This window comes from Equus przewalskii, chromosome 19 (assembly GCF_037783145.1).
Source record: "Equus przewalskii isolate Varuska chromosome 19, EquPr2, whole genome shotgun sequence".
NCBI lineage: Eukaryota > Metazoa > Chordata > Mammalia > Perissodactyla > Equidae > Equus > Equus przewalskii.
In genome coordinates, this window is record NC_091849.1 from 13,735,431 (window position 1) to 13,879,609 (window position 144,179).

Sequence of the window (144,179 nt, forward strand, 5' to 3'; positions counted from 1 at the left end):
TCTAGTAACAATGTTAAGGTGAAAAGAAACAAATGCAATAGTTTTAGTATGTATTTCATTTAACCCAATATATCAAAAATATTATTTCAACACATAATCAATATAAACATTATTAATAAGATATTACACTTTTTCTTGGTTTATGGTTCCAAGTCTTCAAAATCTGTGTGCATTTTGCACCTATTTGACATGTCAATTTGGACTGGCCCTGTTCCAAATGCTCAATAGCCACATGTGGCTAGTGGCTACTGAACTGGACGGTGAAGCTCCAGGAGATCTCTTTAGGAAAGTGAATTCATTATTTTACATATTTCAAAAATGGTGAGAATAAGAGAGACCAGTCATACATCCATACAATAATTTCTCAGCTCTAGTACCTTAATTTCCAAATTAACTAACTGGATTAACAGCTGCCACTTAACCTATTCCAGTGATATTTGCTGGTAGGTAAGGGGGCAAATTTTAGAATGATGGTGTTCTTACAAGCTTGTAATTTTGTCTAAGAGCTAGAATGGAGCTGTGGACAGTGATAACAAAATGGAGTAAATCTATTTGTCATGTTTGGCCAATGATGCAACATTTTCACTGTGCCTATCATATTCAATCCTCTGGCCCTCTGGAATTAACCAATGGTATTATAAAAACCCAACTGGCAAAACTTACAGAATCTTTCCATCTGCCATGGCCAAAGGCTCTCCCATTAGTGCTATTAAATCTCAGATCCACTCCTTTTGGGAAACATAAACTTTCATCTTCTGAAATTATTACTGGGAGGCCAATGAGACTGGACCAAAGGGCCTATGAACCTAGTCTACTCAAAGGTGACATAGTGACCTATTGTAAAGGCTTAATTGAAGCCCTCCAAAAAAACGAGAGACTGGTAGAACAATCTTTTCATAGCGTGCTCTCGGGAGATAAAGGCATCGAACACCACAGCCTACAACCTGGAAATGTGATTTACTGGAAAAGACATCTCCATAAGGACTCCCTCCAGTCTTGCTGGAAAGGACCACATCAGATATTGCTGACTAATCTTTGCACTGCGAAGTTAAAAGATATTGACTCATGGATTCATGTTTCTTGTTTTAAAAAGCCTCACACATCTATGACCCCGACTGGACTTCTCAACATTTTGGTTATCTTAAAGTTATCAAAACTTGCTCCAAAACAAAAATCACCTGGACAAGAAGCAGATGACATCTGATGTAGACTGCAAATCCCAAGACACAGGACCAGGCCTATATTTCAAATATTATATCTTCCCATCTAACCCTTAGTGATGATCGCGCAATGACTTGAGATGACTGACCAATCTTGCAACTCTGAGAAAACAAAGGACTTGGTTCTTTTTCTAGACAAAGACTATGCCTAAAACTCATTTCCTGACTGCCTCCTCATTGCTCAGATGTGCCCATGGCCTCTGACTGCATTATTCTTGCTGATGGTTGAGTAGCTCTGTATGGGACATGACTTCCCAGGAATGAGCTCTTTTGGCAACAAAAAAAATCAATACCTATATATATATCAAATGGCTGATCTATGATGCTTTCTGCCAAAAGATCTTGATTAAAAGGGGAAAATGTGGACAGCAATACCAAAATGGAGTAACATATGTCAGGGCTTTTAAAATGGAGCTGGGAGGCCATTAAGGAAGCCAGGCCCTGCCCAGATGGAATGTGACTTTTTGAATTGTGCCTCACTGTTGTTATCTTGACCTTCCTGTAAGAAAAAAAATGCTTACTCCTATAGAAAAATGCTTACTCCCATAGATAAGAACTTTTTGCCTTGGAGATGGCCTTAGCAACCAATCCTGCGTAACCAAGGAACATCGGTTGTTGCCAGCACCAATCACGCCTCTCGTAAAACAACTTGTGTGATTTATCTCTTTTTGTCTTCATAAACTCTTGTCTTCTTTGTCTTCTCCGGAGCACATTTTGGGTTCCTGCCTAAATCCATGTCTCCTGAATTGCAATTCTAATTGCCCAAATAAATATCTGTTGTTTAAATTGCAGTGATTTTTTCCTCGAGATAGGAGATAAAACTAAATCTCCTTGGGAAAAGTGAATGTCTACAGGAATATCTCACAGAATAAGGCAGAACCAGGTCACTAAGGAATTCACTAAACGTGGACCCAATGTGCACTTTTCCAAGCCTTCACCATCTAAGGGCAGGAATAGCCAACTCAATAGCCTTTTGCTATTCTATATTCAGTTCTCAACGAGGCAGTAATGTATAGGTCAACAAACATTTATTAAGGATCTTTGTTTTTGGTTCTTCACTGAAAAATTACTGGGGTTGGCCCCGTGGCCAAGTGGTTAAGTTCGCACACTCCGCTGCAGGCGGCCCAGTGTTTCATCAGCTCGAATCCTGGGCGCAGACATGGCACTGCTCATCAAACCATGCTGAGGCAGCATCCCACATGCCACAAGTAGAAGGACCCACAACAAAGAATATACATCTATGTACTGGGGAGGCTTTGGGGAGAAAAAGGGGAAAAAAAAGAGAAAAATTACTAACACATGTTCATTGAAAAAAATAATCAAACAAAACAAACAATATGGAATTGTGTATAGTGGCAAGTAACAGTCCTTTCAATTCTTACCCTTGTTTCAGAGATAACCACCATTGGTAACCAGTTAACAATTAGCTATGTATTCTTCCAGACCTTTATCTATATGTCTATGTCTATGTTTCTATCTAGAATTTTTTTTGTACAGAAATGGGGTCACCCTATACATATTATTATGCAGCTGCTCTTTTTTATTTAATAAGAAATCAATACTTTTCTATGTATTTTATTCTTTTTAATGGCTGCATAGTATTATATGGTATGAATGTGCCAAATTTTTTAGCCACATCACTAATGATGGACATACAAGTTACTTTAAATTTTGCAATACATATCCTTGTACATTTATCACTGCAAAAGTGTGCTTCTGCATGACAGATTTCTAAGAATTGAGGTCGCTGGGTGAAAGTATGTACATTTTAAATTTTGACAAATACTCCCAAACTGCTTAACAGCCTGTAGGAAAGACCTTGTCTCTTGACGTTGTCTGGAAGTACTAATGTTCCCATTACAGGAAAGTGGCCAACCTTTCTGAGGAGCAAGATGTTTTCATTCTCCACCATAAAATGGATCTTATATTTTCATTCATTAATATGTGTGGCTTCAACTGGTAATAACATTGTTCTGCTTTATGGCTTCTCAGATAGGTAGAAAACATCAGCTACCCTGGGGTTTTATTTTAAGTTATTCACATTCCTTTGGTGACTCACAAACGCCAGAAAATAAATGCCATGCTTCCCAGGGTCGAAGTGAAGATACTGTAGGTTTTGGAGTCAGTAACTGATCTTTCAAGAAGATAGAATATGGGGTGATGACTCACTCACCCCATGGTAGCTGCCCTCCACCTCTGTCCTTTAGAGGAAGCATTACTGCGGGTCTGCCTCCCTCGTCAAGAATTACCCTAAGAGAGGATGCCTAGCACATGCCAAGGTTAGCCTTGCCCTTCTCTTCTTCGGAACGCCATGGCTGGCAGTCCATGGCTAGTCCTTGGCACAGAGTAAGCCACCGCTCCCGGTCGATGCTTAGCAGTCACAGGGAGTAGCTGAGCAGTGGCAGCAGCTGCAATTCACACAGCAGCCTGAAAGTTGTCTTAGCCTGCGAGGTTAAAAGTGTATCCTGTGTTTACAGTAAAAAAATAAAGCCTGCTTTCCCCTCTCTCCTACTGGAGCCCTCAACAGGACTGATACACGATTTGGGTGGCGTGAGACCAGCTCAGCTGAGGCGAAGCTTGGAAGAAGAGGGAGGAGGAGGAGAGGTACGGCGTCCCCGGGCAGCTCCGCGCATGCTGCGGGAGTGGCCACAGGAGCACCGAGTACCAGTTGCTCAACACTTTCTCAGTTTGCACTGCTCTTTCTTCTCTCTTCAGTGAATTTGCATTTTGAGGGTGCAGCTCCACCGAAGAAAGGTGCGATGGGGGTCTTCTGGAGGGCCAGTTTGGGACACCAAAGGGAGTGCCTACTAGGATGGAAATCAGAATTTGCCCTGGGCTTGCGCTTCTTTCCCCTTCTTGCTGGGGCGAGACAAACGACGTGGGGAGGGAGACAGAGGGGTGTGTTTGTGGTGGTGGCGGCTCCTTGGGGGTCCTGGTGCCCTCGGAGCACCCAGACTGCTCAGGAGAGGGGCGGGGCTTCGGGCGCCGGTGGCGGCAGGCCGGCGGCTCCCGGACTCCGGGTACCCGGGGGTCCCCATTGGGCCCGGGGCCCCTGGCGTTGCCATGGTGACGCAGGGTCGGCGGCTCGGCGCTGTGGAAACAAAGCCGCCCGCCCGCCCGCCGGCTCGCTCGGCGCCGGAGCTCCTCCTCCGCGGCCGCCTCCCTCCCTCGCTCCCGCCCTCCCGGGCGCTGCCGCCGCCGCCCGAGCGCCTCCGACCCCGCGCCCGCAGCCGCCGCCGCCGCCGCCGCCGCCGCGGGCCAGGTAAGTCGCCCGCTCCCGCGCCCGGGAGGGTCGGCGAGGCCCCCGGGGCTGGGGCCGCCCGCCGGGCCCGGCTGCACCCGCGGCTCCGAGGGGCGCGGCCCCGACGCCGCCGCGGCCTCCCCTGCGCCCGGGAGCCGCCCGCTCGCCGCCCGGCACCCTCGGACGGTGCCCGGAGGCCCGGGCACGGCGGCCGCCAACTTCGCGGCCAGAGGCGGCGGCCGAGCGACCGAGCCTCCCCAGGCCCCCAGCCACCCCGGGCCGCCGTCCCGGGCCGCTCGACGGGCGGCGGGCGCGGGGCTCCCCGAGCGCGGCCCCCCGGGGGCTGGGGCTGCGATTTTGCAGGGGAGGTGGGGGGACCTGCCTACATCATCTGTCCTCCTCTCTTTATTTATTTTTGGGCGTGTTATGGAGGCTTTTAGACAAAAGAAGATATGGAAGTATTTACCTCTGGACTTTCGTGTTTCATAGTTGATTCTCTTGGAGGACGGGATGGGAGGGGTAGTAAGGGGAACGAACGAGACGTTTTTTCACAATCTCTGAAAAGTGAGCCCAGTCGTTTCTGCCTGTGGGTGAAGCCTTTGGGGGTGCTTCTGAAGTTCGTTTGGATTTTGAACGTAACGACCTTTATCTTTGAAACGTGTAGTTGCACCTGTAGCTAGATGGGAAGGGTAGACCGGGTTTCTCATCTAGCAATATCAGACCAATACTTTGTAGACGAGATACTCAGGAACGATATCATTGCTATTGTTTCTGGAAGTATTGTGTTCATGCTTTAAGGAACTGGAAAATGCCTTGCGTTTTTCTGTGAAAGGAAGCAAGTTGAAGCACCTCTTAAGGCAGGTAGCCGGGCGGTTTTTGCATCCGTGTTTCTGAGCACGATGAGAGGGTTACGATGCGATGCGGTTGCCAAGGGCACACGGGTGCTGGATGGGGACTTGCTCAACTTATGGGTACCTCCCTCCTTTCTAAACAGCCCCAAGCCTTGCCATCATTTCAGGATATTTAGTTTGTTGCAGACAAGAAAAATGAATTAAAAATATGATTGTGAAGACTGTTTTTTGGTTATTTGGATATCATGTGTAATAATGTGAAAGAAAACTATTTTCAGAAATAGAGTTGATCAATTCAGAAGGAAGTATATTTAATATTATTTATTTTAACTGGGGAGAGATGTCACATCAATAACTGGAAAATGATTCAACTTATTAAATTGTATACCCTACTTAGTAAAATAATTTATAAGTTGGAAGAGGTCAGTGAGAGAACATTATATGGAAGGCAAGAAATTATACTTTTGCTAAACACTAGTTAAGGAAGAGAAACCAATGGCACTGATCATTTTGAATTGCAGTTAAGTTGACTAGAGGTATGGATATTAAAACTACTTGCCGTGTCAGATGTAAAGTGATTCTCTAATATTCCTCTCCCCTCATTTGGGATTTCACCACCTGTTAGCCTGCTGATTGCTGGGTTTCTAAGTCTGTTCATATTTGCTAGCAATTTTAAGTAATGTCACTTCATTAGAAGATTGTATTGGAAACTAAAGGATTAAGTTGCAGCAAGAATTTGAAGGTTACTTCACAATTGGGTTTGTTTTTAAACCAAATTTTACCTGCAGAGTGATTCACGACGCTCTGCTCAGTAGTCTTTGATGATGGTAATGAAATGGCACTTTGATTAAAATGAAGGCTGTAGATCTGTTTTGAGAAGGCAACCTGGAGAGAAAATAAGTATTTTCTCATTTAAGCATGAAAGGCAATCACGATGTTGAAGCCTAGACATATTATATAGACACAGGGTAGTTTCATATTTTGTACTAAAAATAATTATTTTTGTGTTCTTTCTGAGGTACCAAGAAAGAGCTTTATTCAGATCTTTGTTAGCAAGTCCAACATTCAAGTGCAAGGACTCTGGACCTGCTTCGCAGCCAGACGGAACCCTCACTATGGGTTCTAGCCTAAACATTTCCACTGTGGCCCTGAGTTTGTGTTCTGAAGAATGGAGATCTCCAGCGTTAATTCAGTACAATAAGGACTCATGTTTTGCCTTTGCTGTTGGCTCGCAGAGGGCACAAGATTCAATATAGTTTGGCATCTTTAAAGCTGTATCACTTTCTGCCAAGAAAAAAGTCAGTAAACATCAGAAACAAACAGTCATGTATTGCAAGCCCCACTTTGTTGGAGTGGTTTATTTACACCAGCTCTGAAGCATGAAATGAAGCTTTTGTCAGTGCAGTGAAAAACAGTAATTTGGCGTGTTCGTGTAAGTTACTAGTGTTCTGAAGTATGTGCAGAACCACATAGTGAAAGAAAAAAATACGGTGATCTCCGCAGTTTCTCCTTCGGAAACGCAAATGGGAAGTGGGCTTTCTGTCCGCGGTGGAGATTAGCCACCTGGCGCGAGTGAGGAACAGCACACTGCATCCTCAGGTGTGAAATACTTCTTGTCACTCTCGCTGATGCACAGCAGTCTGGGTCTTCTGCATTTCTAGGCTTCAGAGTCTTAATTTTAGGAAGAAAAACTGGTCCTAATTTTTGGTATAAGTTGTAAAATATGATCTGATAATTGTAACCACAGCCATTGTGCTACCTGAAAAATTCTGTAACTTATGAAGCATGTCCAAAGGTGAAACCAGCCAAGAAATGTTCTTGTTTAAATTCGGATTAACATCGTGCTTTTGCCGTTGAAAGTCACTTGTTAATGACCACTTGAACCTGCCCGGGCAGTATAAGGCCACGGAAGCCTTTACTGGCTGTTTGCGGGTCGACGTTCTTTTGTGGTTTCTGGTTGCGCTGTGATAACGTGAGGACGGGTTGATAATTTAGCATCTAGGACAATGTGTTATAGCATTTATAAAAGCACATTTGTGAAGGTTGATAGTTTTTTAATGATTTCTTCATGACCAAAACACTTAGGTTTGGATTTGTGGCTGGGAGAAGAATGTAGCCCTGGGACCTTGAGGAACAATGCTGTCAATATAAGGTATTGTTAGCTGACCTGCTGTGCATGGTGGGTATTGATTATAACTACCGTGCTGAGGAAAGGCAGAGGAGACACATGGCGGGGATGAGAGGAAGTGGTGTTTTGTGACATGGATTATTAATGCTGATTGATGGAGGTTGAAAGACTTGTGGGCATGTATTTCATTTTTTGTGCTCTCAATTAAAATAAGATGTCTTAAGCCATTTTGTAAACCACAAGTGGTTGGGGAAAATGTATACATTTATACTGTCTGGCACATAATTGGAGTATTATAAATATAGTTCAAGGTCAATGATTGATTTCCTTACATGCCAGTTATTTGTAGCAGTTATATAGTGTAGTTTTGGACATCAGTCAACAAATGTTTATTAAGTGTTTCCTTCTATATATTCCATATTGCTTGTTGAAAGTCATCTGAGCTCTTATGGTTGAGAAATTACTTGTTTCCAACTATTATGATTATTTCTTTTATTTTATGTATAACTTATTATGTATGATACCCAAGTATTCTCCTTTGGCCTAGTTTTTAGCCTTCCTTTTCTTTTTTCTTTTTTTGCTGAGGAAGATTCACTCTGAGTTAACATCTGTGCCAGTCTTCTTCTATTTTGTGTGTGGGTTGCCACCACAATGTGGCTGCAGATGAATGGTGTAGGTCCATACCCGGAACTGAACCCAGGCTGCTGAAGCAGAGCACACTGACCTTAACCACTAGACCGTGGGGCCAGCCCTTTAATCTTCCTTTTATTATGGGGAAAAGTTACCAGTTAATTCCTTAATGCTTTTTAATTTTATATCCTCAGAGCTTTAAAAAAAATACAATTTGGTTAATTTGTTACTCAACCAGAAGAATATTAGAAACCTAGTTTATAATGGTTTACATTTTAAAAAACCCCACAACACCTGTTGCAATCCTTTATTTCACATTTTGGACATTTACAGAGATTGTATGGTAGATTAGAGCTAGCCCTGGTGGTCTTGTGGTTAAGGTTCGGCGCTGTCACCGCCATGACCTGGGTTCACTTCCTGGTCAGGGAACCACACCTCTGGTCTGTTGGTTGTCATACTGTGGCGGCTGCGTGTTGCTGTGACGCTGAAAGCTCTGCCACCGATATTTCAAATACGAGCAGGATCACCCAGGGTGGACAGGTTTCAGTGGAGCTTCTAGACTAAGACAGACTAGGAAGAAGGGCCTGGCCACCCACTTGCAGAAAATTGGCCATAAAACCCTGAGGATAGCAGTGGAGCATTGTCTGATACAGCGCCGGAAGATGAGAGGACGGCGCAAAATGACCAGGCAGGGTTCCTTTCTGCGGTACACGGGGTCCCAGGAGTTGGAATCAACTTGATGATGCTAACAATTGGTGGATAGGAAAATTTGGGATCCTGTTAGGTGATCGATTGCTCATTTCCTGAATGTCTTGAACTAGATCTCTCCTTCTTACCTTATAACCAGTTGAAGTGAAAGCCAAAGGCCCAGGAGGCAGAGGCTTCCGTGAGTAAAGATGTTAAAAAGAGAGTTTAATATCTGCTGAGATGCTTGCAGGGCTTGGTGGGTAAGGGAGGGGAGGAAAAAAGACTCTGATGGCACTAGTAATCTCTCTGACACCTTATGGTTCGAACTCCTGAAGCAGTTACCCAAGGGCTGTTTCTGGGGTTTCCAGGGGCTGGCCACTCCTCCAACAGAGTTGCTGGTCCTGGGCTCTTACTCTCACTTTTTCTCCTAACTAAAACGTGACTGCTTCGAATTGTGGCACAAGGGCGCTTTGAATATTATAAATTACAAGTTAGGGTGCAAGAGTAAAGGTTTTCCATGTGGGTATATTATGTAATCTAATTGGTCAGGTAGACCAGTCAGGCAGTCAAGACAGTAATGGAACTATGTGTTTGTCTAACGTATTTGATGTATTTAAATGAGAAATTGTGTTTCTGAGTATCAGCCCATTAAGAACTGTCTTCTCTCTCTTGTAACCATAGTCATCCAAGCGAGATGGTATTTTACACAATTTGATCACTGTGTGTTGTGTTGGGCATAGTTATATGGAAGAGCAGATGCTTTCTCAAACTCTTGCATTGTCCATCTGCAAGGAAGGTTTCTGTCTGTCTGATCTGACATTTCCTCTTGTTACACATGGTTTCCTCGGACCCTGTTCAGTTTGATTGCGGTTCCATCTTTTTCCCATCAATCAGTCAAACCCTCACTAGTGCTTCCTATGGGCCAGGCACTGTTCTAAGCACTTCACAAGTATTAATTTTTTTTTTTTTTGAGGAAGATTAGCCCTGAGCTAAGTCTGCCAGTCCTCCTCTTTTTGCTGAGGAAGACTGACCCTGAGCTCGCATCTATGCCCATCTTCCTCTACTTTATATGTGGGACGCCTACCACAGCGTAGCTTTTGCCAAGTGGTGCCATGTCCTCACCTGGGATCCGAACTGGCGAACCCCAGGCCACCGAGAAGCGGAACGTGCAAACTTAAACACTGCACCATTGGGCCGGCCCCACAAATATTAATTCTTATTTAATCCTCACAAGAACCCTATGAGGTAGGTACTATCATGATCCCCAATTTGAGAAGGAGGAAGCTGATCTCTCTCTGTCGTATTAACCTAAAGGTACACAAAATATACCAGAATCCTAGCTTCTTTAGTCAAGGAATGCAGCAAGCTTTATTTTTCAGCTCACTGATGAGCGTAAGTGTAGATGTAATGGCACTCATTGTTGTGGCGCCTGGGTTTTTTCCCCCCTCATTTTAATAAAAAACAAAACCTAAAGTCATAAAACAGGAAGCGTTTCTTCATAGCACATTGTGACGTGGATCAGGCTTCTTTTCTGTGCGTAGAAACGGGATAGATTAATTTCCAAAAAAGGTGCTTTCGGATGGTATTCTTTCACTTATTATTTGTATTCAGTAGTAGAAGATTACATCTTTTCTATGGTATTAGCTTGCTGTAGATGTGTAAATATATCTTTTGAATGTTTGTCTATTTTGCGTTGCCTTATGTGAGCTGTCATCAATCTGGGCTCTCCTGTGCTTGCCTTAGCCACCTCCAGCCTGTCCTAAGGCTAAGTGATCCTCCTTTCTCACTCTCTTCCCAGAGAACTCTGGGGTATCTTTTTTTTTAAAACAACTTACCATGTCATATTGAAAAATGCGTATATCTCTCTTTTGTGCTAGACAGTAAGCTTCTCAAGAGCAAGAGCTGTGTCTTAACTGATTTCCAAAGATAAGGGAGGTACAAGTATGCTTTTCTTAATTGAACACTTAAGAGATTTTTTATGTGATATAAAATTATTATGTTTTAGTCTAGTTCCAAAGTCAGTATTGAGGACCTTAAAAAAGTCAATGTTAGGGCCTTTGGAAACTGACCCAGATTTCTTGTAGTATTATTTCAGTTATCTAAGTTTTAGAATGTATCATTAGGGGACTGTAAAATTAATTTGAGCTTTTAGTTATTTGAAATACATTAGAAGTCAAATATCATAATTCTGTTTCAATTTACTTGGATTTCTGATATTCATATCTTAACAAGTTAGATATAAAAAGCCTAAAAAATACTAGCCAGCTTAATTTTATCCTAACGGTTATGAATAAGCTTTTGATTATTCTAGTCAAAGAGAGCAAAAAATGGGTCTTCGAAAATCGTTTACATTTATCTTTGTAATAATTTTGGTATTTTACCTCCTGTCACCCCTCCCTCACCCTATTATAAACACGTGTTCTCATTGTCTCCATAGAAGGGTGATTAAGCATTTTAATCGCAGGGTACCTTTCTTATTTAAGCTATGGACGGTAAGATTCAACAAGAGACAGATGTGCATAAAAGCAAGTAATGAAGCATAGTTCGGTAGGTTCTCTTAATAAATATTGTCATAGCTACCATTTATTGAGCACTTACTTGGTACCAGGTACTCTGTTAAGGATGCTACACAAGCTCTCTCTTTTGATTGTCACAATAACTCTGGTTTCTTCTTCTATAAAATGCTAATAAATAGCTTATCCCAGATCACACAGAGTTCGTAAATTTACAAACATGATTGTGTGGATAAATCCCAGTCTGAAGCTGACTATGATCGCTTTGCTAATTACCAGCAGACAAAGAATGCCTCCTGCTGCAGGGAGATGCTTTTCGGTTGTGCATGCCTGGAGGGGCGGATTCGGAATATTAGGTTTGGTCAGTTTAGAGGGGGAAGGTGGTTCTCAGGAGAAAACCATGAAGACTATATCCCTGTTTATGCTGATTGCTGCAGACTCCAGGGCGGGTTTTGGGGTAGAAGGATGGTGGAGAACTCTTTCTCTCAATCTGTTTTTAGAATTAAAAAAAAAATTAAATGAATTATCTTCTCTCTCTTGAATTTATTTTGTTTTGTTCTACGCTGTGCCCTGGATTGGCAATTAACACAGAAAAGGGCCATTGAGATGATAGAGGATGAAAAGACATGAAGTGAGAAGTAACTCAATAAAGGTCATATACCTCAGGCTGGACTTCTCTGAGGGTCAGAGCAACATGTCGTTTGTTCCACCGGGAGAGTTCCTTGTCTTAGGATGCTGGAGGCCTGGGGTACAGGGTCAGGATGAAGTTAGAAGCCTGAAAACTGTTCTCATTTGCGTCATTCACCTGTACGTCCTGGGTTTTTCCTGGAATTCCTAGTGCAAACCTTTTCTTGAGAGCTACTGGGAAAAAAGAGGAACAAGAGACTGTTAGTTCCAATCTTAGCATATAAAAGCTCAATTTTATGAACAGCTAGTTATTTTTGTCAGTGCGTGCTTTTTTTCCTGTTCAAGGGCAGTATGACAGTCAGTAAAGCATAGTGGTTAAGAGCGTGAATTTTGATGCCAGACAAGCCTGGATTTGAATCCTGGCTCTGAGACCGTCTAGTTGTATGACCTTGGGTCAGCTACTTAATCCCACTGTACCTTCGTTTCATTACCTGTAAAATAGGGAGAATAATATTTCCTCACTTGGATGTTGTGAGCATTAAACGAATTAATATTTCTAAAGTACTTAATTATTAGCTATTAAAGGTAAGATTTGTATATAGAAAGGACAACTATTTGATTTTTTTACAGGTAGAAATAAGAGTCTAGTTTTCAATTCAACTTATCTTGCTGTTCTGCTTATAAATCTGGGCAATCACCTTCACTTTTCTTTAATTCAAATTGAACAGATTGAATTCCTTAAACTGTCAGTCTCATTTATGAATCTCATTTATAATAAAAATATTATAACATATTAAATTTAAACTCAAATATTTTCAATAGCATCTATAAATTTAATATATTTGATTTTCTATTTAAACAAATCAGATGCTTGTTGGGCAAATTTATGACCCAAATAAGTACAATCTTTCCAAATGCTTAGCTGCAGTTCCTTTGACTGTTCCATCACTTACAAAATGAGTATTTTATAGATGTAGCCAAATCCTCGTAAGCATTTCAATCTAAATAAATCACATGTCTAAATCTATCACACATTTTAATATAAAATCACAAGGCTAATCTCTCAGTTTATGTCAGATTCTTTTAAACATTGAAAACATAACGATCATGCCCAAACTGTCCCACTGAATATAAACATGCTTCTGAACTTTTCTGAAAAGTCTTAACGTGAGTCTCATTTTCTTCATCATCTTTCTGTTTAGTTGTAAACCTTCTCTAGATGGGAAAGTCGAGTACCCACTAGAAGGACGTTTCTTATCTCAGGTGAGCTGGAGGTACCGTTCCAGGTGACCTTTAGTTACCATACCGTTGCATATTGATTTCAAGTAACTGCAGGACCGTTTTCATTAAAATATGGTTCCCTATTGATCACGGATGTAAGGCTTGGATTCTGCACCTGGGCCGCATGCACCCTGGGGAATTCTTCCTGTGATGTCGATGGACGGGCTTGGCCCTCTCTTATAGTCACCATGACAACAGGTGCTTCCAGACCACGCTTTTCCAATACTATTGGTGTTTTAATCCTTAAAACAGTGCTATCCGAGATGTAATTTTAAGTTTCAGATACCATACTAAAAAGTAAAAGTAATTTTAATAGTAGATTTTATTTATCCCAGTATATCCAAAATATCATGGTAATTTCAACATGTAATCAATATAAAAGTTATGAATGAGATATTTGGCATTCTTTTTTTCTTTGGCATGAAGTCTTTGAAATCTGGTATGTCTTTTACACTTATAGAACACCTCAATTTGGATGCTAAATTTTCGGCAGTTAAAATGAAATGTGGTCCTGCCAAAATAGCAAAGTTGTATTTGATGGAAAAATATTTTATATCGCTTCAGTTTCTAAATTTCAATTAATTAAAATTAATTGAAAATTGAAAATTAAAATTAAAATTTCAGTTCCTTTGTTGCGCTAACCACATTTCGGGTGCTCAGTAGCCAGTGTGGCCGGTGGCTCCATGGTGAATAGTGCAGCCCTAGACTCTGGGTTCAGATTTACGCCTCCCCGAGTTCTTTGATCAGCTTTGGGCTGTGCCCACTACTGGTTCAGGTGTCTTCTTTCACTCTGTTGTGTTCTTCTTTTCTCTAGATAACAGTAATTTTAATGACATCCGATTGGTGTGAAAGGCATTTTAATGTCATTTCATCAAATCCAAATATTCCATTCTTTTGTCTCTTTTCCTGAGTGGTTTCTCAGACAGTTTTTTTTGTTTGTTCCCAACAGTAGGAATAGTTGCAAAGGAGGTACAGTGGGGTAAGCTTATGCCGTCTCTGTTTCAACATAAGTGGTTTACCATTTAGAGAGGAGTGTTAAGATGTTAAAGGTAAGCTGTGTGTGAGCTCAGGTGCTCGCTGGCCACCCTCCTCGTTTTCCCGTCTGCTCACTGTCTTACTGTCATAGACAACCATTTCTTCTCTTCTCTTCTCTGCTCAAACCTGCACCCCTCCTCCCTCCTTACCCTCTGCAGCTGATCTTGCTTCTAGAGAACTTCCACAGCCTTCCACCCCTGCACCTCGGGCCTCACCTGCTTCTGACCCCATGTCTACTAGCATCTCCTGCGGAGGCTGAGGGGCCGAGCTCCTCCATAAAGCCGCCTCCTGCCCTTGTGCATGTGTACCCTCCCGTCATGCCCACTCACAGATGATGTCTTTCTCTATCATCAATTTTCCCCACTATCGGATCACTTCCATCAGTTTATATAATGTAATATTACAAGCTATAATGTTGCTCCTCTTAAAAACAAACAAAAACACAGCATAATGCTTTCTTAGCCCCTGCGTTTCTCTTCAGCTTCTGCACTGTTTCTCTGCTCTCCTTTGTAGCAAAACTTCCTGAAAGAGTTGTCTACAGCCCTCTTCCCTCCTTCTCTCCTCCCGTTCTTGAACCTGTCCCGGTTAGGTGTTCACACCCGCTGTTCTGCTGAAAGTGCTGAAAGCACCTTGCCAAATCCAGGATCATTTCCTGATCTTCATCTCACCCAGCCCATCAGGAACGTCTGATAGTCGATCAACCCCTTCTGCTTAAAAGACGTTCTGCTCTTGGTGTATATATTAGCTGTTGCTTAGTAATGCTGCGTTACAAATCACCCTAAAACGCAGTAACTCACAGTTACTCTCTGTTCCTGGGTCTCATAGGTTGGCTGTATTTCAGCTGATCTAAGATGGGCTGAGTTGGGTAGCCCTGCTCCAGGCTGTGCGTTGGGTTCAGATCTGCTCCTTGTGTGTTTTTTTCTGGGACTTATACCGAAAGGACTACCCAGGGTACGCTCTGGTCATGGCAGATTATTGGGGTCCAAGAGTGAGGTCAAGCCACTAAGCACACTGGCCTTTACTTTCATCTGGCCGACTGACATTCCCATTGGCCAAAGAAATTCTCAGAGCCAGACCTGACATCACTGGGACAGGGAAGCATACTCCATGCACAACTGGGAAGGGAAGGGGAGTGAATGTTTGTTGAACAATAATCGATCGCATCACATGTGGCCTCCAGGACACCTTTCTTTCTTGGTTCTCTGACCGTCTCACTGGCTTTCCTGCTCACTGTCTTTTGATTGTTTCTACAGATCTCTCCAAACATTGCAGTGCCTCAGAGTCCCGTCTTTGGATTCTTTCTTTCTTTGTCTACCCCTGTTTCCTAGGTATCTCATCTTGTCTCGTGGCTTTAATATCATCCTACCTGCTGGTGACTCTCAGATTCATAACTCCAATCAAAAATTCTTCCCTTGGGGCCGGCTCCGTGGCCGAGTGGTTAAGTTCATGTGCTCCGCTGCGGCAGCCCAGAGTTCGGATCCTGGGCGCGGACATGGCACCGCTTGTCAGGCCATGTTGAGGCGGCGTCCCACATCCCACAACTAGAAGCGCCTGCAACTAGGATATACAACTGTGTACAGGGGGGGTTTTGGGAGATAAAGCAGAAAAAAAAAAAACCAGATTGGCAACAGTTGTTAGCCCAGGTGCCAATCTTAAAAAAAAAAAATTCTTCCCTTGATTCCACACTCGTATATCCTCTTGACATTTCCACTTGGACGTCTAAATAGGCATCTCAACCTCAACGTGTGCAAAAGTGAACTCCTGATTCCCTGTGCAGAACCCTCCCATCCTGCTCCTCTCACGACTTTTCCCAATTTAATAAACGGCATCTTTATTCTTTCAGTTGCCTTGGCCATAACTTTGGAGTCATCCTTCTCTTCTCCCTTTTCCCCTTCATACTTTAAATCGAGTCCATTAGCAAATGTGTGGACTCTGCATTCAAATTCGACCGTTTCTTAGTACCTCCACCACTACCGCCCTAGTACAGTCTGCTACCATTTCTCTTCTGTTTTATTGCGGGTACCTTCCAACTGGTCTCCCCGTCTCTGCCCTTGACTCCTTCCAGTCTGTTCCTATGTAGCAGCAAGAATGATCCTTTTGAACTTTAAATCAAGTCCCATCACTTCCCTGCTCATAGACTCCAGTGCCAAAAGAAAACAAAATAAACCCCTCCACCGGTTCCCTCCTCACTCTGAATAAATGGCGAAGTCAGTTCAGGGGCCTGCGAGGCCCTCCGTGCTCCGGCCCTGAGCCGCCGCCTTATCTGCCCTTCTCTCCCTGCTCACTGCACTCCAGGCCGGCTGTTCTTTGAACGTTCCAGTCTGCTCTGGCCTCGGACCTTAGCTCTCTTGTTCCCTTTGTTAAGTCTGCTCTTTCTCCCAATATTTGTATGACTTACTCCCTTGTTTCTGCCAGGTCTGTCCTCCAGTGTTACCTGAGTGGCCTTCCCTGGGCACTCGATACAGAGTTGTAGCCTTTCTGTCTCCTGCGCTTCGTCTCCTCCTTACCTCTTCTTTTCCCCAGGCTGTTACCACCTGGCACGTCATGTCGACAAACAGAAAGTATGTATCCATTTGTCTTCCTAGTTCTTCTCTGTGCAAAATCCACAAAGGCAGTGGCTCTCTTTTTCGCTACTGCTTCTCAGCCTCTAGAACCATGCCTGGAACACAGCCAGTGCTTAATAAGTGTTTCTTGAAGGAGTGAAGTAATTTTATACAATGCCTGTTTCCAGTACAGGGGCTCAGTCCTAGGAAAACTCCAGAATGTTATAGAAGAGTTTTAGATTCCCGCAGTCAAGCCTCTGTCTGCCTGGTGGTGTTCCTGTGGCTTATTAAATGCTTCCAGAGAAGAGCGCAGAAAATGCCGTCCTCGGTTCTGGTAAATAGCTCAGAAGGATTGATTTGGTGGAACTTGAGACAGCCGTCAGCAGTGACACAGGAGCATTTCCGTGGCGGGGACTTTTTCAAATGGATGGAGGGCTTTTAATAATACCTTTATATTTTAACTGTTTTGTTGAAGTCTTAAAAAAAGTTACCATGTAGTTCCCTTCTCTTCTCAAAGCTTTGTGAAAATGGATATAAGCCATTTGAAGATAATTTTTGAACGTTTGCTAGTATTAATATGAATTAGCGTTTCTTACATGCTGTTATAGGCCTGAGAAATAAAAGAGAAACACCTACACCCACTTCTCTCTAAGCTTGAATTAGCAGTTTGCTTGCAGAAATTCAAGTACTAATGATGAGCAAGCACTTCAGAAAACATGGTGTGCCGAGAGCCAGAGGCAGCGAAGTCCAGAAAGTCTCATCGTTCTCTGATTTGTCTGTTTTTTAAAAGGAAGTAAATGTATTTTTGGGAGGGAGAGTTTGGAAAGTTGTGCTTTAGCAAAGCTTTTAATGACCTCTTAGTAGTTGAAATATGAGCAGGATTATCGAAAATGCAAAATACAGCCTCACTCCCAGCCTATGATTTTTTTAAAACATTCTGCTGTTTGTTGTATCTGATGCATGTGTGCATGTAAGCTTTTTCTTTTTGAGCTTGCGTCCGTGTCTCCTAAGAAAGTAAACAGACTTACTGAAGATTAGTAAATCAGCTTGTAGGTGCTGGAAGGTGGGAATGAGGTCAAGAGGTACGTATCCCGTGTGGTCTGATTGCTGGGTCAGTGTGCCTCTCATACGTGGCTGTGACGAGCAGGGGCTTCCTAGTCGTCAGGTCTGGGTTCGAATCCTGGCTTTACCGCCTAGTAAACCAGTGACCTAAGGCAAGTTCCCCTCACTTTCCTCGTTACAAAGTGGGTTACTAATGGTGCCTATCCTAGTGAGTGTCTGGAGACTTAAAGAATTAAATGAGGTAATCTATATATTGCTATTTATTATTAGCTTATTTATTATGTTTCTTACTAGCTATGTGATGGATTAGCTTGGGGCAATTATAATAGAAGTGGATAGTAGTGATTACATTTTTATATGGAAAGATGGTGTGACCCTCTTGGACATAAACTTTTCTAGCAGAGGGAATTGATTTGTGATGATTTAAGGCGTTTTGTCATTTGGCTTTCTCGTAAGTGATGGCAGTTTCGTTGGGGTTGAGATGCGCCACAGCTGGAGCGCATGTTCTTGCGTCTGATCCCAGTCTGTACTGGGAGGTGATTAGATGTAGCGCCACCTCTGAAGAGAGGGCGGAGAGGCAGTACTTTGGAGGATGTCGGGAACAAGTAAGTCCGTTAGGATGAGGTAGGACGTTCTTCCTGCTGACGGATGATGATGGTGTGAGATTTTAAAGAGTGGGGCCAACAGCTCTTCCTGTTGAAACTCTCATTTACATAGTACATTGACACAGGTAAAATAAATGGCGAACATACAAGAAGAGACCAGGAGCTGATGGGCTCTGAGCTGTAAAATGAGTACAATACTGACACCTCGAAGCGTGCTTGTGAGCATGAGGGATGGATGGATGGATGCTTGTAAAGTATACAACACGTATAACGCATACAAAGTGCTGATAAACGGTAGCACTGTCTTACTTGGCATCTTTTTCCTCATCACGTGACCTCTCATTTCTGCCTTTTTCCCCTAAGAGACGAAGACATAGACTTGGAGATCATTTTTTAAAAAATTTTTTTGAGGAAGATTAGCCCTGAGCTAACATCTGCTGCCAATCCTCCTCTTTTTTGCTGAAGAAGACTGGCCCTGAGCTAACATCCGTGCCCATCTTCCTCTACTTTATATGTGGGATGCCTTCCACAGCATGGCTTGACAGGAGGTGTGTAGGTCTCCACACAGGATCTGAACTGGCAAACCCTGGGCCGCCAAAGCAGAACGTGCAAACTTAACCACTGCGCCACTGGGCCGGCCCCTGGAGATTGTTTTTTTTAAATTTTTTTTTTTTATTTTTCCTTTTTCTCCCAAAGTCCTCCCCGCCCGCCCCTGTACATAGTTGTGTATTTTTAGTTGTGGGTCCTTCTAGTTGTGGCATGTGGGATGCTGCCTCAACTTGGCTTGATGAGTGGTACCATGTCCGTGCCCAGGATTTGAACTGGGGCAACCCTGGGCTGCCAAAGCAGAGCCCACGAACTTAACCACTCAGCCACGGGGCCAGCCCCTGGAGATCATTTTTAACCATTCCTTTAAAAATCATAATTCTAGGGGCCAGCCTGGTGGCATAATGGTTAAATTTGTATGCTCTGCTTCATCAGCCCGGGGTTCACAGGTTCAGATCCTGGGCACAGACCCATGCACCGCTCATCAAGCCATGCTGTGGTGGCATCCCACATGCAAAACAGGGGAAGATTGGCAACAGATGTTAGCCCAGTGACAATCTTCCTCACCAAAAAAAATTAAAATTAAAAAAATCTGATATTTTACCTTTTTATATTTTTCAAGGTATGTGTTTACTTTTTAGTCACAAAGTTCTTTACACCTCCCTTCAAATGTAGAGTCCTATATCATTTAAAAACTACACTGTGAGTCTACTTTAAAAAAGAAACATTTAATGGGGCAACATATTAAAATGTTAGGCATACTATAGTGTCAATAATATCTCGATGAGTAGAACCAGGGTTTCTTATTAAACTAGATCTACAAATAAATTTTCATCAATTGATATGCTTTATAAAATATTTTTCCTGTAGCAGTTTTTTTTTAGGGGAAGCAGTCTGTTGAAATCAGGACAGAAAAATAAGAACAGGTATGGTTAAATTGTGGGTTTAGGTTAAATATGTTGTAGCGCTCCTGTTCTAAGAATAGTACTAATTGAATACATTTTCATCTTGTTTTTTATGCCTGACTTGGTTGTTTTATTTTTATGAAATAATTCTGTGTTGATTTTTTTTACATACAGCTCTTGTTTTCGGTCAAACCTGACAAGCATGTTAATTTCAGTCTGTAATATTTGCCTCTTTATCCTCCAAACAACTAACAAACTCTCCCTAACATCTTTCTCAGCTATGCTTTTTTGTACTCTGAGCTCCAGTCTCTGGGTTCTTCTTTTAACCCCTCATTTGTGCAATGCTTCCTCCTACCCCTGGGCCTTTGCACTGGCTATTCCTTCTTTGCGGTTGTTCTTGCCTTCTCTCTTCACTCAGTAACTCCCGCCCATTTTTCAGATTTCAGCTCGGTTGTTACTTCCCTAGGGAAGTCTTCCCTTAGATTCCTGACCAGGTCAGATACCACTACTCAGCCAGCAAATATTTATTGAGTGGCTGCAGTGAGCCAGGCAGAGTTCTGAGCTCTGGGAGTATAAACAGACAAGGTTCTTTTTCTGTGGTGCTTGTATTCTAATAAGGAGATATCCCCAAGCAAACAAACAAAATCCAAATAAACAAGAAAATTAGTAGAGACAAAATGCAGATAATTAAAATAAGGCAAGTGAGTGGATGGCTACCTTAGATTAGGAGGGAAGGTAACATTTAAGCTGACCTCTGAGTGACAAGGGGAGCCTTGATCAGGAGCAGAGCAATTTCAGACAGAAGGAGTTAAGTGCAAAGGCCCTGAGGCAGAGAGAAGGTAGGAGAGTGGTATGAGATGAGGTTTGAAAGGGAAGGAGTGGCTAGGTTGTTCAAGGTTTTGTAATTCAAGGTAAGGGCTTGGGTTTTATTCTGTGTGCAACAGGAATCCATTGGAGAGCTTTCTACAGAGGTGAGGGTTGGGGAAATGGGAATAATTTGGGTTACATGTTAGAAATGTTCTTCCATGTAGAGATTGGATCGTGAGGGAGCAAGAGTGGTAGCAAGGAGAATTTTTAAGAGCCTATTGCAGTCAGCCAGGTGAGGGATGGTGTCCTTGTTACGATTGTAATTTTGCATTTATTTATGTGATTCTTTGATTGGTATTGCCCTCACTGGACTGTAAGCTCCATGAGGGCAGAGACAATATCTTTTTTTTTTTGCTTAAAGGTGTATTCTCAGGGTTTAGTCCAGAGCCTGGCACCACGTGGGCGCTCAGTTACTGAGCAGTTGAGTGACTAGATAAGTATAGTGAGAAACAGCGATGAACAAGATGTAGTTCCTGTATGTCGATTTAACTATCCAGTCAGTGTTTTCCTTGTATCACACATAGAAGATAGATGTGTGTGTTGAAGCCAAAGAAATTATTATAGCTAGCAGGAAAAAATCATTAAGGTCATAGTATCAAGGCCTTTATTCAAATCTTCACCTTAGAGTTGCCTCCTTCACTCTTGTTCTGGCCATGGAACCACTGGAAGCCGCATATCAACGAGCAGAAGGCATTTTCATGTGGAATCCGTTAGAACGTTTGATAATCAAAAAGGGTAGCACATTGGTTATATGATGTCACCGAAACTGCTGAGGTGGTTTTGATCTTTTAATCGTGGTAATGTATGGGTAGAAAAGTTACCCAGCATATCTTACATTGAATATGTGCACAAGATGTTTTAAAACAATTTTTAAAAATAAGACATCAGACTGTGATTCATTTAAGACAGACCTCACTTCCTGTCTTGGGGCGTTAGAAATGGATCATGATATTGATTGATACGGTTTTGGTATGGAACTAGCAACATGACTTTAATGTTTTCCTGTTCTCTCTCTTTACGGACAGTGATGGAAGAGTTTGAAACCTTTAAAAATTTTACTCCAACAGTGGGACGCATAATTTGGGAGGAGCTTGAAGTATTTTAGAACTCACAAATTCTATCTGCACTGAGATTCAATTATTCTTTGGTCTGCAGTAAATGTAAATGGTTTGGTTATTAACCTCTAGGTCATGGTCGACTGGTCTGTAAATGACAGACATTTCTGCCAGAGAAAGTCGGCTTAAAAAAAGAGAAAACGTAGACAGCTCGTGTAAAAAGCTTGTCTTGTAGAAGGGAGGACATTTCTTCGGTAAATGCATCTAAGGATTCTGCTGGCTTTATTCCTTTATTCAGTGAGTACGTGTTGATACCCACTGTGTGGAAGGCACTGGGCTGGGCACTGATGACCCGAAGGTGAACACCTTCCTGGAACTGACAGTGTCGTGACTGTCATGACACTAGACTGTGGCGTGAGGGGCACGTGATGCCTGTGGATGCACGTAGGAGAGGCGTGCAGACGAGATTGGGGAATAATTGCTATCTCGGCTGAAGGAAGGGTGGCCTGGGCAAGGGGGGGCGGTGTGGGACTGGTTGGAGTGGAAGAGCAGGTAAAAGAGCCAGGAAGAGGGAACTTTGCCTACTAAAGGCTAGAATCTGTTCTAGAGAGAACGAGGCTTCTTTTGGAGAGAAGGTAGAGGTGGAGAGGGGATGGCCTGAGGTGGAGGAGGAGGAGGGAGTGGTAAGAGATGTGGCCGCTGAGGAAGGCAGAGGCCGGGTTAGGAAGGCGTTAAAATATTTCAGCAGGGGAGTAAATGACCACATTGAGGTCTAGGAGCTCTCTCTGCGTGCCGTGTGCAGACTTTTCAAAATCACAGCATTCTTGTACCTGTTTTGTGTTGTTCGTACCATCTAGAGGCATGAGGAAGCATTATTTTGATTTTTAAGTAAACTTTGTCATTGAAGGTTAGCATGCATCAGAAAAGTGCACAAGTCCTAAGTTTATAGCTCTATGCATTTCACAAAGTGACCACCATGCACATCAAAGAATAAAGTATTGTCATCACCCTAGAATCTTTCTGTTGCCTTCTTTCAGTCATTGCCTGCGCCCGAAAGGTGACCCACCACTCGTCACTATTGGTTAGTTTTGCCTATTTTAAAACTTTGTGTAAATGGGATCATACAATATGTACTTTCTTTTGGTCACTAACCGTTTCTTTGTCATATTCATCCATGCTGCTGGGTGTAGTAATAGTTTGGTTTTTCTTCCCCTGTATCTTGGTATTTCATTGTTGTATATACTTTTTTTTAATCCATTTACTGTTCATAGACATTTGGGTCATTTCCAGGTTTTCTCTGTTACAAATAGTGCTTACACATGTGTACATGGTCACCATTTCTGTTGGGCGTAAACCTAGGATTGGAGTGGGTCATAGGTTATGTGTATGAGTTACCTTAGATGATGCTGGACAGTTGCCCCGAGTGGTACCAGTTTACGCTCCCACCGTGCACGTGGGAAAGTGCCAGTTGTTTCTCAGTCTCGCTCACACTCCGTATTGTCAGTCACAGTGGTGGATAAAAAGTGATGTCTCATTCTAGTTTTTATTTGCAATAAAACTTTGCAGTAAGTGATGTGGAGCACTTTTCACGTTTTATTGGCCATTTGGATAGCCTCTTCTGTGAGATGCTGGTTCAAGCTTTTTGGCCCATTGAAAAAAGAATTGTCTGTCTCTTTCTTACTGATTTTTATGGAGTTCTTCATATTTTTCAGACACAAGTCCTTTGTCAGGACTGCGTCTCGCAGATAGATATCTTCTCCTACACTATGGCTTGCTTTCTGATCTTGTAATGTTGTTTCTTTGATGAATAGAAAATTCCAATTTGAATGAATTCCAATTTATAAATCTTTCCTTTAGGTTAGTGCTTTTTGTGTCTTGTTTAAGAAATTTTTGCTTGCCTTAAGGTCATGAAAACCTTCTCCTGTGCTAGCAAGAAGTCTTACTGCTTCACCTTTCCCATTTAGATCTGTAACCCTCTTGGAATTGAATTGTGTGTGTGTTGTGAGGTAGGGGTCGAGATTATTTTTATCTATGTAAATATCCTGTTGACCCGGCATTAGTTTTTGTAAAGATCATCCTTTCTTCACTGAACTGCAATGGCAGCTTTTTCATAAATCAAGTTATCGTATTGTTTGTGCATCTGTGTTTCTGGACTCTCTGTAAAATGCCTTAAATTATTATAGTCCCGATATTAGGTCGTGTAAGTCTTTCACTTTTGTTTTTCTTCCTGATTTTCTTTTGGCTTTTTCTTGGTATTTAGTATTTATGTATAAATTCTAAAATCACCCCTATCAATTTCCACAAAAAAAAATTGGCTGAGATTTTAAGTCGGATTGCATGGAATCTGTAGATCTGTTTGGGAGAGTTGACATCTTTACAATGTTGTGTCTTCTCATCAATGAACGCAGTATAGCGCTCTGTCTCATTAGGTTGTCTTTAATTTCTCTGAGTGATGTTTTCAAGTTCTCTCTGTAGCATTCTTGCACGTCGTTCATTAGGTTGATTCTTTTTGTTGTTATTGCAAATGATATCTTTTAGAGTTTCAACTTCTAATTTTTTGTTGTCCATGTGTATAAATACAATAGATTTTGGTGTATTGACCTCAATTCCAAGGATTTTGCTACATTCGCTTCTTAGTCTTCATAGTTTATCTGTGGAATCATTTGGATTTTCTGTGTGCATAATCATTTTATATGATAGAGGAAGAGTTTTGTTTTTTCTTGTCTAATTCTTATACCATTCATATTTTTTTGATTTCCTCCTGGCACTAGCTAGGACCATGGGTATAATTTTGAATAATAGTGATGACAGCATCTGTTCGCCTCATTCTTTTTCCCAATTTCAGGGGGAAAGTGTGACCTTTACTTTGGAGTATGGTTGAAACCTCTTTTGTCAGATTAAGAAAATTCTCTTAACTCTAATTCGATAGGCATTTTAAGCAAGAAGGTGTGTTGAGTTTTATCAGATGCTTTTTCTGCCTCTATTGAGAATAGCATATGACTTGTTTCTCCTTTATTTTGTCAATGTGATAATCACATTTAAAAAAATTCTTAAAACAATCTTGTATTCCTGTCTTAAATCCAACAGATGTGCTATCATTTTTGTGTTTTTTTTGGATTCAATTTGCTAAGATTTTGTTGAGGAATTTTGTGTCTGTGTTTAGGGGCGAGGTTAGCTTGTAGTTTTCCTTGTAGTGTAATGAGCTTGGCTTGTTTCAGTGTCAAGGATATGCTGGTCTTATAAACTCGATTGGAAAGTGTCCCCTGTTTTGTCCAGTGTCCTGGAAGAGATTGGGGTTAGTTCTTCCTTAAATGTTTGGTAGGAAATCTATCAATGAAGCCTTCTGAGGCTGGAGTTTTCCTTCTAGGAAAGTTTTAAATTTTGGAAATTTTCCATTTCTTCTTGCGTCAAGTTTGGTTGTTTGTGTTCTTCAAGGAATTTGGTTATTTAACCTGAATGTTCAAATTTACAAGTAAAACTTGATAAAATCCTCTTAACTATTTTAGTGTTTGTGGGATCTGAGTAGTGTCCCTCTTTTCATTCCTCCTATCGGCGATTTGTGCTTGCTTGCTTTTTTTTCTTGATCGGTCTTGCCTGAGGTTTATCAAATTTTTTCTTTTTTCAGGGAGCCTCTTTGGACTTTGTTGGTTTTTTGCTGTTGTATACTTCTTTTCTAATTCACCCGTTTCTGTTCTTGGTTTATTATTTCCTTCCTGATGTTTTTTGACTTTAATTAGCTTTAATTTCTAAGTTTGTGAGGACGCTTAGCTTATTGATTTTGTCTGCTTTTCTAACATATGCATTCAAAGCTGTGCATTTTCCTTTAAGCCATGGTTTTAATAGCATTCTACAAGTTTTGCTGTCATATTTTTATTTTCCTGCTCAAGATATTTTAAAGTGACCATTGTACTTTTTAATTTGATGTATAGGTTATTTAGACACTTACTGCTTAATTTCCAATTATTTGGGATATTCTAATGATCTTTTTTATTGATTTCTAGCTTAATCCCCTTATTATCAAATAATATGCTGTTAAGATTTTAGTCTTTTGATAGTTTTGAGACTTGTTTTATGGCCTGAATATGGTCACTTTTGGAAAATGATGCACACACGCTTGAACAGACCATTCAGTACATTCTGTAGTTATTGACGCAGCGTTCCATACATGTGGATGGGATCTAATTTGTTGTATTGAGCAAACTTCCAATCTATCGATTTTTTTGGCTACTCACTCTGTCAGTTATCGAAAGCTAAAATCTCTCACTGTGATGATAAATTTTTATGTCTCCTTTTAATTCTATCAGTTTTTCCAAATATGTTTTGAGGATGTGTTATTAGATACATACAAATTTAGAACTGTTATCCCTTCCTGTTGCATTGGACCCTTTTATTATTATGAAATGCCTCTCTGTAGCTCTGGTAATGGTTCTTGACCTGCAGTCCACTTGTCTGACAGTATATACAAGCTTTCCCTTGGTGGGTGTTTGCAGGACACGTCTTTTTCTATACTTCAACTTTTTGGACTCTTATTTTTGAGGAGTTTTTTTTTATAAGCAGCTTGTAGTTGGGATTTGCTTATTTATCTCACCTGAAAATCTTTGGAGCATCAAATAGTCTGTTTACATTTAGAATAATTAATAATATTCTTGGGTTTAAATGTACCATTGTACTATTAGTTTTCTGATGATCCCATCTGTTCTCTGTTCCCCTTTTCTTGCCTTTTTTTTGATTAATCAAGTATTTAACATTCAGTTTTCTTCTCTATGGGCTTGTTAATTATATATCTTGTTGTTATTCTTTTAGTCATTATCCTAGAGATTACAACAGCCTTGACTTATGAATTTACTCTAAATTAGTACTTTACCCACTTCCTTCGTAATGCGTGATTCTGGCAATACTTAGACTCCCTAAGAGGCCTTGCTCCCTTTTGTACTGGTGCTGTCATTTATTTTAATTTCACATATAAATAAAGCCACATGGTAGGTTATTATTACTGTTGTATGCAGTTAGTATTTGTTTATATTTACCATTTCTCTTCATCCCTTCATGTAAGTCTGTGTTTCCCTCTGGGATTATTTTCCTTCTGCTGGAAGAACTCCCTTTAATCTTTCTTTGCATTTTTGTTTGAAACTATTTTTTCTTAATTCTTGAAGTGTATTTTTGCTGCATGTAGAATTCTAGATTGTTAGTTTCTTTCAGTGCTTTAAAGATGTGATTTCATCGCCCCTGTCTTCTATTACAGCCCTCCCTCCTTGTTGGTTCCAGGACCCCCACAGATACCATACTAGTGACAGGAAAAAAATGTCTGTACTTGTTTGGTACAGATGCAACCATCGCAGGTCTTTTGATCTGTGGTTGGTTGAATCTGTGGATGCTCAACTCAAGGATAACACGGGCCCACTGTATTTTTGTGTAAGAAATTGGCTGTCAGTCTCATTGTTGGTCCTTTGAAGATGATGTGCTGTTTTTCTCTACTTTAAAACTTTTTTCTTTGTCTTTGATATTGAGGAGTCCTTTTATAATGTACCTAGGCGGATTTTCCTTACTATTTATCTTGCTTGGGGAATCATAAATCTTCTTGAGTCACTTTTAGAATATTCTTGGCAATTATCTTATCATATATCACCTCTTCTGGTCCAGTCTCTCTCCTCTCCTCCTGAAAGTACAATTTTATGTATGTTAGACTTTTTCATTCTGTCCTATTTGACTCTTAAATTCTTTTCCGTATTTTTTATTGTTTTTTTCCTCTTTGCTTTATATTGGAAATTTTTTAATGATCTCTTAGAAAGATCTAATAGGGGCTGTCCCGGTGGTGCAGTGGTTAAGTTCGCACGTTCTGCTTCTCGGTGGCCTGGGGTTCGCCGGTTCAGAACCTGGGCTTGGACATGGCACCGCTTGACAAAAGCCATGCTGTGGTAGGCATCCCACGGATAATGTAGAGGAAGATGGGCATGGATGTTAGTTCAGGGCCAGTCTTCCTCAGCAAAAAGAGGAGGATTGGCAGTAGTTAGCTCAGGGCTAATCTTCCTCAAAAAAAAAAGATCTAGTAGAAATGATTTATTAGTGCATCTTCCAATGCACTAACGCTCTCTCCGTAGTGTTTAATGTGCTTTTAAAAACATCTATTGAGTTTTTATTCTGTTACAGCTTTATTGAAGTGTGGTTTTACATGCCATAAAATCCACCCATTGTAAGTGTATGTTACGTTAGTTAAATTTATAGAGTTCTGTAACCATTATCACAATAGTTTTAGAACATTTCATCCACTTCCCAAATTCTCTTGAGTCCATTTTCAATCTCTGCTCCCATCCCTAACACCAGGCAACCCCTGTTTCTGTAAATTTGCCTCTTCTACTCATTTGATATAAATTGAATCATACAATATGTAGTCTCTTGTATCTCGCTTCTTTCGCTTAGCGTAATGTTTTTGAAGCTTACATGACTTGTCTAGGGAATGGCCCAGTGGCGTAATGGTTAAGTTTGAGCGCTCTGCTTGTGGCCCAGGGTTTGCAGGTTCGAATCCTGAGTGCAGATCTAGTACCAGTTGTCAAGCCATGCTGTGGCGTTGTCTCACAAAAAATAGAGGAAGATTGGCACAGATGTTAGCTCAGCGACAGTCTTCCTCAAGCAAAAAAACTTAGAGCCAAACTTCCTAACAACAAGGAAGACTTGTCCATATTGTAGCATGCATTGGTATTTTACTACTTTTTATTGCTGATAGTGTTATATTGTAGGGATATACTTCAGTCTGTCTATCCACTCAGCAGTTAATGAAAATTTAGATTGTTTCCAGCTATTGGCTACTATGGATAATGCTGCCGTGACAATTCATGTCTTTCTGTAGACATCTGTTTCTCCTGGAAGGTGAAAAGAGGAGTGGAGTAGAATTTCTGGGTCATGTGGTGGATGTATGTCTAAGTTTTTAAGAAACTACCAAACTGTTTCCCAAAGTGGCTGTAGCATTTAGGTCTGTGATCCTTTTTTTTTTTTTGACTTAAAAAAACTCTTTAATGATTTTTTTAGATGAGATTTTACTGTTATATATATCTGTTTTTTTCCTGAAAGGCATACTTTGATATAATCTTTGAGTCCACCAATTAATCTTTTAATATTTGCTAATAAATGAATTACTTTAAATTATTACCGCCATTTTATTTAAGTGTGAGTTTGTTATGGGTTAAGATATCCTGCATTCTCCTACTTTCATTTCAGATTTACAGATCACTTTTGATTTGGTAGAGATTTATTTTGTTTTATAACATTACATCAACCAGTTTGGAGGTTATATGTTTTATTTCTAATTTGAGGTAGTTATTCCCATTGTTAATATTGGTATTTACATTTATAATTTTGAAAATTTTTTATTCATCCTCCCATTTAGATAATGAAAGGACATGACACATTCGCTGAACTCTTAGTACTTACCTTCAAAATCTCTCTTACTTTTTTTTTAGTACAGAAGAAATCTCAAAATATTGTATTTATATCTGCCTTCTACTACTGCTGATATAGTAAGCATCTCTTACACAATCAACAGTAAACGGTAAATGGTGCAGTTCTCTATGGTCCATTTTGAGTTACTTTTTGCATATGGTGTGAGGTAAAGATCTGTTTGTTTATCTATCTGTCTGTTTATTTATTTGTTTGCATATAGGTATCTAATCACTTACCCACACTATTTGCTGAACACGCTATAATTTCCTCATTGAATTAGCATCTTTGTCAAAAATTAATTGACAATAAATGTAAGAGTTTATTTCTGGATTTCAATTCTGTTTGTTTGCTCTGTCTGTGTACCTGTCTATCCTTACCTTGTATCATACTGTAGCCTTATATTAAATTTTGAAGTCAGGTAGTATAAATCTACCTTTGTTCTTCTTTTACAAAATATATGTTATATAATATAGTTCCAGTGTGATCACAGAATATGTTTTGTTGATTCCAATCTTTAATTTATTGAGACTTGTTTTGTGACCCAGCGTATTTTATCCTGGAGAATGTTCTATGTGTGCTTGAAATAATGTATATTCTATAGTCATTGAGTAGAGTTTTCTACTAAAATCGGTTAGGTCAAGTTGGTTGATAGTTTTAAGCGTTGGCCATCATTGCTTACTTTTGGTGTAGATGTTCTACCAATTATTGAGAGTGAGTTATTGAAATCTCCAGCTATTGTTGTTGAATTGTCTATTTCTCATGACTGTCATATTTGGCTTTCTGAGTTTTGGGGTTCTATAATTAGTTGCATATACATTTATGATTGTTATGTCTTCCTAATGTAATAATAGATTTATCATGAAGAAATGTCCCTCTTTGTCTCTAGTAATATTTCTTGCCTTAAATCTTTTATTTTATAGTCATATACCCATTTCTGCTCACTCGTGTTTGCTGTTAACATGATATATCTCTTTCTCTACTTTGACTGCCAATCTGTTTGTACGTTAGAACCTGAGATGTGTATCTCGTAGATAGCATCTAATTCAGCTGTGCTTTATTTTTATCAAGTCAGACAATCGCTATTCTTTGAGTGGAATGTTTAGTCCATTCACATTTAGTGTAATTGTTGATATGGTTTTATGTCTGCCATTCTGTTAGATGTGTCCTATATATCTCTTATTTCATACCTCTCTTCCTCCTTGACTTCCTTCTCTCATGTTAACTAGTTTTTAGTGGGCTGTTCTGTCTGTTGATTTCTAAATATGCTTTTGTTGTTGTTGTTATTTTCTCAATGGTTGCTCTAGGGATTGCAATATGTGTCTTAATTTATAGCACTGTACTTCAGATTAATAGCAACTTAAATCTAGTAAAATAGAGAAACTTTGTTCCATTAAATCTTTCTTTCCTCCCTCTTCCTTGGGGTTCTTATTGTCATGTATATTATACCTATATTAGAAACTAAACACTTGCATGTCTAAATATTTCAAAACCAGCAGTATTGTAATTATTGTTTTATGCAATTTTATATGTTTTAAAGATGATAGGAGAAGAAATGGGAAAAATATATTTGTTTATAGACTATTTTGTATTTACATACATATTTAGCATTTGGAACACTTCATTTCTTCCTGTCACTTCAGGTTAATGTCTGATGTCGTTCTTTTTCAGCTGGAGGGACTTCCTTTAGTATTTCTTGTAAGGCAAGTCTACTAGGAACAAATTCTCTCAGTCTTAGTTTATCTGGGACTATCTTTTTTTCACTTTCATTTTTGAAGGATAGTTTTGCTCGATTGGTTGACACTTTTTTCCAAACACTTTGAGTATGTCATCCCCTGACTTCTGACCTCTGTTATCTCGCTTGAAACAATTGTTAATCTGATTGTTCCTTTGTAGATGATGAATGGTTTCTCTTGCTGCTTTAAAGATTTTATCTTTCTCTTTGTCTTTCACCAGTTTGTGTATCTTTGCGTGGATCTCTGTGTTTATCATACTTGGGGTTCATTGAGCTTTTAGATTTGTAGATTAGTTTTTAATGTCAAATTTGGGGATTTTTTGGCCAGTATCTCATCAGATATTTTTTCCAGCTTCTTTCTCTCTCTCCTTTCCATCTGAGTCTCCCATTACATGTATGTTAGTATACCTGATGCTCTCCCACAGGTCTCTGGGGCTCTGTTTACTTTTCTTTGAACTTTTTTATTTCTGTTTTTCAGATTTGATAATATCTCTTTACCTTTCTTAATATTACTGATGTTTTCCTTTGCCATCTCAAATGTACCATTGAGCCACTCTGTTGAATTTTTCATTTCAGTTATTGTGATTTTTACCTTCTGAGTTTCTATTTGGTTCTTGTAAGATAATATCTCTTTATTGAGATTCTCTATTTGTGGAGTAATTATTGCCATACTTTCCTTTAATTCTTTCAATTTTTTTTAAAGTTGTGTAAATGTACTTATAGTAGCAGCATGAGGTCTTTCCTAAATCTAACATCTTCAGTCATTCAGAGAGAGTTTTCATTGGCCACTTTTTTCCTGAGTATGAGTCACACTCTATTGTTTCTTTGCATATCTTAAAATTTTTTTGTTGAATACTGGGCATTTTGAATAATATATCACAGTAAATGTGGATTGTGGTTTACTTCCCCCTAGGGTAGTGGTGGTTTTCTTATTTTGCTTGTGATTAGTAACTTAACTGGCCTATAGTACTTATGTGGATCTCACCCAGAGGTCAGTCCTTTTCATGAGTAAGTGCTTCTCAGTTTGTTGTATTCTGAAATTTCCAGAGTGCTGAAATGATAGTTTTTAACAGTTGTGACCAGCTTTATAGTTGCTTTGTGGGGAGAGGCTTTGCCAACCTCCTCACTCCATCATGCTGAAGTGAATCTGTTCTAGCTATTGTATTTTTGAGATTTACAATCTTTATTTGATTCTTCTTTTTTTCTTTTTAAAACAGATTCCAGTTCTCTGGTGAAATTCTTCACTTGTCATCTATTTACTTGAACATATTAGTCATAGTTCTTTTAATGTCCATGTCTGATAACTTCGGTATTTGGGTCACCAGTGGGTCACTTTCTGTTGTCTATCCCCTCCCCCCACCCTGGATTTTAGTCATTTGGTCTTGTCCCCCAGCATGTATGGTATTTTTGATAGAATGTCAGTGTATTTGAAAAAATTCTAGAAGCTCTGGATCATGTTATCCTTTTTCAGCATGCGCTGAATTTTCTTCTGGAACCCAGAGCAGGGGAAGCCTATTTTGATTCTGTCAAGGATTGAAAAAATTTGATTCCTACTTTCATTCTTTTTGAGGAATATTTTTCTTTTGGATTTTCTTTATTCCTCGAGCCTAGCCTTTTAGAGATCCCAACTGAGAACCTGAGGTGTTTCCTGGGACCTTCCTCCCTGATGAGCCTGAACACCACTTTCTTTTACTGAGTCCTGCAAATTTACCAAAAGGTTTGCTTAGTATTTTAACTTCACATATGCCATTTTCCTTTTAGTTTTCTGGCTTTTCGTGTTATGCCACTTAGAAATCTCATAGGGAAATGTTGTGTAGAATGTTGGTCTTGCTTCCCTGTGCTTCTCTTTGCTTTGGGATCTTGGCTCCTCCGGTCCTGTCTGCTTTGCATGTAGAGCACTGAGCGAAGGTTTGAGCTGCTGCTTTCTTTTTAGCACATGCCTTGATGGACAAAGCGGCAGAGAATGTCAGGCTCACTTCAGTGCATCTCCCTTCTCTCCAGCATCTTGTCTCTCCAGTCCTGGCTGCTTCATTTGTTGCCTATGGCCTTGATCGGTTTTTTGCTTTTGGAAATTTTATCCAACTTATCTTCACGTGAGGGTTGGTCTGATACAAACTACTTCACTCTTTATGGAAGTGGAACTCCAAAAGCATTCTTCAGTGTCATTACTTTATTTGACCTAAGTTGACAAAGAAATACATGGTCTTGCAATTTTTTTCTCTAGATTAGAGTCTTTTCTTGCAATAATGTTCAATATACAATGACTAGACAGAAAAGGTTAAAAAACTATCCTGCAAAATTTGAACTCAGGAAATTCTACTCAAAATCTATCAATAGCTAAGGGATTAAAGTGTTCTGTATAAAAGGATAAACTGATCTGCAGTGTTATTATAATATCAGTCTTTGAATACTTTCTTTTGAACCGTTAGTTCTTTATTATTTCTTATAGAAAAATCAATTAAATATCTAAGGAAACTTTATGAAAATTTGATATGATTTTTTAATTAATATAAGCTCACAAGTTGAACCTATAACATTTTAAAGTAAATTTTTTTGTTGTTCAAGGTATTAAGTTTTGAGTATTTATAGTACACTGAAGAATAAAAAAGAGGAAAATCAGGGACTTTCTAGGAACATATGAAAGAAAACCTTTCCTTGTACTTTGTCTTTTTCTGAAATTCCTATTTGGTAGATTAGTAGATACAAAATAGGCCTTGATAGAGTTACAAATATTTAATTACACATAGGAGACACTAATAGCCACCTTATAGATGTCTAAGTAGTGAAAGCTGTTTCTGATTTACTAAGTGCTATGTAATTTCATTCATCCAAATAAGAAAATATATCCAATAATAGGACGTGTATCAAAACCTTTGATAAAATTACACAATACCAAGCAATATGAGGCATCATTCCTAGGCCCATGGAGCTTGCTCCTGCTCTGTAGTTCATGGTTTTTCAATGGAGATACAGAAATAGGACTTTTTACAGTAAATGTTATACTACTGGACGTGTGACTGAGATGCCAATAGGAGTATATACCACCAGCTCTTATCTTACTGCCTTGTGACTGCCGTATTTTGCAAATGTACCTGTTCCTGTCACTAGATTATGAGCTCTGTGAGGAAGGTACAGCATCTTGCTCATTGTTAGATATATGGAACCTTGCACGTAGGAGGTGTTCAATAAATGTTGGCTAAGTGAATAACATTAGAGAAAAATTTTGCATCAGACACTTGTAAAAAAACCCAGCAAGACAGATTTTATTCAGTACTACTGCAGTAGGGGGAGAGAGACTTCAGTGCAAATTCAGCTCAAAGCCACCGAAACAAAAGATGGGGAGGCCTTTTAGATCCAGGCTGTGCTAAAGGAAAGGTACTAAAGGTCATTAAGGGGAGTTGGTCTACATGGACTGGCAGTCTGGGTTTGTTCATTGATGCTTGTCTGGAGGAGAAACAAACTTTTCAAATCTTTAGGACAGGAAGACGTTTTGCAAATTGGAACAAGGTGCCCCCTGAAATTTGGCTCTCACTCTCCCACAGGAACTCGGAGACAGGAGCACTATCTCCCTGGATGTTTGCATTTCAAAGGGGTGGCTCCCAGGTCCTTGAGGAGACATTTCTGGGTAGTAGAAGATTTGCATCTCAGAGGGGCAGGGAAAGCGTTTATAGCCACAAGCTGTTTAAAGTGAACGCTCTAAGAACAGGGAGGTGAGTGGCCTCCAGTCTGGCTTGAGCTGGAGCACACAGTACGTTCTTTTGGCAGCACTGAGCTTTCTCAGCAGGATTTTAGGGAGCTGGGGCCATCATTCTGGGAACACGACCTTGAGCTGATAGAAATTATGCTCGTGTTTGTTTCAGTCTCTTAGTGTGGGAGGTGGACGAAATCATTTGTGCTGAAAGTTGCAGTTCTTATAGGCCAGGGTTGAGGCCTGGTTAAGTAGAGGGCTCAGAGAAGCCTGATTAAAGTTTGGCCAACGAGGGAGTCTTTGTCAATAACACAGGGCCAGCAAGGGTGTTTTATGATTGGAAATCCAGGGTGAAAGCAGAAATGCGGTAGAGATTGTTACCACACAAAGGGCACGATCTGCTCACCACGAGACAAAATCCAATCGTCAAGAGGCAAGATGGTGGCAGAGAAAGGGCATTTCATTACAGCTTGCTAGCAAGAGGGAAGACGGCAGACTAATGTCCAAAAGAACCATCCTAAGGGGCCACAGAATCTTGAAGCAGTTATATAGGCCAGAGGGTTATGGGGGAGGAGGTTAGGAATGTTGACCCTCTGGGGTGTTACAGATTGGGAACTGCCACACCAGATATTTCAGTTTTCATTGATGAGGGCTATCCACATAGGCTCTCTGTTTGGGGGTCATCACATTCCTAAGGAACCCAAAAGAACGAAGTTATCGTCTTATCGCCGCTGGGAGGTATATGCACTAGCAGGGATCATAAAATCTACAGAGCAGGTGGATCTCCTGGAGGGTGCAAATCCAGCTGGGTTAGTTAGTCAGAGGTCATTGAAAGTTACATGGTCTCTTTTCTACAATACGCCTTCCCTCATGTCAACCTTGTGTTGAGCCGGTTTCAAGATCAAGGATACCTACAAGAATTGAATGCCCAGAACTGGCTGGGGGGAAGGAACTAATATTTGTGTAACCAGACACGTTACATCTGTTATTTTTACTCACTCCTGCTGACAACCCTGTGAGGTCTCCCTTATCTCCATATTCAATACAGAGTTAGAGGCTCACACGTTTTAAATAACATGATCAAGGTCATATAGTTAGTGGTTGGTGGAGTGGGGTTCAAACCTAGATTTTTTTTTACTTCAAAGTGCCGTCCTCTGTTCCTCAGCATTGTTTTAACATTGTTATATAGCAATTTAGCCAGCCCTGGTGGTCTTGTGGTTAAGATTCAGTGCTCTCACCACCCTGGCTCAGGTCTGTTTCCTAGTCAGGGAACCACACAACCCGTCTGTGGGTTGTCATACTCTGGTGGCTGAGTGTTGCTTGTGATGCTGAAAGCTATGCCACCGGTATTTCAAATACCAGCAGGGCCACCCGTGGTGGACAGCTTTCAGCAGAGCTTCCAGACTAGACAGACTAAGAAGAAGGACCTGGCCACCCACTGCTGAAGAAATTGACCCTGAAAACCCCATGAATAGCAGTAGAGCCTGGTCTGATACAGCGCTGGGAGGAGAAAAGATGGTGCAAAAGACTAGGCAGGGTTCCACTCTGCTGTGCACGGAGTCGCTAGGAGTCGGGATCCACTCCATGGCACTAACAAAAATATGGCAATTTGCTTTCCTCAGAAGTAATTTACGTTAATAACAGTTAACATAGATAAACTGCTCACTACGTGCTGGATCCTAAGGAGAATGTTTAGCGAGGCTGAGTAAACCCTGAGTGAGGGAGTGAGAGTGTTACTGGTGCTCTGCTTTGTCAGGATGTGGATGCTCTCAGCTGTCATTTGAGTTACTGCTCACACCCTGGTACACATGGAAAGGCTGCCCCGAATCACAGGTTCCCGTCATGTTGGAACAGGAAGGCTTTTAGCTACCAGTCCAGAATGTTAATTTCTCAGATGAAAGAGCCATGACCGAGAACGGTTCACTAATCTCCCCAGGTGATTTAGTCATGATCCCAGACCCTGCTCGTTAGAGAAAGCTGGGGTTGGGTTAATGAAAAATGACTGTGGCTCAGTTTGGGGATTTACCCTCGGATGTCATTATCATAGAATGTATTTATCAAATGTCAAACCGCCACAGTGTTGCCATTGCATTCTTTTAGACAATAACCTGAAAAGGTGGGATTGCCCCTAGGTGGAGATGACAGGGACTCCGCAGTGTCGGGAGTGCCCCATCAGGGGGCTGAGCAGAGCTCTCTGTGTCAGAAACTTCTGTCTGAATCTGCCACATCTCTTGTGAGTGATGCCCACACAGTAAAGTAACAGCAACATGACAACAGCCACAAAACAACCTACACAGATCTAAAACAATAAGCCTTTTAGAAAGTTTTGACAAAATGTGACCACTACCGCATTTTAAAAATTTCAAAGATTGAAGTATAACACTTCTCTTACTTACGTCAAAACGTATTAATTTCTGTTGTTTTGGGTGTTAAACTGTAAGCTTTTTCTTTTTCATGTTGTGGTTTTCCTTCTATTACTGCTGTGCCTGAATTTTATGTTGACAGTTTTCCTCTGCTTTTTTTTTGTACTAAAATAAGCCGTTTTTAAGAATCGTAGTAATGCCACAACATGAGATTGACCCTCTTAAGAAAGTTTTCAGTGTACAATACTGTACTGCTGACCGTGGGTTCAGTGTGGGCCAGCAGACCTCTAGAACTTATTCATCTTGCGTAAGTGAAACGCTATGCCTTTGGTTAGCAACTCCTCATTTCCCCCTGCTCCCACCCCCTGACAACCTCCATTCCACTCTTTGATTCTGTGAATTTGACTACTTTCGATACTTGGTTTAAGTGGAATCATGCAGTATTTGTCTTCCTGTGACTGGCTTATTTCACTTAGCATAATGTCTTCAGGGTTCATCCATGTTGTTGAAAACGGCAGGATTTCCTTCTTTTTATGGCTGAATAGTAGTCCATTGTATATATTATCTGTAAGACATTTTCTTTATCCATTCCTCCATTGATGGACATTTAGGTTGTTTCCACATCTTGGCTATTGTGAATAGTGCTGCAGTGAACATAGGAGTGCTAATATCTCGTCAAGATTTTGGTTTCAATTCTTTTGGATAAATATCCAGAAATAGAATTCTTGGATCGTATGGTAGTTCTATTTTTAATTTTCCAAGGAACTTCTGTAATGCTTTCCATAGTGGCTGCATCATTTTGCATTCCCACCAACAGTGTGCAGGGGTTCCAATTTCTCCACATCCTTGCCAGTACTTGATATTTCTCATTTTTTTAAAGTAGCCATTCTGCCAGGTGTGAAGTGATATCTCATTGTGGTTTCAATTTGCATTTCCTCAATGATTAGTGATTTGAACATTTTTTATATACCTATTGGCCATTTGTATATCTTCTTTTGAGAAATGTCTAAGTCCTTAGCCTATTTTTTAATGGGATTACTAATTTTCTGCTATTGAGTTGTAGGAGTTCCTAATATGTTTTGGATATTAACCCCTCATCAGATCTATGGTTTGCCAATGTTTTCTCCCATTCTGTAGGCTGCCTTTTCACCCTGTTGACTGTTTTCTTTGCTGTGCAGAAGCTTTTTAGTTCAATGTAGTCCCACTTTTTCCTCTGCCTTTTTGGCCTCCCTTTCATTCCAGTTATACTCGTGGATCCCCGGGTGTGGAATCATTGCGTGGCTCTTCATTCCATTGGGTCACTCAGTGGACAGGTGAGTCAGCAGTGACGATGGAGAACAGAGGGATTAGTCCTGCATTGGATATGAGTGTTCTGTTATTGTTATTGCATATGAGTTGTTAATGACCAGTGAGCATGAGTAATTAGGAGAGCACTGAGTGAGGTGGGAGTTTGGGGGCTGTCGGAGTAAGTCACCACCGAAGGAAGGAGCTGTGAGGAATGGCGTGGAGGCAGAATCCAGTGTTTCCCTTTTATGGCGTCATGGAATAGGCAGTGGAAACCTCTGCGTCGTAAGATGGGGTAAGTCACGATCACTTAGAGAAAGGAAATTATTCCTTAGGGGAGAAAAGTACAAAATCAGGATAGATTAACTGTATTCTAAAAGAATATTCAGGGGTGGGAATGAGGAGCACAGGAAGGTGTAGCTCCCCCTTCTCTGCACTCCCTTGGCTTCTGTTGGATTCTGCTTCTTGCAGCATTTCCATCAAGTGCAGTAATAGCTGGGTGACTTATTGGGCTTCACCTCTAGATTGTACATTCCTTGAAGGTCAGGTCATTGCCAGTGCCTGGCTCAAGGTTCATGATGTAGTAAGTGTTCAGTAAATATTTGGTTTATGAACAGATTACATGGTGGATGGGTAGGGGGATAAATAAAACATCCACGAACAGAAATATTGGAAAGTAGAGACAGAAAGCTTTGCTAATGGGTTTTTTTTGTTTTTTTTTTTCGGTGAGGGATAGTGGCCCTGAGCTACCACCTGTTGCCTATCTTCCTCTTTTTGCTTGAGGAAGATTGTCCCTTAGCTAACATCTGTGCCAGTCTTCCTCTATTTTTTGTATATAAGATGCCACAACAGCATGGCTTGATGAGCAGTGTGTATGTTCGCACCTGGGATCCGAACCTGCGGATGCCAGGCTGCTGAAGCAGAGCACATGAACTTAACCACTATGCCACTGGGCTGGCCACGTGAATGGTTTTTATTTTTATCTTTTTATTACGGAAAAACTTTAAACATCTTCAAAAGTAGAAAAAATGGTAGAATGAATCCCTTTGTACTAATCACTCGGCCTTAACAATGATCTGCATATGGCCAATCTTGCTTCATTCATCTGGCTCCTCCCCACTGAATTATTTTAAACAAAGCCCAGATGTCATATTATTTTATCTGTGAATGCGTTAGGATGTATCTTTAAAACAATAAAGAGACTTGCCTTTTTAAAAAAGTATCACCACCACACTATTAGCACACGAGAAAACAGCAAGTAATTCCTTAGTGTCGTCAGATATCAGATCGGTATTCAAATTTCCCTGATCGTCTTGTAAACTTTTTTTCCAGTTGGTGTGCTGGAATCAGAATCCTAACAAGGATTACACATGCATTTAGGTGATAACTCTCTTAGGCCTCTTTTTATCTATAGATTTGCCCTTGTTTTTCCCTTGCAATTTATTTATTGAGGAAACCAGATCTTTTGCCTATAGAGTTTCCTACAGTGTGAATTTTTACTAATTGTATCCCCATGGTGTAGTTTAATTTGATTTCCTGTCCCCTATATTTCCTGTAAACTGGTAATTAGAAGCAGAGGTTTGATCAGATTTTCCATTTTTTTGGCAAGAAGTCTTCAGAGGTGAGGTGTGTACTTTCTATTGCAGGACATCAGGGGCACATAAGACCTGGTCCTTCTCTTGGAGTTTTTCAGTGATTTTAGCAACCACTAATAATTATCCTCTAGATCAGGAGTTGGCTAACTTTTTCTGTAAAGGGCTGAATAGTGAGTATGTTATCGGGCTTTGCTGGCCATATGGTCTGTGTCACTGTAGTGTCACAGCCGCCTTAGGCAACATGTAAATGAGTGGCCATGGCTGTGTTCCTGTAAACTTTATTCACCAGGTTAGCTTTGGCCCACTGGCCCTTATTTGCCAACTCTCCACCTACATCAACTGTTTCATTAGGGGTTGCAAATAATACTACAATTCTATCATTCTGCCTTTGTCTATTAGTTGACATGCTTTTATAAAAAAGAGTTTTGCCTCATCAATTATTTGGTTACTCTAAGGAGCTGTTTGTAAAGGAAAGGCCGGATAAATGTGTGAGTCTTTCCCTTTGTTTATTATCCCTTTTCAGAATAAGGAGTTGGTTTCCTAGCATCTTCCAAAGGTGATCAGTTTGTTTTTTTAAGTATCATCATGAAATTAGGTATTTTTAACGTATTTGATGTTTCAGTCTTCCTAGACTTAGGCCCTGTGGGTACAAGCCCTGTGGCTGGTATCTGTTAATAGTCACACTGTGTCATGTGGCACTTCTGAGGCATCATTAGCTCCATAGCAGAATGTCTCAGTCGTACTGTTATTGTCAAATAAATCAGTGGTCTCTGTCTGCAGCTGTAAAATCCACGATGCTACAGTTTTCAGTTTTGTTAGGTAAGAAAAACATTGAATATTTTTCAAATTTAGAAATTAGATTCTTTCTTTTTACATAATTTTTATCTATGTTAACATCCTTGTTTTTATTATGGCTAGGTGATTGTTGTTAAGCAAAATTGACATTTAAATGTTCCTCATGTAATGTTATTTAGCCAGCCTACAATCTTAAACTTGAATTAATACTCTTTGGGTTTTCATTAGTGCCAAGTGGAAAAAAAGGAGACATTTAAGAGCTCAAATTTAACTTTATTGTGTCTATCAAAATGCTGTGTCCTGATTTATCATCCGTATTTCACTTAAGCCGAGTGACTATTCCAGTGCTCCTCCTCGCTGCTTTTCCCTGTTATTTTAGCTGTTCCCGTTCACTGTCTGCATTTTCTCTCTGCCACGGCTGAACTTTCACCCTGACCCATCTGTAGTCTGTAGATGTCTGTGGTCCTGTGTGGTCTCCTTAAGTGTTTGTGTTGCTGACCTACCTGCTGCTTCTGACACCTCCTTGTCACCCTTCCTTTCTTTGGATTTAGGGATGACCTTTTTTTGCCCCCTCATCCTCTTCTTGATTCCTTTACTCTCTTCCCTTTTCCCAGCCCATTCCCAGTGTTCCCGAGGGTCGCTGTATGTCCTCAGCATCTCACTCTCTCTCTGAGATTCTCTGACTTCCTTGGGAAGTTCACAGTTCGCCAGTCTCATTTCCTTGATTTCGTTTATTCCCATATGCAGATGATTTTCAGAATTCTGTCTCTAAGTCTGAACCCTGATGTTTCTATTTCGGTATTTAATGTCAAGTTATAGGAGGTTTAAACTTTGACTTTTTTAATAACAACTGAAAATAAAATCCAAGAGAAGAGAAGACACCATGTTCTTGAGGTCCCATAAGGTATTCCATCACTCATGGAGGCCCTGGTTGCTAGTTGATCAATGAAAAGATTTTGAAGATGGGTTTAAACCTTCTGAAAGTTATCTCCCAATAGCTATTTTCATCTTCTGCTCCCCCGTCTCTGCTCTGACCCTCTCTCTGCTCGCTATCCTTTCCTTTAGACTGCTCTGTGATGTTCTTTCTCTATTTAATATATCTTGTCTCACTACAAGGTTTCCTTCTTTCCATGAAGATTTTCCAGACTAATTCTGACCATCTTCAGGGATACCACTGCTGAGCTCTTTTTCTCTCAACTATAAAATTAGGAGGAATTTTTTCATAATTTAAAAGCTTCCCCAAACCCATTATTTTCTGGGCTGGTAAGAAAGGAAGCAAGGCTCTTCTGGGTTTGCCTGTCGAGGATGTGAGGGTTTAGTATGTGTCACACAACAAAATCACTTACCCTTAAAATGTAATAAATATAAAGCTGTCTTTCCTAACAGTGTGCTTCTTTCCTTATACAAATATCATTTTTATCTCATTAAAAAAATTGTGGCTTTTTACTTTATCCTAATCTTCATAGCTGGGTATATGTCAATCAATAGTGCCACATTATGTAGCTGGGTTACCAAGTGACACATTCATTAAGATTGCGTCTGAAAGTCCTGTTGAGAAAAGCCATTTGGGACAAATAAATTCAATAAAATTTAATCTATGATTCTGTTTCTCCTTGCCAAGCTTTGATGAAGGCATATAGTAAATGTGGTAGAATTTAGAAAGTGATTTTTTTTTCCTCTTCAAAATCCTCTTTGCCCATTATTAATTGAAGCATTTCATTAACTGGATTGGTCACATTTTGCTGAGTCAGCACAGTTGGACTGTGGGGGGTGTAAATATACTCCATTTCAGGAGATGTCGTAGCTGGTTTCATTAATGCAGGAGAAGAGTGCTTATTCTGTAGAATTATGGGAATTGAGCAAAACACTTCTGGGCAAGATGAAATGGGAAAATATTTTTGTTTGTGACTTTGTTTTTATTTTAGAATAATATCAACATAACATCTTTATAGCTCTTACTGTATTTATAATTTTGAGAAGGCTGTGAGTGTTGGTAGAGTTGTGATAACTGTTTTGCTTAGTATATAAGGAAGCATTTAGAGAAAGTTTACAAGCCTTAAGGAGAAAGCATACCTCCTCAGGTTGATGTCTGGACATTTACAGAGAAACAATCCTATAGGAATTTATTCTATGAATTTTATTAATAGATATCTTTGATGAGCCTAACCGTGAAGCTGATTATGGACAAATATTTATGAAAACTGAGGATTTTCAATGATGAAGATAAAGGAATTCATTCATTTGTTCAACGTATATTGAGGGCTTCCTAGATGCTATGATTTATGAATCTTTTTACATATTTTATTTTATGGTTAAAGATTTCTGGGGAAGTTCAGCTGATCAGATTTGATATTTCTTGATGGAAATTATGGGCTATTAGATTTATAAGTTAAAAATCTAGATTAGAAATTTATAGTATTCAAGAATATTTATCAAGACAAGGTGCTGGCTCCAGCACACTTAGAAGGGTGTGGTGTACCATCGCAGAGGGGGGGAGACGGGAGGATCTCGGAGACAAGTCAACTGATTTATTTATATGACAAGTATTTATTGAGTATTTACTCTGTGGTGGCTTATGATAGGTGCTTGTGCTGCAGTAGTAAACTACGTCTCAATGGCTCTTGTGTTCTTAAAATTTACATTCTGGTAGCGGAAATTGAGAGCAAACAAATTAATTGGTTAAATTGGGCTTTTGGAAATTTTTTGAGGAAAGTAAACAAGGTGCTGTAATAGAAAATAAAGGTAAGGGATTTCTTAAGTAAAGTAATTAGGGAGGACCTGTTTGTGAACTTTATATTGAAGTTGAGATCTGTTAGAAGGAATGAGCTCAGTAAGGACGTTTCACTACGAGGTGATAGCCTAGAGGAGGACAGAGTTTGGACTGCTCATGGAACTTAACAAAGGCCTCCGTGACACGAAGGCGGTATGGACAGTGGATCAAGATGAGAGCTGGAGGGAAGGCAGGGGCCAGATTCTACAGTACGGTAGTCTCTCCTTATATGTGGTTTCGCTTTCCGCAGCTTCAGTTAACTGCAGTCAACTGTGGTCTGAAAATATTAAATAGAAAACAGAAATAAACCATTCGTAAGTTTTAAATTGTGTGCCGTTCTGAGTAGCGTGATGAATCCCGCTGTTCTGCTCCATCCTGCCTGGGATGTGAGTCCTCCTTTTGTTGGATCCTCATCCATCGACTTCATCATGGCTCGATGCTCCTCCTTCTGAGGACACACAGTCAGTAGTAGCCTAACGCTGTATCACAGTGCCTACGTCATTCACCTCACCTCATCTCGTCACTTAGGCATTGTATCATTTCACATCATCACACGAAGAAGGGTGAGTACCATAAAATATTTTGAGGGAGAAAGATCATATTTCATGTAACGTTTATTGTTATATTTTTATAATTGTTCTCTTTTATTAGTAGTTGTTAATCTCTTACTGTGCCTCATTTATAAATTAAACTCTATCATAGGTATGTATGTTTAGGAAAAAACATAGTATATGTGGAGTTTGGTACCATCTGGGGTTTTGGGCATCCACCAGGGGTCTTGGAACGCATTCCCCGTGGATAAGGGGGGACTATTGTACCTTGCTGTATGGAGTTTGGATTTTAATCTCTATGTAATGGAAAATGATTGAACAGACAATGGATATAATTTAATTTGTATTTTTAGAAGCTCAGTTTTGGCTGTTGCAAAGAAAATACTTTGTAGCGGAGCTAGATTAGAAGCAGGAAGATCAGGGAGGAGACCATTCGTAATGGACAAGGTCAAAGATTGCATGAAGTTGGAAGATTGGAGACACGCTTTGGGGGTGGCATTGACTTGCCTTGCCAATGGATTAGATGTGAGGAGTGAGATATAGTGTAGAATCAAAGATGGCACATAGTTTTTGGCCTGAAAAACTGAGAGAATGGTAGTCCCATTTATTATGATGGGGAAGCTACGTTGGGTGGGGTTAAGAGGTGAGGATTAAGACTTGTCTGACTTAAGTTAAATTTAAAACGTTTGTAAGAATACAAGTCGAGGTGTCCAGTAGTCAGTCTAGAACTCAGAGGAAAGGGGTGAGCTGCAGACACAAAATTGGGGCAGTTGTCAGGTGGTATTTGAAGCTGTTGGAGTAGATGAGACAATCCAAGGGAAAGAGTGCAGATAGAGAAGGCACAATGGCTCAAGACCAAAGGCTAGCGTGCTCTCACATTCAGAGACTTGATAGAAGAGGAGCTGGTAGAGAACATTGGGAAAGAGAGGTCAGGAAGAGAACTGGAGAAGTGTGACATCACAGAAATGATGAGAAGAGAGTTTCAGGAGGACACGTGTGGTCATTGGGTAGAAAGCTCCTGAGAGGTGAAACAGGATAAGGGCAGAAAAGGATCCATTTACCTTCAGCATCAACTTCTGCCTTCAGAAGTCTCATCTTATGTGTCCTTGCCTCGCCAGCATCTAGCACATAGCCTGATACATAACAGGCATTAAGTGAATACTTGTTGAATGATTAAATGAAGGAGATAGTATCAAAAGAAGGCCGCGTTATAAGTCTATCAAGGATTAAAATCTAACTGTTCCCCTTTAGGTGAGTTTCTATAGCAGTAGAATATGACTTTCCTATCAATTGCTAATGTGTTGATAAAAATATATTGAAAGTCTGTGATTTTTTAGCCATGGCCTCAGGAGTATAATTGTGTACGTTTTTGACCAGTGTGTCTATTACCTCTGTCTTCCAAAAGAAAAAGGCAGTTACAGTGGTTTGTCATAGAGAATATTTGAATGTGCGTATTGTAGTATTAGTTTCATTTAGTGAAATCAGCATCAAAGGAATTAACCCACTTCTCCTTAAGTTTGAAACTGTAGAAACAGTGAAATCACCTGTTAGTTTCTGTAGACATTTTATTCTTTCTTGATATGGTTAAAGAATTTTATGAAACTTTGGCCAAGGGAAATTATGGAGGAAGGCATTAACAGCAAAGAGATTTGTCTAATGGGAAAGGACTCAGTCACTTTTAGTAATGTAATTTACAGTATGTATTCCTATTAACCTGTGATCTTTTAAAATTATATCTTTGTTTTCCTCTTCCAAGTAAAGAGTAAGGTACCAAGCAAACAATTTAAACTTAGAAGACTTAGACATTATCTGTTAGTGCCCTATATAGATAGAATAAGCAAGAAAAGAAATAATGAAATTTCCCTCTCAACTCATCAGGTAGTGGAGATTATTACAATATTGCAAAATTGGTAGATTATGCTTGACTCACTGGGTGCTCTATCTGTAGACAGAAAACCTGTGTACCTTTTGATACTGTGTTCGATGCATGTTCTTATGTCTACTCCCAGTTTAGAATGCTGAAATACTTTAAAATTATCAATGGATACATTGTTTCTAAATTTCTAATGGCATCCATATAGTGCTTTTGTATGCAAAGTATTTATACCTATATGATTTCCTTGGATCCTCACAACAACCTTGTGAAGCAGGTGTTATCTCTTAGTCCAAGATCGTATAACTAGTCAGTGTTGGAGCCAGGCCCCAAATCTAGGTCCCCTGGTTTCAGACCCTGTGTGCTTCCATTGCAGACTGCCTGCAAGTGATGGTCATGCTCCTGTCTGCACATCCCGGGTCCTGAGGTTGCAGATGTGGAGTGAGGGGTACCTATTTTTTATCCCTTGTCGCTGGACTTTCATTGGTTTAAAACCGCTGGCAAACGATGCATCATAAATCCCTCCTTCATATATAAATAGTGGCCTCTCATCCAGAATTAATAGCCTAGAATTCTAGATCATTAACTTGACTGTAGTCTAGTAAATAGATTATGATTCTCCATCAAATTAAATTGCTTGGTCTTGCGGATTAAAAGAGTTTTAATCTTTGAAGGAAGTTTTCTGGCAGTGCTCAGTATGCTGCCAAGCAACCATTATGGGTTATTGATGTTGCAGGTTAAATCCATTTAGAGTCAGCTGTTGACCCTTCAAGAATGAGAGCTTGGCATCTGTTGAGTCTATTCTTTTAGGGTTTTCTAAGTTAAAGCCTTTCATTAAAAGCAAGAAAGATTGTTTTTAATGAAAAGGCATAGCAAAAACCTCAATTCTGATATTCTCATGCTATACAAAAGTTCAAATATTGTTGATGTTCCCTAAGGGAAAACTATGGTAATTGGGACTGAGACCAGGATATTGGTGATTAGTAATTGTTAACAGTAATATGAATTTTTCCAACTCTCACTGGAAGCCAACTTACGAATCTCTAGATGGAAAAGCTGGACTTTCTTGAGCGGTAGGTGCCACATGTATGGTCTAAGCTTAACTTGACACTCAAATGCCCTGAATGCTAAGATTTGGAGCATAGGGTTTTGGGAATGAGAGATTTGGCATTAGAGAGATGGCAAGTGCATGTCACTTATCAATAGCTGAGCTTAAAAACCAGTGTTCTGCCTTGGTTATTCACAAAGAAGAATGGTGCTACAATGCCAGAATCTCTCGTATATTTTGGGGGAAGCAGTTATTAGTTAAAGAATGTAGGCTGTCATAAAAACTGATGATCATGAAATGAAAATGTTTGAAGAGTGATGTTCCATTTTGCACGAAAAGAAATTAAAGATAGAAGCAAGTCTTTAGCACCGTCTCTAAAAACAGGAACCCCAGATAATGGAAATGGCAATTCCTTAATTTATATCAGTCTTTTTATTGACGAGCCCTTTAAAATATATTGTCTTGTCATGTAGAGAGCAATGTTAATATTGTTTATTTTCCAGGATGGGAGGAGGATCCAGGAAATGAGAGTTGAAACTTGGCAGTTGTTGCTGTTTCATAAAGAGAAAAATGTAACCTGTCCTGTTAATGCCAAATTAAAGTGGTTGATAGACTCTGAGCATGATTCAGGCTAACTGGAACCTGAATGAGAAGTACTTTGAAGAAACTAAACTCCCCCTGAGATGTCTGAAATTAATTCATGTGGACAGTGGAGTCACACACAAGACAGAGCCCTGGACAGGCAAAAACAGCATCCCAGTGACAGCTCAGCTTTTGAACCCTCTTTGTGCTGACTTCTTATTTAATGTTGGAAAAAATGTTTACCTTCTATGGGCTTTTACACATCTATCTATCAAGTGGGATTATAATTGCCCTTCACTGTTGTGAAGGTTATGCCACGTTCCTAAAATTTTTGAGCTTCTTGGTGGGATTCTCTTAATTAGCAGAAGTTGTTATAATAAAAATTATAAAAGTTTATATACAGAAGAATCTACTGAAATTGTATTTTGACCAAGAATTTCCTAACATGAACAAAAATTGCAAGAACCGCAGGGTTAAGCAGTTTGAAAGAGCATAAGGGAGTCTTTTAGGTAGGAATGATGGCCATTGATAAATGAGGACAGTAATTTCTTTGGACAGAGATTAGCCTTGGATTAGTTTGAAAAGGGATAGTTTAGCATGGTGTGTTGGTTATCTATTGTTACACAACAAACCACCTTAAAACTTTGTGGCCTCAAACAACAGCCATTTTATTTGCTCATGATTCTGTGGATCAGCATTTTCTGCTGGGCTCTGTAGATAGGGACGAATCTTTTGCTGGTCTCTCTTGGGATTGTTCATTCAAATGGCTGTAGTCACTGGTGGTTCAACGGAGGCCGATCAGTCTGTGATGGTCTCACTTCCGTGACTGGTGTTGGTGCTGGCTTGGGCTTCTCTCTCTCTCTCTCTCTCTCTCTCTCTCTCTCTCTCATTTTTCATCTTCAGGGAGACTAGCCTGGGTTGCAACAGGGCGAGAGCGGAAGCTGGAGGGCACCCTGAGGTCAGAGTTCAGAACTCTGACAAAGGCACTTCAACTTTATTTTGTTAGTCAAAGAAGTCACAGCGTCAGCCTAGATATAAGGGGTGGGGAAGCAGATTCCTCCCCTCATTGATGGGATAAAGGGAGAGTCACGTTGCAAAGGCCATGCAGGGCTGCGGAGAATTATTACGGCCATATTTGCAAACAATCTACTATACGTGATAGGGAAGGGCATAGGATATTTAGGTAAAATGATCTATTAATAAATTTAAAATTAAAATAGAAGAGTTATATCATGAAAAACCGAGGAAGAAAACCCAAAGCAGCTGAAGACCCAAACAGCAAAGACCCCAAACAGTCTAAGTTTTTAAAAGTATATATGAATGTTTTTGAAATAGAAAAATATGAAGAATTTTTATCTAATGGCTTTTTGATATAACTAGTGTGTACTAATACAGCTTTCTGAAATAAAATATAGGACGTGAACGGTGCTATTTGGGAAGGACAGCCAAGGAGAAAGCACAGGGAGTCACGTACCCTTGGGTGTCAAGTTTATGGCTTCTTGGGATTAGCAATTTGCTATAGAAGAAGGAAAACACAAGGATGTGGAGAAGGGAGAATTTCAAAAAGAGTGAATTTCAAGAATAGTTAGGAGCTTAGGGATGAGTATCAGTTCGATTCCTATCTTTATGTACTAGTCACTGAACGTGGTTAGGACTGCCAGTGTTCTCAAATTAAACCCTTACCACAACTTCCCATGTGTCTCATCTGGATAAATACTTGAAAGAAATCCAGGAATTACAGTTGGTGAGGATTCGGGGAAGGGAGCGAGGTAAAGCAGCTCACTGTCCTGCTGTTCTCAATTCTACCCCGTTGGCCTCTCCTGACCCAAACCATTCCCGGAGCCGGCCGACCCTGGGGGCAGGGGAAGCCCTGAGCTCTGTGGAAGGTGAGGGTGAGGGAGGAACAGGTGGGGGCTTTCTTCCGGGGCTGGGCTGGCACTGAAGGCTGGCATCTGATGAGTCCTAGGAGGGGATCAGAATGCATGGGATACTATAAAGAGCTTGACCTACAGAGGTTGGGGGACTCCTGGGAGGGAAATTGAAAAGCACGCTCACCCTGTTCTGCATGTGTGAGTGTGTGTGTGTCCCACAAGACACCAAGGAGAAGATGAACACTTGGACTGAGTCCTTTGGAGTCTGGGAGAGTGTGAGGAGACTTCGCAGCAGAAAGTCTTGCCTCCTGGTGCCTTGGCAGGGCTCTGGCGCCTGCCTGCTGTCACACTGCCAGATCCCAGGACTAGAGACCACCGTGCTCCCGCCACTCACAGAAGTGCAGTCATGTGGGTCCTGCAACAGTCAGGCCTGAACACCAGTGGTATGACAAAGAGAAATAATGCACCACAGCCAAAGAGAAGGCAGTCCGTGAGAACACACAGAACACATGGTAATGAGATAGAGCGGCAGCTGGAGACAGATGACGACCTGACAAAAAATAGTAAGAGAACATAAGGAGATTTAAATTCAGCACCAAAAGACTTCCTAGAGGTGAAATGTATGATTTTCTAATGAAACATTTTAGTAAACGAATGAAGGAGATGTAGCCTGGTGGGTCAAGTGGAAGAATCTGAAAGCACAGAGCAAAAATCTAAAGGGACGGAAATCACGAGAGAGAACAGATCTAGGAAATATAACATGTAAGTAACAGGAGAGCCAGAGGAGAAAAAGGAACAGAAGGAGGAAAGACAATACGTAGTTAAATAAATATAAGAAACAAATTTTCTGAGCTTAAAGATCAAGACTTGAGTCTGTAAATTCAAATGGCTCATCAAGTTCGAAGCAAGACTTGTGAAAAAAGACATCTCTGTATATATTGGAAAAGTTCTTGAACTCGATAAGAGTAAAAAAGAAAATCGTAGAAGCTTCTAGGCAGAGAGAAAAGATTACCTACCATTAAGAAGTATCAGACTAGCAGGAGATTTCTCGTCGATGACACAGAAGCTAGAGATGGTGGACTCACTTCTGTAGACCACGGAAACAAAACACCAGAAGCCTAAAGATTGCATACGTAGTAAGCTGCCATTTCCCTGTCAGGGTAAAGGAAATTTCCTGTTCTGTACGAATTCAGAGATGTCAGCACCCATTTTCTAACAAAAATACTCGAGAAGAGTGTCAAACAAAAAGCATCAAACAAAAAGTTGATCAGGAACACCTCACGATGAGGGGAGGTAATAGCAGGGGAAATTTTTCTAAATCAGTTAACTCAAGTGAGAAGGAAAGAATAAGTTCAAATATAACAGTCTTTACACTAGATCTGAATAAACTGAATTTTCGCATTCAAAATTTAATACTGTTAGACTGAATTAAAAAGCATAAGCCAGTTATATGGTGTTTATAAGAAACACTTGAAACAAAGTGATAGAAGTTGAAATAAAAGGTATGGACAAAGATCTGAAGCAAATACAGAGTCAGAGAACTAGCAATATTAGGTTTGGATAGGGTAGTATTAAAGTTAACGGCATAAATAGGATAAGGAAAGGCATTATATAATGCTTTTAAAAAGGCACAGTTTATGAAGAGGATAAATAAACCTGTATATGTAAAATAACATAGCCACTAAATCTGTAAATCAAAAATATTAGAAATGCAAATATAGTTATGATGAGACACTTTAATAAACCTCTCTCATTGTCTCAACCTGTCTTAACCTTCTACAGACCCCTAAGATAGAAAGATTGAAGAAATAAAAAAATTAGATTTAATAGATGTGCTAGGATCTTACATTCCTTGCATACAAAATATTCTTTTCTGGATTACTTCCAAAACTTGGTCATGTACTTTACCATAAAGAAGATCTTAACAAATTCAAAGGAAAAGAGATTTTTATAGATCTTGTTCTCTGATCGTAATCCACTAATGTTAGAAATAAATAACAAAAGGCAATAAAGAAACTTTGGTATTTGGAAGTTTAAAAACACTCTTTATAACCTTTGAATCAAAGGAGAAAACAAAAGTCAATTTACAAGATATCTAAAAATCAATAAAAGGAGCATGATTTATTCCAGAAGCTATGGGATAGAGTGAAAGCTGTAGCCAGTGGAAATTTTACAGCCTTTATAGGACGTTTTCATTATTTAAGAATGAAGACAAAATGTACTCTTATTATGAAACGAGAAGAAAGAATGACAAAACAAACTAAAATAAATTAGAGGGAATAATAAGATCTGAAGTAATGGAATAAAACAGAAAGGATAAATACATTTAATAGCTGGCTCTTTGAAATAATAAAATAGATACAAAGATTTATGTGTCTGATTAGGGAAATTAATAAAGAGTTAAAAAATGACAAGACTAGAAATGAGAAAAAGGACATAATCAGAGATGCGGGAGTGATTCAAAGAAGATACAAAGGTATCTGCATTCACCTGTATGGCAACAAATTTGAAAAACCAGAAATAATGGATTATTTCCTTGCCAAATATAAATGTCCAAATTTGACTCAGAAAGAAGTGGAAAATTTGAATAAGACAGTATCATAAAAGAGGTTGGAAAAGTGATTAAAGGTTTATCGTTTAAAAAGGTAATGGGGGGGCCTGCCCCATGGCTGAGTGCTTAAGTTTACGCGCTCCGCTGTGGCGGCCCAGGGTTCGGATCCTGGGCGCGGACATGGCACCGCTCGTCAGGCCACGTTGAGGCGGCATCCCACATGCCGCAACTAGAAGGACCTGCAACTAAGGTATACAACTGTGTATAGGGGGGGTTTGGGGGGAGGTAACGCAGAAGGAAAAAAAAAAAAAAGATTGGCCACAGTTGTTAGCTCAGATGCCAATCTTTAAAAAAAAAAAGGTAATGGAATCATATGGAATTACAGCTGAGTTTTATGTAATCTTTAGAAAACAAATAATTTTATCGTTATTTAAACTTTCCAGAAGATGATGAAAAGTTCCTAATTCATTTGTAAAATAAGCATACATTTAGTTACAAAACCCAAAAGAGTACAAAAGTCTGGAGATCAATTTAGTGTTGAATATAGAAGCAAAAATTCAGTTGAACTGAGAGATTTTTCATGAGCCATTATTGAATGGGAAAAGCAAGATGCAGAAAAGTGAATATAATATAGTAGTTAGAAAAAAAATGGAAAAAATTGTGCTTATGTATGTCATTATATGCACACGGATAAATATGTGTACCTGGAAATATATATGGAAGAAAATACACCAGGTAGTTAATATGGGTTACTGTGGGTAGGGGGTGGTATTTAGGCTGATATGGGTGGAAGGAAGTGAAGAGGAGAAATTAACCAAATAAAACACACGCACACACAGACCACTAATAAATAAACAATAATATGTATGATCACATTTGTATATTTATGTATATAAATTTGTATGTGTGTGTGCATGCATGTGTGTGCACACGTGCAAATGAAATTTTAAAAGAATTCCTATTGGCTCTGGGTGGTTTTATTCAATTATTTATTTATAATTTCTGTAGTAATAAGTAGGAACCTAGATGTAAAAACAATAAATTCTCAAACTCAAATACAGCATGGTAAGTGTATCAAGGCTCCTTGTGTTGTAAGTAGCAGAAATCCAACGAAAAATGTAGCATGAGCAAAAAGGGGCACTTATTGGCTCATAGAAGCCTTCACACGTTTAGATCTAGAAACTCAGTTCAGCTCTCCTCAGGTGTCTGTCTTTTGCCTTTGTCTCTATCTCTACCTCCTTTCCTTTACTTCTCTTTTTATTTTTGGCTTCATTCTCTCTTATTCTGCCCCTTGATGGCATGACAGTTCCTTAATTCATCTTTTTTTGGTTCTCTGCTTCCTCCCCTGGCCCCTGGCATGTACCCTCTTCCCCTAGCTTCAAATAATAATAAAAAATCCTAGGAAGGAACTTTGACAGGCCTGGTTTGAGTCACATGCCCAGCCAGGCTAATCCCCATGAGCTGGGGATGATGGAGTACTGTGATCAGCCCGGCCTGGGTCAGAAATCCACACCTTTGGAGGGAAGGGAGGTGCACACAGCCGACCACAATCACGTCATCTGAGTGAGTGGGAAACACTTCCCCAAAGAAACCTTGGCAGTTGGGAAGGGAACAGAGTGATCTGGAGGAGAAAAAAAGATCCAGGTAGACAAAACAACAGACGTCCACTGAAGGGACTTTGCTTCAAAATCCAAGCCAAGTTTGCATCTTCGATATCAAAGGAATTGAGAAGTGGAGGAAGTGGATTTGAGTCAGATAGTAAGAACTATACGTTTAGGGAAGTGAAGAGTCATTTGTCCAATAGCTCGAGTTGATTTGTAAGAATTACTGTAGGTAATTATCTATTTGTATATTCCTACCTCAGCTGATGTGTAAAAGGATTAAAGACTTAAGTGATTTAATAAGGAATACTAGGTTCATATGTTTGAATATGTATTTTTCTAGGGAAAAAATCTTTTGTATTTATTTTTTCCCCAGCTTTATTGAGATATAATTGACATAGAACATTGTATAAGTTTAAGGTGTACAGCGTGATGATTTGATACATGTATATAACATGTATATATTGTGAAATAATTACCACAATAAGATTAGGTAACACATCCATCCTCTCATGTAATTGCGTGTCGTTATTTTTAAGGCAATTTTAGTATGCTGGATTCCTTCCCCTCTGTCTGGTGAGACTGACTTTTAGCAGTTGTTGTTCTCATCAAGGAATGCTCCAGACTCACTCCTCTTAAAGATTCTATCTCTTTTAATATTGATTTCTAGTAATGCCTGAAGATATAGTTGATAAATAAATGACATTTCAACTTTGCGCAAAAAATTAATGAACTTACAGATTGTAGACGGAAAAATAATATATTGATCCAAAATATCCATTGTCAGAAAAACCTGGGCTATCAAAATAGCTAAAGTATTTAGCCACGGATTTTTTTTAGTAATTTTTACTGTGAAGGATAACACCAGTGCAGAAAAATGTACTGCCTGATGGTATAACACAAAGTCAGCACTTGTAGGTACCAGCCAGGTCAAGAAAGAGAACCTTGTCAGCCTCTCAGGAGCCTGCTCTGTGCCCCCTTCCCCCCAACCCCCAACTCAGTCCCCTCAAAGGCATCTCTGTCCTGACTTTTATGCTAATCATTTCCTGGCTTTTCTTCTTAGTTTTACCACCCAAACTTGCAGCCTTTCGACAGCTTAGTTTTGCCTGTTTTTTGGACCTTTCTAGAAATGGGATCGTATAATATGTACTCTTTGGGTCTGGCTTCTTTGACTCAACATCATAATTGTTGTCCGTAATTATGTAATGAAGGCAGGGTGGGAACAGGCTGGAATGTGCATCCTTTAGAGGACCAGATAGCAACTCCAACTAATCATAACCCTGTAAAGTTGTAGATTTTAGGTTATTATTTGAGTTCTTTGAGGGACCTTAGAGTCGTAATGAGACAGATGAAGTATTTATTAAGAACTCCAGCAGTTGGTCCCAGCTCCCCAAGAGGAACAATCCCTGTGCCGTTTTATGCCCTTCCAGGAAGGAACGTTTGTGCTGGCTGCATCTCCAGGGCTGCTACAGGGCTCTCAGCCAGTCCTGCCCAGAAGTCCCCCTCTCACAGGCAGGACTTGACGCAGTGCTTCCAGCTGATGGAGTGGGTTTGCGAGAGTTGGCCTTAGAATTAAAGTAGGTATCTTTTTGATTGTATATTTGAGCATTTAGTATTTTCTTTACATGTTACTGGGAAGCCCCCATATGAATTTTAATAAATATGAACATTATGACCATACAACACTATATCTTAACATATTCAAAGGTCTGATAGAGCATTTTTGTGGAAAAGGAAAGCTTTGTTTTAAATAATAGCTCAATACTGTCTAAGCAAACAATTTATGTTCATAGAATTATAAACTACAAATTGTGGCTGGCCCAACATAGAACATTCCTGCTCCTCTTCTAATGATTGGAAGCTTGGTACAGAAAGTATTAATAAATTAAGCTGATTGTCAAATGCTGATAATGTAATGTGTTCTCACATACACATAAGCCTTTTTAAAATTTTCACTTTTTCCCAGTTTTATTGAGATATACTTGACATGACACTAAGTTTAAGGTGTGATGCATGTTAAGAAACAAAACTCAGCTGAGTAAATTTAAAGATCAAGTTGGCTTTATTCAGTGATTCATGAATTGGGCAGCATCCCATCTGGCAAATAGAAAGGAGCTCTGAAGAGCTGCATAGTCTGAAAGGCTTTTAAAGACAGAAAGGGGCAGGGACAAGGAGAAAAGAGATTACTACTGCTGACCAGGGAACTCCAGACTGACTGGGTAAAATTACATTCCTGGGGAAGCTTGAAACTGCAGTCAGGTTAGGTATTAGGTTTTGGTTTGCTGATGTGGGCTTAGCACAAGTGGCTCCATTTGGGGCCTGTTGTCTCTTTTTTTTTTTTTTTTTTTTTTAACAATTTCCCCTTTCGATCAGACTCTCAGCTTGATTGAGAGATGTGATCAAAATTTAAGGCATTAGCTCCACTCCCAGCTCCCACTCTGAAGTGCTCAAGGTTTTTGTCCATCCTCCATGTGGTGTTCACAGGTCATGACATTTTTTGCTTAATCTCTGTGATATATTCACAGGCCATGACTTCAGAGTCATCATTTTTAAGTTGGTCATTCTCTTTGTTCCTTTGACATTCCAGTCTTCGGGAGATTATTCGCTTGGTGATGAATGGCTGCAAACATGCATTTAAAGCTTTTGTGAGAATAAAGCTTGCCGGGGGAACTACTGTGATTATTATAAGCAGGTAATTCCCCATATCAAACCTCAGAATACGCGATTAGAATCAGTACACGATTAGAATCTAATATTGACAGAGGTGCAAGCATAATTTTTCTGTCTACAATCACTCTCATCCTTCACCAATGATAATCACAGTGAAATCTATCTGTTTGCATTAAACTTGGCCTGATTATTTATATAAGTGCAGCCAGAATTGTGATTGGCCATATAAGCTCTTTTTAAGACTGCTTTGTTGGAACCTTGTAAGCAAAGTACCAGGCTGATTTTTCCAAGGGGCTTTACTGATTCTGTAAACTCAACCTTAGTTCCTTAAAACTGTCCGGTCACGTCTGAGTCTGTGCGTGTCTCTCAAATATGACAGTTTAGTCACAGCCTTGCTAATATAACCAATATTTTTTCAATTCTGTCTTGTTACAAGGAGAGCAGATTCTTATCCAACTTATGTAAATAACTAACCATATTGCCATGAAAATAACACTCAAGATTTTCTGAATTCTGGAAGGATCAGGTGTGGAGAAAAGTATATGTTTCATCTTTGTTTACGAAGGTATGCTTTACCAAATTGCTGTAGGTCTTAGATAGCTTAAGGGAAAAAGTTTCCTTAAGTCTGGAAAAGTAAAACATTAAAGAACTAGCAATGTTTCAAACAAATAGTCATAAAAGTCATAATCATCCTCCCCAGTTCATTCAACCCTGTGTAATTAATACCTGTTCTGCTTGAGTCTGGTTTTTCCATTAGTTTCAGAAATTCTTACCCAGTTTGGTTTTATAATCTTAAAGTTGTCAGAAACCTGTGTTTGTCAAAGTTCTTTTCATAAATCTCCTCGAAGATGAAGCACTTTTGCAGGAACACTTTTGTAAAAACATCAGAATAAAAACAACTGTGAGAAAACTTAAAGATGCTCATTGTTAAAGATCTGATTAAAGAGTTGATTACAGTAGAATTGACAGGAAATGTGGTTATTTCTGTAATTTGCAGCATTTTAAGATAAGCAGAATTAGGACTGATAACATTATACTAGGGCATATCAGATTTTCAGGAATTTCGTGTAATTTCTGGAGCACTTATGACATATACCTGTACAAATACACCATAAATAAGGCTTAGTATTACTTCTTACTTGACAATGCTTCCCATATAATTTAACATATCAAATTAGCCTAATTAGTTTAACATCTCTTTTTATAAGGAGAGAAAACAAATCTTTTGAGATGTTCCAGGGGTCCTCTGGAAAATCCCCAAGTTAGTTAGAGGTCAAAAAGACTTCATTTAGAATTTGATTTGGGGCAGGTTTGTCAAAAATATCAAAAGATTTTAAAACACTTGGTCAAACAGGATCACAGGTCACTATGAAACAATACCTAGTTATCCATTTAACCATAGTGACAACTAAAGACTTCACAGGCAAATATAGAAGGTTGCATAGGCGTAAAAAAGGAAAACTTAACTCTTTTAATAGAGAAGACTCAGCTTTCTTAGATAATCAAAATACTTCATAAAGATAACACAGGAAATTATTTTGACAACACACAGAACCTTTGTTTTTCTAGGCAGATTACTTAAATGGTAAAGAAAAACCTTTCACAATCTCTTATCAGGAGCAGACCAGTAGTCCAAGAAAACTTTGTCCTTTTATCAGATGAAAGAAAATTAAGTTCCAGTTTTACATGAGTACATTACTGTTTTGAAATCTTAATTTTATAACCTTTATAATATATTCATATGATTTTACCCAAATTGATCACACAAAGTAAAATTCTCTCTCTCTTTCTCTTTTCCCAACTTTGTATCTAATTTGTCCTTTATTCTCCTCTTTCCTGTTCTGAAGTAACCAGCCTCACTTTAGGATGAAATTACTTTCTTTTCCCTCAAAAAATGTATTTCCATTCTTCATAACTTTTCTTATTGAAAATACATATCCTGCTTTTCTTGCATACAGAGATGTTTTCTGTCTTATTATTTCTAGTAGCTTTAATTACATATATTAGAATTTTTAACCCTTAAAAACCTTAACTTTTAGTGAAAATAAAGAAATAAACAATTCTGAACTCTCTTTTACATTAGCATTCTGTGGAATGGTAAATTTAGAAATACATTTTATAATTTCTAGGACCAAATGCTTTCCTGTAGTAACTTTTTTGGTGTGACGCATAATGTGTTTACTAATAGACCCAAATATCTTTAGTCCTTCTGTAAGAGGAAGCCAAAAGTAGATAAATCTATATTCAAGAATTAATGTTTCAGTATTTTATCTTATTTGGCAATGATCTAGATATTCAATGAATTTAACTTATTTAATTTAACTTAGGAAAACTTTAAAGTTTCAGGTTACCAAAAAGATTTGGGGAAACTATTTAAAAAGTTCACCTAAAAAATCCTTATCCTATGTACATCTATTCAATTTACTTATTCCTAGCAACTGTGTTTAGACTACCCACAAAAACCTCATGAGGCACTAGACAAAGTCAACCATTATCTCAAGCTTTTTTTTTTGCTGACAAATTTTGTAAGAGATAACATGAACTCGTTTACCTTTAGTAAACCTAGGTAGAGTAAAAGTATTGTATTTAATGCTGATAACTCTAAAGACATAGTTGTATTAATTAAACCAACAAACTTAAACTAGTTTTAATACAGGGTATTTTCCCAGATTACTTGAACCTGCAGTTCATTTGGGTTAGTTTCTGTCTTTCTGAGAATTTAGTTTATATGAGCACTTAATTTTCTTTAAGCCAATTAAATAGAGCTCTTTTACAAATTAATTATGGCAACAACATCTGGAAGTAGAAAGATGCCATACATCTACAATACGTGTGTAGACACACATAAACATACAGACAGACACAAACAGAGACCTTATGGCTTTTGTTTTTAAAATTACTGCCGTGAATCAGGTACAATAATACAAAACTCACTAGTTATGAAAGAAGTTGGATCTAAGTTGTTTTTCTGATCTTAGTTTCAAATGACCTTTTCCCTGTTTGTTTTTCTTCTAATAAGAATTACCTCCCTGAAGTTTATACCTTGACATTTACATCTCAGGGGCACAGGGAAGGAATACAGGTTACAAACTTCTTAAGATAAATAGGGGACGTTTTGGTAATAATAAAAAAGGGTTAGGTGAACTTTGAACTGACCCTAGAGCTGCATTTCTAGTTTTGCAGAGATTTGTAAGGTAAGGACAGTTGCTCTCATTTCCTCAAAGAAGTGGATTGCAGCCTAAATGATGTCATAGTTGATCCACCCGTCCAACTGCAATATCCTTAATTTGCTGCTGCTGCTTTATTTTTTTCTATCAGGGAGAAGATTTCTAACGAAGATGGAAATCAAAAGATTTCTATGTTCTGGATTTAGAGCTCTTTGCCTTTGGAATGTTTTAGTAAACCGTTTCACAAAGGCTTCAGAAGGCTTTTCTTTCCCTCTGGGTACATAGTTTTATTTTAGCTTAGGGGAGAAGACCTAAAAAAAATTTGTATTAGGCTCTAAATATCAGCTGTGGTCACAAGTTCAGTCAGACCAGTGACCTCCCATCTTGTTTTCTGCCTTTTTATCTATCCACTAATCTCAGGAGGTAATCCCTTTACAGAAAAACTTTTGAGAATCCTCCCTGGGTTTAAGAAATTCTTTAAGTATGCCCGTTAGTTTGTCCTTTGCCTAAGGAGTGAAAGATATTTGAAGAGGATCGCATGAAGCCTCAGATGGTCTTATTTTAAAGGTAACTGTTTAATAGTCTCTTCAGAATGGAAAGGCTATTTGGATAAAAGGATTACAAGAATGAGTGCTCAAATAAAGGAGGATAGAGGGAGGCAGTAGGAATTACATCAGTCTTATCTTTTGTTTTAGGTACCTCTTGTGTCTTTAATTTTTTAAATTAGCCTTTTGCAACAAATCTTTCAATAAAGCTATTTTGGAATTTTCAAGCCTTTGGAAGCTTCTGAGTACCAATTAAAAGAGGTGTCTCATTCTGTTTGTTTAATTTGGGAGCCCTTGCTTTTAAATGCGCTTCTGAAGTGATCCTACCTAATTGGAACGTTCCTCATAGTGGCTATTGCAATTCTAGGTTGTAATTATCCTGAGGACTGGCTGTGGTTTGATAGGGCCCCGGCTGCAAAATGGAGTGTAACCCACATTTTCTGTCTAACCATCTCTAGCTGCAGATAGGGGTGGAACCCACATTTCTGTCCAGCCATAGGACAGTTACCAAGCAAGACTCTCAGGACACAGTCAGATTTTGCTGTTTTTGTAGATATTTAGAGCTTCTGGGACCATAGTTCTTAGACATAAAATGAGCAAGTGTCCCAAAAGGTGGTGTGCTCAACTCTTTGTAATTTAAGAATTACATTTTTTAAATTATTTATTTATTTAGCTAAACCTTTGGGTCCCTCAGGACCAGACTAATACCTAAAAGGGACATGTCACTGGATCTTTTACAGTGTACCTCATTGCACAGAAATTTCTTTAGGTTAGCAGGTGGCCTAATGTCAATCTAATCCATTCTGTGACCAACTCACGCTAACACGGGAGTCTTTGGGTTGGGTGGTGAGTGCTATAACAGCTTTGAAATGCGTGACTTGTGCCTACCAATTTTTGTGGCTGTTTGGCTTCTGAGATCCCCAATACGTTTATCTACACATACGTTGTTTATCTACACAAGACAAGCCAAACAAACATGTGTGCCTTAACATACCAGTAGTAACCAAGGGATGTTACTATGGACTGGCCAAGAGAAGGCCTTGTGTGCACCAGCACCAATTCCCATGATGGAAGCTTAGGCTTAGGAAAGGATTGACTCAGCACATCTCAACAAATGGGGTTGCAGACTGGGGTCTCCACATAAATGGGGAACTGTGACCTGCCACCGACAGTTCCCACATGGACCTAGGGACAGAATCAAAGCTGAGGGTATTGGGATATTGGGAACTGAACCGAGGGCTAGGGACTCAGGTTCTGGATAGAACCATCCGCCTGCTCAAGCTGACTTGGTAAGCCCTGCGCTGGAAGGCCAATTAGATCAGGAGCTTGATGCAAAGAGAGTGGTGTTCAGAACCAAGAGGAACTTACTCACCGCCTCTGGAAATGACAAGAAAGACAGTGAACCCAAAGGGCTTGTGGAGTACCATGCCCGTGTTTCTTATTGTCTCTGAAGCCGTCAGAAGTCTCCTTAGGTGCCACCAAATCTATTAAAAAACAAAATTCAACTGAGTAAATTTAAAGATCAAATTGGCCTTTATTCAACGATTCATTAATCAGGGAGCATCCTATTTAACAAATAGAAAGGAGCTCCAAAGAGCTGCATAGAATGAAAGGCTGTTATAGACAGAAGGAGGCAGGGACTGGCATAAAGTAGATTATCTTATCTTTCTTTGGGGGATGGAAGGGTTCTATAAGGTGGATTATCTCACTACTGCTGACCAGGAAATTCCAGATGGACTGGTTAAGATTACATTCCTGGGGGGGGGTTGAAGCTGCAGTTGGGTTAGAGTATTAGGTTTCAGTTGGGTGAAATGCACTTAGCACATGTGACTCCATTTTGGACCGTTGTCTCTTTTCTAACAAGCACAATGACCTGACTTACAGATATTGTGAAATGATTGCCATAAGTTTAGTTAACATCCATCATTCTCATGTAGATATAAAAAAAAAAGAAGAAAAAGAAAAAATATATTCTTTTCCTTGTGATGAAAACTCAGGATTTGCTCTCTTAACAACTTCCAAATATAATAGACAGTAAAGTTAACTACAGTCATCATGTTGTACATTACATCCCTAGTACTTATTTATCTTATAACTGAAAGTTTGCACCTTTTTTTTTTTTGCTATTGAGTTATTGAGTTCTTTATATATTTTGGATGTTAACCCTTTATCAGATATATGGTTTGCAAATACTTTTTTCCCACCTCATAGGTTCCCTTTTTGTTTGGCTGATCATTTCTTTTGCTGTGCAGCTTTTTAGTTTGATATAGTCCCACTTGTTTATTTTTTATTTCGTTGCTTGTGCTTTAGATATCATATCCACAAAGTCATTGCCGAGATCCAGGTCAAGGAGCTTTTTTCTGTTTTCTTCTAGGAGTATTTTGGTTTCCAGTCTTACATTTAAGTGTTTAATCTATTTGAGGTTAATCTTTGTGAGTGGTGTAAGGTAGGGTCTAGTTTCATTACACATAAGCCTTTTGTTGGCGTTTCTGTATGTATACTCTGGCATTCTGTGTCTTTAGATGTAATTTTACTTATTTATCCTCACTGAATATTTTACTCTGTCTTTTCCCAATGTCTTTGTATGTATGTTTACATACTTTCTTTTCCTTTTTCACACAACTTCACATACATCAGGTGTTTTGACGGCAATGGAGGCAATCACTGCTGCGGATTCTATCATGACTATCAGCTTCAGTATGCCTGGAATGTTGAGAGTATTATGGCTGAGTAAGAAGGTGGCTGCAAAGAGAATATAACATGTTCAGTTTGGTTGGGCCTTTGGTCTGTGTTTGCTACTAGGAGGGCTGAATGAATGGGAGCTGTCCAGTAAGCAGATCACCAATGACCTGCCCAGGGCTCGGGACCATTCTGTGAAGCTAGCTAGGACTGGGAGTGGTGACAGGGAGAGAACACTTTCTTATTCTTTGACGATCATCCTGGAGGTGTTCATCCCACAGGAGAAGAAAAAGCCAGCCTTGTAGAATTGTGGGCAAGGTAAAGTCATGTTTTGCAATGACTTGGGCACCTGTAACCTGATCAGGATCAGGAATGAAGAAAATATTTAGGGCACATGGAAGGAAAGGGATGGAAGAGTTGATATTTGTGTCTGTATATCCTTTTTTGTGTGTAAGAGTGGATACGTAGAAATTGGTGTATGGTAGCAATTTTGAAATACATGCATGCATATACAGTAAACTCTATTTTTTTGAATTGTGCCTACGTTTTTTGGCTGACACCAGAGATTCTATTTATTGATTGATTTCCTTTTCCCACCAAGAGTATCTTGCCACTGGTATCCATTATAATTCTTACAATATATGAAGTCAACTTAAAAATTAGCTATGTCATAAATAAAAAGGAAAATAATAGGCTTTCACTAACCAATAATTCATGATTTCTCAAATTATCCGAGTTTAGCTACCCACTGCCTCTTCTCTGTTAGGGCAATATGGTCCATAGCAAATTTTAAATGCCAGCGTAGTTTCACTCTACTTGTCAGAACTGTTATGGCAGCCTTCTGCTGTTATTGCTTGGGGGTATGCTCAGAAATTTAAGTACATTGTGGTATTTTTCCAAGCAAAACATAATTTAAGACAAATCTACTACCAAAAAATCACATATATTAGAGCAAAATAAAAATTATTTGGAGATTTCCCATATTGTTGCTCCCCTCTGTTGGTGTTAATAGTTGAGAAATGACTGTGCCCTTGAAATCAACCTTCAGCCATTAGACCAAAGCCGGTAATAGCAACTAAGGCCCAATGTTAAGAACTGCTGATTATATGACGCTTTGTGTTCCCTGTAGAGTTCACATGAAATAAAGTAGGCAAGCAGGTGCACTTTGAGTACTTCTCCATGGCCTTGCAGGAGCAGTTCTTTGTGTTTCGAGATATGACTGTGCATGTGTTATCGTGTTTACTTCTCTTTCTTGGGAATTAGACTTGACTTGTTTATCATGCTATATCAGCTGTCATATGCTTCATTCTTCCTTGAGTGAATTTATGTATACAACTACAGTTTTTAAGACTAGCATCGAAACAAAAAGTTTGAATGGTCAAATATTGAAGGCACATGTAACAGGTTTCTTTACACTAGAAGGTGGGCATAGTCTGCTGTATTTAAATATGCTCTCATCTCTATCAAAGTACTTTCTGAAAACACGTTTTGCACATTTAACCGTAAGGTTTCCCTTCTTTTGTGTGTTCCTAAGGACTACTGAGGGTATTTAGACAACTGGTTGGAAATGTATCTATTCTGGTATGTGTCCCATTCTATTTTCAAAGAAACCAGAATTTGTTACAAGTTTCAGAGAGAAAATCTCTATATGTAGCCACACTCTCAGTGCCCTGGAGTGTATTTACACCATTAGGAGTCTTAATTCCTTCTTTACTATCCTGTTTGTGGACTGAAAAAGCTAAGTAAGCATGGAGATAACACTTTCCTGTCCTGGGGGCAGAAATGTGTGAAAAGATGAAGGGTATTTAACCTCTTAGGTCTACTGCTTCTGATTGTTGAGGCTGAGAAAATTCCGTAAAGCACTTTTCAGTAGAACTGTTCACCATATTAGAATCTCTCTTTTCCTTTGCAGACCCTTCATGTGGCCTTTTTTAATATGCGTTTGAAACAGAGAGTTATGTGTAGAAGTTGAAAATGCCTGGAAGATTTCTGGTCTCTGTCACTCCTTTTCCTGCCTTTTTGCACCTCTGCCTGATTTGGATGATGTGACATTCAGCGGGACACCTTAACCGAAGTCGTTCTTCAACGAGACATCTGGCCAAAGATTGTGTAGTAATTCAAGATGGCGAGTCAACCGCCAGAAGATGCCGCAGAGTCTCAGGGGTCTGACGAGCTCGAGTGTAAGATCTGTTATAATCGATACAATCTGAAGCAGAGGAAACCCAAAGTGCTGGAGTGTTGTCACAGGGTGTGTGCCAAATGCCTCTACAAGATCATAGACTTTGGGGATTCCCCCCAAGGCGTCATCGTCTGTCCTTTCTGCAGGTTCGAGACGTGCCTGCCTGATGACGAAGTTAGTAGCCTGCCCGATGACAACAACATCCTTGTAAACTTGACTTGTGGAGGCAAAGGCAAGAAGTGCCTGCCAGAGAACCCCACCGAGCTGCTGCTGACCCCCAAGAGGCTGGCCTCTCTCGTCAGCCCTTCTCACACTTCCTCCAACTGCCTGGTTATCACCATCATGGAGGTGCAGAGAGAGAGCTCCCTGTCTCTGAGCTCCACTCCCGTGGTAGAATTTTACAGGCCTGCAAGTTTCGACTCTGTTACCACTGTGTCCCACAATTGGACTGTGTGGAACTGTACCTCCCTGCTGTTTCAGACATCCGTCCGGGTGTTAGTTTGGTTGCTAGGTTTGCTGTACTTCAGTTCCTTACCCTTGGGGATCTACTTACTGGTATCTAAGAAAGTCACCCTTGGGGTCGTCTTTGTCAGCCTCGTCCCTTCGAGCCTTGTTATTCTGATGGTGTATGGTTTTTGCCAGTGTGTTTGTCATGAATTTCTAGACTGTATGACACCTTCTTCTTAATCGATATGCAAACTAAGAATTTGACATACATTTGCCATGTTTGAAGTTAGGTAATTGATCATTTATTTTCTTTTGTATTCTCTACGATTAGCGTCCATGACATTCGCAAAGCCATTGGCCATACGTTTGTAGTCTGTTTTCCATCAAAATGTTGACTCAGTTGGTTTTCCTGTATGCTGGAAGTAATAATGTTCATTTCTGCTTAGGTGTTAGCAAAGAAGAGGCAAAAATGTATGAGCTGGGCCCGCATGGAGCTCTTCTTGTGAGGCTTCCCAGAGAAAGAGCAGGATTTCACTCAGCTCTGCTGGACAGACTCCGGGGGCGAGGCGTGTTAGCCTACAGGAGAGGTCTTTGTGGAAGGTTAGGAAGGAACTGATTCCTCTTCTCATAATCATTGATAGTCTAGGATGGAGGGTGGACACAAGAGGAGAATATTCCAAGACACGTCTGTTTGAAAGGGGTGCACCCCCCTCATTGTTGGAGCACCCCTGAGTCCTCTTCACGTGTTCTGTCTCTTAAGTTAACGTTGCTCTCTGTGGTCTGCTATCTGCTACTCCAGTTGAGGTGCTGGTTCCCTTTGCCCATGCTCCCTTGCCAGGAGGAAACTCGTCCTCATGCCCTTGTGTGGTTTCAGTTGAATACCTGTTTTGCCACACTACTAAAGAGAATTAAAAACACTGAGGAATTTGCATCACAGTAAACTCCATGACAGAATATGGCCACTTGTCTTTGGGACACACCCTTTCCTCCAGATTTATTTTCCTGTCTCCTCAGTCTTCTCCGAAATTCCCACAGAGCAGTTATTGTTCATGGAAATCTTCGTTTAAGTCTTTCCTTAAAACAGGTTAGTTTAGTTTTTTTTTTTTAGCTGCGTTGTTCAACCAGCCCCACTCCTTATCCTCAATGAGGTTCCGTTTAAATTAGTTCTATAAGTTTATGAGGGTTTTATTTTTTCCTGTTGTGTTTTAAATTCTATTATGGACTTATTTAACTTAATCCTAACAATTTTGGGTAAACTGTGGCAGTGGAAACCCAGAAACAATTATTGAGATGTCCTAGCTCACAGTTTGAAGGGCTGAGAACCTCAGTATTTTGCTGTACTGTACTGAGTTGTCCCAAAACGTAATGGTTTAGGTTTATGTGCAAAACTGTGTCGCAGTAGGCCAGGCCAAAAGGTGGGCAAGAAACACACAAAGCTGACGCCCAGCTCGGAAAGACCCTTCAAGGAAGTAAAATGAAGGTGGCAGAGTGCAGCTTAACGTGTTGCAATCCCTGTTGTTTTTAAGACCGTTTTAAAATGGATTCAAGTTCTTACATGGTTTATTTCGGATAAAAGCATAAGCTTTGTGACTTGAGGTGGTGAACTTCTTTTCATGATGTAGGAGAAGCTGAATGTATATATTTATGAGAGAAATTGTTTAGCAGATTTTAGGTTTGAGGGAATAGAATATCCACAGAAACTAGGCCAAAAAAAAAAAGCTTTTTAGTCTCTAAAACCCATTACTGATGATTAACATTAAAATACTTATAACTCTTAGAAAGGGGCATTTCTATGACTATTTAACTTGTTTGTGATGAGACATTTATTTGTGATATAGTTACAGGGGACCCAGTTCCAATCTCCTTGTTCAGGAAAAATTAATACATTTCTAGAATAGTGGTTTGATTTTAATTGTATAACTAGTAACTTTGGGAATATGTACACCCAAGGTGAGTATGACGGGAATGTATATGTGGGATGTGGCCCAATGAGTTTAAGCCCCAAGATACAGCTAAATACATTTATGATTTCATAAAATCTAGTTTAGATAGTATTATGAATGCAATTTCCAAAAATCCATTTGTACTTAGAGTAAATATAATATTTAGGAGATGTTTTGTGGTTTGGATTTATATATTTATAAGGTTTTTAGAAATGTTCATTTTGTCTGAAATGTAGCATCAGATAAACTGGTGACTTATCCTATGATGAGATTTCTAGAAAGCTCTGGACATGGGTACTATGTATTTTGCTTATTTGTAAAATGTCTGCAGTGCTAAATTTGTGTCTCTCTGTTTATTGTGATAGTCTTTTTAACAGTTGCCAGTTAAGTTAATTTGGTTTTAAAGAGTTTTAAATGTATGACAACAAAAAACTCTTCATGCTGTTGAATGAAGAAAGGACCGTGCTTCAATGTCTTATTCACTGTGATAATGTTTTGTTTGTCCATTAAATTGTTATTATTTCTAAACCAGAAGTTGTATTTCTCTCGTGGTTGAGATTTAGTTATTACTTTGGACCTCTATTAACGTTAGGTAACTGCAAGCGAGAGCTTTCAGAAACGTTGATTATGCTAATGCCTTGATCACATGCAGATCACACGACAAAGCTGATCGAACTTATCCCACTCCTGAAGGACCTCCATACTTTTTTTAAAAAAAGCAGGGGATAAAAATTATGGAAGCTTAAACGAAAACGTTTTTAATCTTTATAAATAAATATTTTGGTTTTAATGTGACTGTTTTGGAGTTTGCCTAGCTGCTCAGCCAAATAGAATCCATTTCAGTTGGGGAATCACTAACCTTGTGTGATCTGGGCAAATTTTAAAAATTACCTGATATTTAAGTATGACCGTTGTTAGGCAAAGTAGAAGTAGTTTGGGATATGTAGCAGTTTATATCTTATGATACTTAGTGAATTGTCACCCTGTGTTAATCAGGGTAATGCTTTCATTCACTTGTGAAACCTACATAAACGAGGAAGGAATTGGGTGAAGAAAAACAGTTACTTGTGCTGGTCATAGCTTAGAGTGTGAACATACCCTCAGGTGATGAAAATTTGCCCGGTTTTAAATAGATACTAGGCTTCTAGGACACCTCAAGTTTGAGGAAATTTCCTGATATGTCAACCAGGTAGACGTGGAAGCCAAAGGAATCCTGTATTGATAGGCAGACTGATCCTGCAGTTGTAAATGTGAGCCCTGTGCGTGTGGGGGACAGAGGAGGCTGGACCGCGTGAACTGGAGAGTGTAGTGGAGGCAAGCTACAATTCTGCATTTATCCGCATTTTTCTGAGACTTTCTTTTTTCAATCTCCTTGGTAAAATACTTGCCTTCATTCTTCTGAAACACTACATATTAGAGCTTTCCTCAAAACTAATGAGTTTCGGGTAAAGGTAAGCTCTCTCAAAGTGTTTAACCGTTTGCTCTTGAACTTGAGTCTTGTGTGTTTTCCACATCTCTGCCCCTATGTTAGCTATTTATTTCTCTGCCTCAAACCCTTTATGAATTCTTACTCCTCTATGAGAAACTAGTGCCTTAGCGTTGGGTCTTCCCTCACAGATTTACTTTTGTATAAAAGAGATTAAAAAAGAAGAAGAAGAAGAATGAGGATAACAAAATGTTGAAATTTGAGTAAATTCCAAGTGAGTGCTGGAGGCAGTACAGATTCAGCTCATTGTATCATTTAAATCTGTGGTTTAACCCAAATCTAAGTATACTCATTGTACAGCTATTTATGGCTTTGACATGAAAGTGCTTTAAATTTAAGAATAAAAAAATCTAAAATTTAATTAGGTCCTAAATATTGTGTATGCTAAGTAGGGATACCTGCCATTGTATTTTTAAAAGCGGTTGAACCTTGATTTAATTGAAACGTGCAATTACCTGGGACAGTTACTCTACAAGCATGTTAATTAATCAGGAGTTTATTAGATTTGCAACATACTAACGTTTTCCCTTTAAACTGAGATGGGTGGAATTTCGTGAGAGAGAAGAACGTGCCGTCGCTTAGTAGGTGTTTTAGATCTTGGTTTTCCCCTGAAGTGCAAGGCTTTAGCAAGAAGGGTTCTTTCTGTGTTCAGATCCATTTACTTCAGACACTTCAGGTTTGGGAGTCATTGAAATGCTATTGGCATAATAGCAACTGAAGCTAAGGGAGTGGAGAAATGCAGAGCGGGAGAGAGCGAGGGCCAAGGCTGAGCTCTCTGAGCCTGTAACTTTGATCAGTCGAGAAGCTGGCAAAGGGACCACGTTGGGGCAGCCAGAGCCGAAGGCCCAGAAACTGGACAAGTGTGGTCACAGGAGCCAAGAGAAGGGAGGTGGAATTAGGATGATCGGGTGAGCACAGACAGAAGCAGATTTCAGATTAGATTATTGAAAAAAAATACCAAAAAACTGTTTTCCAAGCTTTTCTCATGAAGATTTTCAAATATACAGAAAAGTTGAGAGAATTATATAATTATCACTTACTTACCACTTAGACTCAGCAGTTAACATTTTGCTGTATTTGTTTTTTCTCTTTTTCCCCCCTAAGACTAAAAGACTTCCTCAGATTTTACTAAAATATCGTTAGTTCATCAACGACAATGCAGAATACTTTTCTGATATCATTTAATATGCAGTCTACACAAATTTTTCTATTTGTTCTCAAAATATCTTTTTTAGTTTAAAGCACAAAACACAAGGATCTAGTCAAGCTTCACACATTGCATTTGGTTGTGTGTATTTTATTCTGCAACTGTCACCCCACCTTGTTTTCTCCCTGATTGACTTTTTGAAGCAAGCCGGCCACGTATCTTGTACAATGTCCCACATTCTGGATTTGTCTGGCTGTGTCCTGGTGGTGTTTAACTTCTATCACTTGCATTTCCTGTGAACTGAAAGTTAAGTGTAGAAGTGTGGTTGGATTCAGATTTGGGGCAAGAAGTTTTCTTAGGTGATGCTGTGTACTTGGTATTGCACCACGTCCGGAGACGTGAATGAATGGTGGTCCTCCCATTCAAAATGCTGATCGCTCAGTGAAGGGGGCGACCTCCAGGTCTCCCCGTTTCCCCGGTGCAATTAGCAAGTCATCTGTGGGGTGACCCTTTGGCACCTTGAAAGTATCATCTTCCCTAACAGGTTTTACCTGATGGTCTTAGCATCCAGTGATGATGCTTGCCTGAATCGATTATTTCATTTTTCCAAAGATTTGGAGTGCATTATTCTGTGAGAACGTAATTCCCCCTCACTGGAGGTTTCCAAGAGAGGGTGGTCCTATTTCATCTCAGCAGATATATGGTGGAAGAGAGAGAATCATAGGCGCCTACACTTGTCTAAAGTTCCCGTAAATCTTAAGGTTGGAATGTGTCATTACAGTCATCCAGTTATTGAAGGAATAAACTGAAATAGATAACAGTCTTTTATCTCCTGAAGTACTTTCTATAATCTCAGAGAAGAAGGAAACCCAAATCTTTTTGTGAAATGACATTTTTTTAAACCTGTAAATTATGCACTTGATTCTAGCCTCAAACTTTCAAAATACCTGTTGGGTTTCTTAAACACCCGTCTGAAACACGTTATTCCTCTCTTTCTTAAGTTGCTTAACCAGCCCTCTGTTTATCTTCCAAATCATGTTGGACTACCTGTCCTTTCCTTTGAGACTGCATACTCCTTAGCCTCAATCTTGGTCAGATCTTCTTGAACTCTTAACTTCAGACGCCTCTATTTTCTTATTCTAGTAATTAGTTCACTCTTTAGTTTATTTTCAGAGTGATCTTGTTTGGTCAGAATAACCTTTTGTTTATTGTCTGACCATTCCCTCCCTTCTTAAAATCTCTTCCAGGGAGTGGGTTCTTCCAGAAAGTTCACTGTATGTTCCCAGTCTTGGTAATATTCTGGAGGTTTCTCCACGTGCACTCCCGTTTTTAGATTTTTCAGTCCTTTGAGTGGCAGATGGAATGTCTACAGAGCTTCTGTCAGCTCACATAATAAATTCTGTAGTCTTTGGATAATATTTAAAAAATTTTAATAAGCATTGTTCTTAGGTAAAATGTATGCTGTATAATTCTAAACTTAACATCTTCCCTAATTCTTGCCAAGGGAGTTCCAATTTGGTTGAGCCAACTAATAAATGTATACTGGACTAGGGTCAGATAATTCTGAGAGCTCATAATGTCTCAAATTCCTTCTCAATAGTTGAAAATAAATTAAGCTTTTAATTGTTTCATATCTATAGATAAGAAAGCTTGTCTTCTAACATGGAATTTTAAATGAATTAAAATAACACGTTTACAGTGAAGTGTGATTTTTAATGCTAAATAACATCATTAGTCAATAAATGAACACCTGTTTTTGTCATGTGCTGAGACAGAAACTCGTGCACTCTTCCTTTCTTCCCATTTTCTCTGATTTCTTTATTGCCATTTATGGCAAAGGGGGAATGGAACAGGCTGCCAGTAGTGGGGACAGTAAAATGTTGATAATTTCTCGTTTCCAAATTTAACAATTTACATTCTTGTCAAAGTTTCATGGAAGGACACATTCCAACTTTGCCTGTGGCCCCTGCCTCATTATCAGTCTTCACGTTACACACAGGAAAATATCTAAATATATGCAGAAGGAGGTCCCAAGCAGAATAATTAACTACTGATTATTTATTGTGCCTTTGAAACTTTCACCGTTAATTCTCAAAGAATGGAACCCAATCTTCCAAATTTTGAAAAACATGAACCAAATTTAAGCTTTTGATCTTTGAATGTTAGGGCAGGAAAGATTTGGAGGTCACAGTCCAATGGCCGTATTTTACAGACAGGAAAACCGACGCTCCAAGGTAGCATCAGAGTCACGTGACAAGTGCTACACCCAAGTTCTACGGAAGGTCTTTGAAGTCCAAGTCTGCTTTTCACCCTTCACTTCCCTGCCACTCAGTCAATATCAGTCAAGTTATGTTTTCTACATGGATTATCAAATTGTAGACAACAAAATATGCAGCTGGACAGGGAGTATTTTATTCCAAGAAGTTCTGTTTAGCTACAAAAATATGTAATGAAGACTTGAAATTATCATCGGAATTATTCAAGATCCTTCTTTGTTCTTGAGAAGTAAGATCAAAGCATTTGAGACTGCAAACTTATCCATAAAACAAACACTAGGAGCTTTATCAAACACGAGCAGACAGCTGTTGTCGTTGGGAAAAGGAAGAGGGTGTTGAGATGAGAGGTGAGCACGTGTGTGACAAATTTTCAGGACTTTGAGACTCTAACATCTCTCTTTTCTTCCATATTGTTGAAGAAAAAATATTCTTCTAACTATTAAGGAAAAAGTTATTCAATGACTCTTGTTAATAGATGACAAAGCAGACTTTATTCAAGGGGCAGCCATCGAGATGGTGTAAGGACCACTGCCATGGGGTCTTGCCGTAGGGAAGAGAGACTGGACTCGGCTCTGACTCCAACAAGGATAAGTGGGGATTTATATCCAAGGAGCAGGGGGGAGTCAGTGGATAGAAAATTACTAAGAGGAAATATCACTGGTAAAGGGGATTATTGCTTGACCGACTCAACAGAATTCTTGCTGAAGGCAGGCCAGAGTGATAAGATAGCAAGGGTGGTCAGATGCCAAGGGTAGGGGATTTTTGCTAAACTAACTTAGCAGAATTCTTGCTCGAAAGGGATTCTACAAGGACAGAGAGGAAAACTCAAGTTTGGGTCTAGTTGAGCAGAGGACTCAGAGGAACCTGATTAAAGTTAGGCCATTGAGAGAATCTTTGTCAATATGCGCCACCCTCATTTAGAGCTTTACTTGGATATTTGCAGTAGTCTTTGAGGCAATTCTCCTGCATCCTGTATAGGGATACCCTATGCCGTCATCACATCTAGGAAGATGCTCCTCTAACACACTGGTCCCTCAGTGCCTGGACCTCAACTCCAGAGATTGGTCCTCCTTCCCTCCCCGACATTCTTACCGCCATTCATACCCTTGAATCACTCGCATTTGGCTTTTACTATTACAACTGGAATGAAACTACTTTCTCAAAGGGTTTGATTACTTTTTTAAAAGTAACTCCTGTTTTTATCAAAGTCACACATGTTCGTGGTGTCAAAAGCTGAATAGTATAAGGGCATTTAATGGAAAACAGGTGCCCCTGGCCCATCCCTCCTGGTCTCTAAGGGCAACCACTTTGTATTCTAAAATCTTTTCTTTCCCCCTCTTTACTTCCATATTTCTGAAAACTGTAGTTATGTGAAAATTCCCTTGTTTTTTTTCAATTTTAGTCATTATCTATTTTCTGTTGTGGAAGATGAGGTTTTCGTTTTCTTACTACCTGCCCTCCAGCACATACACACACACTTCCACTCTTAACATCTTCCCAATATAGTCATCACAGTTTTGGGTAAAATCAGTATTCAGTGCTTAGATTGTTAATGACTATGCAATATTGTTTATAGCTGAGGTTATAATATGAATATTTTTTTCTAAAAACAGCTTTATTGAGGTATAACTGATACACAAAAAAAACTAGACATACTTAATGTATATAATTTGATGAGTTTGGGGATATGTAAACACCCGTGAAGCCATCACCACACTCAAGATAATAAACATATCCATCACCTCCAAAAGTTGCCTCCTGTCTTCCCTCCTTTTTCTGTGGTGAACACTTAACATGAGATCTACCCTCTTAACAAATTATTGTGTACAATACTGTGTTAACTCCGGGCACTGTGTTGTACAGCAGATCTGCAGAACTTACTCATCTTGTATAACCGACACATTTTGCCCATTGAACAACAACTCCCTGTTTCCCCCACCCCAGCCACTGTAACTACCACTGTTTTCTTTCTCATGTAGTTTTTAATTTCCCCTAGAATTAATTGCGTCATTTTAAAATGTACTTCGATTTCTCTGTACTTGTACCTGAATCATCCCCAGAGTCTCTTTCCTTCCTGTCCAACCTGAAGGTAACCTGCCACTTTTCCCACCTGGAGCCCTTCATTGTCTCCATGCCATCCAGATTAGTTGCTTTCTGCACTAGCTGTCATCTAGGGACTTCTTCCATCCTGAGAATTCTCTAGTCTTGAATCGCATGCCATCTTTTTCTTGGTTTATTCATTTTTTGATGAAGCACGTTCTCTAGCAGCTTACAGGGAAAAAAAAAATAGAGACGTAGAGGTAAAAATTTTCAGACCTTTCTGTCTGAAAATATCTTTATTCTAGCTTTATGGTTGATTGACGATTTGATTAGGCATCATTCTCCTTAATTGTTCCTTCTCTTGCAACCCCCAGCTTGCCGTGGAGAAGTTCTATCACATTCTAATCTCTGATCTTTTGTCTGTGATTTCCTTTTTTTTCCATTTTAGAAACTGTTTTGTCCATGTTGTTCTGAAATCTCATGGTGAAAAACTTATATGGCCTTTTTCCATTTATTGCTATAGGTGTTCACAAAAGTAGGCCCTTTCCATATGGAAATTCATTCCCTCGGTTCTAGAAATGCTCTTGTATTATTTTTTACAAAATATTTTCCCCTCCATTTTTTCTCTTCTAGTTTCTGGAACTCCTGCTGCTCAGCTTTTGAACCTTCTTGATTGATCTTCTGATTTTCTTGTCCTTTCTCTCTTATTTCTCATCTCTTTCATTTTTGATCTAATTCTGAGAATTTTCCTCAATTTTATCTACAACCCTTCTCTTTAATTTTATAATATTGGCCATCATTTTTAATTTCTTTTAGATTGCTTTCTTGTTCTCTGTTTCTTTTTTAAAAGTGAAATCCTTGTCTCATTTCATGAACATAGTATCTTCTCTTGCCTTAGTGAGCATATTAAGTTTAGAGTTTTTACGCGTTCTTTTGCTTCCTGTATTGTCTGTCTCCTCCAAGTTAATTTTGTCAGTTGATTTTGGTCTCCATCTTTCATGGAGCATCATCCCTCAACTATCTGATCTGTAGCTGTCTTTTCAGTTTAGTGAGGAGCTAAACAAGCCATTTGGAAACTGTATGCATGGCTGGGGCTTGTCAGCTGATGGGCCTCTGGGGGAGGCGCTCCTGTTTTCTTGGCGGATGGTCAATTCTCACTCTATCTAGGTCTTTCCTTTAAGTTGATGAGTTTCTCCACAGAGGAAATCCTGGCTGCCAGGAAGCTGAGCAAGGGGAGGAGGATGTCAGACTCCCTTTTCAATATATAGCTTGTCATTCAAACCCATAGCCAACATCATACTCAATGGGCAAAAACTGAACCCCATCCCCCTGAAAACAGGAATGAGACAAGGATGCCCTCTATCACCACTCTTATTTAACATAGTACTGGAGGTCCTGGCCAGAGCAATCAGGCAAGAAAAAGGAATAAAAGGAATCCAAATAGGGAGGGAAGAAGTGAAACTCTCGCTGTTTGCAGACGACATGATCTTATATATAGAAAACCCCAAAGAATCCATTGGAAAACTGTTAGAAGTAATCAACAACTACAGCAAAGTTGCAGGGTATAAAATGAATTTGCATAAATCAGTAGCATTTCTATACTCCAGTAATGAACCAACAGAAAAAGAACTCAAGAACACAATACCATTCACAATCACAACAAAAAGAATAAAATACCTTGGGGTAAATTTAACTAAGGAAGTGAAGGACCTATATTATGAAAATTACAAGGCCTTTCTGAGAGAATTGGATGACGACATAAGGAGATGGAAAGACATTCCATGTACATGGATTGGAAGAATAAACATAGTTAAAATATCCGTTCTACCTAAAGCAATCTACAGATTCAACGCCATGCCAATCAGAATCCCAATGACATTCTTTACAGAATTAGGACAAAGAATCCTAAAATTCATATGGGGCAACAAAAAACCCCAAATTTCTAAAGCAATCCTGAGAAAAAAGAACAAAACGGGAGGCATCACAATCCCTGACTTCAAAACATACTACAAAGCTACAGTAATCAAAACAGCATGGTACTGGTACAAAAACAGGTGCACAGATCAATGGAACAGAATTGAAAGCCCAGAAATAAAACCACACATCTATGGACAGCTTATCTTTGACAAAGGAGCTGAGGGCATACAATGGAGAGAAGAAAGTCTTTTCAACAAATGGTGCTGGGAAAACTGGAAAGCCACATGTAAAAGAATGAAAATTGACCATTCTTTTTCACCATTCACCAAAATAAACTCAAAATGGATTAAAGACCTAAAGGTGAGACCTGAAACCATAAGGCTTCTGGAAGAAAACGTAGGCAGTACACTCTTTGACATCAGTATTAAAAGGATCTTTTCGGACACCATGCCTTCTCAGAGAAGGGAAACAATAGAAAGAATAAACAAATGGGACTTCATCAGATTAAAGAGCTTCTTCAAGGCAAATGAAAACAGGATTGAAACAAAAAAACAACCCACTAACTGGGAAAAAATATTTGCAAGTCATATGTCTGACAAAGGCTTAATATCCATAATATATAAAGAACTCTCGCAACTCAACAACAAAACATCAAATAACCCAATCAAAAAATGGGCTGGAGACATGAACAGACATTTCTCCAAAGAAGATATACTGATGGCCAATAGGCACATGAAAAGATGCTCATCATCACTGATCATCAGGGAAATGCAAATCAAAACTACACTAAGATATCACCTTACACCCGTTAGAATGACAAAAATATCTAAAACTAATAGCAACAAATGTTGGAGAGGTTGCGGAGAAAAAGGAACGCTCATACACTGCTGGTGGGAATGCAAACTGGTGCAGCCACTATGGAAAACAGTATGGAGATTCCTCAAAAAATTAAAAATAGAACTACCATACGATCCAGCCATCCCACCACTGGGTATTTATCCAAAGAGCTTGAAGTCAGCAATCCCAAAAGTCCTATGCACCTCAATGTTTAGTGCAGCACTGTTTACAATAGCCAAGACGTGGAAGCAACCTGAGTGTCCAGCAACAGACGAATGGATAAAGAAGATGTGGTACATATATACAATGGAATACTACTCAGCTGCAAAACAGAACAAAATCATTCCATTTGCAATAACATGGATGGACCTTGAGAGAATTATGTTAAGTGAAATAAGCCAGCGAGAGAAAGATAATCTGTGTATGACTCCACTCATATGAGGAATTTAAAATTATGGACTAAGAACAGTTTAGTGGATACCAGGGGAAAGGTGGGGTGGGGGGTGGGCACAAAGGGTGAAGTGGTGCACCTACAACATGACTGACAAACATTAATATACACTTGAAATTTCACAAGATTGTAACCTATCAATAACTCAATAAAAAAATAAAAATAAAAAAATAAAAAGACCAACACCCAATAGAAAAAGAAATAAAGATGGTTAAAATATATGAGAATATATTGCAATAAAATGTGCAAATTAAATAATGTGCAAAAAAAAAAATATAGCTTGTCATTTAATACCTCTGTTTTCAGTAGGACTCTTCACCTCCCCCCTCAGGTGCTCCTGGTGTCTCTGGGGACAGTCCTTCTCTGATGCAACCCTTCTAGAAGGAAAGCCTCGGTCTTCCAGGGGACGAGGGAGGAGAGAGGATCAGGGAGGCTATGTCCTCTGTGCCGACTCTCATCCACTCTGTACCCCATCTTCAGAGGCCTCTGGTGCCTCTAATTCTTGAGCTTCTCCAAGGTTCTGCTGCGTGAATTAACTTGCTTCTTTTTGCCATCCCTTCTTCTTGCTGCCTCTGCTTTTGCTCGTACTGCAGGCTTATGGGCAGCTTTTGGTAAACTGTATGCTGACTATATTTATTAGGCGTGGTGATTCCAAAGGACCTCCCATGGGTTCCAGAAATTTTAGAACTTTTTCTCATAGTGTGGTTGAAGTATATACACAACACAATGAAGCTTAAAAAAATTCAAGAAGCATGTGCAGTGCCATGTGCTAATCCACCTGAAGCATGGATGGGTCACTTGGAGTTCAGAATTGCGGGAGAGACACCCATCTGAGTAGCAATCTCACCAAAGAGAAAGATTCTCTATCAATGGGTGTTGCTATTATCCCACTACATTAGGGTGTGAAAAATGTGCAGGGCAGCCTGCTGGATTTTTTGAAAGCCTACTCTTTCCTGTATTTAATGCAGAGATGGAAAAATGGTTACTGCTTTAGAAATTATTTTTAATAGAATTTGAATAGCCACGAGCAGAAATCATTTTCTTTTTTAACTTAAGTCTAATAAACATGCTTTGGCCCTAGGGGTATGAAATAACTCGCTAGCAGAAACAAGACATATACTTGCAATGATTAATGACCTCATAATCTGAAAATCTCAGATCATCAAAGCCAGTATTTTTCTTTTAAAAGGTTTGCCGTGGCCAAGTTATTCATCAAAATCTATTTTGCAAGATGCTGACATTGTTCTAATGTGAAATTCAGAAATAATTAAGCATTTGTAAGGCATCATTTGTTTTTAATTATGCAGGTAAATGTGAGACTGGAGTCTGTTGTCTGGAAAAGTATCTGACTTTGGTACATCAGCCAATTACTCGTTAACATTGGGCTGCAAAATTATAACATGCTATACGTTAAGCAGTACTAAAACTGAGGGGATGTACTCTGTTGAGCCATATAGTCGTTTCCTGCACTTTTTAAGTTATATTGTGCTTATGAAATAGAGCCCTAAGGAATCTGAGGCCCTGTTCCCTCTTGCTGTGGCATACAGTTGTGGAAGCCCAGCAGCGACACTCCTGTCTAGGATTTCCTGAGTGCTTACCGTGTGCCACACTCTGGGCGAATTGCCTTAAGGGCCTTATCTCAGTCAAATTCAGGATGCTACCAGGTGAAAAATAAAAGTTTTCTTTTCCCAAACCCAGCTCTACTCCCTACAAGTGTTTTTTTTTAACTATTTAAAAAAAATTGTTTTAAGTGTAGCTACTTTATATAGTGCTTCTCGATTCCCGTCTCGAAGAGGAGAAGTATTTAACCCACGTTACCGCCCACTGGCTCTTCTCTCCAGTTTTGTTAGTTATGCTGTTTGTAATTTTTCTGTTGATTGTGCTTGTAATTTAAATAACGCTTCAACCTCCAGCCTTATTTTTCCACGACTGGCTGTGTCTCTGAGCTCCCTAAACTCTGGTTCTTAGATGTCACCTTTTGTGTTGCTTTGGGATAGAGGCTCTGAGAGAGGCCTAAGGCCATGCTTCCGAGCAGCATGAAGTAAACATGTCTCAAGTCAACTTTTTATTTTAGAAAACTTTAGATTTACAGAAAAATTTAGATGATAGTAGGGAGAGTATCCAAATATTCCACCTCCAGTTTCCCCTCTTATTAATATCTAATGTTAATATGGTGCACTGGTTATAATTAATGAACCAGTATTGATAGATTATTATTAACTAAAGTCTCTATTTTATTTGGACTTCCTTAGTTTTGCCCTCCTGTCCTTTTTCTGCTCCAGGACTCCCTCCATCCAGGATACCCCGTTATGTTTAGTCGCCATATCTCCATCGGTGCCTGTTGGCTCTGGCAGTTTCTCAGACTGTCCTTGTTTTCGATGACCTTGACAGTCTTACGAGTTTTAGGTATTTTGTACAATGTCCCTCATCTGGGATTTGTGTGATGTTTTTCTCATCATTAGACTGGGTTATTGATTTTGGGGAGGAAGCCCACGGAGGTAAAGTGCCATTTCATCACTTCATATCATGGTACCTTCTGTCAACATGACTTAGCATGGTTGATATTAATAGAATTTGAATAGCCACGAGCAGAAATCATTTTCTTTTTTAACTTAAGTCTAATAAACACGCGCTGGCCCTAGGGGTATGAAATAACTCTCTAGGAGAAACAAGACATACACTTGCAATGATTAATGATCACCTGGGTAAGGCAGTGTTTGTCAGATTCCTCTGCTGTCAAATTACTCTCCCCACCACCACCCCTCCTCCGCCCCTTCCATATTGTTCTCTTTGGAAGGAAGCTGTTATGGGCAGCCCACACTTAAGGAGCGGAGAATTTTGCTCTATCTTCTTCAGGGTGGACTATCTACGTCAATTATTTGGAATTTTTCTCTCTGGGAAATTTCTCTTCTCTCTCCTTTATTTATTTATTCAATAATTTATTTCAGTATGGACTCATAGACATGTATTTTATACTTTGGATTATAATCCAATGCTACTTCATTTATTTTGTTGCTCAAATTGCTCCATCTTTGGCCATTGGGGATTCTCTCAGTTGGCCCCTATTTCCCTTTGATATACATTGTGGAGTTTTGTTTTGTTTTGGTTTTTGAGCACTTCCTTGCCTTCTGGCGCTACAAGATGTTCCAGGCTTATCTTGTGTATTTCCTGCCCCAGTCCTAAAATCAGCCATTCTCCAGACAGCCCTGCTTTCTTTTATTGGAGACTGGTATTAGAATCCAAGCTTCAGGCACTAAGTATGCTGTTGCACCTCGAGTGTTGTTGCTTCTGTTGTCGTCTCTCAGCTGACACAGCGAGGAAATATATGTAGGTATACTAACCTTTGTGTGTACACAAATCTATAAATATTTCTATATGTAACAATCTGTATATTAAATTAAACCTGAGTTCATACTGTTGTCTCCAACTCTAATCCATTACCACATGGATCATTCTAGCCCCCTCCCTTTGCTTTTCTGTAAAATCCTTCTCTAACAGTGAGAAATTGGCTGATATCATCCACCATCCATTTATTTAATTGTTCATTTCCTGTGTATATGTTTAACAGCATCAGAATTGTTAACCCATATCCCCATGGGATACAACTTTATCAACTAGAGTACAGGGCTTTTGTACAGTTCCTTTTGCCTTTGTTCTTACAGATTCCATTAATTTCCTAAGTTATTTATGTCAACACCTTTCCCCCCTGCCTTTTTGAGTGAGGTTGTATCAGACATTTATAATACAATTATGTTATTTAGTCACATTCTGAATTCCATTCTGGGATCCCACAATGCCCTAAATGATTTTTTAATTTGTATACGTAAGGTTCACTCTTTGTGCTGTAAAGTTGTATGAATTTTGACAAATACATAATGTCGTGTACCCACCATTATGGTATCGCACAAAATAGTTTTGCCACCCTAAAATGTCCCCATGGCTTCACCTATTCAACTCTTCCCCTCCCCTCCAGAGTCCTGGCAACCACTGATCTTTTTACCATCTCTATAATTTTGCCTTTTCCAGATTGTAATATAATTAGAATCATATAGTATGTACTCTTTTCAGACTGGCTTTTTTCACTCAGCAATATGCGTTTAAGATTCATCTGTGTCTTGAAAGCTCATTTCCTTTTCTTGCTGAATAACATACCATTGCATGAATACATCACATTTTGTTTATCCATTCACCTATTGAGGGACATCTTGGTTGCTTCCAGTTGTTGGTGATTATGAATAAAGGTGCCATGAAGAGTCACATGGAGGTTTTTGTGTGGACATAAGTTTTCAAATCAGTTGGGTAAATGTCTAGGAATATGATTGCCAGATCGTATAGTAAGACTACGTTTGGCATTGTAAAAAACTGTCAAACTGTCTTCCAAAGTGGCTGTACCATTTTGCATTCCCACCTGCAATGAACGAGAGTTCCTGTTTCTCTGCATCCTCACTATCAATTGGTATTATCAGTGTTTTGGATTTGGGCCATTCTAATAGGTGTGTAGTGGTATCTTGTTGTTTTACTTTGTAATTCCCTAATGATAAATAATGTTGAACATTTTTTCATATACTTATTACCATTTATATATTTCCTTTGGTGAGGTATCTGTTCCTATATTTTGCCTATTTTAAAGTTAGGTAGTTTTCTTATTGTTGAGGTTTAATTCTTTGTATATTTTTGATACATGCCCTTTATCAGATATGTATTTTGCAGTTCTTTTCTCTCAGACTGTGGCTTGTCTTTTCATGTTTTTAACAGTGTCTTTTTCAGAGCAGAAGTTTTTAATTTTAGTAAAGTCCAATTTATCAATTTTTTCTTTCATGGATTGTGATTTTGGTGTTGTATCTAAAAATTTGTTACCAAACCCAAGATCACCTAGATGTTTCTCCTTTGTTTTCTTTAAGAAGTTTCATAGTTTTGTGTTTTACATTTAGATCTATGATCCCTTTTAAGTTAACTTTTGTTAAAAGCTTAAGATCTATGCACAGGTCTATTTTTTTGTGTATGGATATCCATTTATTCCAGAACCGTTTGTTGACGCCTGACCTTTCTCCACTGAATTGCTTTTGCTCCTTTGTCAGAGATGAGCTGACTCTATTTGTGGTTCTCCATTTCTGGGAGAAAGCATTCAGTATTTCAAGATGAGGTATGATGCTATGTGGGCTTGTGTAGATGCTCTCCGTCAAGTTAAAGGTATTCCCTTCTTTCCTAGTTTACTGAGAGGTTTTATCATGAATGGGTGTTGGATTTTGTCAAATGCTTTTTCTGAATTGATTGATATGACCATATGATTTTTCTTCCTTTGCCCATTTTTTTTAGTGGATTACACTGATTAATTTTTCAAATGTTGAACCAGCCTTGCATATTTGGAATAAATCCCACTTGGTCATGGTGCATAATTTTTATGTGTTGTTCTATTTGATCTGCTAATGTTTTGTTGAGGGTTTTTGCATCTATGTTCATGAGAGATATTGGCCTGTAGTTTTTCTTTCTTATGATGTCTTTATCTGGTTTTGGTATTACATTAATGCTGGCCTCGTAGAATAAGTTAGGGAGTATTCCCTCTGCTTCTGTTTTTGGAATCGATTGTGGAGAATTGGTGTAATTTCTTATAGGTTTTTAGTGTGAGGATATATGTTAATCTGGCTAACATTGATAATTAAAAGGAGTATATATACTCTCTCTATAGGGAGTATATACATATATATATACTATATATGGTATTAAAAGCTGCAAAATGCAAACCTTCAAGGACTTCCCATAATCAATAAAATTGATTTTGAATTCTTTAGCCTGGCAGTCAAAGGCCTCCCTATTATTGTCTTCAACCTAACTTTTCAGGCTTCTCTTCAAATAATAATTATGTTATCATTTACTGCACACCTGCTATTTACAAGTGTTTAACACAATAACACTGCAAGGTATATATAGGTATCTCCATTTTACAGATGTGAGCTCTAGATACAGAGAAGTGGATTAACTTGTCATGGTCACATGGCTAGTCAACGACTAAGCCAGAATTGGACCCAAGGTCTGTCTGGTTCTGAATCCCATGCTTTTTCTCACTAGACCTCAATGTTTACGTCCTTTATCAAGCCCTCTAGTCCAGCCCAGTCAAATTTATCTGTTCATCGTCCCCTAAAAATGCTCATAGCTGTTGCTGTCCTCCTTGGAATGCCTGGTCCACCTGTATCAGTAATGAAATAACCAACTAAAGTATTTTAAATAACAAAGGCATAGTTGTCTCATATAACAGAAAATTTGGAGATGAGCAGTCCCAGGGTTGACTGAATTGCTCTGCAGTGTCGTCAGTGACCCAGACTTGTTCATCCTTGTATTCTGCTCTCCTCATTGTCTTGGTGATGTCACCTATAATGTTCACTGGAAGGCTAGTTCAGCTTTCACAATCATGTCTTCATAGGACAGGAATCCAAGCAGAAAGAAAGGGAGTGGGGCAAAAGGCCAGAAAATATGTCCCAGAACTTGAGTGGGCACAACTGGACCCTAACCCTGTCCCTGGATCCGTCAATTGCAAAGACAGCAGGATTGCTCTACGACATGATTTATTTCCCAGCAGTGGACACATTTCTTGCTGTCCCATCAAAATCAGGGATGTGGAAGCAATGAGGGAGGAGAGAATGCCTCGGGAGGCCACCCGTGGGGCCTGCCAGGCTATCCATCCTTTGGTGTCCAGATCAATGACCATTCCCTGCCCCTGCGGTCTCCTCACCGCACCAAGCAGCATGGTCTCTCCTTCCACAGAATTCTCACTGGTACTCTCTCTACGTGTGATTAGCTTTAAGTTGTTTACTGTCTTATAAGTTATCTTTTCAAGCCTGTATCTTTCCTTCAAAAATATCTTACAAGTGTCTTGTCAATAGAGGGTAGGTCTTATACATTGCTTCAGCTCCCACATGTCTCATGTATGATGGATACACACTAAACATTTGTTTGAAGCACGGATGTGGTCTGCTCAGCAAAATCACATGGTAGGCTACATACTTAAAGTCCTTTCTCTCTTGATATTGAGACGTCTCATCTTCCCTCTTCTCACATCCATAAAAGAAGGATTTGAGAAAATAAGTCGTTTTGAAAATGATGAATATATAAAATTGTTTTTTTGTGTGTGTGTATGAGGAAGATTGGCCCTGAGCTAACATCCGTTGCCAATCCTCCTCTTTTTGCTTGAGGAAGATGGTCACTGACCTAACATCTGTGCCAGTCTTCCTTTACTTTGTATATGGGATGCTGCTACAGCATGGTTTGATGAGTGGTGTATATGTCCGTGACCGGGATCCGAATCCATGGACCCGGGGCTGCCAAAGCAGAGCGCAAACTTAACCACTATGCCACTGGGCCAGCCCCATAAAATTGTTTTTGTAATTCATGACATACAGAATGAGTAACAGTAGACCTTTAAAACAGACTCCAATCTTCTGAAGTCAAGAGGCATCTAATTCACGAGCAAGGTAGTTTAAAAGACTGGCTTTATAATGCGGCATCTTTCCCTCTATTGTAAAAAATGAAAAAGAAAGCATTTTCCATTCATCGTTTTGATAGTGTTATTTTACACATTGAGATAATAATACCAGTTAAGAAGAAATGTTGGGAATCCAACAGACCAAGTCGTTGGCTGAAGGGCTGTATTTTGGGTGTAAACATGCAATTGTGGCTTTTCACAATTCTGAGCACGCACTTAAATAAGATAGGCTGAGAAAGCAGCAGGTTTATAGCTGTTTCGCAATGTAGTCAGTGGGCTGGAGGAGAAGAGAGGAAGTCTGGGGCACAGGGCGGGGGAGGGTGTTAAGATGCTCAGCCCACTCCCGGGATCTGAGAAATCTGCTTGGTGTTCATTTCTCATAAGATGATCCAGGACAATAACTAATTTTTCCTTCCATAAAATACATCAGAATTTTATTCATCCATCTCAAGGAGAAAAATCCCTTTTTACTGCTATGAATCAGATACTGTGCTGGGTAATATATACACATCATTCTTATTTAGTTCTTCTAGCAATCCAACAACATAGGTGTTATCATCCCCATTGTGCCGATGGAGAAGTTGATGGCGCAGTTGCCCGAGGTTAGAAGCCGGTGGCAGACCTGCCGTTCTTGCCCACAGATTCTAAAACCTGAGTTTTCCTGCCGTTTCTCCTGAGGCAGCAGTTCTTCTCCTCAGCCGCACGTTAAAATCACGTGGAACCTGTAGACACTGTTCCCACCCAGGCCACTCCCAGATCAGTGTAATCAGAATCTGTAGGGCTGGGCCCAGGGACCCAGTGATTCCAGTGTGTAGCCACATTTGAAAATCACTGTCTTACGAGGCTAGCCTATGCAAAAGAGATACAGAAATGTTAGAATTAGGATTTATTCATTTTAAATTTATTAACGTAAATGTGGAGTTGTGAATAAAACACTGATCTGGGCTTCATCTTGCCATTTGTTCATTATGAGACCTTGGGAAGTCATAAATGAAAAAAACAAGAAAAAGAAATGTTCCGTCAATGGGAGAGTACAGAGAACAGTGTAGTGAACATCTGTGAACCCACCCCCACTCTGTCCAAGCTCAATCTAGTCTATAGTTGTGCTATATGAGTTTCAGTTTTTCCTAGGAATTCAAGCAATACATATGCATTAGAAGCCTGTGTTCCTGACCCCATTAGCCTCTCTCTCCAGTTGTGTTTCTCATTCCCATGCAGTTTCATGCTCTTCCTGAACCCTATATATGCATGTGTCTATTAAAGTGTACATGTTTTCATGCTTTGTATAAATGACACACATACCACACAGCCTTCTGTGGCTTGATTGTTTTTGTTGTTGTTTAATGTTGTGCTTTTGAGATTTATACATGTTGACACAAGTGGCTGTGTAGCATTGCATTGTATGTACCACAAATTACTTATCTACTCTGCTGATGATGGGTATTTAAATAGTTTCTACTAGTTTGCCATTAAAAACAAGCCTGGCAAAGAATGTTCTTGATTATACGTCTCCTTGTGCAAACATGCAGGAGTTCCTAGGAAATAGACTGAAAAGAAGGATTATTATTGGATTGAAAGGCATGTCTTCAACTTCGCTAGATTTGGCTAAATTGCTCTTGAATGTAGTTTTTTTTTATGTCCTTGACAATTCTAAGTATTATCAAATTTTTAATTTTTCCCAAACTGATTGGTGTGGAATGGTTTAAATTGCTTTGATGTGCATTCCTCCAATTAGTGAATGATTTCAGCCGTTTATCCATATGTTTATCATCTTTTCATATCTTTTGCCCATTTTTCTTTGGGCTTGTTTGTCTTTTCTTTATTGATCTTTAGGGTATTTTTATGTATGTTCTACACTAATCTTTCCTCAGTTATACACACTGCAAGTATCTTTTCCAGTTTGTGGCTTATCTGTTCAATTTATGGTACTTACTGGCAAACAGAAGACTTGAAATTGGATGCAAATACATTGATCTTTTCCTTTATGGTTTATGATTTTAAAAAACATTTTAAGGAAGTCTTTCCATACTCTGAGGTCATAAAAACATCTGCCTGTGTCCTTTTCTAAAAATTTTAGTCTCCATATCTAGGTCTCAATCCCCTGGAGTTTAATTTTTGGTTTATTTTTGTATGAGTTAGGATAGGCTAGGTTATACTGAAGAAACAACCCCAAATCTCGGACATTTAACCCCAAGTTTATGTCTCGTTTACACTGTTGTTCACTGTGGGTGTGCAGCATCTCTGCTCACTACAGTCCCTCAGGGGCACAGGCTGATGGTGGCTCATGCAGGGGCACCCAGGAGCCCTGAAGCAAGGAGGGGAATGTGGAGAGTCACACAGTGGCACTTAGGGCTGTGCTGGAAGGTGACGCATATGTCTTCTGATCACATTTCAGTGGCCAAAGCAAGTCATATGACCGTGTCTAACTTCAGAGGAGACAGGGAAATGCAACTCCAATTTGGGCCCAGAAGGAGAAGAGAACTGGTGTATATGGTGAATGAGATTAAATTTTTATTGGAATATTCGATTCTCTCAACATCACTTTTGGGAGAGCCCATGCTTTCCTGATTGAATTGTAATGCCACCTCTGTCACATACCAAGTTTTCACATTGGCGTGAGTTTGTTTCTGGCTTTCTCTTGGGGGTCCTTGTTCGACTTGCTCAGTTCTGCCATCGTACCACATTGCTTCAATCACGACAGCTCTACACTGCTATTAATCTGATATCCTGCAGTGAAGGACCCCTAAGCTTGGTCGTCACCTTTAAAATGGTCACGGCTAGTCCCCATCCTTTACTTTTCCTATGAATTTCTAAATCAGTTTGTCAAATTTTATGAAATCCCTCCTAGGATTTTGCCTAGTGTTCCACAGCAAGCAAGTACTGGTGTCAGAATATGAACCCGAGTCTCTCTAATTCCCACATGAAAAAGAAATAGATATGTCAGCCTGTGAAGTGCCAGCAAGTGAAGACAGAGTAATTGTCTTGTTTTCTCCCCAAGCTCCTTCAGGGCATTGGGTCTTATTTTTGTAGCTTCTACAGCGCCTAGCATGGCGCTTGCCAGGAGTTAACACCACTCAAGCGAACATTTGTTGAATTTGACTGAATGTGAATGTGTGAGACAAATGCAGCCAGAAAGGGGCTTGGAACCTCCTTAATAGGCCTGGAGGGTGAAAATACAGAATCTGCTCCTACAATGAGATGGCTTCATCTCACCACTGGATCTTGGAGGGGCGCCGCATCACAGAGTAGCCACAGAATTTCCCGTCAGCATCCAGAGCCGGGCAATCTGGAAATGAAATCTATTTGCCACCTCCTCCTAAAGCACTGATCTCTGGTCAGGAGTCCTTTAGCCCCCAGGCACCTCCTTGAGGCTGGCTCATAAAAATTAATCAGCTCCATCGCTCTTGTTCCTCCCTGGGGCAAATGGTCAGTGTATATACAACAAATGCTTATTGAGTCAGACTGGAGGGGAGAGGGCAGCAATCCGGCTCTCAATCCCTTCTGAAGTGTAGCTGGTTGGGAAAAAAAAGAGTGCTAGGGACCATATCAACAAAGACGTTTCTCAGATCCCCTTGGCTACTCCAGTGGGATTTTCCCGTTACCACTCTTACTCTGTGACTCACATCTTCATCTCCTTCTCTGCCCTTTTGTAGCAGGAAAGGAAGATACTGTGCTCAGGCTTGTGAATTGTGCTTCTTATGACTCAGTCGGCCATCCTGTTGGCATGGGTTTTTTCTTGGTGGGTACTGCGTTGGGCAGAAGGCTCTGCAAGCCACAGAGGAGAATGTGAAGGGTGCTCTTGCTTTTTAGTTTGTGGTAGCGAGGCCAGAACTCAGAGGTGGTTTAGTTCCATTCGAAGAACCTAGAACTTTTGCTGTCTCTGAGTGAATGATGGTGCCTTGCTTATGGGCTAAGCTGGAGATGCAGACATACTTTTCTGTGCCCTGCCCTTTTATCGAATGTTAAATAGAGCTTTGTATATTAAAAAAAGCAATGCTTAACCTTAGCTAATAATTATATTACAAAAGTATGATTCTGATACAATGAAATAATTAGAGCTATTCAATAATCGAATGTTTTGCCCCAGAACAGTGGCCCCACCCCTGGAAGTGTCCCGCGGAGGCAGGCTGAAGTGAACATCTGTCCATACTGGGAAGGAGACTGCATTAGGAAGCTGGATGAAATGAATTCTAGGATTACTTCTGTATAGTTTCTTGGGATTGCTGTAACAAAGTACCCCAAACTGGGTATCTTAAACAGCAGAAAATTATTGTCTCCCAGTTCTGAAGCTGGAAGTCTGAGATCAAGGTGTCAGGAGGGCCACACTCCCTCCAAAGGCCACAGGGAAGGCTCTGTTCCGGGCCCCTCTCCCAGCTGCTGCTGGTTCCTCAGCTTGTGGCAGCGTAACTCATCTTCACATTTCTCTCCAAGTCTCCGTCTGTGTCCGAATTTCCCATTTTCGTAAGGACACGGGTCATATTGGTTAGCGCCCACCCTACTCCAGTGTAACCCAATCTTAACTGATTACATATGCAACACCCCTATTTCCAAAGAAGGTCACATTCTGAAGTACTGGGGGCCAGGATGTCAACATATGGATTTGGGGTAGACACAATTCAACCTGTAACAACTTCTAACTCTGCGATTTCAGAAATATAAAAGCCTAATTAGAATTAATAGCCATTTACACTATTTCTTAACTCTTTTCAGTTATTGCTCACCTAACTGGCATTCCCCACATCTGGGTTGAAAGAGAACACATCTTTCTTTTAACCCTGAATCCTTTCACTTTCCTGCATTTCGTTAGCTCCAGAGAGGACTAATCCCCTACTGCCTTTGCTTACGTCTAACAGAGATTTTTGGACCTGATTGTACTTAATAGAAGTATAATCTTGGCTTTAGATCAGCAGTTAATTTGGTTTTCTCAATAATCCCCCTGCTCTCTCTTTGTCTCTGCGTTTGCCAGCCTGAAATTCTGGTGCTGTGTCCTTCCGATCTGGAGCAAGGATTCTTGCCCATCAATGTTAGCTGTTTGCCCTTTGAACCTTGAGTGTGTGTGGGGACGTCCCGTAGCACCCATCTCACACTCAGGATTTAAAACAAACTCGCAGAAAGCTCAATACCACAGGTACATCACTTTACAATCCATACTTAATCAGAACCCAATGAAACTTTGAAACAAAAGCATTTAAAATATGAAGAATGATTCCATCACAGGAGGACAAAATATAACTAGTTAGGAAAAAATCTTGTCCACAGAGTTTCTCTGGTAATAGTGGGAATGTTAAAAGGAAAATAATCCAGAAGTGAATTTATATATTCAGTACCATTTCAACTGTGGGCGGGGGGTGGGGTTGACCAGAAAAAGAGCTGGAGTAACTTAAGGCAAGATGTTAACCGTAGTTATCAGCGGATTGTAGAGTACAGGTGATTTTTGTTTTTTCTTTATACTTGCCAGTATTTTCCAAATGTCTTTCAAATAACCTGTGTTTCTTTTATCCTTTTTCTTCCTTTCTTTGCTGAGGAAGATTTGCCCTAAGCTAACATCTGTTGCCAATCTTTCTCTTTATTCTGAGAAAAATTTGCCCTCAGCTAACACGTGTTGCCAATCTTCCGCCTTTTGTTTGTGAGCTACCACCACAGCATGACCACTGATGAGTGGTGTAGGTCCATGCCTGGGAACCAAACCTGGGCCGCCAAAGTGGAGAGCACTGAACTTAACCACTAGGCCACTGGGGCCAGCCCATATCTTTCCTAATTAAGGCACAAGGATATAAGTTCCTGCTCCTCAAAGGCTGTGCTTTGTGTCATATAACCTATTGGACTTAGTTCTCTGCCAGTTGAAGATGTTCACTCAGTACTTTGAGTAACTATAGAAGAAAGAAGGTTTAGGCTGTGTAGTTTTGTATGAGAAATAGTGCAGACTGGTCATTTTTCTCATTTGCTTATCCCATTACACTTCCCATGTGTATCCTGTGCTTTAGTCATGGTGAAGTTATGCTCAGGAGCCTGCATTTAGATAAAGCTGGGAGTTTAGGTTGAAGACCGGAAATGATCCTGTCAGCTGCTGGTGGTGGAGGCCAATTACATAGGGTGCTATCTTCTAAATTATTTTGATAAAAGAAACTTGTGAGGGGCTGACCCTATGGCCGAGTGGTTAAGTTTGCGTGCTCTGCTGCAGGTGGCCCAGTGTTTCGTTGGTTCGAATCCTGGGCGCAGATATGGCACTGCTCATCAAACCACGCTGAGGCAGCGTCCCCACATGCCACAGCTAGAAGGACCCACAACGAAGAATATACAACTATGTACTGGGGGACTTTGGGGAGAAAAAGGAAAAAAAATAAAATCTTTCAAAGAAACTTGTGAGTTTTGTTGGTGGAAATCAACGAGCTGGGGGGACATGAATGGAAAGAGATTTGAGGAATAAGTCTGACTTCCTAGCTTTCTTAGTTAATTTCTATAAGGTGTGATAGCTGAGGCCTAGATCAGAATACATATTCTTATTTCAAATTCCAGAGGGAAAACAAAAGTCAGTGCACTTTTTCAATCCATTGCAAATCTCCGTAGCAACAGGACTAGACAGGCTCTATGTATGAAGGATGAGGAGCCATTGACAGCTGCAGGAAACATACCACCCAGCTGCCATGACTTTTCCTAGAAAAACCTGCTGTTCTCGCCCCAGTGACTACTTCCATGGTAAACTGTTCTGAATATGAGTGGAACAGGAAATCCTGTTATTAAGATCCTTATTTTATGACCTAAACAGAGGACTCCGGGCTCCTTCCAAAATGAGTGTAGGTGAATAGCCCAGAGCTCTCTGGTGGTAACTTCACAGCGCCAAGAAAATTACTCAGGTGTTTCCATTAATGGTCATGTGTACACAGCCATGCTCCCTGGGCCACCTGATGCTTCCTCTCATGCAGCATAAAAATAAGGACCATGGACATCGACTTCCCTAAATTTGAGGGAAGCAATTCCAGTAGAGAGTTTGGGTCTTCTTTCGCATCACTCCCATAAGGACGACTCCGTGGAATTTCAAGGCTGCCTCAACACAGCATCACAGGAATTGCCGTTTGTCCCAGATCAGAGGCGTATCCCGCAGCGACTCCACAGCAGACAAATGAAAGCCCAGAGCAGAGGAAGTAATTTGCACCTTAGAGCTGGGCCTTGTATACCTGAAGTTCTGTGCTTAGTTGATATTTTACTCAAAAATACCATTTTCTTTTACAGACAGGAAAATATTCATTTCTATCTTCAAACTGACCTGAAAATTTAAGAGGAGCAGACGTCAGCATGGGTCCTGTGCGTGGTTTTTAGAAGAGGCACCTCCTGTGCCCATCTCCCCTTAGGTAGGCGCCCCCACTTGTCACCCCGTTGGACTTGTCCAGCTGCTAACTTGACATCAGCCGTTCCACACCCAAATCTGCCTTTCGTGCTCCTTTGAGAGTGACGATGTCATGCCCCCCTCAGAAATGGAGCTTAAGACTCACACCCCGATGACAGTTTGTGAAAATTTATTTTGCTAGCCTATTGTTTTTCTTACAATACAGAAAGATTCACCGATTGGTTCTTTGGGATTCTTATTCCACATTTTCTCTGTGCCTGAGCCAGGCCTGGCAGGCGGAACAGGTGAGGCAGGGACCTCGGGAAGATGTTTGCAGCAGCTTCAGTGTTGGGCGCATGTCTTAGAGTTTGCGGTGAATTTCCTCCCCTCCTTTTCCTTGCCCTTCCATTCCTCTCTCCCAGATACGAAGATTCACATGCCTCCCTGGGTCCCTCTCTCCCGACTCCACTCTCTTTTTTTCTTTCTTTCTTCCAAAGAATAAATGGTTCTTAGAATTTGTGGCTCCCTTAGCGTGGGGGGAATGAGCTTCTCTAAGTAGAGTGACTCTTATCTTGTCCTACACCCTCATTTGAATGTTCCCAGTATACAAATATCATTTCAAGGACTCTCCCTCTCTCTGCGTCCTCTACAAACGTATTCCAGAGCCTGTCGCTGAGAACTTTCTCCACTGAATGCTTTTGTGGTGGCTGGAAAGCCAGCAGGGGCCTTTTCAGGGGGGCCGCCTTAATCTTGTCATTGAGAACAGTGTTTCCTGCTGTTATGTGAGAGGCACTAAGTGGGTTTTTTTTTTTTCATTTCTTTCTATCCTCTTTTTTTAAACCTGACAATTTTCTCCAACTCACCTGGGATTTAATTTTAACTTCATGATCCTTTACGTGTTTTGACATTTTCGAAATCAAAACGTCAGCGAGATGATCTCTTAGCAGAGTTGGATCAGATGTTACGCAGGCTTTACCAAAACAGCCATTAGTCTTGCCTGTCTGTTTTCTGTTGAAAGAGGGCTTACCAGATGGGTTCAGTGCTGAGTCTCGGATGGGGGTGGAATCAGAACGTCTGAGTTCTTGTCTGGCTCTGACGCTTACTACTGCTGTTTAGAGGAAGCCATGGCCCTCTCTGCCTCAGTTTCCCTATGTGTAAAAGAAAGACCCCTTTCTAAGTAGATGTTTGCTCTATGCCTAGTTTTTACTTAATAGCAAACTCTTTCTTGCCCTTGCAAGCATCTTTTTGAGATAAAGTCAGACAAAGTTTAGAGAGCCAGTAAAGAAAGTTAGGGTGTCAACAAGTTTCTCAGCCTTGGCTCAGAGGCCTGAATTTCCTGTCATCACCAGAAAATGTCTGTTGGGTGCTGGTCTGCGGCCCTGCGCTACCTGCCACCCCATTTCTCTGCACAGTGTACCACCGGGCTTTGAAAGTCCTTTCTGGCTTTCTCTTTCTCCATTTGTAAAATAGACACATTGATTTTTATGTCCCCTATCTCATAAAGCTGTTATTAGGTTACCCGGAATGCCTTAAAATGCTCTGAGCTCATTAGAAAAAAAGAATTTTTTCTGTTTTCCTGTTGTACAAGTTCTTGCGGGCTTGATGAAAACAAAATGCATCCCCTTAGACATTTGTACTCGATATTAATTTAATAAGCACTAGCATTATCAATCTCTTTGAAGCAGCCATCCGCCTCAAATAGCATGCTGAAGATGTTCCTGGTGGCGTGGAATATGGCACATCGTGAGCTAGAAAAATAAATGCGGGAATCAAGTTTTGTTGTTGTTTTTAAGGGGAGAAAAATCTGGCAGTAGCGTGCTGGAAATGGACCTGTCTATACATTAAAAGAAGGTTACTTCAGTGAAATTACTGTTAAGACTATTGCCTTTCTATAATGTGGCACCTGAAGTTAAGTGATATAGGAGATAGCGTAGGCTGATTGTGAATATAACAGCCTCAGATCTTTCCGCATCTGCTGTCAGAGCTATCTTCATTCTTACTGGCTGCCTCTGGGAGACACAGCCCCAAGCCAGCAGCATGCCCAGTCCCCCTGCCACAAAGGCCATGGTCCCCAGAGGGCTCCCACTGCTGTCCTTTCTATAATCCTCTCCCCAACCCTGGTGCTCCTGTGAATTTGCTGCTTCCACTGCACAGATGTTGTCAGCTGTATTTCCAAAGCCCTCATTGTGCCTGTGTCTGTTATGCTCATGCACCTGCTTACAACATGCAGGGACTTCAGAGAGCGAGTCCCCTCAAATACAAGCATTGCTGCTGCCCTCAGACAAAGGAAGGCTGTCTGTGAATGTCCTCTAGAAAATGGGGCTCTCCAAGTAAGGTTTATAGGCTTCCCCTAATTTAGGATCCAAAACGCATCTTGTGAGAATGGGTCCCACCCAGTACACTCTCCCCTCTGTACCCCGAACTCCTTACTCCATCTTTATTTCCTGCTACTTACAACCGATTTTCGACAGTTAAAATCTCTCCGCATGCTCTTTCACAGTATCGCACTGTTTGCAGTGTCTGACAATGACAGTTGTTGTCAGGAATTAGCACATCCTGTGCTACAGATCATTCCGACTCTCAACAAGGTGACAGGCGTCACAATAGGGTCACATTTAACTCCAGTCACCTGTATGAGGAATCAGGACTGATGCACAGCATATGAAACACTAGAGGAGCCGGAGTCAGTGTCTATAGAGGTGGTAATAAATAGGCAGGACATGCTGGGGGTGTGTGTGTTGTATTGTTTTTCTTCAGTCTTCCCAAGAAATAGGGAATTTACTAATAAACCTGTTATGCAAACAACTTGAGTTAATACATACCCATTGATACAAATGAACACTACAATTTTTTACCTATGTCTAGAGCCTTACAGATGACAAAACATCCAAATGTTCCTGTAAACAAATGAGTAGACAGGAACTGATCGTGCAGTGATTTTTAACAATGACCTGCGTTATTCACTCAGCCTTAGATACTCAAAAAATGCTCTAGGTTTTTATCTCTGTTGAGTCTGTTGCTCCAACCCTTCCAGAGGCAAATTAGGCTGGCTTTCAAAGTTTCCAGTTGCCTTATGGTTGTAGAGCCTGCATTTCTAACAATACTGGGGTCAGTTCAGACTTAAACCCAGTTGGTGTATCGCTCTTCTGATACAGGATGTGGAGAGCCATCTAGCCATAGGCAGGACCCACCCAACAGTCAGATTTTCCACTTGCTCATTTGATCAGGCCCTGAGGATGCCGCATGGTTTCCAGCGAGGGATGAGGTGCTGCTCTCTGGAGGTGTTCAAAGACAGGTGTGCCATACGCGTATAGGCGATTAAGGGGCGGTATGAAAGACAGTCTAAGGGAACGAGGGTAGAGCTTGGCTGGTTGCTCACCAACCTGTTTTCTCTTCTTCCTGGACATCGACTAGACTACTCTTCCCAACCTCCCTTGCAGTTTTGAACTTCTGTTTTCTTAAGTCATTGAGATTCCTGGATTTATTTGTTTTAGCAATTAGCAGTTACCTTACCTAATCCAATAACCTTCAAGGTTCTATCCAATCTGGAGATTCTAGGATTCTAAGTCGTGAGAGACAAGACTTCATTGTGAGACTTGAGACTTTCTCAACACTTATAATTGATCCTTCCCGTGTTTTTCTTTCTTTCTGATTTTCCACAAGGTTTCCATTACCCCCTTTTAATTTTTATAGGGCTTTAGATTCACTCACAGACCAGGAAATGGCTAATGTGGTTTTAGCCCATCCAGCTACCTGGCTCAAAAGCAAGCATGCTTTCTGGGCATGCATTCAGTCTGCTGTGGTTGCCATGCCTGTTGCGGGGTAGGCTGAGTACATGGGGCAAAGTCTGGCATGGAAAAAAGGCACACAGCCCCAGGACATGGTGATAGAAGATGGCATTTGACAGAGCAGACTGCAGGGTCTGAAGTGGGGACGGGGCAGTGATGGAGGAATCAATAGGATTGTGGTGTCTGCAAAGAGAGTTACCTGCAGGAGACGAGCCAGGCGGGCCCTGACTTCTCCAACGATACCGCTGAAGCCGATTCTATTTCCCTACATACCAACTGACTGCAGAAGCCAAGCAAGCAAGTGCTAAATGACTCTAACATGCCTTCTGGTGTTTCCAAGTGGGTCTCTAATTCACGGCACAGCCGTTAAGTAATTGATTGAAGCGGAGGGTTCAGAACTTTGGTGAAGGACTTAATGAAATTTGCTTTTAATGGTAACTAATTATTGATAAACCAAGGGAATCAGCTCTCATTAGCATAAACCTCTTCCTGAGCAATTGGGTGTTGGTTTTAGAATAAGAGTGAATAGAGCTAGCTATCTTTCAAAGGGAAAATCATTTTAAAGTGCATCTTTCTGAAAATTTCTGCTTTTCTTTTGAAACCTTTTAAAAATTATCATCGTCATCATCAGATTTAGAAAAGGTTAGAATTCTGGTTCAAGAGATTGAAACGCTTGGCCAATGTCCTGATTCTTCTTCTTAATGTGTATAATGGAGTGGGATGAAGGAGTCTCTCTCATATTTATCATGTAATATTTGTCAGTTACTCTTGATCCAATCAATGTATGATCGTATTTTAATACACAAATGTGAACACTGGAGTGCTTTATTTAATTTAAGAGTTTGCATTGTTTGAATTTATTTATTTACTTAAAGTCTTTTCATTTAATGCTTCTTCTATAGAATTAGATTGTTTTAATAAGCACTGAAAGTGAGATAGTTATTCAGCCGTGGCATATAGGATTTGAGGGTTTTCTTTCCTCTTCTTTTACTCGACTCTTTGATGTTGCATAAGCTATTCACAAATAGCAGTTGCTGTTGACATCCAAGCCAACAAATATATTTAACACAATACGCCAGAGGCTGGAAAGTAAATCTTTTAATTAACCTTCAGGGAATTTTCTAAGATCATAAGTTTAAAAAAAAAACTGGAGGCAGGAAGTTCCATGACAAAGGTGACACCCGTGTTTTCTCCTCACTTTTGGGCGTGACCACAGAGCAGGGGTGACCCTTGACCCACGCATATGAGGCAGTAGACTGCCATGAAAAGAATTTATTCACATACTTTGGGTGACCCGATACAACGACCCTGCCCTGCCAAAAAGAACAGAAACATCCAATAAATGTGTTAGTATGATTAGTTTGAAGTTGAAAAGGCCCACCAGCCCTAGGCCAAGTTGTGAGAAGGTGTGTCTACTCCTCCTTCTTTTTGATGTCTTCTCTTCACTCAGGGACCCCTTCTCTCTGCCCCAGGACCTGGTGCCCTCCTGCTGCTCCCTCTTTTTCCAGCGTGTGAGGAGCCCTGTCTTTGCAGGAAGCCCCTTTCACCTCCACTCCCTCACCTGGGCCCCAGGTGTACCCATTGGGACACTCATCCCTTGCTCTCTACTTTCCAACATAATGAGCATTGCTAAGTTCCAGACATGGTCCCAGATGTGTTGCGTTTCATGCCTAAGACCATACTCTACAGTAGGTGTTAGTATTCCTACTGTATAAGCAAGGAAGTTGAGTGAGAGAGGCCAGTGACTTGCCCAAGCATTGCACACAAAAGAGAGGCCAATCCTTTCCTTCCCTCATGTCCTCTTTTCTTAAGGGAGATTTTCTGAAAATACCTTGTGCTTCCTCCCCAACCCCTCCCTAGCATCCTTTGCTTTTTAGACGTAGGTTGCCACCAGTTCCTGTCCATTCTTCCTTTGGGCTATCCAGTCCCACAGCCAGTCAACTCAGGTTCTGCATTTTTCCCTCTGCTGCCTTCACCACCCACTCCAACCCATTCTCCAAACCCTTCTGAGCCTCATCATTCTCAAACACCTCACAGTGCTGACTCTCAGGCTCGATCTGCAGGGCCAGGCCACTTACCTGGAGACTGTGGTGGACGGATGGGCAGCTGGGAAGCCTGATGGAGTAGATCTCCAAGACTATGCTTCTCATGCTCTCCTCCCATCCTCTGCTCTCTCTCCCCTCTGCTTCTCCTTTCTTTCCTCCCCTCCGCTTCTCCTTTCTCTCTTCCCCTCCACTTCTCCTCTCTCTCTTCTTCACTTTCTGGGCTGATCAGATAGAACAGTAATGAAGCAGCAGTAATATCTGTTGCTCTCCTTGTCTAGCTCCCTCACTCCTGATTTCAACACACATATCCCCTACCCCCGCCTGCCTGGCTCTCTACCACATCATCTAGACTCCTCTGCCTGCCTCCTGTGTCAGTCAGGGCCCAATCGGGAAACAGAAACCACACAGTAAGTTGAACATGGGAAGTTTAATATAAAGATTTATTAACTACAAGAGGGGAGTAACTATAAAGATATAAAGAAAGCCCTAAGGCTGTTAGAGAACACTCATGGGAGGACAAGCCTGGAAGGGGGCCCCTCTCCCGGGCTGGTGTTCAGACAGGGTTGGAGAAGGTGTAATCACAGCCTACTGGGTGGTGGGAAGTTCTCTGGGTGGTCCATGGTTGCTAGGCAAGGAGGAGACACCCTTTTGGTGTGGAGACAGGCTGAGGTTGGCAGGAGAGTGCACAGAAGGCAGTGGGGTGTCAGGAGCCTGCTCCTCAGCAGGGCAGTGCAAGAACGGTATGCTCGGTGTCTATATCAGGAGCGCCATGGCCAGGTGGTCACCCTGGGTGACCAGAGACTGGGGCTGGATGATGAGTTCTGGGGGCACAGCTGGGGCCAGCCACTGTGAGTCATGCAGCCCAGGGCGGGGAGAAGACAGCAGCACACCAGAACCACCAAGAGAAGCCCCTTCCTTCTGCACGGACCCAGGGCTCTTTGCAGACAAAGCTTGGTACTGCATTTGCTGCAAAGGAGAAACATTTACAGCTCCCTTATTGCAGAGCAGGTGAAGAAGCGTGGATTTGAGGCTCAGAGGCAGTAGATTGATAGCTGGACCCCGGCCTTTGACTGGCCCCTGGTTTGGCTCACACTGCTTCTCTGATTCTATTCCCCAACACGCATCTTTGGGCCTGTCAGTTTGGCTGTCTAGTCATCTCCCTCTAGTTTCTGACCTTCCTGGCCTTAAGGAAAAGGTTCTTCCTTTTCTCTTCTTGATCAAATTCTACCAATTCTGTAGGCCTGGCTCAAGGCCCAGGCCGGCATCTATGAACTGCCTCCTAACTCTTCTCCTGTTGTCCTTCAGTCTGCTCTGTCACATCTAATTTTTGTCATTTCATGATTAGCTCCCTAACAAGATGGTAAGTTCTTTGAAAAAAACGACAGTATCTCTTTCCCCATGTTTTCCTATGGTGCCTGGAATAATGCCGTGTCCTCAGCAATTGATGTTATGACGTGATTGATTGATGGCCTGGAAATTTCGGGGTTGGGGAAGTCTCTGGAAAAAAAATTCAGTGGCTACTCCTGTCTCTACATAAAACCAAGACCCGGTTTGAGTGCTCACAAGAGATTGAGAGCCTCCTTAACATGCGGCATTACGTATTTCCCTTCTGGATTAGGAGGTAGAGTTATTGCAATGGCACCAATAATAGCACCAATTAATACCCTCCCGTCCTTCTGTGTACTGGGTGAAGGAGATGTAAAGATGTCAGCAATAATGAAAATGATTTTGCCTACTCTGACCTGAGTCTGGTTAGGAAGGAGTATCTTTCTCTTTTTATCTCTTTTTTAAAAACAGAGTTGCTTTCATGATAGAGATTTATTTCTTAAGATGAAATACTAGAGATCATAAAGAAGTAGAGAAGGAGAATGGCCCGGATGCTTTATAAGGGCCCGCTTCCTGGATCAGTGCCGCTTTGTCTTATTACTCTGTGCTCTCCCAAATGGCCTGTAAGTGATTCTTGAATCACTGTGATCTCAGCCTCCATAGCCAGCACTGGGGTATATTAAAAGCTTTGGCCTGTGCAATGAGTCACTTGTTTGTCACACAGGGCTCCTCTACCCTCTCCGCTGGCATTTCTAGACAGTCCTTTATAAGTTATCAATTTCCTTTTTTATCAGAGTAGATCTTCCTTGACAACCTCCTCTTGCTGTTAGACTGAGCTGACGTTCCTCTTTTGTATTTCCTTAGTGTTAAAAAAAAGTGTGTGTGTGTGTGTGTGTGTAAACATCTGGTATCACTCTGTATTGTAACTGTTAGTTAACTCCTTGTCATTCTGGAATGTGCCATCTTTCATTGTATATTCTCAGGGTCTAAACCAGTGACTTACACATAGTAAAGGATCCATGAATATTATTTGAATGAATGGTTGGTTGAAGGATGAAGCAGCTGGGTATGGTTCTTTCCGTGGCAAACATCAATACCCAACTTAACCTCTTTTAAGCTTAAAAGAAAAGTTGTTGGCTCATGTAGTTTAGAAGATCAAAGGGTACTACTTCAGGCTTCAGGCATGGCTGGATCCAGGGATTCAAATTCTATCATCAGGACTCTATATTTCTCTCTTTTAATATATCTGGGTTCTGCTGTCATCTCAATTTGCTTCATTCTTGTAACAGGTCTCTTCATATGGCGTAAATAAATAAATAAAGCAAGCCACTGAAGGTTCTAGCCCCAGGTTTCTCAATGTGGGTGCTATTGACAATTTGGAATGGGTAATTCTTTGTTGTGTGGGACAGTCCCACGCATTGCACAGTAGTTAGCATCCCTGGTTCCCAGCATCAAGTGCCAATGGCACTTCCATACATTGTGACTACTAAATATGTCCCCACACTTCCAAATGCCCATCAGGGAGGCAGTATGGCCTCTGGTTGGGATCCCAGAGAAAATGGCCTGACTCTCTGTCACTGAGTCTCCATATCAGTTCTTGAAAAGGATTCTGACTGGCCTTGCTTGGATTATGCTTCCACCCCTTGACCAATCGTGATATTCAGTGTGTTCAGGAGTTTGGCATAGTCTGATCGGCCAATGTATTATCTATTGTTTATCTACTGTTGTGTAGCAAGTTACCCCCAAAGCAGTTTAAACATTTATTGTCTCAAATAATTTCTGTGGAACAGGAATCTGAGAGCAGCTTAGTTGGGTGGTTCTGCCTCAAGGTCTTTCACAAGTTGCAGTCAAGCTGTTGGCCAGGGCTGCCGTCTTCTCAAGGCTGACCAGGACTGGGGGATCCGCTTCCAAGCTCACCCTTGTGGTTGCATGCAGGCCTCAGTTTCTTGCTGGCTGTTAGGTACTTCACCATATGGCCTCTTCCTAGGCTGCCTGAGTGTCCTTTCCACATGGCAGCTGGCTTCCCCTAGAGTGAGTGATCCAAGAGAGAAAGAGGAGAGGAGACGAGAGCCCAATAGAGAAGGCGCAGCCTCTCATAGCCTAACCTTGGAAGAGACACACCACCATTTCTGCCATATTCTATTGGTCACAAAGAGCAGCTCTGGTACACCGTGGGCTGGGGCTATGCAAGAGTTTGGGCCCAAAGAGGCAGGATGATTGGGAGCCATCTTGGAAGCTGCCTCCCTCAGACAACAAGGGCACAGACTGTGCTGGTTTCTGTTCATGCGAGGCAAGATGACAGGAATGACAGCTCCGGGAAATCACAGGGAGTTGGGAGGGGAATTTCCCAAAAGGGAGTCATGCAGTGTAAACAAAAAGGAAATGTCTGCCACAAATGACTATTTAAATTTGCTTCGTCACCAGTCACTTAAGGCAGCACAGGGGAATATCTAGTGAAAACAGTGCTATGAATTCTTTCTTTCTGTCTGTACATCATCATTTGTCCCTTAAGAATCTTTTTCTATTGCAGACTGATGTTCCTGGTCAGCATCTATTTGTGCAAAGGCGTTCACAAGCAATTCAACTGCTGATGTATAAATAGGTTTTGTAGATCTTGGGAGTACCAATATTTGAGTGTGTGTCTCTTATACAAATTGCTTTGACAGCTGTTTACTTTTTCTCCAAAGTTCTCCGTTCTTTAGGGCTCATTTAATTTTTTTGATTTGTAGCAGAGAGAAAGCGTCAGCTATATCCTAGTGGTTTCCACCGGAGAGAGGTGGGGTACAGTCTGGAGCAGCCCCGGGAACAGGATGCAGCTGAACCCACTACAAGAAGAGAGATGACTGTTCAAAATTGGATATTTTGATTCTGTGCATTGGGATAGATTTTCTGTAGTTGTGTTCCTCAGAGACTATGTGGACTAAGTAAATGCTATTTTCTCCTTAGGGATTAATGACATCCAGAAGCAAGGTGATTTTTGAGACTTCGGTCTTTGGTTGAAGTACTGCCAGCAATGGAGCCATCCTGACGCCCCACTGTTCTCTGTAATGAGAAACCACTCTTTGTCTTCCCGCCACCCTACCTGTAAGAAGGCCGCCAGGTATCACGTTGCCAACACCCCAGATGGTTGATTGAAGTTTTGGCTTCTTTGGAGCATTTCCTCCAAACTTTTTGGAAAGTAATAATAACAATGTAGGAAATGAGTGACTTGGGAGCTGGATTGCAAAGAAGTCTTGCTAGGATTTAATCACACAAATCGGGGGACTGCATTCGCTGACTCTCTCAACTAAGGGAAACAAAGATGCTGAGTGTGAAATCCTGTGTTACTTAAGCCTGATTTTACACAAATCCTGTGTGTCCGGTGGGCACCCATCAACAGTGACTATTTCGTGCAGTATGGGAGAGGACATCTCTGACTCGAGGCAGTTCAGATGATCACCAAACTGAGAGCAGGAGTTGTTGGGTCCCTGGGGCAGTTCCCAGGAAAAGAGCAGACCACGCAATGTGGCAATGCGGCATAGATTTATGCACTGGCTTTTGCAACTGGCTTTCAAAGAATTAGACATTTGAAAATGACATTTCCCCCCAATTTATTTTGTCCCTTACGATTCCCACCCCTTTAACTTTCCAGGTAGGTGAAGAGAGGAGAGCAGAGAAGGTGAAGAAAGACACCATCATTCGTAAATGTACTGTGTGTTCCCCCAACATGCTACCACAGACTAAAAGGGAGGGGAGGGAAGAGGCTACATATATTAAATTGGTTGTCTTATGCTGCATCTCAGTAGGCTTGATGTTTTGTTGTACAAGTCAGATCTGGAATATTTGGGCAAAAAGTTATCTGTGGCTAGCTGGAGCCATAGGGTGGGGGTCGTCCCCGGGGGTACTGGGAGAAGTGGGGGTTAGCGTTGGGATCATCGCTGGTGGAATGAATGGAGTATGGTTTGTCCATATCTGTCTGTTTTCTTCCCCTGTGGGTAGGCTCTAGCTGTTCTGCTCAACCGTGTTCCTTGTCCTGGTCCCTGGCTCCTGAGTGACCATTTGGCAGGGCTTCACTAGAAAGGAGCTGATGGCAGCAGTCAAGCCAGCCCATGAGGCAGATAGTTAAAAAAGGTCAGAGTCTCAGGTCCTGGGCTCAGACAGACCTGGTTGAAATTCTACTAGCTGTGTGAGCTTGGACAAGTTCCTTAACCTGTCTGGACTTCTGTTTGCTTATGCAAACAATGGAGATAATCATAGCACCCCCTTCACCCATAGGCCTGTAGTGAGGATCAAGTCAGATAATGCAGTGAATGACCTGACCAGGGAAGGGTCTGCTCTCTTGTTCTAGCACCCAGTGAGGGCCCTCCTCATAGTTCCGTCCCCTCTCACAGCCCCAGGAGCTCCAGAGTACAGAATGGCGGAGCTGGAGGGGCCCTCCTCCTTACAGGGTCCTTCCCACCTTGGCTCTTAGGGGTCAAAATCCAGTGTTATTGTTGTTGTTTGATCAGTCTTCATTGCTTTTCTTTCAGGGGCGGGGGAGTTTGTAATGGTCCACACGCTTTCTTTTGGGGAGGAACGCAGCCCTTAGAATTACCTGCCACCTGTAGTTTTACTGGAAGAGGCAGAGCTCCGAGAAACTGCCGCGTCTTCCCTGAAGAGGTTTTGCCACAGGAAAGCTTGACGAGGCTGCAGGCAGACAACTGTCATCCCTTGATCAGCTTTTTTGTTACAGGAAGAAAGGTCGTCATTGTGAAATGCAGCCTGTAGGGAGTAAACAAAATACTGCCGTGCTTAATAAGCCGTCCATTCATTTTCTTAATCTCCTGCGAGGTTTTTTCTTTCTTAAATGAAAAAAATCATTTTGTCTACTTTCTCCTCACTGAAAGACCTTACTAGAAGTAATATTCTGGGATGTTTGGTCCTGCGCCCTGCTTTCTTCTCCCGAAAGCTCTGCGTCAAAGCACAGCGGCCAGGCTTTAAAACTCTGAGAGGGATACACGGGCCGAATCAGTGCCCGCCCTGCATCTTGCTGGCTGCGGTTGGGCACGCTGGGCAGGCTTTGCCCTATACCCCAAGACATTGGCGGTGAGTGTTTATGCACAGAGCTTTATGCCAAGTTCCAGCACCGTTGGGCCCCTGTCCAGCCCTGGACCACAAAACTGGACCATCAGTGCCCAAGGTGCTGGAAGCGCCCCTGCGGGCCATGCTGATCAGGTGAGGGGGGCCCAGCCAAGAGGCCCACACGTCCCCAGGCCCCGAGCTTTCAGCCCCGCAGGCTGGTGCGGGCAGGAACAGAAGGCCCAGGAAACTCGTTCCTGGCAGCTGTCAGGAGTGAGGCGTGCGCAAGCAGAGGAGCAGCTGAGCAGAGGATGGGGACTCGCTCTTCCCTGGATGCTGAGGGTCAAGAGGAAACACTGAAAAAGATGTTTGGGGAGCTCTTCCTTCACAATCATGTTTGAGATGGAATTAAGGGAAAAAAAACAGAGAGTGGGGGACGTGGAGAGATTAGGATGACAAAGTGGCCGGCACCTCTTTTGCTCCCTCCCGCCTCTCTGTGATGTGTCAGCAGAGTGAGCCCGCGTCTGCCTCTCCCCAGCCCGCTTGGGCACGCACCGGAGCAGTGGAGAGGCCGGAAGCCCCGGGCTGTTGGAGAGACGAGGGTCATCCTGAGCCTGTGGAAGAGCGGGCCTTTGAAGCCCAGCCCCCGGCCCCTGCTGAGGTGTGGACTCCAGCCCCCAGCCCACGAGCCCAGCCTTTCCACCCATGTTAGGGACGATCTTGATAGCATCCTTCCACTCATCCTTTCGTTGGCTTGCGTTTGCGGCCAGGCATAGACATTGTTTTGATCTTTTAGCATTTGAAACGTTTTTCTTTCCTTCTTTCAGACGGTGTCTAAATGACACCACTGAGTGAAACTGAAGCAGTCAGATCTTTGGCCCTGTCTAGGGTTTGCAGATGAATGACGGGGAAGGTGGCTTCCTTTGCCTACCCTGGGCAGTTTATTCACTCTGGCATCAGTGAGCTCACCCCTTGGGACTGGCACATTAGCGACCTCTCTCGAATAACTTTTCAGGCAGAGGCAGAAGTGACAGCCCAGCCTGAACCATTATGTCACTCCCCAACCCTTGCCCGGTGTAGACAGCTTCTGATGGTTCACCCCTGCATCTCAATACTTGCAGGGTGCTGAGCCTGGCACTGCAGCCTGCAATAATCTGACCCCTCTGGCTTTCCAGCCTCTTTCTGTACCCCACCTTCCTGTAGCCTATGTTCCAGGAAAACAATCCACTCTTTCCTGAACATTCTCTGCGTCTTCCTACTTCTGTGCTTTTACTGAGGGAATTCCCTCCTCTGAAATGCCCTTCCTCTATCTCTGCATATTGAAATCCTGTTATCCTGCTGGGTACAATGCAAATGCTGTTTCCTTGAGAAAGCCTTCTAGGATTTCCGAAGCCAGGAGTGATGCTTGGCTTCATTATGACTTTCTGAGCTCACATCTCCTGGTCCATCTCTGACCATGGTTAATGCCCCCAGCCCTCATCTTTGGTGTGGGTCTTCAGCTTTCTGGACCAATTTTTATTCCACAAACATCCACTGAAAGTCTTTGAGTTCCAGCTACTGTGTTAGATACTGGCAATGAGGTGAATAAGAGACTGAACGTGTCTTTGAGAATGTAAAGAATCCAGTGGACAGACAGGCAGGTAAACACTAATAACAATGAAATGTGCTGAGATACAGGAACTGGGTTCTAGGACTGCACGGGGATGGACAAGGGCCCAGAGCTACTGAAGTTCCCGGTATGTTCAAGAATGGTCACTAGTCTCTGAGTGGCCAGAGGAAGGGCCTGTGTTAGGAGGATGTTGGGAAAAGAAGCTGGAAGACCATTTTTGTGATGGTTAATTTTATATGTCAACTTGGTTGGGCCATGGTACCCAGATATTTGATCAAACATTATTCTAGATGTCTCTGTGAAGGTTTTTTTTTTTTAGATGAGATCAACATTTAAGTCAGTGGGCTTTGTGTAAAGCAGACTACCCACCATAATGTAGGTGGGCCTCATGCAATCAGTTGAAGGTCTTAATAGGAAAAAAGACTGACCTTCCCCGAGAAAGAGGCAATTCTGCCAGCAGACTGCCTTTGGACTTGAGCTGCAACATCACTTCTTCTCTGTGTCTCCAGCCTGCTGGTCTACTCTGCAGATTTTGAACTTGCTGGCCTCCGTAATCACATGAGTCAATTCCTTAAAATAAATCTCACTCTCTTTCTCTCTCTCTATACACACACACCCCACACACACACATACACACACATCCTTTTGGTTCTGTTTCTCTGGAGAACCCTGACTAATATAATGTTGATCCCCGATTGGTTGTGCAGGCAATAGTAAACCATCAGAAGTCATGAAGCCGTAGTGATGGGTCAGAGCTGTATTTAATAAAGGCTCCTTTATTAAAAGAGCAGGTTCTAGTCCTGAGCCAACTGCAGTTGTTAGTTTGGGGTACCCAGCAGCCATGGGTGCCCTGCCCCTCCCTGGCAGCAGTGGGCTCCTGTTATGTCAGCCGTTGTTGAGGTCTTGTCCCATTACCTGCAGTGTTGGGAAAGCTGATACTTTCTCTCCACTCCCAGACTCAGGTTGGGCATTCTTCCTTAGAAACTGCTGAGACCGTGTTCCGCCTCATCTCTCCTGCTCCCTCCCATCCGTCAGAAGGTTCTGCTCTGCCCTGCCTGCCCTAGGGAGCTAGCCACTGCATTCTGGATGCTGAGTGAAGGAACTGAGCCTGTGGATTAGGAGTGTCCCCAGGCAGAGATGCTGGCCTGCGCAGGGCCTGTAATCATAGACGGGTCCACATGGGGCCTGTTGGATCCCATCTACTCACCAGTGGGCATTGAGGAATGAGTGGCATCCATACAGTGAGGTGGGAGGGGCCAGGATATGGCTGACGAACTGCAGACGGTAGGACTGCCCTGTCTAGGGTGAGCGAGGGTCGGGCACGCTAGGTGGAATAAGCAGGGCCAAGGAATAGCCCAGCTCCATGGAGTGGACTCAAACTCGAAGGGCAGGGAGTGCTCAGACTCAAGGCATTTGGGGCTTGCAGGAGCCCAGAAGTTCGGGGTCACTGGTTCCCCATCTGGAGGTGTAACTTAATTCCACATCACGTTCCCATGAGGCCGAGCCTACTGATTGTTTCCTGTTGCCGTCAGATCAGGCTGGGGAGCCAGAGGGGACCAGCAGTAGAGGTGGCCGTGGGTGACTGGAGAAGGCAAGGGCAGGGAAAAGAGGCAGGGCTGACAGTTGTCCCAGTGTCATGTAGACTTTCTTAAATTAGCTGTGGGGAGAGGAAATAGGAGAGAAGAGCCAGAAAGTCAACAGTCAGACTTTTCCGTACCATCTGTGATGGGAAGCAGGAAGCTGCCAAGAAAAACCATGTGTTAGAGCTAATTGGTAGAACTGGAAGCAGAAGTAACAGCCAGCCCGCTAAGCCAAGAAGCTTTCCTCTTCTCTTTTCTTTTCTCCTTCATTCCTCCCTTCCTCGCTTCCTCCCCACATCCCTTCCTTCCTTCTTTCCTTTCTTACTTCTTTCCTTCCCTCCCTACCACCTTCTCTCCCCTCCTCTTCCCTTTTTCTTTCTTTCTTTCTTTTTTAAACACATAGCTCCTATGGAGCCTCAAAGTAATGGTAGTACTAAGAAACTACAGATCTAAAGATTTGGGATGATAAGAAAGGAAGCATGTCAGCTAGGGAGCCAAGATTAAGCTGAGTCACATTTGATAGTTTAATGCAAGGAGGCGCTAGCTTTGGGTATGGGAATTTGATTTTTTAAAATCTTGCTACAAATTGTATTCCTAATTTGTAACACCATTTAAAAGATATTACTTTTCAGAGAAAATAATCACCATTGGATCATTGCATGCCTTAGTTTCTTACTTCTTTTTGTTACTAGGAATAGTCTAACCATGGGGCTATGTTACCATGTCAGGCTCAACTGCCACCTTGTGTAGCGAGTACTCCATACCTTGGAGGAATTAAGGAGTATTTAGATGAGTACCTGAAGGTTTCAACCTTATTCACGTACCTCAAAGGCCTCTTAGTACTTCCCAAGGGTGAGTTTTCCCATTTTTCCCCAAGCAGATGTGGGAACCGAGGCTCTGAGGAGTTGTACAACTTGAACTAAATTGACAGCCAATGGTGTGCTGACCCAGCATCTCACTAGGCTTGTGTGATTCAGAAACCTGTTCTCTTTCTGCCACATCATCATCTTCCCACTGCCTCTTTACAAATACTAAGGGACCAGTGGATTTTATAGTCAAAAGAGAATAAGGAAGCTACCTGGATGCCTGCAATGGGCACAGGGTGGGGGGTGGGCAGCATGGAGGTGGGGAACATTGACCCTGATTTGCTTTTAGCCCATGTGTCATTCCTCTAGCCTTCTGCCTCTATGGATGCAGAAATCTCTGCCCTAAGCAACGCCCTGGTGACATTATGCACAGGCATGGCATTGCCCCAACACGGTGGTGCACCTTTAAGCACAGGGCAGCCCATTCGTCCCCCTTCTCTCCTGGTGCCTGTGATTCCTTCTCAGTGTAGCCTGACTGCCCGGCCCCATGCACCCTCCCCACAGTACCTCCAGGAGTCTCCCTTCATCTTGCTCTTCCATTCACGCACATTTAACAGAGTGACCCACCCAAGGACACACAAGCTTGTCACTGTGGACTGAGAGCAGTCACAAGGGTGGTCCCAGCTACCTGGTCCAGGGGTCTTTCCTTCCAGGAGCTTGATGCTCAGAGGAGCATCCTCAAAGGGCCTCTCCAGTGTTGGCAGTATGAGTCCACTTTGCTTTTTTTCTTCAGTTGAATCAATCACTTTTCAGCTCTCTGTTGCATGTTATTAAATACAGCTGAAGTAGAATTACTGCCCAGGGAGCAGGACACAGCTGTTCTCTCACTATTGATGCATCAGATCAGTAACTGGTGTCCGTTTTGGCAATATAGACTCTTGACACTTTAAACGTTAACAAAGAACATCGTTTTCTATGACATGAAGATACAAACTGGGTGTGCGTTTCTCCTTGTGGTGAAATACACTAAGTCCTGGACTGAAAGCAGAAAACCCAGACTGAAGTTCCAGCGGCTCGACCTTGGATGGTTTGCATCACTTGGTTACCCTCCGTTTCTTCAGGCACAAAATGGCAACAGGTGGTGTGAATTCCTCACTGGGCAGCTATGAAAATCAAAATGCGATCATTATGTGAGAGAGCTCTGCACTCTATGAGAGCTTAGGCAGATGTCAGACATCGAAGGTTAAGAAGTGTACCACATGCTTTCTCCTCCAGGATCCACGGCTCGCAGCTCAGTCACTCTCATGCTGGCGGTGAGAACAGGTGGAGTGTAAACCACACCAGGCCCCTAAATGCACCCTGGAAATTTTTATACTCTCACCAAACCTCACATCCATGAGAATCACTAACAAGAGCGTAAAGGCTGATAGAATTGTTTCACTTCCAATGGTATAAAGGAAGGAAAAAACCAATTGCATATCTTACTAGATACATATTTTATTTATTTATTGTCAGAACAACCGGGGAGGGAGGTGTTATTATTTCTGTTTAAAAGTAAGGAAAATGAGGCTGAAAGAGGTTGTGGGTGTAAAATGCATGGCATGGTGCCCTTCCATGTTGAGTCTGTGGTAGACACTTGCTGTTGTTCCTGTTGCTGCCAGCAGCCTGGGTCCTAGGGGTCTCCGAGCACAGGGTAGAGTATTTCCTCTGAATCACGATGATGAGGATGTAAAGAAGGCTTGCATTTACATAGCCTCTCAAAATTGACAGAGTCCTTTTCATTCATGAGTTACACCAGTTCGTGGAGTTGGCCCTGGAGAAACAGGCCTTAGTTTCCTTATAGGAGGTTGATTTTTCTACTTCAAGAAAGAGAAGGGCTTTCTGTCTCCTTGCAAACATCCGTGCTTCCATTGTGTGCCACCCAACAGAGGTGTGGTCATGGTGCACAGCCCTAGGGAGAGCGCCCCCTATGTCCTCTTGATCCTAATGCCTCCAACTGATTCCAGACCTAGAGATTGCAAGAGAGGCAGTGGTGTGGGGGCCTCTGTGAGACGTTCCATATGAGGACAAGGAGGGGCTGGACACATACCTCCAAAATGGAACACCTTCCCCACGAACTCCAGCTCCTCATTCCTGGACTCTAGAGAGTTTCTCATTTTGTTGCCGTCTCTTTGCCTTCCGCACTGGGTTGAATGGTGTTCTCCCTCCGCCTCCCACAAAAAGACACATCTACCAGGAATCTGTGAATGTGAACTTATTTGGAAAAAACTTCTTTTCAGAAGTCATTAAGTTAAGGATCTCCAGATAAGATCATCCTGGATTATCCAGATGGCCCCTAAATCCAATGACAAGTGTCCTTATAAGAGACAGAAGAAGAGGAAGATATGGACACACAGAGGAGAGAAGACCATGTGAGGACAGAGGCAGAGATTGGAGTGATGCAACCACAAGCCAAGAAACGCTTGGAGCCACCAGAAGCTGGAAGAGGCGAGGAAGGGTTCTCCCCTGGAGCCTTTGCCAAGAGCCGCCCTGCTGACACCTCGATTTGGGACTTCTAGCCTCCAGAACTGTGAGAGAATACATTTCTGTTGTTTTAAGGCACCAAGGTTGTGGTAATTTGTTACATCAGCCCTAGGAAACTCATACACCAAAACATACGTGCACACGATCCTGACGAAAAAAAAAATGCAGAAAGGAAACTGTAAGTAGGGAGAAATACTGAGGCGTAGCCCCACCAGGTCTCGAAATTTAGATTGTGAAAAATTCATGTGCGTAAAACAGCATTGTCTCCCCTACTTGGGAGAGAGGTCGCTGGAAAGGGTTTCTCCTCTGCTACTCTCCTTTTGCTCCTTCGAAAGGGCCAGGGAGAGGCTGCTGGATTCACTCAGCTGTTCTAAGCAGTTGTCCCCTTTGTGTTTCCTCCAAACTCATCCATTCCTCTCACTCACAGAAGGAACTCGCTGAGCAAAGCCTGACATTTTCAAGTTCTTGGGTCTGCGCCTGGAATCAACAACCCTCACCAGGCGGCCTGAACCAACCCCCCAGATGTCAGCGCAGAACTCCTTCAGCTGCCTGGCTGTGGCTTTTCCTTCCCTCCCCTGAAGACAGTGCGGCGTGTGTCAAGGCTCCATGTTAACCGATGAATGATCTTAGAGCAGAACCATAAATACTGTGTAAGCCGCCCTAGTGGCTTCAGGAGTGTCGAAACGAGGATGGCCCCCTTTGCTTGGGAGGGCCAACCTTCAAGAAAGGTTAATTAGAGGCTATGGAGCAGCTTTGGTGTGTCTCTGTTTGCTGGCCAACATTTCAGCTTACCTGAAGCCCACGTGGGCGGCAGTCTGACATCAGAAGGCCCCCGTAACCATGGAAGGTCCAAGGTTTACAGGATTGGGAGGTTTACACTGCCCCAGCGTAGCTGACGTCATGAGTTCATTGAATGAGCCAGACTTGGTGCAGCCTAAGCAGAAAATCCTGTTGCTTCCTCCCTCGCATCCACACCCTTTCTTCTCCAACTTTCTAACATATCCGATCCCATAGCTTTCCTGCTCAGTTTTAGATCTTAATGAGCAGTCTCACTTTTAGGTTTAAAAAGTATAGTCGAGTCTAATATCGAAGCTTTGGTGTTTCCAGTTTAAAGCTTCTCAATTGGAAGCCCGCCCTGGGGAGAATAGCAGTGGGGTCTGCTTCTTCAGGATTTCCTCTTCTTCGTTCTTCCACTCATCTCCCACTCCCTGGTGAGGGAGAGGAGGAGAGGAGAGACGGGGCACAGGAGCCCTCGTCCTTGCCTGCCTCTGAGAGGGCCAGATGCCCAAACTCTAGCTCTGATTTTTATGAGTTCTTTGAAAATGTCCACCTGGGGAGTCCCCTTTGGGGGTGTGCAGCAGTGCAGGTGGTGCCCCCTCAGACTGATCATTTTTATTTTCCTTGTCAGCTTCTCTTTCTGAAGGTTCACCCTTCACAGACTGTTCTTTTGGGGTCACTTCCTGCTGCAGGCAGGCCGCTTGGGAAGGTCCCTTTCAAGACAGCTCGAGCCTCATGACCTGCAGGGTCCACTCTGGTCCACGGGAAACACTCATTCACCCCTCCAAGCTTTAGGAAAGCAGACCACTCCCCCCGCAGCCTGCTTTCTCTCCTTGCTCTCACATCAAGGGTGCCTCTGGTCAGATTTTTGTTTTCAGAATGCTGCTGGCAGGGGTTAGGCACCAGTCTCTATCTGGGTGCTCCAGACTCCCGGGGCACATCAGGTTCTCTAGGCAATTCCATTGAAGTCCCCTCACCTGGCTTCAGGAAGGGAGACAGACCCCCTCCTTTCCTGCCAGCGGGAGGGAGCACACAGCCCCCCAGACGCCAGAAATCCTCCCCTCCACTCTTCTGCCTAATCATTCTTAGCCCGCTTGTGTAGCCTGCAGGCGATGAGAGGCTTGGGGTCACAAACTTGGTTCAGGGCGCCTGTTAGAAGTCCCACAGAGATGGTGCCGCTCCTTCCATTGAGCGTGGATGCACTGGCCAGCTGTTTTTCCCCTCCTTGGGCTGTCAGCAGAGGATTCACTGATTATGCCTTTGGAGTATTCTCGTTTCTTCAACCTCTCATGCCCCTGGCCCTCCTTATGGTCGTTCTACAGCCCCTGTTAAGGCCTGACTGCCTGATGCCCACGCCTCCTCCTTCAGGACGCAACAAGCTTCCCCACGGGATAACTGAGTTCCAGTCCCGAGTCTTTCTTGAGACTTGCAAACTCTGCTATGGCAGACCTCAGCTGGATGTCAGTGGTGTCTCCATTTTTTTTTGGTTCCTGAAGACTTCTAGGAGAGAGGGCAGAGATGGGGTCGGATCCATGGAGAGGGGGAAGAGGGGAGGGGGCCTCTGAGGTCTCGGTTACGCCAGGGCCAGCTGTTCGCGTAAGGTATATAAAACAAAACTTAGGGGGTTGCTCTGTGGAGTGCTTCTCTGGCAGAACCCCCTGGTCTAGTCTGTAGGAGACAAGACGCATTCCTCCTAATAGCAATACTTTGACCCCAGTCCTTGCCGAAAAATGACCTAGGGCTATGATGTTAAGACTGGTCAGATTTTCACTTCCCAACGAATGGCGGCACCACGTTCAAATCATTGTTTTCTGCTTCACTGCAGAGGAGCATTACATTCACTGTATCAGAGACAAGTGGGAAGTAAGATGAGGAGTGGGGAGAATTCAAGCGGGCAGGAGTTGGAGGCAGAGGGAGGAGATGAGCCCATCTCCGGAGAAGATGGAACTTGTGTTCCTCAAGTGGTAGCTTGAGTGGTTCCTCAAGTGGAACCATGAGCGGTAATGTTTGGCTGTAGTATATTGTGCAAGTGGGGTCTTAGAGAGCAGGGGCAATGGCGAGGGGTGAGGTTGGAGGACCAAGCAAGATGCCAGTTATGTGAGGCCTCGCTGGTCACACCAAGGATTCTGAATTTCATTCTGAAGGCAATGGGAACGATTACAGCATTTTAAGCAGGGGACTGACGTGATCAGCTTTATGTTTTAGAAAGAGTACTCTGATGGCAGCATGTAGAATAGACGGGATGGGGCAAGACTAGCCAGAGGGCGGGGGTACCAGGTAGGAGGCTGTTGCAGAAGTACAGGGAGCAAGGATGAGCCTGGGCTAAGGCAATGACAGTGGAATAAAGAAAGAGGGATGAACTTGAGAAAGAGCCAGGAGATGGAATCAGCAGGGTGGGAGCTCTGGAAGTGGGAGGTAGGGGAGAGAGAGTCTGGCTTGGGCAACTGGGTGGATGGTGGTGCTCTTCCCTAGGGTGGCGAACACAAGAGGGGCACAGGTGTGTAGGGGGTACACAGTGTGATTTGTTTCCTGCTGGAATCCCCCACCCTGTCAAGGATGGTCCTGGACCCCCTCATCCCCACGTTATTTTCTCAGACTAACAAAAGTTCTTGTTCAGCTCTTCTCTTTCTTCTCTCTTACCTTTGCTTATTTAGCACAAAGTTTTATGACCTAATAGATTGAGGAAAACATCACCTGTGGTGGAGATTGGCTACCTGTTGATCTTCTTTTCTCCCCCTGGCACACTGGGAGAATGCATTTCCCAGCTTCTCTTGTAATTAGGTGGGGCCCTATGACTGGGTTTTGGCCAATGGAATGTGGCTAGAAGAGATGTAAGCTCCTTCTAGGCCTGACATGAAATCCCGTGTGCAACAGTCCATGTTCTCTCTTTTCCATCTCTGACGGCTTTGAAGGCCATGTGTTTAAGACGGTGGCAACTCAAGATGGAAAGAACTTAGATTCCTGAGTCATCTCTCAGAAGAAAGCCACCAGTCTGCTCTGGATGTGACTTGAGCAAGGAATAAATCTATACTGTATGAAGCCACAGAGATTAGGGTGGTTTTTGCATGGTTATTTCTCCTGACAAATGCTGAATAAGCATGAGATCAAGGTTTTCTTCTAGGATCAGTAAAACCTCTCTTCTGCTGATTTTCTGTCTTGAAGCTTACTGGAGCCCCATCTTTCATGAGAAGACAGACTGCACATCAGCACAGCTTTCTACGGCAAAGCACATCAGTCTCTCCTTGTGATACGTGGAAACTAGAATACATATATTCTATTTTATATATACAATGTTATATATAATACACGTGGTTTGTTTCTAAAGCTTATTCTTTTTCTTTTGGTGAGGAAGATTGGCCCTAAGCTAACATCTGTTGCCAATCTTCCTCATTTTTTTTCTTCCTCCCCAAAGCCCCTGTACCTAGTTGTATATCCTAGTTGTAAGTCCTTCTAGTTCTTCTATGTGGGATGCTACCACAGCATGGCTTGATGAGTGGTATGTAGGTCTGCGCCCAGGATCTGAACTGGCAAATCCCGGGCCACTGAAGTGGAGCATGCTAACTTAACTGCTACAGCACTGGGCCAGCCTCCCTCTAAAGCTAATTCTTGAAGTATGCACTTGATATATGTAATATTATACAACATATTAATATTGTATATATATGTATATAATATTGTATATTTTATATATATAGTTTGTTTCATTTCTAAAGCTAATTCTTGAAGCATGAGCTTGACGACAAGTACATGCTTTGGCGAAAGTTATGTGTACTAGACCACACGCAAGAAAAGTGAAGTAGAGAAAAATCTTCACACTTCTGGACAGGACTGATTGTGAAAACGGAGAGTCGGATGATAGCCTTCGTGGGGCTATGCCCGCGGCCCCTCCCCCTTCGCAGTGCTTCTCTTCTGGGGGAGCGGCTCTGTGTGATCCCTCACCCACTCATCACCATCACCAAGGAGACAGCTCAGTGTATCTTTCCTTTCCAGCTGAAGGGCCCACGTGCAGGCGGTGGGCACTCAAAGGTTAGGATGACTTGAGATGAAAGTGAGCTCTGGAGAAATCAAAACCATTGTGTATGTAAACAAAATACTGAAGTATCAACGTTTGATTATTTTTCTCTTCTCCAAGAAAGGGAAGTTCATTTCGTCCCACTCTAATGATTTCGTGATGTATTCTTAGGAGAATGGAGCGTGGAGAACCAAATCTCTATGAAGGGCTCCCGAAACCATCAGAAAAAAACCCTGGAGAGTGTCATATTCTTTTGAAATTATTCAAATACAAAAACAAATGATAAGAATTTGTTTTTTTCTAGCTTATAGTCATCTGGGAGAAGTTGAAGTGGGCCTGGTGGTATCGAGGAGGGGAGTGATGGCTGGCTGGGTGGAGACAGAAACACATAGAGATGGAAAGAGAAAGGAGAAATGCTGACAAGAAAAGCATGTCTCTGCACACACGCACATACACACACACACACACACACACACACACACCCCTATAACTCATTTTACAATAAGAAAGTATTATCTGAAACTTCTCTAACATGTTTTCCTTTCTCCCCAGGGTCTAGAAACTACAAGTATTCAGGAGAATTCCTCTTTTTCTCATTTTCTGATAAAAATTTCAGGTTAGAAGCACCCAGCTACATGTTTTGATCTGACCCTTCTATCTATAAATGAGCTGGGGTACTCCTCATTTCTGAAGTATAAAGTCATTCCCTCCTTTTGCCATTCTTACAAACTTTGCAGGCTAAAAGCATAAACTTGAGATTTAATTTTTGCTGATCGTTGCTGGGAAAGCCTCTTTGTTCATCTGGATTTACACTCTGGCTGCCACATGAGATCTAGTTGGGACTGGAGCTAACTCATGGTTTGGAGGCTCCCTCTCCACAGTTTGTGTTCGTTTTGTTTTTGTTGTTAAATCTGACGTCTTCCAGTAGAGCTTGGGAGAGGAATCAACCAGTTGGGTGACCTGGAGCCCTTCATTTTGCTGCTCTGCACTGAAGCTCCAAGCAATTATGTAGTTCTCATAGTCAAAGATTCGAGGACCCGGGCTGGCCGTTAACTGCTCTAATTTGTGGGTAATCTTTGCCCTCTTGCTTTCTTTTCCTTTCCTTTTTAGGCGATGACCCCTTTGCTTCTGGACTGCTATGATCACGAGGATGCCCAGGGAGAGGGGAAAGCTGGGACCATTCATTGAGCTGAATATGATAAGCTTTGGTAAAAGGCTTGGGGAAGGATGTTAAATGCTGTCTACATTTAGATGACTTATGATTCAAACCCTAGTTTTATTAGATTATTTGTGAATTTAAATTCTAAAGTAATTTAGTCAAATGGCTGGTAAAAATATTTTAAAATCAGTTATGTTAGTCTGACATCATAGGAATCAAACCACATTAACATACTTTGAATTTATTTTCTCCTTCCAGGTAACCATGCTGTCAATATAGAAACTTCCGCCTGATACAGTGGGGAGGCTGGGAGCATGTGCCGTCCAACATACCAACGAAATTTAAACTGGACTCCCTCACCAGCTTCAGTTTTAATATGATGAATATATGAGGCAATACATGGAAATAATATATACTTGGTATATTTGTACTTCTAAAATATTTAAATAAAGTGTCTTTGTAAATAAGAAGTTGACTTTTTGAGATGGTTTTATTTTGAAAATGCATATTACAAACACATTTCCTTCATTACTACTTCAAAAAAACTAATATTCGTAATTTTTCTACTTTATACCCTATGAATTGCATGGCAACAAGAGCACAGGATAAAATAAAAGCCCCCATCCCCCCAAATTGCATTCTACAGCTAGACCATGAGTGTTCTGGGGGTGTTTATACGCTCCTGTATGTGCTGTGTACATCTATAAGTCATATTTCAAATTCTGCACAGAATGAACTTATCAGCAGCCTTTGCCCATGGCATTCATTGCCTCTGACAGATCTGTCCCCTAGCTGGTGTTGATTTCTCCCTGCAGTGTAGGGAGATCATTAATCTTGTATGTTCTGTTACTCTGTGGCGTTATTTTTTTCTTTACTGAAATTTTAAAACAGATTGTGCCTGTTTCCACTGGCCTCTGAGAGATTTGTCATAGGTCCTCTTTTAAACAGGTTGTGTAAAAGCCAATTACTTGAGTAGAGCTGGGGTCATGGGCAGTAATTCTGTCACCAGGATGGGAGTCTCGATTTCATCATCCTTCGCTGCATCAGTATTGGGGAGGGCATGGCCAACAGAAACATTTATTATTAAGCATCTGAAGAGATGCTCTGAAACCATCCTGATTAGCAATTCTTCTCCAGGCCTGGTGAAGTCACTTCGTCCTGACTCCTGAGCTGCATTGATAAGGCATTGGGGACACTTGCCCAAACCGGCTGCCAAGAGCACGTGAGGAGAGAATGCCTTGGCCCAACTGCCTCTGTAGATCTCGGTAGTTGAACCCTGCAATGGGCAGTTCCCTTGGGTATGGAGAGAGAAAGGGCTGTATCTGCACAAGCAATAGAATTCTCTCGTGAAGACAGGTGTTTAGAGCGATACCAGGACTTGCTGAATGAAAGAATGGGTGAAAAAAACAATCTTCTTTAGACTCAGAACGTGCTTCCTTCTCCGCGCCTGGTTACTTGTTAGTTTCTGTCTGAATTGTTTAGGACATTATCTCAACTGCCCGTTTTATATAAAGTTTCCATTTTCTCTCGTCAAAAGGCTTTTGCTTTAGTATAATTATTTAAAAGTGGCAAAGACATGCTGTTTATTGAATGTTTACACAGCTTCTCACCCCACATTAAAGCTCTTTGTAGGATTAAAAGCAAGTGATGATAAACCTTCAGAGAAGAAGGCTGCATGCTCCTATCAGACTTAATCCTCTATCAAAATGCATGTCTTCCACGTTTGTTCCCCTCAGGGCCAGTGCGGTGACTCTCGGGGCCCAGTCTGTTGGTTCTTTTAATCTCCCAGCCTGCCTACATTTGGCACCAAATAGAGAGATTGCTCTTCTACTTTTACAAATTCATGCTGAACCCTTCTGTCCTCAAACGTGACACCTTATTTGGATTCTCCCAGTCAAGACATTGCTGCTCATTCTCTGGTTTCCATCCTTCTTTTTTTGGATTTGATGTGAGGTGCTGTGTGGTCTCGGGCCGTGAAATTGGATTCTCTTGATAACAACCTTGGCTCTGTCCTGGCTGTACTCAGGTCACCTGAGTGTACATCCTTCTGGTTATATTTGGTCCCAAGACCTTCCCAACCCGGTGCTGTCCCCTCCAGCATTGATTCTACCAGGTTCAGCCCAATCCTTTGGGACAAGACAAAAGGCCCAACTAATAGGCAATTAACAATAACAATGGAATGTTCATGATTAGGAAAGAGTTTGATAATACATTGGAAAGAATCCAGTGATGTCTATGAAAGCCCTCGTTTACTGTTGATTTCTATACCCTTTAAAATATATTGTTACTGATAAAGGCAACAATAAAAATAAGTAGCTGCTGTGTTTAACTGTATCTGTGTTTTAACTGTAGTGGGGATTTCTACCTGAATAAGAGGCACCGAGACGAACAGGCAGAGACTGGATTCTCATCACGACCTCTGAGCTACCGAGGGAGCATTTGGCCTGTGGAGGTGGTGAGCTCTCCAGCATTTGCTGAGCTCCTGCTCAGTGCCTGGAAAGGGTTCAGGGACCAGGGCTATGGAGAAGAAGCAGATAGACACAGAGCCTGCACTCATAGAAAGTATATTGAGCGGGAGAAGAAAAGAAAAAGGAAATAAGCAAATACATAAATAAGAAATTATTGGGTAGTCTGCCGCAGGGACTCTCCCAGAGCCCTTGAAGGTGAACGGATTGCACCCCCTGCCTCCCTAAGTCTACCCCTTCTAAGAGCTCTCCACTCAGTGTTGCCCTCTGCCTCTGAGCTCTTCTCACCACTAGGCCCAACAGGCACGCCCCAGTCCATAAAGTGCTACAAATTCTGCCCGCATTTAGGCTCTCTGGGCCTCTTTTTTCTCATCTATAAAATGGGTGAGTTAGACTTGACCTTTAAGGTCTTGCCCACCTCTACAATTTTGAGGCTATGAGAAACTGAGGTGGGTGGGATGGGGACAAAAGTGACTTTTTTTCTTCCTTCTATGCCTAGAAAGATATGTTACAAGAGTTCTTTTGAACAGATATTTTTAAGGTTTTGAAGTCAGAGACCACATTACCTCCCCCGCCCCAACAATTCCCACTGTCCCGAAGTCCGCCATGTGACAATTACCGATTTATTGCCTCCCAAATCCAAATTCACCTTTCAGTGCCTGCTCCTGCTCTGCCATAACGGCACAGACTCTTTAAGAGCTTTTCTCCTGTTCAGCAGTTTGATGTTAAGTTTTGTCGGTAGAGGATGCTGGAGGGGTATTTTCCTGGTTCTGGTGCTGATGTAGATTTGCCTTTCCTTGCTCCTACTGCAGTGTATTCAGCAGCGCAGGTGCAGAGCATACAGATCCTTGGTGAGCTCGCAGCCCTGGCCCAGGCCCTTGCCTGGCAACCATCTCACAGGGTCCCACATGCCCACGCAGACACTACCCACTCCAGGCTGTGCACTGTCCTGCCAGCCAGCCAGCCCGCGCTGCAATCCTGTCTCTTGAACTCCCTCCATGTACCCACCTGTTGGCCTCACATCCTGTGGCCTTCTTCAGCGCTGGGCTCCTGCTGAGCACGCTTCCTCCAGGGGTTGACTTGTGTGGTGGTGGCACAGTGTCCTCCAGCGTCCGGCTCCTGCAGAGTGCACTTTCTCTACCATTTGGCTGCGGCAGCCCTGGGCTTCTTCAGAGCCTTCTTCTCCAGCTCCCTTTCCAGCAGGGCTCAGCCACCAGCAGCCTCCTCTGGCACCTGAGGGGGCAGATTTGCAGCAGGTCAGGCAGTGACTTCCCTTCCAGTCAGTGAGCTGCAGCCCTGGCCTCTCCAAGGAAGTCCAGATCTCAGCTCTGGGCGTGGGCCCTTCCTTGGCTGGTCTAGCTCAGCTTACAGGTACTGCTCCTGGATTCTTTAGAACTCTCTTTAATTCTCACTAGCCAATCCCTCTCCTTATTGATCCCCAGTTAATAATTCTTTATATTTAACTTTCCCTGTTCAAGACACCATGTGGCTTTTGCCTCCAGCCCCAGTGACATTTTGGGCTGCATGTTCCTTTGTTGGGTGGGGCTTTCCTGTGCATTGTAGGATGTTGAGCAGCATCTCTGGCCTCTACCCACCCGATGCCAGTAGGGCTTTCACAGTTGTAGTGATAAAAAGTGTTTCCAGACATTGGGAAACGTCCCATGGGAGGCAAAAATCTCCCGATTGAGAACCGTTGCCCTATCTCAAATCTCCCATCTGTCTTATCCTATTTCCATGTTATTTGTCTTTGCAGCACTGTTCACTACCTAGTAGTATGTTTATTATATGCATGTCTGTTTCCTGTCTGTCTCTCTGACTGGAATGTAAAGAACATAAGGGTATGGGCTTTGTTTGTTCCTGCTGTAACTCCAGCACTAGAACAGTGTCTGACACATTGCAGCTGCTCAGTCAGTATGAATGAATGAGTGGGTGTGAGGAGACAAGATTGGAGAAGGCAAGAGAAAAGTGCAAGGCCCTGAGAAGAAAAGGACAAGATGTAAAGGGAGCTGGAGGGAAGGCTAGGAGGCCAGAGGACAGGAGACTCTGCACAAGGAAGGGTGTGGGCGATGAGGCAGCTGGCAGCTCACAGGGCATGTGGACCAGGGAGATGCCCACTGGCACTTTGGTTGAGTTTTGCTGTGCAGCAGGCAACAGAGCCCTGTTTTTACCCAATCTTCTGAAACGTGTCTTTCTGTATACTGTGTAATGAGCTTTTTCTTTCTGGGAATGAAGGCGATTCCATGACTTGCCCCATGGCTGGCACTTGTTGAGGACTGACCTTCAAGAGCGCTCAATCAAAATAAGTGACCCAGAAAAACACACTTATCCACAAGGAAGCCAAGTCACATCACTGCCAGTGACTCTAAGCCGGGCTCAGTTCTCCAGGTTGATTTTCTTTAAGGTTCGCTTTCTCCCCAAGGAAGCACGAGGACCACAAGAGGCTGGTAGCAGAGGTGACACTAATCACCCGGGTGTAATGAGCAGTGCAGCGCCCTAATGAACAGAAACCATCGGCTCATTCACAGTTATTTTTGAGAAAAGAATTATTTTGCTTTCGTTCGCTGGTCCGTTCATTTTAATTAAATGAGATGATAATGGGTGTGAAAGTGTTTGTTACAGTACAAAGTTCCGTAAAACTGTGGCCGATTGATACTGTTACTGCAAGAGGAAACGTCTGCTTTCTTTTAACCAAGCTTTGCACAGGAGCACGTCAGAGTGTTTGTTCGCCACTAAAGTGAAAAGGGCTTCATGCCCCCTGGGGAGTAGATTCTGCACGGTTGACTAATGATTCCTTTTAAGGAGGCCGGCCGGTCCTTCTCCGATCCTTCAGAGGGGGTGCCATTGCGCCAGACACAGATACTTCCCAGTGTCTCCTGGATACGCCCTCCGCTTGAACCGGAGATTTCCCTGGGGACCCAGAAGCTTCTGTCTACTGTGACTCACCAAAATAGCCTTCTCAAGGGTGTCTAAGCAACAGAATATGGATGCGGGACATTGGGAAGATAAGATGGGGTACTGTTGGAGCTGTTTCAGCTCTCTGTTGTATAAATACACGCTTCCTAACTCACTAAGTGCTCGTATATGCCAGTGGCCTTTGATGATATTTTCCTGTTCCATCTGAGAGATATAAGGTCTTTGAACAAATACAGATCAAAAACGGATGTTTCATGATCACAAAGGAAAAGAAAACAATGACATAAAATACCCCACTATTATGGGGATTGCCAGTTTCTTTTCTGAAGGATGATTTTAATAATGGGTACACTATGTAGACACATAAAAGCATGGAAAAGAAAATGAAAGTTCATCTGTCTTTTCTCATCTTCTCCAGGTTGCTGGGCCACTCCATCAGGTCCTCATCTCCAGGGCTCCGAGCCATGGATCTCCAAGTTACAATGCCCTTCATTTTCCACAGAAGCTATGTATCTCAAAAATGTTTGCCCCCCATCAAATAAGAATTCCATCAAATAAGAATTAGGTTGTGATTTAAGTCTTGGTTTTATGGCTTTTTGTGGATAGCCTGAAATGCCAGCTTGGCTAGTTACCCATCCACTTACTGAAACTTTCTGAACCTTGTATTAAAATGGGTACGAACGTCCACCTCGTTATTTGGCAGGTGGTCATGGTGGTGGGGGGCTAAATAGTATAACGTGTGAATAGTAGAGCACAGTACAAAGAAAGTGCTCAGTAAATGGTAGTGATTATTAAAATTCTTGCTTCAACATTGGACGCGTGTTTTTCTACCTAGCACCTGCAGGCACGTGAAGCCAGCAGGCAACATAAATGACTCTGGGAGATGATTGTAGAGGCCGAACCACTGAGCTGTTAACTCAAGTCTACTCCAGGAAGAGGGCACACCAGGTAGGAGAAGGTTTATCAGATGCCTGCCCTCTGCCTTTCAGTAAAAAATATGTTTTGAGTTTTTCCTTTGTTTGCTGGATATTGTGGGGGCATATGGAGGCAGGACGTATTTTTATAATTGGTGATTTTGTGGGTCCTGAGTTTTACTGAAACCTTGTTAATACTGATTGAAGTCAGATACAACTAGATGCCTACTCTGAATTCTAGGATATGTTAACAATAGGATCACTGCTGCAGGTTGTGAGTGGTAAAGAATCTAAGTTATTATTTCTCTCTGCTCTCTTCCTCCACAGATCCAGCCAGGCTTCCTGGGCCCCTTTCTCTCAGTGACTACAGTCACAGTCACGTGCTGCAGAAGGACATTTTGGTCAACAATGGACTGCACATGTGGCGGTGGTCCCATATGATTAGTACCATATAGCCTAGGTATATACACCATCTAGGTTTGTGTAAGTGCACTCTATGATGTTCGCACAAGGAGGAAATCGCCTAACAACGCATTTCTGGGAACATATCTCTGTTAAGCAACATACTATGTCCGGATCTACATTGTGTCAAAAGAACTGACTACGTCATGTATCAAATCCTGCTTAGTTCAGGGACGGGGGAGTGGTGCCAACATTCCAAGTAAAATCTCCTCAGGCTCTGAGAAGTAACTGAATTCTCATTTCTGTGTGAGTAGCTCATTAATTCAACCTCAGATAAAGCCTGGAAAAAAATCACTTTTTTGTCAAGAAATTGGACTCTGTCGTCCTCTTAGGCTAGACTACTGGTTCTGCACAAGTATGGAAAGAAAGTTCTCCACATCGTAGAAGTATTCTTATGGCCTAGTGGCAATTTAATAATAAAAAACTGTTACGAGGTCCTTCCTCTTGGGGGTTATTGGGTAATTTTGCTTCCTGGACAATGACCGGGGTTGTTTCCAGGTTGCTGGCTGAGATGCTCTCCTCTGAGCCCGGTGCACAGAAATATGTCTTGCACGCCGCTGCCCTCTCTTGGCTGGAACATGGATTGTTCTCTCCAACAGTGGCCTCCCTGGGGACAGAATAATGACCCACGTTCACAAATATTCATCTGGTCTATTTTGTACATCTGGACCAAAATAAAGGTCTGTTTCAAGTTAACACATTTTTACCTGATTTCTCTCCTTAGCACCTACCCCATGTGATGTGCATCCATTTGTTTGTTTGCCCTCTGACTGTCTCCCTCACTAGAAGAGAAGCTTCATGAGATCGAGGACTTCGTTGGGCTTCCTGCTCTATCCTTGGGCCTAGAAGAATGCCTGGCACGTAGTAGGTGGTCTATAAATATTAGTTGAATAGATGAATGAGTACCTACTGTATCTGATGAAAGATGATAAGACAATGTTCCGGCCTTCTGGAGGCTCACAATCTAGAAGTGGACCAACAAGGACTGTGGTTGTAGGAAGGACAGTCCACACAGCTAATCCTTTATAACCTGGAGGAGATGGGCCTTAGGGGGCATCCATACCTATCTTCAGTATCTGAGGAGCTGTCATATGGAAGAAAGACTGGACTAGATCAGTTTATTTGCAAAGAACATATCAACTGGGAGCGGGTACAGGAGAAGAATTTCAGCTCCACACAAAATCTCAGAATTGTTTGAAGTCATTTGGCACTTCTTTAAGCACCATCAGAGGCAGGTTTTTTTTCCTCCCCAAAAGCCCAGTACATAGTTGTATGTTCTAGTTGTAAGTCCTTCTAGTTCTTCTATGTGAGCCACTCCCACAGCATGGCTACTGACAAGTGAGTGGCGTGGTTCCGTGCCCAGGAAGTGAACTGGGGCTGCCGAAGTGGAGCGCACCCAACTTTACCCACTAGGCCCTCAGGGCTGGCTCACCATCAGAGGCATTTGATCACAGCCTGGAGAAACTTCTGTCAGGAGACGTTACCATTTGCAATGATTCTCAAACCTGGGGTGTTTTTAAAAATTCACTTTTCTGAGACCTTTCCTAGAAAAATTGAATCAGAATCTCCAGGAGGAGGTCCCCGGAATCTCTGTTTTATAATAAGCTCCCTGGGATCAGATGCAGCTGTTGTTAGGGAATCACTGGACGTGGGAGCAGCTCCAGAAGGGTGGTTAGACTGAGTGATCTTAAACATCTAACCATAAGACTTATGGCTCCAGAAGATCATAGAAGTTACTTTCGTCTTACTAATGGTAATAGTGTTAGGTGTAGTCTGTGCCAGGACTATCACCAAAATAGGAAACCCAATCAAGAACGGCAATAAGGAGTCTGGCAGATATTTAAAACAAATACGGAGTAAAACTCCACAAATTCAATCATCCTACTGAGGGGAGAAATGACTAACCTTTAGCTCTCACGCCCAGATAACCCACCCTACAAATTCTGTATTGTAGTCAAGCTTGTAATGAATATATTTAGGGCTTTGAGAGGAAACTGAGAAAATGGGTCAGCTTCTTTTAGGGAGAATTCTCAAATGAAAAAATGTATTTTGAACCCAGCTGAGGAAAGAAGGAGGGTTTCTTGCTCACTACACTCTGCTCACCACACCCTAATCTGTGTGTCACGTCCTGGACTTTTGTACACACTGTTTTGGTCTTGTAGGAGGTTTGGTAATTAATATGGGGAGTAGAGAAAGGAGTTACAGGTTAATCGCTCATCTTTCTCAGATTTTAATGCAAACAACTTTTCTTTAGGAACTTGGACACATTGTACAAGTCCCACCTGCCTTGGTCCATCCATGGCAAGTGCCCAATGAATGCCAGCTGTAGCGACGGTTATTTACTGAGGGCCAGGATGAGGGTGTGAGCATAAAGATGAATAGCCTTTGCTCCCTGCTCTCGAGGAGCTTGGAGTCTGGCTGGGATGAGGCAGTCACAACAAACGTGACAGGTGTTAGACTACAGTCCTTACCACTTGTGCAAAGGTGTGTGTCTCTGGTGTCCCCACTTCAGTCTGGGCAGCCAGTGTGTGAATGAGGCCAGTTACCTGCTTCGCCAGGTCATTAATTTGCTTGGGTTGTTAGGCCCGATTGCCTTTGTGGGTTTTTTTTTTTCTTTTTAACTGGAAGAAGGAGGAAAGGCTTATGCTTGGGCCCCAGGATGCTGAAGAGAAAGACAGGAGGACGGAGGGGAGTGCATGGTGCCCTTCTCCCGCCTGGCTGAGGGGCTGGAGCTACAGGGAGGGGGAGAAGAATAGAAGGTGAAGGGGGCCCCACAGACATGGGGTACGCCCCGAGGGTCTCAAGGCTCAGGGATGAAATAAGGGGCAGAGGGAAGGAGGCCTGTTTCCCCACGCTCCTCTGGAGACCAGAGAAGCAGAGACTAGAAGGAATGAGTTTTTACAAGGGCATCTCTGAGCAGAGGAGGGATGACTTCTCAAGGGCGCTTGGGGTATCTTATCTCCAGGTGGAGAATGAGACTAAAGGCCACCCACAGAGGGGTAGCTGAGACTTTTATGGGAGCCCTTGGGGGCCATGGGAATAACTGGGGGACAATCTGAGGGCAAACTTAGGACTTGGATGAGCAGGTTAACAAGCTGGCAAAACTCAGGTATTTTTGGCTGGGGAGACCATGACTGTTTCTGTTCTAGGAACACAGAAAGGAGCCAGGAATCTATGAGAGAGGCTGGGTGCATGGGGCAGGGAAATCTGCAATAAGGAGGACATTGTGAACTGAGCTTTGAAGGATGAGTAGCAGCTGGATAGGCTGACGTGGGTCGGTGAGCATTTCAAACAGACAGCATTCTCTTTTGAGCTTCTCCCTTGAACCTTCGTATCTTTTGTCCAATGTCCAGTATCAACCCAATGCTGCCCTGTGCCTTCTAGATACGCAGCGGAAAACAGTGTAGCCTTTGGGGTCTCTCTCCAGCCAAGTCTTCTTGCAGGCGTGCCCCGGAAGTCCAGTGTAGACTGCTGAACCCATGATTGCCCACTTGGCCCTGAGTGGAGCTGGGGATTGGCCTCGAATGCTGGAACAGGGAGGAGGAAGCCTCCTGCGTCCTTGTCTGTGATTGTATTGCATATTTACATATGCACATCCAAGGGAGACGGATTCTTATTAAAAAACACGCGTTCTCTGGAGGGCCCCTTGTTCTCCTTCTCCTCCCTGCCGGCATCATGGCTGGACTGCTGGGCGTGGATGGCAGAGGACAGCTGGATTCCCAAGAGGAGCAGGGTCGGGCAGAAGATGAGAGGAGCTAAAATGAATGGAGCAGCAGTGTGTGTGTGTGGGGGGGGGGGGGCAGAGAAACACTTTAAGGACCCCCACCCTCCACGCTCCCGGCCAGGCTTGAGGTGGCTCTCCTGTGGAAACTTTAAGTGCAAGGGAGTGACAATGGCAGGTCACGTTGATCTGTCTGCTGCTAACAGGAGAGGGGATGATTATTTTTGACTAAAGGTGTCAGGAATCACAAGAATCGAACAGACCATCCAGTATGAAGCATCAGGCTTGGGAACGTGAGCCACCCCTTCCATTCACCTTTGTTCCTGCAGGTGGGGACCAGTCTGTTCCCTAGCAGGACTTGGGACACACTCACACTTTCGGGGAGTACATCTTACCTTTTCTGCCACGAAATGCAGCCTTCTTTACGTATACTCCAGGGGAGCTGGCGAGCATCTGCAAAAATTAGATGTTGTCTTTCCTGTCAATCCTCTGATTGCCTGGGTTTCGGGGGAAGATAGAGTTAAGGAAGCAAGTATAGACCATAGTGATTGAGTGATCTCTCACACAGGACTGCGCAGAAATAAACAAGTGGCAGGGAGTGAAAAGACTCCGTTTTTCTAAAGCAAAACGACAACCGTCTCTATGTGTTGCTCTGCTGGTCAGGCAGGGAATGGCTCTGCCATGTAATTAAAAATATATAACCATTTCCTCTTCAGTTAGCATCCTTCCTGCTGTTGCTGCACCTGTTCAGGGGATCCCGGGGGCTTTCCATCCTTGTACTCAGGATCCCGCAGATCTGAGCTGTGGACGACGCCTATTTCCCCCACCTTGGGTTCATATCCATTTGCTTGATGTGTGGAGGAATTAGAGAGTGCCGTGTCGATGTGCAGGGCCAACAGCAGCTCATTAAGCTTGCCAAGAATCGGACGCTCCGTGCAGATTAATTATGGGCTCTCCCTTTTATGTGCTCTGTCATTTGGCAGACATCTCTGTTGCTCTGAGAAGTTAATAAAAATAATTAAAGCCAACGAATCCTCTGTTTGGGGTCCACCCCAGCAGGTGTCCTGCTCCCCACCACCCGGGTACACTTCACGGAGTGAACCCAGGAAGAAGCAAAGGACGAAAGGAGACAGTGGGGGAGTGGGGACCAGGGGCCAGGACTCCGTGTGGGCAAAGGGTGTCCCTCCCCGTCCCAGCCGGGGCACTTGCGACTCTCCTGCCCCAAACGTCAGCAGAGGCTTGAATGTGTTTTTATTAACTGGTATGGAGAATTCAGTGGGAGAAGTAATTCTCACAAACCCTGCTGCACTGAATTCAAATTGATTTCTTTCTGCTGTGCTACTGTTTAATTAACTAGCGCAGACTCCAGCACGTGCAGAAGTGAAAGATGTACATTTTCGGGATAGCAGGATTTGAACCACTCTAAACTAACCAAGATCGGTGATGCCATGTTTGGGGCTGGCTGGTAGCATGGGTAGCACTTTTTTTTTTTTTTTTTGGTAGAACAGGCAGTCTTGTCCACACAGGTTTATTATTTAAATGCCTGAAAAGACTGTTAAAAATGGTAGTTAGATTCCTAGTCTAGCCCACAAAAGCTAGTTTAACCCACACAATGCTGCACTCCAGAGCTGGTTCGCTGGTCTCTTGGAAACACATTCCACATCACTTGTCTTGCACTGGTGGCAGCCTCTGAATTCTGAGGAGGGTGGCACAGCTTGTTTGTCCCTGCTGGTCTGGCACACATTCTAGATGAAAACGAATTGAATGGATCAAATATAGTCCACACGCTTTCATTCATTCTTCTTGGAACATAGCCCTGGTGCCAACCACAGTTCTAGGAAATGAGGATACTAAGATGAATAAACCAGGATTCCTGCCTTGAAGGAGCCCAGAGTTTAGTGAAAAAGGTAGGTGAGTAAAATCAGCCATTCCAAGGCTGCGTGAACTTTCTGTGCTCAGGGTCTGCTCAAGCTGCTTTGGGAACACGAAGCAGATCATGTCTGCAGAGATGCTCCTGGTCGGAGAGAAGAAACCGAAGTAGAGAGTAGGCAGTGATACTCAACAGCATTCTGTAATGGGGGAAGCTAATAAAATAATAATTTAAGAAATTGGGAGTTTGCACAACACTTAACATACATTTAAACTGATTTGATGCTCTCAATGTCTACGAAAGACAGAGTGTGTGTTTATCATCACTCAATTTGTTCAGCACACATTAATTGAATGCCACCATGTGCCGGGCACTGTGGGAGGCTCTGGGGAAAGCAGTGAACGAAACCAGCTGCCCACATGCAGCTTACTTTCTGGCAGGAGGCCAAGTCATCCTCACCGTGACTTACTCCTGGTCAGGCAGCTAGTTAGTAAGGCAAGAGTTAGTACCATGTCTTCTGTGCTACTGGCTTCTCCATCTTGATGTAAATCGAGATTTACAGCCACCAAACTGAGGACACGTTTTTCTGACACCTTCCCCAGCATCCCCCAAATAACTTTGATTGTTCTATTTATACCAACATCAACACCAACGAAGAGGTATTGTCACTAGGTATGTCGTAATGGCAGATTTTCAGCAGTGCTTAGCCTAGGGAAGATTTCAGGTCCCAGAACACTGATTTAGATGAGTGGAAGAGGTGGGGGGAAATAAGCCATGATGGGGAAAAAGGACTATTTCACCTATACCCTACTTAGAGTGAAGGCCTGGAAGTGGCTACCTTAACCAGTCTGCAACATGTCTTATAGCTCATTCCATCTACGACTGTTGTCTCATATTTTTAATAATTAAAGAAATTTTCGAGACACATGAAATGATTTTTATTTGGGGGGTTGATATGTAAGTGAAGTTGGGCCGATGGGGGTACTCTGCCTTTTTTGGAGCCCCTTGCCAAGCGGTACACTGAGAAATGGTCAGCAACTGGCTCTCCAGAAAAAAGTATGCAAATATATGTGCACATGAATTTATTAAATGACTTACTGATATAAAGGATGCATAGTGTACAATTTACAAATAACTATAAAATATACAATAGTCTTTATTGTAAATGCCGCATAGCCAATTGTTATTAACAGAATGCTTTTGTTGATTTCTGCAGGACTCTTGTATCCATCATCCACCTACACTTGCAATGAGATCACGATTTGACAAAAGCAGACTATGAATAAATGTTTCATTACTATCCAGTTCAGCAAAGTTGACAAATGAGTATAGTTTAAACATGAATATTGGTGGATGTTTTGTTTACTTTGACTAAGACAAAAGGGGAAAAACGAAGGCATGTGTAGGAACCTCATTCATTCGTCAATATGTGACTTCTGCACTGAAACGGGTCATGGTCTTTGAACACTAGAAGAATATGTCCTCAATGTTTTTTTGTCATTCACAATCTGGCAGCTACAGATACGACACACTTTTATGTTTAATCCACATCATTAACATTTTCTCCATCATTTTCTTCAGTCTAGACGAGCAACAAAAAAATAAATCAAGCCCTGAGTTGTCGTGTTTGCCAATTTCTATGGCGTATATGCTCCTACCATGGCTGATTTCATGCTACCAACATGTCATCACTGAACACAGAGATGCAGTAGCATGTCGTTATGGAGCATTTCCACAATACAGGCACAAGAGTAGAAAATAACCTTGAGAGCATAGATAATAGCAAAATGTAGTAAAATAATTGGGAAGGGATGAATTTTGAGTGTTTCTTCTATTTATTTTTAATATAATTTAACTGTAAATTTATATAATTTACTTTTTAATAATGGCTTTATTTAACAATTGGCTTGTGAAACTCCTGAGAATTTAACAGTTGGCTCTCAAAATCTGGCAAAAACTGCCTCCAGCCCACCACCTGCCCGTATCACTTCCACTTAGGAGGGAAAGATGAGCTTCTTATCATAAATGCTATGACACTTGGCTGCTACAGTGAAACATATAAACAGGTGTCAGTACATGTCTGTTTAATGAATGAAGATGTTTAGAAGGTGTAGGGCCTGGGTGTTGCTTGCTCAGCAGAAACCCCCAGGCCCATTGTAACCATGTGTCCTTCTGGCTCCCTTCTGGGCAGGCCGCCCAGCTACTGGGATTTGCAACGATCTGGGCCTGGCCAGCCCCCATTCCCCCTTATCCCACGAGAAGAACATCCTGTCTTACGGGGACACAGAGCTCCTCCATGTGAGCTACTGTTCCTGGAACGCTAGTCGTACCAAGGACAGCCCTTTGGCAGGCATGCAGCCTTCCTTCCTCTGCCTGCTTAAGCAAGCTTCTTTTAGGGGGCTGTTGCGGGCGTATGCATACTTCCATCCAGCCGGCTGCCCACTGGACACTCTCCCTACAAGTAAGTCCCAGTAATCCTATATGTCTGGTTGGCAGGCTCCGGGCTGTTTCTTTGGTCTCTTGGCAGGATACTCTGCTGCCCTAGCCCAGCTGGGCTTGCGGCCATACAGAAGGATGTCTATGTGCTATAATCCAAGTGCATTCTGGGCGTTTCACAAGATCATACAACCAAATGGAGACTAACTACATCTGAAGCGGCAAATCCCATCCTCCCTGCCGTCAGTCCCTTTCTCTGCTGCAGAGTGACTGTCCACCCTTCCTTGGAAGGCATGGCCTGCATTCTGCAACTACGTCGCTGTGATTTGATCCTACCTTCTTCCGTTTGGAAGAATACCCCATAAGAAAGCTAATTTTAAAATACCAGCAGTTAGGTCCCCGGGTGAAATGTCTTCTCAGATGAGCCCCTGCTAATTGGCTAGTATGGGTCTGGGCTTCGGGGACTTGTCTCGCCAGCTGCTGCAGGTTGTTTACACCGGGAGACTCGCCTTTCTCCGGCAATTAATTAGGGGCGGGGCCTTCCAAGTCTGACGCTTTATTCACAAAGGCCAAACAACTCCCCCGCCCCCACACCCGCTCCCCTCTGAGATACTGTTCTTCTCTGAGTGATCTGTTTGTGGGTTCAGGGAGGTGGCAACAGAAGGAAGCCTAGAGCTGTACTCAGGTCCTGCTCTGCAAGCACAGAAGAAGGCAGCCATCCATCAGAAGAAGCGCGGGGACACGCTGCACGAGACCATCCCTTTGGTATTCATTCATCTTCATTTATTCTCACTCCCTCACACATCTAATTAATAAGTATCGCGTGCCTGCCTGGAATCTGAGCAGTGTGAGTTTTCAAATAATTAAAAATCTTCATTGACTTTTTCTTACTGAAGCAAAGTGTATTTATCATAGAAGACAATAAGAAAATACAGATAAGTGGAAACAAAACATCCATAATGCACTCTCTCAAAGATGTTCATTGTTGTCTTTCAGGCTCTTTAGTGCATATGTAACATGTGTTTGCAAAACTGGGATCATATTTAACATAATGCTTTTTTACTTAAAATTATACCGTGAAGAAAATTTTTCGTTTTAATAAGGCTTTGGCATTGGTCCTGGCGTGGGGGAGAGGGGGCGGTGCAAAATGTCCCTTTAGACGCATTGCATTGGAGGGAGATAAAATTACCCCCTGTGGAAATGCAGGACTGGAATAGAAGAAACCAAATGACTGGTGCAAGCCCTTCCTTCTAGAATGTTCTATTCCTGGTATAAGGGAATCCGAGGTCTTGGAATCTTGTCACTGTTTTTTTAGAGTCATTTGAATTAGAATCTTTAATTTTGGAAATTGGGCTATTGTTAATAAATGCATAGTTCTGTAATTATTTCCTTAGTGGTAAAAATACTTTTTAAATTGTGAATTTATGTTATATGTGCTAAGAAGAAATGCAGAAAGAACTTTAGTGTATACTTTGCCTCCAGATTAAAGGAAGCAGCTTTCTTCTGGGACCCAGAGTGGGGTAGCCAAGACCAGACTCTTCTACCTGAACAACTCTTCCCTCTAATGTTGGAGGCGTGTAGTTACAGGCATCTCCTTTTGTCCCTGGGCAAGTGCCTGAGATGCTAAGATTTGGCTCTGAGCCCAACCATGTGTAAATATAATAAAAGAGGGGATAGGTGAGCAAAATGGATGAAGGGGGTCAAAAGGTACAAACTTCCAGTTATAAAATAACTAAGTGATGGAGATGTCATGTACAGCATGGTGACTATAGTTAATAATACTGTATTGCATGTTTGAAAGTTGCTAAGAATGTAAATGTTAAACTTTTTCATGAAAAGAAAAATAAATTGTAACTACGGTGATAGATGTTAACTAGACTTATTGTAGTTATCATTTCACAATATATACAAATACCAAATCATTATGTTGTACACCCTAGCTAATATAATGTTATATGCCCATTATATCTCGATTTAAAAAAGGTAAGAAGAGAAAAGAAGGAAGGCAGCCTGTGGTGGATGTGGCGTGGGAAAGCGAGCAGGACGGGGGGCTGGAGAGAACGGATGGATGGAATCCGCATCCGCAGGGCACCTGCCCCCCCCCCCCCGCCCCCTCCTCTTCTCTCCACTCACTCCCGTTCCCTGGTGATCACATCCCACACTCTCCATTGGCTTCAGCCCAGACCTCTCTCTTCTGAGCTCCAGACACTCATGGCCAACTTCTTACTGGACAGTTCTACCTGATGTCCTGCCATCGTCCTTCACACTTGGCGTGTCTAAAACTGAAAGACTAAGAGTAAACTCCTTGTTTCCCTGCGTCCCTACTTCCATTCCTGCTCTTCTTCCCGTGTTCCTGGGAACGGTGTCTCCACCCCTCCAACCTGTTGGATCCGTCTCCTTACTATCTCCACTGTCTCCCCATTTTCTTCCCCACTGCCAGTGGCTTGGTTCAGGCCCTCATTATTGTTCACCTGCATTGCCACAATACCCTCCTTTGTGACCAGATGTCCCTGCGCCCAGTCCTGCCCCTGTCAACCATCCTTGGCACAGTGATCTTGCTACAGCCCTGCTGTTGGGGGTGTGACTCCTGGACTGGCAGCACCCGCATCACCTGGGAGCTTGTTAGAAATGCAGAATCTCGGGACCCAGATTCTCTGCCAGTGAGGATCCATCTGAAGACAGAAACACCGATAATTTGAACAATTCGATTCCCTTTATATGACATACATGCTGTATGTAACTTTTTGAGACTTGAGTTTTCTGCTCAGTATAACACCTTTGTGATTCATTCATGTTGTTTCCTGAGTAGGTTTCCATTGTATGGATCCATACAATTTATTTGTCCATTTACTCATTTGTTATATTAAAATTGCTTTATTCAAGTATAGTCTTAATGGACTGTATGTAAATTTAAAAAATAATTAATAAACAAACAGTAATGAGTTATAAACTATTGGAAACCATGAATTCATGTTGATATAAGCAAGTAAACTCGAAGTGTCTTCCCCAAAACACTGTCTACAAAGGAAGAAAGATTAACTTGATGGTGGAGAAGCCAGGCTGACCCACCTTAATGGAGTGATCAAAGATAACACCATCAGCGATGGACGAAGCTCAATCATTTACCATCTGATGAGATGCAGATAGTGTGCAGAGCACAGATAGACCCATTTCCTGGGCGAGCAGTGTTTGCAGTTACTCAGGACCCCATGCTTGGTTTCATGCTCTGGTTTCATGCACCATCTTGAAATTGTTAATAGTTTTTTGACAAGGGGTCCACATTTTCATTTTTCACTGAGCCCTGCAAATAATGTAGCTGATCCTGAACACAGCATCACTTCTGTGATGTTCCTGCCAAAGACGTATAACCTGAATTTGATCACGATGAAACACCAGACAAAACCAAATCGACGGGCATTGTATAAATTAATCAGTTGCCTGTACTCTTCAAAAGTGTCAATGTCCTGAAAGTCACTGAAAGACCAGGGAGCTGTTTCATGTTGAAGGAGCCTAAAGACTCATGACAAGTAACTGCAAGGCAGGAAGGATTCTCTACAGGGTCCTTTGGCTGTAAAGGATGTCATTGGGACAGCTGGTGAAACTTGAGTGGGGCCTGAGGATTAAATAGCTGTAATGTACCACTGTTAATCTCCTCACCCTGATGGCTGTGTTGTGGTTGTGTAGGAGAGTGTTCTTGTTGTAGGATCTCCAAACCTGAATATTTGAGGGGGATGGGGCATCATGTTGGCAACTTACTCTCAACTAGTTCAGGAAAAGAGGTTCTTCATATTCTTTTTACAACTTGTCATTAAGTTTGAGATTGTTTCAGACAAGAATGAGTGAGAGGTAGGGGATAGAGTTGGGAAGAAGGAGGACTTCTCTAATAAGGTGACCAGAGACCTGAATGAAGTGAGACAGCAAGCCACAGGGTGTCTGGAGGAAGAGCAATCCAGGCAGAGGGAACAGAATGTGCAAAGGCTTTGAGGTGGAGCATGCCTGGGGTATTTAAGAAACAGCTAGGAGGCCAGTGAGGTTACTGCAGAGTGATGGAGCAGGAGAGTGATGAGGTCAGAGAGGCAATGGGACCAAATCCAAGTCCAGATAAGGATTTGGGGTTGTGTTCTCTGTGCTGGGGACACACTGGAGAGTTTGCAGAGGAGTGGCATGAACCACTTATGTTTTACAAGGGTCACTCTGGCTGCTGTGTGGAAAATACACTATAGAGTAACTAGATTGGCAGCGTGGAGACCAGTTAGGGGACTATGGGAATAAATCATGCTCTGACGGGTATTTGGCCTGTGGGAACTTCCAGGAAGTCTTCAAAGAGCCCCGACTGGCCCCCAAGCACGGAGCCCGGGGATCCTTCATCCTCAGCAGCAGTCCAGTCATCTGATGGCTCCTGTCTTTCGTGCCCGTCTTCCCTTGGAGGCCTGCCAAGAGGCATCGGGCGCAGAAGCTGCTCACCAAAGGGCAGCTCTGATCATGACTTGCCAGGAAGGTCGAGAAGCCAGCTGGTTGCATTTTTCATCTAATTTTTCTATTACTTGGCACAGGTGCTTAAGTGTCCTTTGAAATTAATTTATCATAGAACCAAAGACAAGCTCAGGGAGAAAGATTGTTAACTGTCAGATCTCGTCCCCTTACCGGGGGGCTGCCTGACAGCCACAGGCTCTTTTCTCCTGTGCAGAAGGCCTTTAAATGAAAGGATCTTGAGGTTTTATCTGGTCTCAATCAACAAAGAGATCTGTGCACTGACCCCTGGTTTTTGGACCCGAAAGGACCTTGATGAAGAATGATTCTAGTCCCTTCTTTTTCTGGACCTACCAGGTGAGCGACAATTTACAGCCTGATTGATTTTGCTTTGCCCCAAACATGCTCTCAACAGTCATATAGCCTCAGCAAGAGAAAGACCTGGATTTAGGTCCGAGGAGTTGAGTTCAACAGCTGTGTCCTCTTCTTCCTTCTTGGAACCCCCAGTGATCTCAAGGACAGCCCCAAAAGACAACTTCCTGTCTTTTGTGTTTGTACAATGATGTTGTAATCTATTGTGTGATTCTTTTCCAACATAAGTATACATTTATGGTGCTATACTTAATACACTCATTTTTAAATCCAAGAACAGTGACACACTTCAAGAGCAACATTTAAAATGTTTCTCCCCTACCTTTAATAAATGCATATCTATTTTAAAGTGCATTTCACATGTGATCCTAAGCCTCTGGGGTAGTTAATCCCCAGTTTACAAAGCAGCGACCTGCATGATTAGAGGGTGATTGCTCCAGGATGGAGACAAAGCCAGTGACCTTGGCAATGGGTCAGCCAAGTGGAGTTGAGTGATTTCCAGGTCAGGACTCAGGAAGATGCACTGCCAAAGAGAGCTCTTCCCACTATATTTTCTTGGCTTGATGATGCCTGAAGTGGTTCTTATTCAGCCCACGGTGCCTGTTCGTATAAACACTAAGGACAGTGGTTTAGTTTCAAATTTCGTTTGAAGAGATTTACACCGTTCAAAGGTTAGGGATGAAAATACGATTGCCTTCCTTAATAGCTTTTAGGATTATAATTCTGGGGAAGATGAAGCATTTAATTCTAAAAAAGCAACAAAAATAGTTAAGCCTTAACGTAATAGCATAGCCATGAATTTAACCTTTCAAACAATTTACGAAAGACGTTAGGCACGCTGCAGTGCCTCGATCTGTCAGACTCGTAGTGGCCCTTGCAAAATCATCGGCATTCCCCATGATCACAATTATCTTTCCTGACAGCCATTCTCAGATCTATTTGCTTGGGGCCCACACTTTCAATGTATATTTTTTTACCTTAATAGACTGAACAAGGAAACTCAGAATATCTGAGTCTTGAGTATACTTGTCATGTGACTTGAAGCTTCTGTGCATGTTAATATTCTGATCTGGGGTTTAATTCTCATCTGTGTGTCGACCAAGTGTTTTGGGCTGTATTGCAGCCCGCCACCTGTCAAATTCATGTGTTGAAGTCCTAACCCCCACTATCTCAAAAGGTAAGTGTAGATGAAGAGAAGGTCTTTCAAGAGGTAATTAAGTTAAAATTAAGTTTTTAGGGTGGGCTTTAATCCAGTGTAACGGGTGTCCTTATAAGAAGAGGAAATTTGAACATAGACGTGCAAAGGAAAGATCATGTGAAGATACAGGGAGAAGGCAGCCATCTCCAAGCCAAGGAGAGAGGCCTCAGAAGAAACCAACCCTGACAACACCTTAATCTTGGACTCTTAGCCTGCAGATCTGCGAGGAAATAAATTTCTGTTGTGTCAGACAGCCAGTCTGTGGTGCTTTGTTACAGCAGCTCCAGCAGACTAATACAGATGTTGGTACTGGGAGCAGGGCGCAGCTGTAACAAATACCTAAAAATATGGAAGTGGCTTTGGAACTGGGCAATGGGTAGAGGCTGGAAGAGGTTTTAGGTGTGGGTTAGAAAAACATAGATTGCCTTGAAGAGAGTTGATAGAAATATGGATGTTAAAGTAGCTTCTGGAGACGTCTCAGATGGAAAAGAGGACCATGTTATGGGCACTGGAAAGGCGATCCTTGCCATGAAGTGGCGATGGACTTGGCTGAATTGTGTTCTAGAGTTTTGTGGAAGGTAGAACTTGTAAGTGATAAACTTAAATATTTAGCTGAGGACATTTCTAAGCAAAGTGTTGAAGGTGCAGCTGGTTTCTTTTGACTCCTTATAGTAAAATGCAAGAGGAGAGAGAGAAATTGAAAAAGGAATTTCAGCAAAAAGGAACCAGAACTTGAAGATCTGGAAACCTCTCAGCCCGTCCATACGGCAGCACACTTACACACTGCCTTTTACCTTATAGGGTGGCTGTGAGCACCAAATGCAGTAGGGTATGTAGACTGTATGTACTTAGAAATCATTAACTTATACAAAGATGAGATGCTATAATGTTATCACAGCCTTATATATTTTTATAGCTTCTTCATGGGATGGAGGGAGAGGAAAATTTCAGCATCATTATTTTTTTCACTGGAGATACTTGAGGTCTTAGAGAGACAAAGTGATTTATACAGTAATGTCATGGGGTGGCAGAACCTGGATTAGAGTCGAATCTTTAAAGTCTCAGTCCAGCGCTCTTTCTAATATAATGTTTTCTCATATCAAAGACTTCAAGACTTTCAGCAAATCAGATCAACAAGCATTTAATTACATACCCTGACCAGCACACGGCTAGAACTGGCGAGGAATACAAAATAAGCAGTAGGCATAGTCTTGTCTCCACATTATCCAGGAAGCGAAAAGTAAACATGTGCCTCAGCTAATAAACTACACAGCAATCTTGGGATAATAAATCTCTAGCTTTCCACGTTAATTGGTTAAGCTCTAATGGTAGGTTGGTGACCTCCCATAAAGTTTTTTGAAAAATAATAAATATAAGTTAGATTTAGAGTTTTAAAAGCTTTTCTTCTTTTTTGTTAGTTTGGCAGAGATGCAATTTTTTTCCTTATCATTTCTATGATTGTCTTTGAGGAAAAGGTTTTCAAATAGGAGGCTGACGTCACTGTCCACAGCTCCTGCCACACGTAAAAGGTTATGACGAGGAATGTTTGTGAATTTGGTCACTGATTTAATTAAAAGTGATCCCTAACATTAAAATGTTCCCAGGAAGAGTAAAAGTAGCATTTTGCAGATCTTGCTTTTGCAATCGTGAAGGGGTCTGGACGCTTGAGTTGTGGTGTCCACCTTTAGTACGACCCTCCCGGAAGCAGGAGTGTGGGAGCTTCCTGTGTACGAGATGTCTTAGGTGTTAATATCATGTCTTCCAGGGGTGGCCCAGTGGTGTAGTGTTTAAGTTTGTGCGCTCAGCTTCAGTGGCCTGGGGTTTGCAGGTGTGGATCCCGGGCATGGACCTACACATCACTCATCAAGCCATGCTGTAGCGGCATCCCATATACAAAATAAAGGGGATGGGCACTGATGTCAGCTCAGGGCCAATCTTCCTCACCAATAAAAAATAAAAATAAAAATTCTGTTTTCCCCTTTTACACAAAAGTAAAAGCCTTTGCAAAATAATAATAACGAGGAGGAGAAGAAAAAGGAGAAGAGATGGGAGAGATGTGATGGACACCTGGAAACCCTTCTCATCTTGTTGACAGTTCACCAGCTGTACAAACATTTACCTCCAAGACAGTGTCTACATGAGTTATGCCAACTGACTAATCTTAATGGAAACTAATGTTTTTTATTAAAAAAATATGTTTGGACACACTCCCACAACATATAACTCACTGTTTTATTTTCTCACGAATCTGCTTTAAAGAAGATCCTCAGATAGCATGACCCCAGAATGCAGTTCTGGGAGGTGGAATGGAAATGTAATCATAATCCATAATTTAGAGGAGTCCAATGGTGAGTTATTTTGTGAAGTGTAGAATTTTTCCTAGGTGAAGAATTTCCCTCTCATTTCTGATTTGTAAGGTTGGGTTTTCATGGTTTGATTGTCTCAAAGTGGGAGACATAAATCAACATGTGACGGCAAAGCTCCATGTGAGCACTGAGCAGGGCCCTCCAGAAGAGTGAGACTGTCTGATCCTGCCCAGCCATCTCCACGCGTGATGCTCCCATGGCACGGACAGTGACACGCCTCAGGTCGTGTAAAGAGAGGCCGTGTTAGATGCGCTGCCTATGCCATCGCATGATGCCGCACACACAGCCTAGGGGTCCCAGTACTGGGATGAGAAGCTACTTCCTAAAAACAAGTTGTTCACATAATCAGCTCACGAACCCTGTCCTTTTCTTTGACTCTAAAAAAAAGTGTACTATCCATCCATTCCTAAGGTAAATTAGCTAAGACTTTACCACCCCTCCTTCAGGCTTTCGTTTTTCTCTTTTAAACTTCCTTTCATATTCTTATTTATCTAGTTGCATGTGTGTCTATATTTTGTAGAGGCTGTATATGTGTGTGTGTGTCTTTATGTGTTATATGTGTGTTTGTGTATCTTTGTGTGTGATGTGTGTGATGTGTGTGTGTATGTGTTTCTCTGTGCCCTTTTCATTCCTCCCCTAAGTGGCCACGCCCAGATTTCCTCCCTACTCCTTCAGATAAACACAAAAACCTTTGGGTAATACCAACAGTAGTAGCAGCTAACATTTATATGGAGCTTTCTATGTGTCAGGCAACTCATCCTCTTTCTATATATCCACTAATTTAATCCTCATGATTACCTGTAAAGTTGGAACTAGTGGCCCCGTTTTACATATGAGGACACTGACACATAAACTCTTGTAAATAACTCTTGTAAATAAATCCAGGGAAATGAAATAAACTGTCCCTCAAAAACACTCTCTGCTTAGGCTCACATACGTTGGTATATTTGTGTGTGTGTGTGTGTGTGTGTGGAGAGAGAATGTAGAGAGAGTAAACATAGAAGATGGTTTGCACAACTTCCCGTCAACTCACCTTATTCCACTGCGTCCTTCATATGTCTTTATGAGCCTGTGGCTTTCTTTCCCTCCTTCCTCCAACACAGTCGACCGGAAGAGACCACGGTGGTGAGCTGACCCGCGCACAGAGTGTCAAGGTGACCTTGGCACCCAGGAATCCCGTTAAAATTTTCCTTCAGGTTCTTTTCAGGCTGGAGACTGGAAACTTGCAGGCTGTGACCTAGTTAACCACAAATCTCCGTGGTACATTACTGCCACCTAGCGATGATCTATTGAAACACGGACTCCAGACGCGGCAAAACCAAGAACAAAGTAAAACGAAACGTAACCCCTGCCCCTGACGGGAAGCTGGCTGTTTCCGTCTGAGCCTTTTGGACCAGAGACATAATGGACTTTACCACCAAATGCCTTTCCCCAAGATGCCTGACGTCCCATTTCTGAAAGTGTATCATCCAATAAAATTATTAAAATTAAAAAGCTCAAGTTTGGCAGCTCTCAAAATAAGGAAGAAGCAGGGGGAGAATGAGAGAGGGAGAGAGACAACATGTTTTGAAAAAATGAAGCTTTGCAGTTGTATCCATCATTTGACACATGAGGAAACTGAAGCTCCAAGAAATAACAGATTTCCCCATTTCCAAGAGCTGGTAAGTGGTGCCGGCAAGATTGGCTACAGGGTTTGTCAGGTCGTTTATTCCAAAATGAACTAATCACACTGAATTGATAGAAAATTTAGAATTTCTTCTCAATAAATGGTTGGTGGCCTTTCGCTGCTTCACCTGCCCTACCCGCAGGCCTGGGAAGGGTGTGCCAGTGTCCTGTTCTGTTCAAAGATCACTGTCGGTGAAACCTGTGGGATTCAAGGTTATTTCCCCTGGAGTGTTGGGTTTACTCTGCTCTGTGCGCATCCTCCCCCAACAGCACATGCTTGTCAGATGGCACCCGAGGTCAGAGGGAGAAGGCTGTGATGGCAGAAGTGGGTGACGATGCTGATCTGCTGGGGAAAGTACCACACATAGGGCCTCACTAACACCGTGTTCTAAACCACCACTTCTCACCCTGGGAGGCAGGAGGAAGCTGCGCCTTTCAGGTAGAGACGTGACCAAGAGGGAGGGACGGACAGAAAGGAGAGTCTCCTTAGGCAGGCGTTTGTGATGTTTCTTGTGAAACCTATGAACCCATTCCTAGAATAACACCTTCAAATGCATAAAAGGAAAGAGACAGGATTATAAAGGAAAGCCATTATGTGTAAACAAAGTTATCACATTCTTTTAAAATGTGTGATATTATATTGTCTGTGTGTCTCAGCTAGGGCTGCCATAACAAAATATCACAGACTGGGTGGCTTAAGCAACACACATTTGTTTCTCACAGTTCTGGAGGCTGCGAGTCTGAGATCAAGCTCCCAGCAGATTCGGTTCTTGGTGAGGGCTCGCTTCCAGGCTTGCAGACGGCTGCCTTCTCGCTGTGTCCTCATAGGGCAGAGGGAGAGCCCTGGTGTCTCTTCTTGTTTTTATAAGGGCATTAATCTTCTTGGAGGCTCCACCCTTGTGACCTCATCGAAACCTAATTACCTCCCAAAGTCCCCGCCTCCTAATGCCATCACTTTGGGGTTTAAAGCTTCAGCATGTGAGTTTTGGGGGCATGCAAACATTCAGTCCATAACACTGTGCCTCTTTATTGACACATGAGATAACCAGCTCTGGTGGCAGACCTAATAATCACCACACGTGTGACGAGCTGTGAGCATAACTGATATTTTGAGATCTCTGCCACTTTGTAATGTGATATGGAAAGACTGGATTTCACCAGATTTCCCTTGGGGACAGAGTCATAGGCACTTAGTAGAAATACGTGTGTAATTTTTCCCCGTCTATGTTCACAGATCCCTGCATTCTGTCCACGGGTCTCAGTTTATGAACAAAAGGATACCTGGGGCAACACACAAGCCACCCCTGCCCCCGAAATTCATCTTTCCCCCAGCCCTAACATCTTTCTGGAAGGGCGGACACGGGTCAGTTGTAGGGTCTGTTCTGAGTTCAGTGTCCTTGTCTCACTGTCTGGCCTTGGGTGACGTGGTGAAAGAGAATATTAACAAGTTGCATTGACCTTCTGGCCAGAGATCACTGACCCCAATAGAGAGCTCGGCTTTATTTCATTTGTATCCTGGAAATAATATTAAGTAGTAGCAGGCAATCCACAGATTTGTGTTCCTTAGGGAAAGAGTTGTGTTTCTAGTGTTCAAGGCCAAATGAATCCTTCCATAAGAAGAGTCAATGTTAAAATTAAAAAGGAAGGAGAGGCGGCGGCCAGCCCAGTGGTGTAGTGGTTAAGTTTGTGCACTCCACTTCCATGGCCTGGGGTTTGCAGGTTCCAATCCTGGTGCAGACCTAGCACCACTCGTCAAGCCATACTGTGTTGGCATCCCACATAAAATAGAGGAAAATTGGCACAGATGTTAGCTGACAATCTTCCTCACCAAAAAAAAAAAAAAAAAAAAAGGAAGGAGAGGCAGAATTCATTGGAAGATTGTCAAATCTCAAAAGAAATCTCTTAGTAAACTAAAGGTAAATTGTCTTGAATAGTTTCAGTACCTAAACTAATTAAAAATGGATCGAAATATTCCTTCTCTCCCTTAGGGAAAACTGTTGACCAATTCTAGAGGGAATATTTTAAAGCCATTCCTTGTGAGTTCCTCCTGTAATCATAACATCCAGGGAGGCGTTTTAATTATACTCTCTAATCTTAAGGAAGATGTCCCACGCTGCTTCATTTAGATGCTTCCCCACCCTCCATGTTAATAGCGTATTGGTACTTGTTCAACATACAGGAGCGTAAGCTCATGTAAGGTCTCCAGTCGATGTGGGCTTGAGGTCTACTGTGGTCAGATGGTTGTGCTGCAGGTTTTCTGTATCAGGTTACCAGGAGGACCATCCCAGGAGGAGGAAGGCAGCCTCCTCGGTGCAGGTGACTCAGAACGCTGGCACGCCCTTGATCTGCTGTCAAAGCCAGGCCCGGTTGTCATGGGTGGGGCTGGAAGGAAATGGGCACTATGGAGAACGTGGAGCAAGCAGAGGGTGGAAGGAAGAAGGAAGGGAAGGGCAGCTTATGGAACTCATCTGCAGTTTAAAAAAAGCTAGGTGTCCCAATGGGCCTTCAGGAAAAGGGAAATTCTCAATATGACTCAGGCGTACCTG

General features: G+C 41.9%; 1 protein-coding gene across 10 annotated transcripts; it reads left to right on the forward strand.

The window, feature by feature from the left end:
* The first annotated feature begins 3,594 nt into the window (after positions 1-3,594).
* On the forward strand, positions 3,595-117,251 carry RNF182 (ring finger protein 182). Of its 10 annotated transcripts, none has more exons than XR_011529615.1 (4): positions 3,597-3,974; positions 102,225-102,378; positions 116,733-116,830; positions 117,040-117,251. XR_011529615.1 is itself a non-coding variant. In XM_070584106.1 (3 exons), exon 3 carries the CDS (start codon positions 64,718-64,720, stop codon positions 65,459-65,461), a length of 744 nt encoding a protein of 247 aa, XP_070440207.1. In that variant the 5' UTR covers positions 4,284-4,482; positions 54,965-55,111; positions 64,508-64,717; the 3' UTR covers positions 65,462-67,692. The 10 variants fall into 10 exon arrangements, 6 of the variants coding, with proteins under 6 accessions (XP_070440209.1, XP_070440206.1, XP_070440207.1 ...); XR_011529616.1 differs by lacking the exon at positions 3,597-3,974 and adding an exon at positions 80,540-80,645; XR_545047.2 differs by lacking the exon at positions 3,597-3,974 and adding an exon at positions 92,021-92,144.
* Positions 117,252-144,179: the final 26,928 nt, after the last annotated feature.

Coding starts and splice junctions, on each gene's coding strand:
- RNF182 (XM_070584108.1), top strand. CDS start 64,718: ATGGCGAGTCAACCGCCAGAAGATGCCGCAGAGTCTCAGGGGTCTGAC.